The sequence below is a fragment of the Haemaphysalis longicornis genome, unplaced genomic scaffold (assembly GCF_048455015.1).
Source record: "Haemaphysalis longicornis isolate Haplotype H1 unplaced genomic scaffold, Haemaphysalis longicornis Haplotype H1 scaffold_11, whole genome shotgun sequence".
NCBI classification, from domain to species: domain Eukaryota; kingdom Metazoa; phylum Arthropoda; class Arachnida; order Ixodida; family Ixodidae; genus Haemaphysalis; species Haemaphysalis longicornis.
This window is the reverse complement of record NW_027526214.1, coordinates 111,795,945-111,940,123: the sequence shown is the minus strand read 5'-3', so window position 1 is coordinate 111,940,123 and position 144,179 is coordinate 111,795,945.

Sequence of the window (144,179 nt, the reverse complement as noted above, 5' to 3'; positions counted from 1 at the left end):
TGTATAGAAAACCGACAGACACGCGGCAGTATTTGCACTTCCGAAGTAGCCATGTCAGACACTGCAAGACAGCAATACCTTACAGCCAAGCCCACCGATTTAGGAGAATTTGCTCAAACCAAGCCGACTTTGACTCAAACTGTCGAGAACTCAAGACCACCCTCCTGAATAAAAAATACCCGGAAAAAGTTATCGACGACGCTATTGTGCGAGCCAACCAATTAGACCGTAACGAAATCTGTAAGAAAAAAGCCCCCAACAGGAAACCCGCAAACTAACTTAGTTTTAACCCACTCATCCTCCGCTCCAAGAGTGGAAACCGTGCTAAAAAAACATCACAATATGCTAATGCATAGTGACCGCTTAAAAAGCATATTCCCCGAACCACCACGCGTTGTCTACCGGCGTAATAAGAATTTAGGTGACTTTCTTACTAACTCTCTTATCAACCGACCGGCAACTACTGGCTGCATGCCCTGCAAGAAAACCAGATGTAAAGTATGCCCACACATGACCACTACACAGCGCGCCACCAGCAGGGCTTCAGACTACTACGTAAATATAAAAGGTAACTTTAACTGTGACTCCGCTAATGTCGTATATCTTCTAGAGTGCACTGTTTGTAGGCAACAATATATCGGCCAAACTGAAACGCCCTTCCGTATACGGTTCAATAATCACCGCTCTCATGCAAAAAGCTGCCCTTATTTGCCCCTGTCAAGACATGTGAACAGTCCCGGGCATGCATTTGAACCTCTTAAAGCAACGATTTTAGAATCCGCCTTCAAAACGCACCACGACCGCGAGGTTCGGGAATCTTATCTCATATATAAGTTTGGGTCAGCCACGCTTGGAATTGAAAGTTACGGAAAACTAACGTGCTTATCCCTCGATTAAAGTTAGCGGCTTCATAATTTTTATAACTATGTTCATTATTCCTACCCTCGAGTTTGCCATCAGAATTCGGAGAAACTCTCCTAATACAGCAGCTTTAGTAGCCTAATGCGGCTCAACAATGCCATTTGTCCTGTGGAGGGAGGCCTCGTTCCCACCATCACTTAAGAATGTTTAACTCTTTGTGATCTATTCATGTTTAACCTTTTGTGACCCTACCTATTTCCTGCTCAATTGCTAGCTTCTGTGAAATGCTCTTTTGTGCCCCCTATCTATTCTCTTGACCTGCGGGGGGCACACCCATCTTCGCTTCCCCCCGAACCAGTCTCACCAGTCGCTGAATACCTCAGTGTATACTCTTCCCTTTCTTTTCAAACAGCGGTTGTCCAGTTTCCCCCATTGTCTCAACTTGCAGCCCGCGCGGCATACGTTGACCCGTCATGGTGCAGCCTTGAACGCTGCATTGTTAACACGACCCCTTTTTCTCTCTCTCGCCGCCCCCCCCTTTTTATTTTTCTTGTTTGTTTGTTGATGTTGTAACATAGGCGTAGTTTGACTGTATGCACACTCCCCATTTACGAAACATTTTCCGCTCTTTCTCACAGTTTTATGCAAACCTATATAAGAAATGTGTTCAAAATGTTTGCGACAGCAAAATTATGTAACTTTACTCTGATGAAGCCAAGTCCCGTCGCCTCTACGTAAGTTAACATTGCTTATTATTGTTCTTGCTGTGTATCCGACTCTTTACTTATACTATATATATATATATATATATATATATATATATATATATATATATATATATATATATATGTATATATATACATATATATATATATATATATATATATATAGAGAGAGAGAGAGAGAGAGACGTACGGGATGAGGTATTCCGTAAGGACACATATCAAAGTTGCAGTCCTTATTGCCAGTGCTGTTGGGCGTTTTCACAGTCTTTTTATAGTGCCGAATGAGGTATGATTGCCTTTTTTAATGCAGGAATAAATACTTGAAAATTCAAGTAGAGAAAAAATGCGCCGTTTTTTCCGGAAGCGGGAATCGAACCCACAGCCTCCGCATAACGCGTGCTGTGCTCTACCATTGAGCTAGTTCCGCGGCGACTCCCCTCTCGACTATACCGCAGGGTTTTGTATTTACGACTGCTCAGAGCCCGGTCAACTAGCGCCGCCCCTCGACCACCGCGGGAAGACGTAGAACGTCTTTTCCCCGCGGCCACACGTAACACGTAGTCGGAAGTCGGAGATAGCAAAAGGCATTTCAGACTGCTGAAGCCAAAACCCTCGTAATGCATTTTGTAGAACAGAGACGTACGGGACGAGGGATTCCGTAAGGACACATATCAAAGTTGCGGTCCTTATTGCCAGTGTTGTTGGGCGTTTTAACAGTCTTTTTATAGTGCCGAATGAGGTATGATTGCCTTTTTTTTATGCAGGAATAAATAATTGAAAATTCAAGACGAGAAAAAATGGTTCGATTCCCGCTTCCGGAAAAAACGGCCAACAGCACTGGCAATAAGGACTCAACTTTGATATATATGTATATATATATATATTTATGTATGTGTTTAAATATATACATATATAAATATATATATATATATATATATATACATATATATATATATATATATATATATATATATACACACAGGAAGAAATGCCGGCAGTCTACAACGCCAAAGAAGGCATACAGGAATGGTTAGAATATTTTTTTACCATCATTGACGTTACATTATTATTTATTATTATTACATACGTGAGAAAGAAAGAAAGAAAAACACGCGCCCAGAGTGGGGACCGAACCCACGCCTTTCGATTAGATCTCGAATGCCTTACCAATTCGGCTATCTGGGCAACTGTGTTCCGCTTCACTTTCTAGGGTATTTATATTTACTACAACTGTATCTGACGCTTGAGGGTGGTAGCCAGCGCCACTCAGACTACACGGGGAGAAGGGGACCTTCTTTTCAACCCCTCGGGCGTGACGCGAACGTCTACAGCCTGTCATAAGCGGGTAACTGGCGGCAAACCCTCTTATGCATTGGTAAGGCATTCGAGATTTAATCGAAAGGCATGGGTTCGGTCCCCACTCTGGGCGCGTGTTTTTCTTTCTTTCTTTTTCACGTAATTAATAATAATAAATAATAATGTAATGTCACTAACGGTAAAAAAAATTCTAACCATTCCTCTATGCCTTCTTTGGCGTTGTAGACTGCCGGCATTTCTTCCTGTATTTTCTAACGAGCCCCTCATTTATAAACCCTATTATCATGCAAAAGCTTAGCGAGGGCCTCGGTTCTGGCAGCCTTGATGCCAAGGTAGCATAAGAGGGTTTCCCGCCAGTTACCCGCTTATGACAGGCTGTAGACATTCGCGTTACGCCCCGGGGGTTGAAAAGAAGGTCCCCATCTCCCCGTGTAGTCTGAGTGGCGCTGGCTACCACCCTCAAGCGTCAGATACAGTTGTAGTATATATAAATACCCCAGAAAGTGAAGCGGAACACAGTTGCCCAGATAGCCGAATTGGTAAGGCATTCGAGATCTAATCGAAAGGCGTGGGTTCGGTCCCCACTCTGGGCGCGTGTTTTTCTTTCTTTCTTTCTCACGTAATTAATAATAATAAATAATATTGTAACGTCACTAACGGTAAAAAAAAGAAAGAAAAATTTCTAACCATTCCTCTATGGCTTCTTCGGCGTTGTAGACTGCCGGCATTTCTTCCTGTATTTTCTAATGAGCCCCTCATTTACAAACCCTATATATATATATATATATATATATATATATATATATATATATATATATATATATATATATATATATATATATATAATATCTATATATATAATATCTCTATATATATATTTATATAACTAGCGCCGGCGCTAGAGGAGGCGCTAGTTGACCGGCCTCAGAGCACTTGTAAATATAAACCCCCGCAGTAAAGTCGAGAGACAAGCCGCTACGGGATAGCGTAATGGCGAACGCACCGCACCGGTAATGCGGAGATGTGGGTTCCAGTCCCGCTCCCAGAAAAAACGCGGAGTTTTTCTCGACTGATATTTTCGCTTATTTATAAATGTATCAAAAAGAAACGTGGCAAACACACGTCATTCAGCCCTATTAAATATTTCAGAAAAAGCCGAATAGCACAGGCAATGACGACTGCAACCTTGATATATATATATATATATATATATATATATATATATATATATATATATATTTATATATATATATATATATATATATATATATATATATATATATATTCAAAGGAGTCGACTGACACGTTTCCCGTTTTTGTTGCCAACAGTTTCGGAGTTAGAAACTCCTTAGTTTCTAACTCCGAAACTGTTGGCAACAAAAACACGGAGTTTCGGAGTTAGAAACTCCTTAGTTTCTAACTCCGAAACTGTTCTAACTCCGGAGTTAGAAACTCCTTAGTTTCTAACTCCGAAACTGTTGGCAACAAAAACGGGAAACGTGTCAGTCGACTCCTTTCATTATTTTTATACTGGCCCATCGAACCTCATGATCTTTCTCTCTCTCTCTCTCTCTCTCTCTCTATATATATATATATATATATATATATATATATATATATATATATATATATGCTTGTCCTGTTTTTCAGGAGCCTATATAGTTTGCCCTCTTTACTGCGGGTAAACTCAGCGCAGTTGATTGTATATTTTGGCAATATTATCTGTAGTTTGCGGAGGAGAAACTCTTTGTCAAAATGTCTAGATTACAGTTACTGCTATAGGGTGGCGGTGGGTTTATTGATATCGTAACCAACTTTAAAACTAGTGTCGAGTTTATATCAAGTTGTAATGGTTGTAGCATTTTAAGTTGCTGGTTGTACGAAAGGAGAAATTTTAACTACCTTTTATTGCACGTTTTCATCTGCTTCCCTGTGCTGACCAGGACCTAATGCTATTCTCGTAGAACGAACTGAGGGTAAGTACAGCCGTTTGTCACTTTTCACTAAAGTGCACGAGCTTCAAGAATATTTACTAAACACGCATATTTTATTGTTTTTGAAAACAAAACTAGTTAATACCTATTTTTACAACAATGCACCTACTTCTACTCGAAGAGTTTTTTTAGGAATGGTGCGAAAATCGACAGTTAAACTATCGTTCGGAATAATTTTATTTGAGGTGCTTTTTTTAAGAAACTGCCTACTAAACATTGAAGTATGTGTATGGTCTTTGTCTTCAAATAGTTTCATACGAAACTTAAAACGTTGGGAACAGGAAATGTTTCTAAATGAAAGAATGGTAATATAGTCACAACTGAAATGAATTTAATAGTAATCCCGGAAGATGCCGCTGTCATAAACTTTTATGCTCATACAGATTTACTATAAATTTATTAAGTTTGCCACACTGTTGCGGGGAGACACAGCGCACAGTTGGGACGTGAGCTTCTCTTATAATGTGTGTGATGACCAAACTGGTTCTTCGCACTATTTTTGCCATCTTCGCCTGCCGAGTTACGAGATCAAACAGGAACGTTTCGCTTATAATGCGCTTGTTTCTGGGGATAAGAAGGTTTCTCAAGGCAATCAAAGCAAATACTCGAACGTGTTGCCGATACACCGCATCTGCACACACTTCTGGATAGGTGGAAAAAAAATATCTGGCAGCTTTACGTGAACGTGTGCTTTTCGGCCAAGAATAAAAACCTGAAGGGTGGTATACGTCACGGCTGAGGTCTGAAAGGTGGCTCAAATGTTCCTATGTTTTTTTTTATATTCAATCATTACGCAATTGTCAGTAAGCGCTCGTGTTGTGTGCTTCTCTAGTCCCGTAAAGTTTTCGCTGGTCAAAATTGAGAAAATAGGGCAGATTTTTGAACGAGAAAGGCGTAACATGGTTGCTACAATCTCCCGTTTGATGTTCGTTTTTTTTTAAATTGTTTGCATTTATGTGGTGATTGTTGCGTGCAGTAAAAGAGTGGTATTATCTGATCTGAAGGAGCTCAAAAAAATTGCAAAATATCCAAAGGTGGTGTTAAGGAACCAAACAAATATGCGGTTTTTCAATTGTCTTATTCCTTACGTTCAATTTCAGAACAAGTCCGTGGTGCTTGTTTGTGTTTTGGCGGACAGCTTAGAAAAAGGACCAGGTTGCGGGCATGCGACAATCCCTCTTCATTAACACCTTCTTGCGATAGATGAGAGGGGTTTGCAAAAACACCTTCTCCCCATTCTTTATCTCCTTCTTCAGTTTTGCTTGAGGTTCCTTGCTGTTGTGTCTCTCAATGCACAGCGCGCATTCACATCCGCGCAAACTCGCGCTAACTTCCTTGGCAAAGAAACGAAACCAGCTGGCGGCATCTCTCGACCGTGTGCCACAACGGATGGTGCAGCACTTTCTAGCGGAGGCGTTGCCTTGATTACGCAGTGTCCCTTATTGTACGTTTTCTACACGGCCGGGTGGTCTGCACTGATGTCCTGCAATGTTTCTGACTGTGTGTCCGTCACTGCTGCTGCCCTTCCCATCATAGTAACGAAGCACGTAAACAGAATGGACGGATACAGACCCGACGACACACCGCTCTGATAAAAGCATCTCCAAAAGCATAGCGCTGTTCAGTGGGCTCGACAGCATGTCAGTGATGGCCTGCAATCACTTGTAGGACGTGTTTTGTGTGCAGGTAAAAAACTTCCCTTCTTTCCCAAGCTTACAAAACACGCTGCTTTGCTAATCCTGCCGAGCCCCAGCTGTTGCTTAGAGTTTGTTTGTAGTTTTCTTCGTGCCCTTCGAGCGCCGTTGCCATTATGTGGAAACATCGACAAACACCTGGCCCTACAACTCGGTTCGACACTAGTCAAACCGCTAAGGACGTTATGTCTGTCCTCACCGAACTCCTGTCCTGAAAGGATTCGACTATAAATGAAATAAAATAAATACGTTCTACGCGGCTGCAACGAGAGAAAAAAGTAGAAGAAATTGCTTAACGCTTAACAACTACAATATTGAAGACGACTGGTCTGTAATAGCCACGGTAAATGAAAAGATCGACGACACACATACACTAACGGAGCAAAACTGGAGCGGTACCAGTACACTTTTCACTAAAATTGATGACTCCGAGGAAAGACATCGATAATTCAAGCTGCTTTTACTGATAGGAACCAATCAACCATTGGCGAGGATCTTTCCCCCAATACCCCCAAGACCCGCCAGCACCTGATTTGTTTTGGAAAACTGTCTTGCAAAACATATAAAACTCCATACGACAATCTAACCACTGACGACGCTACAACGCATTTGATCGTTCTTCTGTTAAAGCTATCCTCGTCTGCCAATAGCTATCACCTCTCACCCAAGGGAATAATAAAAAAAACCCTGAACTTTTGTAAGTATTACACGGTAACATTACAAGCCTCTTACGAAAGGCGAATCTCTTTGTAATCTTATCTGCACAGCAAAATGAACTTTGTTCTCTTAACTGAAATGTGTATAAACCCTTCAATTTGCGATTTCAAATTAGCACCCTGATTTCCTAGCTATACAACATTTCAAAAAATTGTCATAGTAAGCACGGTGGTGGCATTCCTAAGGTTGCTCAGAGTCGTTCAAATTACTTTCCGGTGGTCATCCATTCCTCTCTTGAATTATTATTCGTCTGCTGCAGCAATTCATATCCTCAAGGTATCATTGGACACTGTTACTGCCCACTTGATTCAGATGCTTCATATATCGCAAATTCACAGTGCTCTTAACTGCCTGAATAGCGCTGATCCTCGCACAACGGTTATTTTAATGAATAACGTTACCTACCCAGGAATATTCTGGTGAAACCGTGTGCTCATGATGACTATATACAGTATAAAAAGCGACTTTGTTAACACGTAACTAACATTTGGTTTATCTGAACTTGTTTCCTTCTCAACGCGAGTTACTGAGCGCATTTCAAATATTCTTTACCTCATTTTAGCGTCATACACCAGCAGTCCTGCATTGCTAATTCCTCTCCCCGAGATAACAGATCACGCTGTACTTCACGCTTAACTTTCTATTCAACAACCAGGCCCAAAAAATTTCTAGAAAACCCTCACACTCTACGATGAGGGAAACTATGCTGCCAATAAGAACGACTATACATCAAACCACCTGGGATAAAACACTTGAATTCATCAATACTCGCCAAGCCAGATTCATTTATTCAGAGTACTGTTATCATACTAGCGTCAATGTAACAAAATAGCCAGCGCAAGGAAGACGAGGACGAGGAAGGTAACAGACACAATGCGGCACTCACAACTAAATGTTTATTGCGAAAGGAAAAACATATATACACCAAAAACAGCGCAATGTCAAAACAGTTCACTTCAAGAATGAGTCACTGCGCAATCCTGCAACTCGTCAAGTCACACGTTCTGCAAGATAACAGATTTCGCTTTTCTGCAAGGACACAGAAGTTTGGCTAACACAAGTTTCGCAATTTTTTGATATAAAAAAAGCCTCAGATACTTCCCTAGTATGTTGATTAGGGTGTTTGAACAACCCGGATGTGTCAGATAAAACCGGTGCACACTTTTGTACACGTGTACACGTGCGGCAATGAGAAGCCATGTTAGCAAGCGAAGAGTTCTGAATGGAAAGAAAATGCTCGCGCAGTCGCTTATTGACGCAACAACCAGTTTGACCTATGTAGCAAAAACCACAAGACAACGAGATATGATAGACAACGCCTACAGCACACGCAACATACTTGTGTTTGTGGTTTACAGTGCACTTGTTGACAATGAACGTAATATTGCTATCTCTTTTTTTGGGAACCAATGGACAAATTTTTGATAACTTATTTGGAGCTTTGAATACAACGTTAACACCATATCGAGAACCTACGTTTTTAAGCCCGTGGGCAATACTGTGGGTGTAAGGAATTACTGCAAATTTCTTTTTCTTCTGTGAAGGATCACCACTCGAGTCACGTTTAGAACGACCTTTAAGAACTTTTAATAACTTGTCGGTGACAGACAAGAGTACACTAGAAGGAAAACTCGTGTCTTGTAGACGGGTTACATGCTTCGCAAACCTAGCACCTAATAAATGTTTGCAGGATTTTTCTAGTGCAGATCTTAAACACGAAAAAGCGATGCCCCTTTTTACTAGTTTAGATTGGGCTGACCTGAAATTAAGGACAGGTTTTGCTGAAAGAGGCTCATAACAAAAGCAAACATGACTACTGTTAAAATGCAAACTAAGGTTTAGAAACTGAAGCAAATTATGTTTTGGCACCTTAGAGGTAAAAGACACACCCATTCCTTCGCTCTAAACACTCCTAACACTCCTAAAACCGGCGCCACGCCGTTTTTATGGAGATTTTTTAGCCAAATTGATCGTTGTGTCAAAGGATGTCTAAATAGAGCCGTAAAGCGAATCTTTTGATACGTTGACGACTATTTGGGGCTGGTTGAACAATGCGTTGTACTGCCTGATGCTGTCAATGAGGTGTTAGGAGTGTTTAAGAGCGAAGGAATGGGTGTGTCTTTTACCTCTGAGGTGCCAAAACATAATTTGCTTCAGTTTCTCGACCTTAGTTTGCATTTTAACAGTAGTCATGTTTGCTTTTGTTATGAGCCCCTTTCAGTAAAACCTATCCTTAATTTCAGGTCAGCCCACTCTAAAGTAGTAAAAAGGGGCATCGCTTTTTCGTGTTTAAGATCTGCACTAGAAAAATCCTGCAAACATTTATTAGGTGCTAGGTTTGCGAAGCATGTAGCCCGTGTACAAGACACGAGTTTTCCTTCTAGTGTACTCGTGTCTGTCACCGACAAGTTAATAAAAGTTGTTAAAGGTCGTGCTAAACGTGACTCGAGTTGTGATCCTTTACAGAAGAAAAAGAAATTTGCAGTATTTCTGTACACCCACAGGATGGCCCACGGGCTTAAAAACGTAGGTTCCCCATATGATGTTAACGTGATATTCAAAGCTGCAAATAAGCTATCAAAAATTTGTCCATTGGTTGCCAAAAAAAGAGATAGCAATATTAAGTCCATTGTCAACAAGTGCACTGTAAACCACAAACACAAGTATGTGCATGTGCTGTAGGCGTTGTCTATCATATCCCGTCATCTTGTGGTTTTTGCTACATAGGTCAAACTGGTCGTTGCGTCAATAAGCGACTCGAGAGCATTTTCTGTCCATCTTGAACTCTTCGCTTGCTAACTTGGCTTCTCATTGCCGCACGTGTACACGTGTACAAAAGTGTGCACCGGTTTTATCTGACACAACCGTGTTGTTCAAACAGCCTAATACACATACTAGGGAAGTATCTGAGGCTTTTTTCATATAAAAAAATTGCGAAACTTGTGTTAGCGAACCTTCTGTGTCCTTGCACAAAAGCAAAATCTGTTATCTTGCAGAACGTGTGGCTTGCGCAGTGACGCATTCTTGAAGTGAACTGTTTTGACATTCGCGGTTTTTGATGTATATATGTTTTCCTTTTCCAACAAAAATTCAGTTGTGAGTGCCGCGCTGTGTCTGTTACCTTCCTCGTCCTCGTCTTCCTTGCGCTGGCTATTTTCTATCACGATGAACCAATACCAACTCGCCCAGCTTGCCATCTTGGGTCAATGTAACAATGTTAACTTAGTATCAGGCAGCAAAAATTTTGAGGCCGTGTTTTGTTTCATAGATTTAACATTCATTACACCTAGCAAAGTTATTCTTCCAGCTCATCGTCTTTCATGTCGTATAACCCGCTCAAAAGCTGTTTACCTGGCTCTTGTGTATACTACTGCTCACGACCCCTCGTTTTTTTTCTACAAACATCAAGGCAATAGAACGATCTACCTCTTGACATCGTGCAACACTCCTGCATCACCCATTTCAAAGAAGCCATCGTACAAATCATATTAGTATACTGTCTTCTCCCTGAAGTAACTACACTTCACTGCGGCCCTTGAGCTGTTATAAATAATAGCAATAATAGAACAGCGGTTTTCCTTGCTCCGCGACCAACACCGACAGCGCACCGTTTCTGTCGACGGAGAGCGAGCGACGCGATCGGATGGCCTCCGATGGCAAAACCTGTCGCTGATCGCTGTCGCTCCAAACTCATGTGAAGGTGGTTGAGGCGCTAAGAATACGTGCTCTGAGATCTCGTTCCACTGGCCCCCTCCTTGGTTGGCGCCAAGACATATTTGACAAGTGCTCGTACAATGTTGCATCAAATTCGCAAATATTTGCTGAAATAGGGCTGTGTACATTTAAGAAAAAGGGTGTAGGAATTAGCAATTATGCGAGTTCTTAAAGGTTTGGGGGCCGAAATAATAGCATTTTACTACAATAGGCCTGTTTTATGATTTCGTTTAGACGCGAACGCTGAACGCCCGGCCTCATCTATGGATCCTCGAGCGACAGTGTTGCCTGTATTTTCCTGTGCCGGCACGACATGAGCACGCTTCTCGCGCCTTCGACGTTTCATCGTCCTCGGCAGCGGCGTGCGTCGGGAAGTCTCGGCGGGATGTGATTACAAGTAATCCACTACAACAGCTCTTGAATTTACACTTCACAGACCATAAGGCGGTCATAATCAAAGCGAACTCCAACCACCGCTGGACGTCACATACGTTGAGTATGATGATGATAATGCTTAAATAAAGACATACTTATACCAGGTACAACGTCTCTCTCTCTCTCTTTATAGCCCCTCCGCTCTAGCAACTCCAATGCCCCCACAATCAATAAAATTACGCCATCTTTTCGTAAGGGAACCCTGAGTAGCATGCGAAAGAGCCATGAGGTCAACGCAATTTCCCATTTCGTAGTTCCGGTAAGTGAAAAGTGTGGTAGTTACCATGAAAACCAGAGGGTAAATACAAAGGTAGGTACGTATCTCATCCTCACGGAAACTTCAATCGATCCCACGTCTGCTTCGCATAATAATCAGGGTTTCCCTATTGGAAGATGGTGTAATTTTTTTCTGGTCTTCTGTTTTTCTTTTTTTTTCTATCTTTTTCTCCAATATTCCCTATTTACACAATTGAAATCAGTAAAGTGTTTTCTGCAGCAGTTTTCTCCAGCGAGGGTTTCAGATGAGACGGCCTAGGGACTCCGCTGTGGGTGACCGCTGGGACCCGCCAGGGTCAGGGCGCCGGACCGGCATGCATCTGGGTTACACACACACATGGCTTCTACCTTGTGCACCCCGGATTTGCCTATCCCGCCGGCTGCCATGGCTGGCCGCCTTATATTGATCAGCACCCACCGCGTGCTCGTAATCTTTTCTCCAGCTCGGTGCCGTAGATTGTGTCCCTAAACTCTGGCATTTTGCGCGTGTCTTCTTTTCTGTCGTTTTTCTTGTTTTATGGACGTTCCAGTTTGTCTCGGCGATTTTTTCGGAGGACAACTTACTAACCTTAGCTTTACGAACATAGGCACGGGAGGACCGATAGCCATGGAGAGAGAAAACGTTTACTATGGTACAAATCGCGCAATAGCAAAGCACCAGAGAAGGCCCCTTTTTTCTGCACTTCTTTTAAGTACGATCACAATGCTGATTATACAGTCGGGGATTTAGGTAATTTTCATATTTGCTGGCTTGTGCAACAAGTCTTGCTACCGAAAAGGGAAAATTACATTAGTATAAATTCTCCCAAATTGGTTTTCGTTTCGAGGTTATAAGGAGTAGATTTACCACTTGGGGAAAATTCACTTTAACACAATTGCTTCATCGAAAGCTTCACTCTATACCGCTAGTAAGCACTGTTTAGCTCGTAATGGCCAATCGAACATACAAAGAAAATGCCACCCATCATCGAACTACAACAAAAGTTTGCTTGTGAAGCTGTTCCAACTTTGTAAAACCATAACTTATTCTTTGTCGAGTTTTCATTACAATAAATCGGCAACCCTTGCTTGCCGAAGCTTTTGAACAGGCGGCCGTGGTCTTTTCACCAGGCTTGGTAATTCCCGAATCACAGGAGCAGCTCGGCCAGCATGAGGACGTTCACGGGTGTCGTCTTGTTATTCTTTTAGTGATGCCTACTTTTCGGTGAAGCAAATCGAGAGCAGCCAACCAATGGTGCAGTTGGCCTTAAAAATTCCGAGAAAGAGAAAAATCCAATCTCCCTTTCCCATGTCCGGTTAGAAAGAGAGCCATAGACTGACAGATTGCACAGCGCGATCCTGAGCGTCACGTGTTAGTGCGTGGGCTTCCTGCCCGCCTGCTGCAGGTGAGTTGGCAGGAGGAAAAGTATGGAGTTTTGGTGTACGACGCCAACAGCAACATAAATTATCCATAAGTGAGTTCATTTAAACGTTTCTTTAAAAACAGTGTTGAACAGTTCAGCGCAAAAATGCATCAGAGTATGACCAGTTCATTTTTATTGATGTATATAAAGGATGCCTAATGGGATCTCTGTTTTTGAAAGACATTAATTTTTACTACACAATAACGGATCTCTTTTTCTGCAGACCATTAAAAATGTAAGTGGAGTGTCGCGTGGTTTATTGTTTATTATAACTCGTGTTTTCTTACTTTGTAAACAATGTTACCAACTGCTTATCGCAATTTTAGAAGTTTCGCTGCTACATGTACAAAACATGTCTGAGAAATTTTACAACTGAAAGTAATTTCTTATTGTAAAAAAGTTTACCTTGGCCGCTGTTATGATTTTTCTGCTTCCTTTTTCAAAAAACAATCCACAATGCAGTAAACTTTATAAAATACAAGGTTTGTTTACAACAGTGGTGCCGAAGCAATCCCGTATATACGCATTCAAATTTCTGAACACAAGTAACCTGTTTACTACTAAGTCGACAGCACCCACATTTACCCTTCGCCTATCGCTCAAGCTTGCCAATAGGGACTCTTTTCCTATGTCCTCATTAAGAACACAAGCCGTCTTCCTATGATTCCCAGCAGAAAATACCCCTTCGGGGCACCCCAATTATAACAACAGCATCGAGACGCCAGCCCACCTCATCGATAAAGTTCGAAGGGAACATATGCCCTAAATAACTAATTTAGTTTTCTGCTATTTTATCGGGGTTTACTTTATGCAAAAACTACCAGATAGTAAGCACGGACTACCGTAGGGCATGTATAGCTCGTAATATCAAGCAAACCTTCTTCTATATAATGAAGTGGCAAACGTGTGGAATATTATTAACTAAAGTTAAAAATATATAACAATTGCATCTTCCGCAAGTCCTAAAACGATGTTTTAACTTGTTTAGAAAGCGCGGTGCTACATTTTAACGACATTGTAAAATCTTTTTTGGTTTTTAAAGTAAATTGGCTGTCACAAAAACATTGCTGTTTCACAATTCTGGAATTACATGATATTGTCGGATGTCACGTGTGGACGGGATTTTACTGCAGTTGATAATTTAAAAGTAGTTTGGCTATACCAACATTGAAAATTGCTTGTGGCCCACGCTCATTATGGCCACCCAGATTTCTTTGTCTGAAACAAGTTGAACGTTCATTTCACCATAGCGTTAACATAGGAATGTGGGGCAGCTGCTACGCACCTTTTATTTGATAATAACACAACACAATATAATTTGAAACTGCATGTTTGCGGCGGTGCCAAGAGGCGGTCATCACGCTTTACAAAGCAACTACTATATTGCCCTGCGCTGTCTACCTACTTACCCCATTGTTAATTCTATTTCTGACAATTGCAATGAAAAAGCTATGGACTTATCCCGGGCTAAATATTTTTGTCACCTTACGACTAACCGTTTCAACCAATCAGCTTCTTGTCTACATGAATGCTGCGAAGCAACGCCGCGAATGCTTGAAGAACTTTTAAAAGAGGAAAAACTTGGGTGAGAAACTACACGTTCATCAAAGGGTAGGGGTCACGGCGGGTTTTGCTACGAGGTCATTGGGTATATAAAGGATACGATTCTAATCAGGGTGATTCTAACAAGGTAAAACAAAACAGATTATTCTGCTCTGGGTACAACCTATCTTGGTACATGCCAAGCATACCTGTTCTAAGTGTGAAATAATTCAATAGCTTAAGTATTGACATCTATAAGTGCAGTGTCTGGTTGTATATTGATAATTTGTGAAGCGGGGGTGGCCGTTAGAATGGCGCAAATGTTATGCTTTAGCAAAGCGTCTCTTTGCTTCCCGGCACATTTCCTGGTATATTAAAGGCGAATTTTCGCCCCTAATGTGGGAGGCCGTGCTAAGCCTAAACAAGCACAACGACCCGCCCGGTGCCACCCAACGCCGAATAGGACCAGCGATGAAGTACTACACCACTGAAGGCGGCTGGCACCACCGAGTACGACAAAACCTACCAGCTGAACCGCGCAAACTCATTCTCCGAGCTCGAGGCAGTCTCCAACTTAGCCAGATTACTACACTCGCCTTGTATAAAACGTTATTCCTCACAAGCAACCTCACCCCCGAGGAGGTGGCAGGCATGACTACTACTGTGGAACCCTTCAGAATATTGTCGTGATGACCAGCAACAACATAACAGCGATTAACAAGCTTCTAATTATCACGCAAATCACCCACGATCAGACAACTCACAGTGTCCGTGTATACGCAACGATCGAGAAACCTGCCGAGCAGTCGTGTATTAGGTCGAGCGCTCCAAAGACCCTGTCACTCTGATGCAATTACTCACCGCTCCACCCGGACTCAACATTGTCGCGGCAAGAATGAAGGAAGGCTCCTCGACGGTGATTATAACTTTCGAGGGAACGAGCCTGGGTGGTGCCATTCACAGATGCAAGCCGCACCGTCCCAAGGCAAAAATATGTTACAAGTGTCTCTGCCTAGTACACAGAGCTGATGTGTGCACACGACAACGACTACTCGCTGCCCCAATTGTGGACACGCCAACAAGGGCGATGCTCCCGCGTGCATTACCAAATGTGCGATTTGTCAGGGAGCCATAGGTTTGGACGAGGCCAGCTGCTCGAAGAAACTTGAAGCCGACGCCGTGGTAAGGCAATAGGCATACCTCAAGAGGCTCAACATACGTGAGCGCGGCACTGAATCGTCGTCGTCATCTAGAAGCTAACAGCAGCTTTGTGAGATGCTCCAGCAGCCAGCCCAAAGCCAAACAGCGAAGCAACATGCAAGCCCTCAGCAATCCCATCCAGGTAAAACGGCTCCCGGGCAAAGACCGCCCAACAATGAGCCCAACCCAAATCTGGCCGCAACAGCGCGACAAGGTCACTTACCACGATAGGCAGCAACATTCTAAAAAGGTGCGCCAGCCGCTATCCTACAAACAAGCTAACCAGACATGCAGAGGCACTCGCACCACACCTAACTATACCCAAATTACCGATATACAATGCGCAAGTGTACCAACAACACATTGGTACAGCACCCCCGCTCCCTCCCAACGTGCAGTCCGTAGACAACGTTTCTATGGAAACGAGCAACCAGGAGAACGAATGCGGCGAACCCGAAAACAAACCCAGCAAAAGCGATCAAACAACCACTAGTATTAGGTTAGAAGAGCTAAACTGTACCATACAATTCGTTATAATGGAGACGTTTTACGAGCAGGAATGCGTGAACCAACGAGTAGCAGAAATTACCCACGCGAATGAAGGCAGAGTGAAGCAAAATTTCCCACCGAATGCCACCAGATCCAAGAAATACAAGCCGTGCAACGTCAACTCAACATGGTCATTCAAAAACTTTCGAACACTATTAATAATGTACTAAATATACAATAAACCTGTCGAGGTTTCAATCAGAAGCAAGAGGAACTCCACTCATGGCTCACTAGAAACAAGCTCCAACCGGACATTATTATTGCCTTGCCAGAGCCATCCAAAAAGCCGAAGCTTTTGGGATACACCACGCAGCAGGCGTCCCCCAATATAGCTACAGTAACTCGTAAGGATATCTTAGCACCTCAGATGATGCTAATGGTAATCAGCCTAACCATCAAAATAGGATCAAATCCCACCCAATATATATTATTATACTCCACAGACCACCAACGAATGACCTAACCGATATAAAAAACAATGCACCCTCCAAACGACAAGACCAAGCACGTACTACTGGGGGACTTCAACGCACCTCATACAGCATTGTGTTGCTCTAGAAATACAAGCAAGAGTCAACGTCTCTTAAGGGAAGTTAAATATCATCAATGCATCCTACATAATGAATTTCAGCAGCCTGCACGCATTGGCAAATCAGTAGAAGAAAACACAACTCTAGACCTAATCGTATCATCAAGCGGTGTAGTCGTGCAATGGTGCGACACGCAAAAATATCTAGGGAGTTACCATGCCTTCACCAGCGTAAAAATAAATATCATTTCTAAACAAGTAAAGTGGAAGACAACGCGCCTTACAGAATGGGGCAAGCTTCACCAAGAGCGCATAATCAACCACATCATAACATTTAGGACTGGACCTGCAGCTGCTAAACGTTGTGCACCGATATACCAAAACCAGCATGCAGTATGAAAACGAGGGACCAGTAGAAAAACACAACGTCCACTGTTGGGAAGCAAACAATAGCCTAATCAAGCGAAGGAAACGACGGAAGACTAACAGAAACATCAGAAAGCGAACAGCAGAGCTCAACGACACATTTGGGAGAACACTACAAGATAATATCAAGGACACTGGTAGCAAACATGCAACAAGCTCCAAGGCACGATGGGAATGAGGAATACGTGATACCTACAAAGAGCTCTCATCAACCCAACTACTACAAAAAATATGACAACACAGAAAATTTACCGACTAACACAATAATTTATCATCCCGAACAGCTACTAAAACAGTAAAGGGATCTTAAGTAGCCCCTAGGCTTCAACATAAGAGGAGCAAGTGTAGGTATGTCCAGCGAATCCCCTCCTTAATGATGAGCTCACCCTGGCGGAATTAAACTCATCAATCAGTAAATGCATTGGCAAGAAGATACCGGGGCCGGACAAGATGACCAAGCCGTGTCTCTGGAATCTCGGGGAACAAGATCGCAAAGTCCTTCTAAAACATAAACGATATGTGGACAGGCAGGCAGCCTGTCCATATCGCGTGGAAAGAAGCCAGATGGTATTCATCCCTAAGCGAGGAAAGAAAATAGCCGTCAGCAACCTGCGACCAATAACGCTCACATCAAACGTAGGCAAACCCACGGAACGAATGATCCTCCAGTGACTTCAAAACCACCTTCAAGAGATGAACACAATCCCTTTATATGATAGGTTCCAGGCAACACTCATCGACTCAGGATGCACTTCTTGCCCTCTATAAAGGAAGTACCGGCCGAACGGAATGTTTCGGAATACCTAATTTGGCGGAATGTCACCTGGAACTCATCACCGACAATACCCACTAGCGTTCGCTACGGTGGACAACATGAAGAAAGAAGTACAGTGCATGAAGGCCCTAAAAATTACAGAGGAATCGGTGTCCCCGTATAATTCCCCGGTATTGCTGGTAAAAAAGCCCGACTACATCAATCGGTTCATTGTAGACTACCGAAAACAAAACAACATACCAGTTGCCTATTCAGAAGCAAGTCATCAATCCGCCGCCGTATTTTCGGCCGAAGGTGGCAAAAAGTGCTTTTCCAAATTAGAATTTGTGAAGGGTTACTGGAAAATTCCCCTTTCGGAGGAGTCCAAACCCGACTACTTTTTCCACAACATCTACACTTTCTCACTTCAGGTACATGCTGTTCGGAATTAAAACAGCTTCCACCGTCCTCGTCAAGCTGATGCGACGAATCGTCAACGGTGGCCCTGCTGTTAATCATTACTACGACGACATATTAGTTGCCTACAGCACGTGGCAAGAGCACGTTGTATCCCTCCGTGAACTTTGCAGCAGAATTGAAGCGGCTGAACTGACCGTACGCCCAAGCAAGTGTGACTGCGGGGCAACAAAGATCGACTTCCTCGGACATCGAACTGGACATGAAGAACTACCACAACTGGAAAAGAACCTGAAAAAGATCCAAACAGCGCCGGCACCGAAAACAAAACTGAGTTCGTGCATTCCTGGCCTTAACAGGCTATTACAGGGAATTTATTCCGAACTATGCCGCGATCAGCGCACCGTTACCCGAACTCACAGAAAAGGAGAAAACACCATGGTCAAGTGGACTGCCGCTCAAGAAAAAGTCCTCAAAGAGCTCAAACGGCGCATCTCTAGACCTGCTATACGTACACTCCCGTACTTCATAAGGGTATTCGTGCTCCGCACTGACGCCTCTCATACCAGCCTCGGCACCATGCTCATGCAACACTACGAGGGCACGCTACACCCTGTAGGATACGCTAGCACGAAACGTGTGTGCCGAGATGTCTCTTATAGCACTATTGAAAGAGAATTCCTTGTGTCTATTTGGGGAGTCTGAAAGTGCAACACGTACTTGAACGAACGGCCGTTTAACCTGCAAACCGACCACCAGCCGCTGCGTTACATTCAGCAAGCGACACAGCTGAACAGTAGATTCTTTGGAGTCTGCTTGCTTTTACAGGAATACCAGTTCACAGTCGAACATATGAAAGGGAGCGACAATGCTTGAGCAGACTACTTTAGCAGAGTGTAAACACATGTATACATTTATTTCTGTACCGCGAGTAGACGTTTTAGGTTGTCTCTTCAGAAGTAGGTGCCTGACCTTTGCATTCGTGGCTTTTATATTGTACTTAACGTGAAGTTTGTAGTTATGTGTATTGCTGATTGTACAGTACATTTGCTGTGTACTGTAATATTGGCGTTAACTAGTTGTGACATTCGGGAACTTTGCTGTTGCATGTTATTGTTTGTGAACAGCATTCTAGTTGTGGTTCTTACGAGTTTTCTTGTACCGGTTCATTGTATGTATTTCTGGATACTAAATCACACTCAGTGTATGTGAGCCTACGGGACTTACACATTAGATTGCAGTCTATATTGTGCCCGTGCTTGTAATAACTTCTGTCCAGACCTTTGTAATGTGTACAAGTTTGTTGGGCATTCACAGTTATCCAAGAAAGACAGTAATGTTCTTAAACTTGTCATTTCTACGTGGGCTGTATTAAGGAGTTACCTCGGCCAAGCCCTTGTACTGTACAGAAACTATATACGCGTCATTATTTATGATTTAGAACAATTGTACTGTACATAATTTTGTGTTCGTACATACTGCATATTTTGTTCGCTAAGCGTGAATGACGCGTACGCACGACTTTGAAAGTTTTGCGGAAAATATTGCATAATATACTGAAACTTCGGGACTATGTCACAAACTCGAGCGTATGACGTGTAAAAGCAACGTATTGTTTTTTGATAATATTGTACGGCGCCCAATTTTTGTTGCAGTTGTCGGATTCAATCAATTTTGGTTCAATTCGCCCGGGAAAACCCTGGAACTCTCTTGACCGAGGCAGCAGCAAGTCCGCCCATTAGCCGGCTCGCTTGCAAGAAAATATCAAAACAAAACCTCCGCCACTCAGCTTTCACAGAAGCTTCGAGCACTCTCGAGGGGGCGAGCGTAGCTTTCCCAGGGCTAAGGCGCGCCGATGATTCCAGAAAAGCAAAAAAGGGAAGTTGTGCGCTCGACGGTGGCGCGCGCAATTTGCGTTGTGTCCTCTCTCTCCGTGCCGGCGCAGTCATAAAAAAGAATCCACGCAGAAGCAAATCAGATGCGTCGGGACATCGTGATGTGACAACGATTCCTACCCGTGTGTGCACCACCTTCGACAAGCCGCGCCCTGGAGGACTCGAACGTACTCCCGTACTTCGAATAACCCTGATCGTCTCGGATGGCCTCGCCTACTAGAAAGCCACGCTTCACAGATAGCCGAATTGGCTCCGAAAGCAGTGCATCGTCCGGCCCGGTCGGTGAATATTGTGGGACTATGTCTCACATACGCATCGAACTATTTTGTTTTCGTTTAGGTAACTCTTGTAACTTGTAATATTCATTGTTAGAGTTTCTTAGTGTACGTTTTGTATTTGTACTGCTTCCTGCAATTGTATTCGTTTTGAGCTACCTCTCGTTAACGTTACTTCTCCTCGTGCTTGTACAGTGTCTTGCCTGTTCAAACATAAGTCCTTCTGTGGTTGATTCGTTCAAGGCTCTGACTCAATCTTACCACTCTGGCTGTCGAAAGCCGACCATGAGATGGCGCCCCCTTCGTCACCGGTGCCATGTCGATTCGGTGGGATTGCTTGCTCGCTTGAGTCGACTCCCCATATCTTCTAACCGCGCACCAAAATATGGGAACGGCGACACATAGCAGGGGAAAAATGTTGGCCGAATATGTATAACTGTGTTAAGGCATTCCTAGAAGAAAGAATTCTTACGGTTGCAGTAGGGGATCACGAAACAGGACCCATACCCCAACCACAGAGGGGAATTCGTGAAGCAGCGGTACTATCCCCAACTCCCTTCGCGTTCGCCACAACCAAGATCCATAGGACCCTATCGCAAGTTGAAGACGTCGAACATCTTATATATGCTGACGATGTTACCATACAGATCACAACCGGATCACTGAGACACATTCCCACGCAACTACCGGAAGCACCCAATCAAGCACAACAAGCAGCAACAACAATTGGACTATCATGCTCCGCAGAAAAAACCCAGAACTGCTAACATTAGCCGACAGACAGTGAAAACATCCCAACATTTACCCGGCACGACAACAATATTCCAATTCCATCCACTATCAAAGTACTAGGACTCTACTCCAAAAAATTCCACCATCTCCTAGAAGTGAATTATGATGAGAGGGGCGAAGCTAAAATGTTTATCGTTAAAACGGTGAAACATTTGCCCAAACATCAAATATAGACGCTACACGTTGTATAGGTCTTCTTGACAGCGCGCACTATCAGACTGAGTGAAGGACATAGGACGCGTCTGTAGCCATGCTCGTGACTCGGTTTGTAGCGCAGTGGGAAGAGCGCCATGTACCTCCCGTCACGGCCAGACAGTCGTAGGATCGAATTCGGGTGCCGCCGTTGCAGTGCCACCCGACACGTTGTTAGATGTCTTCTTGATGGCGCGCACCGCCTGAATGAGTGAAGGCCATTTGGCGCGTTCGTATCCATGCTCGCCTCTCAGTTTTTAGTGCAGTGGGGGGAGCGCCACATACCTCCCGCGGCGGCCAGAGAGTCGTGGGATCGAAACAGAGCGCCTCCGCGTCAAGACCACTACTCCACCCTCGCAAAGCTTCAAACTTCCCACGCTCTGTTGACAAGCCCTTCGATAACGTCGATGTTTGTGGTGATCATGTAGGGCTCGTTTGGGATGAGGAGAATCTCCATGGGTAAGTTGGCAAATTCGATGTGTGACATTTCAGCCACCTTGGCCTCCGCCTTTTGAACTGCGCCTTGTGTCGCGTACCCGCGGTACGTGTTTTGAAATCGCAGACGACGAACGGCCACATCTTCTTCTTCTTCTCCTTCTTGTTGGGTAGCAACGACCGCATTGCACTATTTGACCTCTTCGTCCAATCTTTGGTTGGCCAATCCCTAAGGGCACCCTGCCGCAATCATCATCAGCGGTATGTACACGGAGCTACGAGGGACGGGAAGGGCCCGAGAAAGAGGAGCTTCGCCCCTAAAACATTGAGAGGGACCAACGACAACCAACCAGATATAAAGTAAGCAGAGCAGGTTCTTCGACTTATGAAGCGGATCTCTAAAACGAAAAGGGGGCTTAAGGAGGATTATTTGTTGACACTGCATGAGGCCCTCGTCATATCGTCAATAAGATATGCAGCCCCAAACACCAATGTTACCAAGACACAGAATAAAAAATTAGACACCCTAATGCACAAAGCCGTCAAGACATTGTTATGTCTCCTTTAAAGTCCGAGCAACACAGTCCTTGACAAAATGGGGACAACGGTGACCATGGAACAAATAGTCGCTGTTCAAAAACACATCCAATTGGCAAGGCTGAACCAAACCCCAACCGGTCGAAAGCTCGTTGTTTATTGGATACACGGTAAACAAAACGGCCTTACCTATTGCCAAAATACATCCCCAAGACTGGCGAAATATCAAGATGGCACCCATACGGAACAATATGGATCGAATCCGGCACACCGAAAAAAGATCCATAAGAGCAAAATACTTAAATAAAAAACAAAAGACGCCGCTGGACTAAATGCACACCTACACAGACGCGGCAGGCGCCAAGTACACATGGACAGTAGTATATTAAAATACACTCAACCTATCTTACACGGAGGGCAACATGCACTTCCGGAAGTGCGAAGGAGCAGAGATCTACGCATTTGAAAAAGCGGTATCTCAGCTGTCAACCGACCGTTTCCAAAATATATACAAAGATAACAAGAAATCCGGCCGCATTATAGCATCTGGAAACACCCTCCAAACCGCTGCACATCTGTATAAATATGTACAGGTCGTTGTGAAGGTATATTAGATTCCGGGTCACGCTGGCGTATTGGGTAACGAGAGAGCAAATGAACTTGCCTGAGAAACGGGATACTGGCCTCCCAGTAAAGGTGGCGAAACTCCCAATAAAACCAAATCCAGCCCCCGACAGCTTCGCCTAAAAGACTACACAAGAGCCTGACAGCGGTTACCCGCAGCTGCACCCACAGCTAGAAACACACCAACAGTCTACATTCAGACAAGCGCAAGCCGGTGCAATACACACACCTGCTAGATTACACTTCATGCGAAGTAAAAAGACAGATACACCCCAACAATCCGCACCTGTTGTATCACCGCCATCCAACAACACATAATATGAGAGCGCCACCTTTAAGCACAAATTTGACCTCAATACACTATAGAGTGGCTTGCCACCCAGAAGACCAAGTACGAGCAACGTGGCCTCTGGACTTCATCGAGAAGTCTGTGTGCCTCCGGCCAGCCTACGGCTGGCCGGAGGCACACAGACTTCATAAAGCTCTCCAACAACATTTTCATTAGTTCTCGTACAAAAGCAATAAAATTCTCTCTCTCCCTCTCTCTCTCTCTTCGCTACTGCGGTTGGGTTTGACGACTGCAATGTGAAAATTCTTGAATTATGAAAAGCCTGTGGGAGCAATCCAGGGAATTTGAACAATTAGACAATGACAGAACGAGGCGTTTGGTAAAATACTATGCCCAAGTGTCTCATAAGTCTCTCTCTTATCAGGGTTGTTGGCACGTACTCGACCGAAAGGTAGTCTCACTCGTTTGCGCCAGGTGTTTAGTGGCAAAAAATGACACGTTTTCATAATTTTTTGCCTGCTGGAGTGAAGCGTCAGATAAAATTTTCCAGCTGCGTCCTGTGAGGGCCATCGTAAAAATTAAAGCATGCTCCTCAAATAAATGAATATTTGTTGGAGCTATCTGGCGCTATAAGGTAAACAACAAATAAGCTAAACACGCGACTAAACAGCGGTGACAGAAGCACACATAAAGAGTTGTCGAATAGATTGTCATGGCGTGCGCCCGGCCAGAATGTCTCTTCGTGCTTTTATTTCGGGAATTATTAAGTCATATCGCCAGAACTTGGCAAGAAAGATTTTCTAGTCTGGTGACAACCGGGCGAAGTGCTGTTCCTATACAATAATATTGAATGCTCGCAAACGAAAACAAAAACAATGACAAATAAACACGCATTTCTTCGAACACACAAAAGTCAGCTGTGAATGGCAACATATTTGACCAAAATACCTATGTAAATAAAATGAACGCTCTTGTTAGGGTTTAGCCCAGTCTGACGTAACAGACATCCAATGCTAAGTAAATACTTGAACCCCTTCAGAATGGAGTTGCGACGACTAAGAAAACATTAGAGCTGGTGGTCCTCACCTGGCTGTTTATATAGCTTTAACCTTGATATTTCGATAACTTATTTTGGCATTTCTAAAGCTTCACTCTTCTTTTAAAGCGAAACGTTCTGTCTCACTGATGGGGTATATCGCGTCGACAACACATTGCAGGAATGCTCACTTTTTCTGATGATTGCTGTGTTTTGGCGTCTAAAGAAAGGGAAAAAAGTGAATGAAGATAAAAATATCTCCTTAATGTAGAATTTGGATGCATCAGATTAGTTCGTTTGACTTTATAAAATAGGTTGGGGCAAACAAATTAACGCTAACACATCTGTGGTAAGAGACCGCTTTGATTTTTACCATAATATTTCAAAAAGTCTCTTTACAAAGTCCTAAATTGTCATGAGCATGCCCATTTTTTAGAAATGCAAGCTATAATGTGTTCGACTTTCTACTACAAATACTAGTTCCAAGGACGATGTCTATTTAAGTATTTCCCGACGTGGTTTCTGTCGAGGTAGGCGTTACGCCAGAGAGGGGTGGTGTTTTTTTCTAAGAAATGTGGTTGGAAATAATTGTTTGTGTTAATGTCTTACTCAAATCTTCCACTACTAGCCTCAGTCTAGAAGGATGGTTGCTTATTTTGAGGACAAGGAAACTTGCCACGTCTTTCATAACAGCGGTGCGCAAGGAAAACGACTACCAACAAGCTGCTGTCCAACACTGCAGCACTAAGATTGCCAAATCCAGCATACGCACCACAGATGTCAGTGGGCATTGCTCAGAGACCCGTAAGCAAGCCCCGACCCCTATCTCCCCTAGGTTGCGGTCTCTGCGAGGCGAAGAAGTTCTTGTTCGGCGGGGAAGCCCTTCTGTATTCTGGCGTAGGCCAAGCTGAGCTTTTGCTCCGGTTGCTCATTTAGCTGCAGCCGCAGATGCAGCTAAATGAGCAGCCAGATGCAAAGTAAACTGTATAAAAAAACATTGTCCTCAGCGTTGCCTACAATGTAGATATCCCCGTTAACGTTGAATGCTTCACTTATTTCAGTCTGCCTACATTTGATGCCCTGTTTTTTCAAACGATTGTTTTAAAACACTTCTGGTGCAGCTCTTTTTTGTCGCCCCATGTGCCGGTGCGAACATTCTGACATAGTCTTCGATTTGTTATACCGCATTGCTACACACGTTTTGGATCCTTTGTTAGACGTCCCTATGTCTCAAAATTTTCAACTCCTTACCCGATGAGATATTTTATTTCTGCTCTGCGTGGCCTAAGAACATATCTGCGCAAAAATGTTTCTCTTTTGTCTACCTCTAACTAATACCATTTATTGCCTCTGCTGACTGCTGGGTACGGCCCGACAAGCCTTGCATGGCCTGGGCTGACGCGATGTTGATTTGTATAATTCAGGAGATGAAAATAAAATATTACTATATTACTATTACTCTGCAGCTTTTCTTTCGTCCTTGGAAGTTACCGCATCATCGTCGAACGCGTGATATCGCCCTGTATTGTTCTGGTATTTGGTTGTGGGCCACCATCGCCGAGGACCTCTCTAGCCTCTCGGCATACCGCCCTCCCGCTCATACCTTCGCCTTACATTTATCGTTTGGTTTCCTGCTCGGCATTTCTCGGCGGTTTGGGGTGTTCTGTTCATTCGCTAAGTTACTGCGTGGCCGAAACCATCACCAGACCAGGTGAGCGGGCGTTTAAACGCTTGCGCTCTGAAATGCTTCCCGTAGTTGGAATCGCAACTCGGTGCCTCGAATTAACAAATTGACCTGTATCTCATGGCACCATTCTTATTTCTTTCTTCAATAAAATTCAGACATCTCTTTGAATACACGTATCTAAACCACAAAATATAAAAAACTTCCACACTTCTACCCGCCAATTTATTACCCATATTTATAAAAAGAAGCATGCTATTTCTACATACAAAATTTTATGTACACCCAAACAAATTTGCACTACGTTTTCTTAAAATCGTATAGGCGGAGGAGTCACTATTTAACCCTGTTCTCGACTAGCGCACCAATGTACCGAAAACCGCGTGTGCAGCACTGCTATACGCACTTGCAATACACATGCGCCAAAGGTAAATTTCACTCGTTTCTAATGCAACCTTTGAATATCGGCGGGTGAACCGTTTTTTGAATATTGTGAACCAGTTACGGGTATCACTAATCATGGGAAATACACACGGACCGGGGACCATCACCTTGAGAAGGGACTGCACGTTGGAGCACGTATTAATGTCAGAATGGCGATCTGCTAACCGAGGTCGCCACTTGCTGCACATCGAAACCAAAAAAAAAAGGTCGTAGGGCCGGCCACCAATAGAACACACAACCAACTATCATTTGAAAAAGGGGCTGAGGAAACACGTCTTTTCAGATATATCTGCAGGTTGTCCTAAAAAACCGCAGCACTACGACCATGCAATAATGTATCATCAGCATTTTCAGAGTAGCTACATAAAGGACACTTTGTATGGGTTCTGTGGATAAGTTACTGGTCGTGGACGTCCATAATCTGGTGATAACAATTTTCAGGTCAAAGACAATTATTTGGAGTTCAAAAGTGGTGACAACTTAACAATGGTTAAAGAAAAAGTATTGTACCCTTACAAAAATGGATTTTGAGTTTCAATTCAGCTCCAGTTGAGTTTTTATTGAGTCAACAGAAACCTAATTCAAACTCAATTGGCTATTGAGATGTGTCAGTAGAAACTCAAAAGGATTTGTATTGAGAAAACGCAATACAAAACCAATTAACACCAGTCTATTGAAACTCTTTGGAGAACCAATTGACAAAACTCATCAGGCTGAAATATACACTTTGAAGGGCTATTTTTTTCAGCGCTGCCCACTGTGTCTACATAATTAGGACTACTAGGTGACTTTTATGTATTTTTATTCTACATTGACATTTTTATTGAGTGCAGTCAATAAAAAGTCAACAAGGTTTCAATAGACAAAACTCAACAGAATATCAAATGACTTCGTTTAATTGAAACTCAATAGAGTTTCTACTGACAAAAATCAAGTAAAATTGAGAGTCGAGCTAGTTGGTGAACGTACGTTGTTGAAAATTATACCAGTGTCCTCCTTTTTGTCCATGTTTTATAATTCGAGCTTAATTTTCAAAGCTGATAAAACTCCTTAGGCCAGTAGCCTTTACCAGCAGCATCTTCGCCCAAATAATAATTATACCTGCTAAGTGGGGAAATCAACTATATTGGACAATTTTTGACTGCATTTCCTCAAATGCTGCCGCAACATGCTTTACACAAAACAATGGAGGAACTAAACATTAAAACTCTAGTGACTCATCTCTTCTGGCACGTGACTTCCGCGGAATCGTTTCCTTGCTATAACAGCGGATTTTCTTCTTTATACCTTAGCACGCATTGACATTTGCAATCTCCACTACTGCCAAGCTTCCGCTTTAGCGGCAGTGGACATATTCGAAGTCAGTCTTCTGGGAAAGTTGGAAAGGAATCATGAAGCATGCATATCTCGGCCGCGAAAAAACGGAAAGGAGAGAGAGAGAGAGAGAGAGAGAGAGAGAGAGAGAGAGAGAGAGAGAGAGAGAGAGAGAGAGAGAGAGAGAGAGAGAGAGGGGCTACACATCTCGGGTCCCAGTTCTGGGGACAAAAAAAAAGTCGTCACTTCCCCTACCTCTTTTCACACATACAATGCTGTGATACCTTTTGTTCCGGGGAGGGGAGGTGGTGAGGAGGTACATTTAAAACGCGATTTCATTTGCTACATCTACAAAAGGCATATGTGACATCGCATCCTAGTGCGATGATTCAGTGTTTTTCTGTGGAGGCACGATACTAACAGCGCTGTTTTGCAGAAATGAATACTTAGCTCACAAAGCCAAACGCACAAGAATATTCCAGTGACGAAATTGTGCCTATAAATACTCAGAAAAAAAACAGCAAAACTTTGGTGTAAATCCCTACACGTCGAAAAAAGAACAAATAAATTTTTGTACGCAGTGAACTTTTAAAACAAGCGTTCAAATCAAGCGAACGCAGGCTTGGCCTCATCGTCGTTCACTTGTGAACTTCATTACTCCAGTTATCATTCGCGCACCCCGCCGTGGTCTGAGCCCAAGGACGCGAGTTCTATTCCCCGTCATACATAACTTTCCTTCAGGATACCGTGAACTGTCTATGATAACAACAGTATTATAGCAATGTGGAATGTAGAGAATCCCACAAGGAGCAAACGCGCATCTACGCTCTTTTAAAACCGGTGAAAACAGTTCTTTCACTGCTAAAGAACTCCGTACGCCAATCCAAGTCGCCGCCGCTCACACGAACTGAACGAACAAACGAAGAAAAACAATGAAGAAAGACAAACTGAATCGCTGATTAACAACTCATCTTTACTGCACAGGGTCACAAAAAGAAAGAACGAGCCTAACACTGCTTCACGCCACTACAAAAAAAAAAGAGAGAGAGAGAGAGAAACCGAACAAATTAGTGGGCTGGCGTGCGGCTTGTTACACTCCGAACCGCTCTCACGCTAACGAAAGCATGTCTTTTAAAGATGTCAACACGTCCGCGGACTACGTTTCTCAAACACAAGCGCCTCGCAAATATCCTGCGTCCGCAAGCAGATCAAGAACTTTGAAGCTGTTTTGAAAGATTGGACTTTCCAGGATTCTTCCGTCCTCTCTCCTGCTGCAGTTCGCCGAAGCGGGCGCCCGGACACAAAAGACGTGCCATCCACCTCCACACCCGGCGATAACCAGTTCTTTTGGTTCCTCTGGCACCCTCCCACGCTAAGCTAAAGTGACCGCGCTGTCACGACACGGCCGGACTGGAGGAGCGGCGAGCGCGCACACTTCATTTGAAAGTGCGCGCCCGCCGCTTCTCCAGCCCGGCCGTGGTCACGAATGTCTAGTACGCGGCGTTGCCACTGCCGCCAGTGGCGCTGACAGCCAACATCGAGACCTCGGCGGACTTCGGTTATCTGCAATTTAATATTACTGCTGCTAGAGGGTTTGGTAATAATTCTATAAAAAAAATTATTGTAAATAATAATATAGGACTCACAAGCCGCCGTAGGTTTTTTGATATCTCGTGTCAATGTTTTCACGCTCAGTTTTCACAAGAATGCGTAGCTGTGGCATAGCCATCGCAAACCGACTTGAAACCAAGCCAACGTCGCTTGTTCGCCATCCCGGATGTGCGGGCGGCAACGTGGTGCGGTCTTTCTCACTTTTCTGTGAAAATTTACAGCTTTGCTCGTGTTGTGGGCGATTTATGTGCCGTGTGCGAATCTTTTACACCAGCATCAAAGGTCAGACATTGCAGTGCAGCTGGCGATACATCGAATTTATTGAAGGAAAAGCCATCGTATGCGCTCTTCTACCGCCGGTGAACATCCTTTGTGTGTCGTGTTGTGTTTGTGCGCTGTGATCGTACGGTGAAGAAGCTTGCGAAGTGAGGTGTTACCATCCCTGTTAGCAACGCTTTGGAATCCGTCAAATTCACCACGCTGGGAGCCCCGCTGGGAGCGATGTTGTTATAAAGGTAAGTTCATTCTTTCCGAGCGCTCCTGTACATTTCATCATGACTAACGTTGTGCAGACCTACCTGAATGGCTATACTCACGACTTGGTTATTTTTCGCTATATAAAAGGTGTTTTTACGCATGCCGTCTCGAGATCGACCTAAAGGGTATGATTTCGCTTCAGCTTTTCAAATATACTGTACGTAAGTGTAACAAATTGAAGGGGGTATTGTACCGGCACACATTTTGATATCAAGCGGTAGTTTTACGGTCTTCCGCGCTGCTATATTGCTTTCGCGTGTAATATATTTGTATGTATCTTAAGCTAAATGTCTAACAAAACCTTTGAAGGCAAGTGACAAATGAATAAAATTCTAGACGCAGTGCTGCTACAGAATGGAGCAGCAACCCTGTATTGCCTGGTACGAAGTGTGCTAAAAAAAGAAAGAACACCATGATTAAGGTAAATAAAATGTTTGGCGAACGAAGTTAACGAAAATGAAAAAAAAAATGAAGGAGGTCGAATCGAACAAGTACCTGTCGGATCAATAACAGACGCACGAATACTGCGCTATGCAAACACACCTGACAGCGCTAGGCTGAGAGGCAGATCTACCAGTCACAAACAGTATAGTGTGTTCAACCAGTTAAGAGACATGGCGGTAAAATATACTTACAAGCTAAAGTGCTGGCTGCCCGGCAATATATTTGCTTCCTAATTTGAATGATTGTTTGGAGAAAGAGCGTTCCCTGAGTGCAGGGCAGTGACTCAGGTGACAACCGTGGCCTAAAACGTACTTCATTCCAGCTAAAGAAATAATGCCCAAGAATATAACAAATTCATTTATTACTTATGGGAAATAGAGACTGTGTATCCGCAGAAGCTAGGGTTTGAACCCAAAGCATCTTTGCTCAAGGGTGATGCGTTACCTTGACACCCTAAAGGCAAGCAGACACTTTGGTTTTAAAACCAATGAAGAAAAAAATGTGCTGCGTAAGGAGTATTTGGAAACAGACTGCACACTGTTATATATTAGTCTTTTACCACAAAGTGCCAATTCTCTTCACGTATCTTTCTGGGAATTTCTCATTTTCCAATTTTTGTCTCAGGTGCTAGGCAGCTTGCGCTAGAACATGTACAGGCGTCAAACTTTCAAACTGATGAATACCGGTTTTGACTAAGCACTTGCTCGACTTGCTAGCATAAATTGAAATTTGCCATTGCTTATAATCACAACCTGCTGATTGCCTTTCTCGGAGCAGTTTTGAATAAGTTGGGCTGAATGTGGTGTGAGTAATAGCAAAATCACTGAATAATATTTTGGCTGAACGTGGCATCAGACGTGCCACTGACTGATGCTACACCGGCATGGCGCGAGGGCTTAGTCGATCTGTTGTGAGAAATGTTCTGCCTCTAGGAATTACCCAAATGATTGGTCGGCATGGTATCACTGTACTGTTTTAGTGCTGCTGCTGTATAGAAAATCTCGCCAAGCAAAGGGAAAAAAAAAGCTTTTACATTTTTTCTAATTTACAGCAACTCTGCTGTTTTTCCCTCTCACCAAAACAAAATTGTTTCGTGTTCTCGTTGTGTGTAAACTGGCATCACGACCTTGTTATACTTGGACACTCCTCTGGCATTGTTACGATTAAGGCAAAAATGTCGATATACCCATATCTCATATGATCCCTTCAAGCTGCTGCTTAGTGCTACTTGTTTGTTATACGTACTGCAAGGCACACACCATACTTCAGCGTTACAAGAGTGTGAAAGACTGCGAAATTCAACTTACATGTTTTTTTCTGTCACGTTCTTTCTGGCAAGTTTTTTTTTCTTTCACTGTTCATGTAATTTTTTTTCCACTAGTCGGTAAGCACAAAGTATTATGCGCTCATTCATTCATAAAGCCATCTGCAATGATTGCCTGTTGTAGTAACTTTAGTTTACAGTACCATCTGACACTAGTTTTTTTTAATCAAGGCTACAATTTTGTAAACCAGCTCATGCAAGTTGACAGTTATGTAATTTTGTTTTGACATTTCCAGCATTGAAATTTCACAAAACCAAATGCACAGGTTGACAGGTCTGCTTTTGGACAGGTTTGGTAGTGGCTTACCCAGTCTTGATAGGCCTAAGCGGATTTCTTTTGGGCCTCAAAGATGTGGAAGACACGTTAACTAACCCATGCGAGTGATTTTGTGGCTCCCTGCGGGCATAGTCGTTCCTCTAGATTTCAGGTGCTTTAATGCGGAAGGCATTCAAGTAAACGCGTGCCACTCCCTACCCATTGTAGAATTAATTGATGTGGTTAGTTTGCCTTGATGCATTAAAACCTGAAACAAGCTTATACATTTGTTGAACTGCTGTCTCCTTGCCTTGCTTTCCAAAAATACAAACCATCTAACATATAAAATAGGAAGCTACTTGGACCAGCATGCTTAATAAGAAGGGACGCAATCATTTCGTACTATACTGGTGGAAACAAACAAGTCTGTTTCTTGTTGTATTTTGCAGGCTACACAGTCAAGTAGCCAAGTGGACCCTGCAAGGCTCCAGTCCTCCCGTGCTGCTTTCGTGAGCAATAAAGCAAGCGTTGCCATGAAACACCTCACTATTTCACCTGCTCAACGCACACCTTGATTTTTTGCATTATTGAAGCAGACTCACAATATATTTAGTACAGTCAACTGAACTTTACGAGGCATTGTTGAAATAACTTGATAAAAGACTAAAATGAAATCAAACGGGCTGTCTTGAATATGCTCAGTAGGTTTTCATTTGACATTTCTCAACAGGAACTCAACAGGAGAATCAATAGATAGTCAACACAGACTCAACTGGAACTCCACTGACTTTTCTCAATAGACTTTCAATTGATACATCACAACAGGAACTCAACAGGAAAAGTGTATTGAGAGTCAACAGAAACTCAATTGGAAATCAACAGACATGTTGACTATAGTCAATAGACTTTCAATTGAAACACAGCGTTGAGTTTGATTTGAAACACGGCGGCCGATTTTTAACGAGAACTCAATACAAAATTTCTATTCAAAGTCAATTGACTGTCAACGCATTGTACTGAGTAAAGTCAATTGACTTTCAGTTCAATCTCAATAACCATTTTTGTAAGGGTATTCTTTTGGTAAACAAGAGAAGGGCTAAAATTAGTCACCTAAATTATCCTAAAGAACAACTTGGCTTCCTTATCTAAAGCATAAAAAAGTCATGCATCCTTACCTTCTAACAGCAATGCGCCGATCAATTCCTTCCACCAAACACGGCTTCATTCAAGGAAGGTCAGTAGAATCAAATTTCCCATTTACTGAATGACATCGGCCTTCCAGTTCTGTCTCGTTAACTCGTAGATAGAGTATATTTTCACTGTAGCAAGGCCTTCGACGCTGTCATTTAGGATCTACTACTTCGCAAATTGACCGCATACGGTCTATCCAGGGAGTTCCGTCACTGGTTCGGAAAGGATTTAAGAAGCAGTAATATTATGTATGTTCTAATCTTCTGATCTTTTGCTACAATATCAGGGTATCGGAAGGCTCTACACCGGGCCCTCCTCTACTTAAAATTCTTGTAATGACATCCATTCATTTATGAGGCACTGTGCGCACTCTAAGTACGCCGAAAATATTGAGCTCTATCGCACGCTTTCTGAACTTGGAAACCGCATCCTTCCACAAAATCACATCAACGCAGTTTCGGCTTGGTGTCACCCCAAATATTAAAACATATTCTGTCCAAACCTATCGTGATAATATATTGCCGCGAATCATTAACTGGGTTTCTTTATATAAGATTTACTGTTACCGGCTGGATGCGGCGGTATGTATTATCTCTGTTCCAAGAGAAGCGCCTCTTCTGATCTTTATTTCTATTCCGGACGTGTTATCTTTCTGTTAATGAGACAATTTCCAACTAATGTCAACAGCATAGAATATTCTTATTTCATCTACAATGTTGTGTACGTAAATCGATGGCTCCAGAAACACTCGCGCCAAAAGATAAATGTGTGCAGAGCAAACGCCGCAGTATGCGACTCCCGACGATCGCCTACGCACGTCAAAATGCTGCTTCGCCACATGTGTATTCTTTGAGTTGTTAGGGAACACAAGTTTGCTCAGATGAACTTGTCTTTCTTGAAGACAACTGCGTCGTCTGTGGCTTCGTGGCAAGGTACTCGTAAGATGCCCTGCTCATTTACCCGTCCTCTCTGCTTCGTATGCGCGTAAAGCGCGATACTTGAGAGCGTGGTATGGGTGTAATGATAACTGTAAAACTACTTTTGACTCACACGTGAACCACCTGACCAAACACTAGGCGTGATTTCCCAGGCCACCAGTGAATTCACCGAGTGATCAGACTTTGCCTCCCTCTACCGCGCCCTAATTTTATCGAGGCTCCACTTTGCCGGGGCAATTTAAAATTCCTTAGCCCTTCGTCGTCCCTTCGTCTAAAATGATTCAGAAGTGCCTAACTAGAACAGCATTTTATCGTTATTCACCAGTGAGCCGTTTTCGGCACCAGAAGATTATGAAGGTCCTGAATATTAATGAGCTATGTATTAGACATTACAAGCATGACATGGTTTTTCTCTTTAACTGCATTCGTTCCAATTTTGAATGTCCTTGTTTTGTTGGCTCTATTTACCTCCGAGTGCAAAGCACACCACTGCAGCCACAATGTTGCTTTGATTCTGACAGAGCACTGAGCCTGGCACCAGCTAACCTATGCAAACTAGCCATTAACAGTATGCCTTCAGGTTTCATTGACATTGTTTGCATACACATAATATTTTTAACACTACTCAAAAAATTTGACATTTCGAATGCACATGTTGTAAAGAGGTCGCGCAAGAACTTCTCCTTATTTCTTTTGTCTTGGCGTCAAAAGCACCACCGTCCTTAAGCTAGTATGTGTTCATTAGTGTACAATCTGCGCACGACCCCCGAGCTCTTGTTTTTCAAAAAAGTGTTTTGTCGTCTTTGTCAGAAAATGTCTTCTTTGATCATCCTCCTTCCTTATGTATATATCAACGCTGATTTTTCCGCGTTTTTTATGTTATTTATTTATTTATTTATTTATTTATTTATTTTTATTTATTTATTTATTTATATATTTATTATTTATTTATTTCAAATTCTGAAGGCCAGATTTTCTCGGCCAAACAGGAGGGGAAACTGGCAATCACAAATCATTTATACAAGCATCAAACTTCCTTTTTAAGTAAGAAAACAAACAAACAAAAAAACGAGACATCGGTAAAGGCATAGTACACTGTAAAATGCATGTACTCAATGACAAATACTCTCATGGAGCGCTTCGGAAAAAATTCTGGCCTGAACAACTGTTTCCTGAAGTGCATTTCATTCAGAAATGGTACGGGCTAAAACTAAGCTTCAACTGGTTTGTTTTTGCGAACATAGGCTGAAGGGATTGAGCATGCGTGTGTCGCGTCCTTCTTGTGCTTAAAAGGTGAACTAAATCGATGGAATAATTTAAACTTTACACGTAGCAATATTGTGCGAGAATGATAACCGGGCCAAGCGTCTTTCAGATTCCAGAGATAGAATGCCATTGTCAGACATGAGCTTTGAAGGAGACTCGTAACACGCATATTTGCAAAACATAAACTGTACTGCTTTTCTTTGGCCAAGCTCTAGCATGTAAATATCCATTTTAAAGGGCAGACCACAAACCACGGAGGCATATTCCAGTTTGGCTCTAACGAAAGTATTGTAGGCTAAAACACCATCAAAAGAAATCATTTTCGTAGACATTTCTTTTGCTTCATTTTCCAAGTGGCCTAACCACCCTCCAAGAGACTTCACCATTCGTTGGGTTTGAGCAACTCTTCCTTTTACTTCTAGCAAATCATTTGGGATAGCTTGTTGGCCTTTAATAAGTGAATGAAACATCTCTTCAACTGTAGGTCCTGGAGTTTCTTCGATGTCTCCACACAACAGCTTACATGAAAGAAAACAATCACTTAGAATGAACACCATCGTCCGTGGGCTCAGCACAATAAGAAGATATCTTTCTTCAGATCGGTACGAATAAGAAGAACTAACCTGAAGCAATAAAATGGGAAGTGCGGTGAACATCTTGCCAAGTGCAGCCTCGCCATGCCCACTAACTGATCTTTCATGCAGTGTTGATTTTATAGTTGGTCAGGTTGATGACGTCAGTGCTTTGATGCGCACCAGCACAGGCGTAGGAACCGCATAGGAAACAGTGCATGTTGGTGCGAAAACGGGGTCGAAGCATCTTGAAGCTTGTCCATTCAAGCAAACGTTTGGAACTGGGGATGTAATAAATCCGTCGAAGGGCAGCAAAAGGGCCTGTAGCAATAAAATGGAAGGCGCGGTGAACATCTCTCCGAGTGCAGCCTCGCCGTGCCGACTCTCTCATCCTCTGTCTTATTTCTCATCCTGTGTGTTATCTCTTGTATGCCTTATATTCGGGTACCGAGTGCATCACCTGAGAAGGCCCTTGCGCTGTTATGGAGCGATGAAATAAATAAATAAATAAGTATATAAATATATGTATTATTAAATAAAGAAACAAATCTTTATAAAGTAAATAGATAAAATTAAAAAAATTAATAAATAAATGTCAAAAATGGTAATAGATTACAATACATAAATAAATAAATACACCTGCGACTTGGTTTTGAAAGAATAATGATTGTTGAAGGATTTCACGGTTTCCGTTGAAGCTACTTTTAAATATTTTCTTCTTGCCTTTCGAAAATTTCTAAGCAGGGTATTCCAGTGGCGGCTTAAAGTCGGCAGAACTAAAACTGTGCTCACAAAGACGTGGCCAGCCCTTCCATCAGCACGTTCCGCGAGTTAGAAAGGTATGCTTTTCTGGCACTGGGTTGCTCGAGGCCAGCAAGAAAGAGAGAAAAGCCATCGTTTCAAAAGGCAGTGGAACAAATAACAAATAAAGTTAACGTAATGAAAGAGGCATATCGTCACAAATTCCATGCGTGCACGGGTCATCACACAGGGAAAAAAAGTAGCCGCGAGATTTGACCTGAAGTTAACCTTGTCATAGCACAATAGGCTCAGTAGTTTGTGTTCAATGGTTCGAAATTAGTTCAAACAGCCTACAAGTACACAAGAATGTGCAGTACGACATTCTCTCCACTTTATCGAATAGGAGAAAAACGAGATATGCCACATAATAATCACATGCGGTCCTGCGTATGTGGAACTGGCTTCACGCTGTGTTAACATGAGGTTGAGAGAATTTGTTGAGCCTCCAAGGGCACTGCTGCACACACTTAGCCCTTTATGGCGCCGAATGCGGTTGCACACCGTGTTTCAATTACATAGATATTTTATATTCCCACGAGAAGCAGGTGCCGAGAGAGTTAGTAAGGCCTTGCACATTTCTTTTTAAAACGATGATTATGAGTAACCCATCTCTGATCTTACGAGATAAAGAGAGAGGGAGACAGAGATAGAAAACATTTATTGCCCAGTCACCGACCTAATTCCAGTGGCCCGTGGCCGAGTGGTCTGGGGCGCTAGGTACCTTACTTTGAAAGTCCAGAATTACGAGATAAAGAGATCTGCTTTCTAGCGGCGTGCGTGTTACGTGTATGCAGAATCGTTGTGCAAATTAGAAAAATTTATTCAAGCTATAGTGCGTGTAATGGACCTCGAGGTCCTCCGGCTGCAAAGTCGTCGAGAGAAAAAGCTGAGAGAGCACGTCTGATGACAATGAGGTCTTTGATCGAACTGGCTGCGGATGCAGCGCGAGGGTGCAGCGCGAGCGCGTGCCGCCACTTTGTTGTCACATAAAACTGATGATGATGCAGCGTCGTCTGCTACAGTGCACAAGTGGAAGAAGTTCCAACACTCTCCCCCGCCGACAGAAGACGCAGTTGCGCTACATTTGAATGGTCTCTGCAGAGCGGGTGTATTTCCTGCTTGAATGAACATAGCTTGACTGAAAACCTCGGCCGACGAAGCACCATCGAATGTCGTGTCCTTGTTACTAGTTATCGGCGAGTGGTATCCAGCACCTCTTGCGAACTTTGGTCACGATGTCTCGTACTCCTCCATGAAAGACGTGTGCGTAAGCGTGCTGGATTGCGAGAGACGTTAAGTTCTTCCTTGGTTTCTTTTTCCAGGAGCGCTCCAGTAGTGGCGTCATACCTCATCACAAAATTGTCCTTTTTTTGTACTCTTCTCGTTGAGCTATGGTGCCACATCGTCGAAACATCAAGGCTATCCCCTAGGTCAAGGCTTGGTTTGCACGCGGAGACCTCTTGTCGCTCGTGCGTTGGTTAGACTGCCTTTTGAAAGTGTGGCATCACCATTTCGGTGCCCGAGCTTTGTTCGTCCTTGTTCGTCCGAGGTTTGTACGCTGTTTCCAAAGTCTGAGCAGCAGTTCAAATTTTTGATTCCTTGTTGGCTTCCACTTAACTTCGGAGCACGATAGTGTAGGCACACTGCGTGGCATTTTCTCCTAATGACAGCGCGCCTTCAACAGTCCAGCCCAGCGACGTTTCCACGTTTTAGGCGTCGGCGTCGCTGCCCTAACGTTGCCAGTTACAAGTTACCAGTAATGGCCCGCCCCATTCAGGTTCGATATTTTGCTGTCGCCGAATCGTTCTGCTCTGAGGGCCTATCCGTCCCTGATGAACAGCAATTTACTCGCTTGAAACGCCGGCGCGAGGTAATATCACTTCGGAGTGCTTTCAGTGGATATTTTCGACCGCGCCTATCACTTATAAGCACGCGCACATGATCGGTGGCTAGTTTATGCTGGCGCAGGTTTATAGTGGGAAAAAGTGGGTGGCAGGAGGGGCGGCGCACACGCAGCTATACGTTTCATGCCTATACTGATGGATGCAATGGCCGTTGCGGGGGGCGAGGTTTAAACGCGGACGTTAAATGGCCAATGCGAACTGTCCAGAGTCTTTAGTGGTAAAGCGGATTGGGTTTGTGTTAGAGTATGTTCAGACTACCGACGCAAAAGCCGTATCGTGATCAATGGATGAACGGTTATCGCTCCCGCTTGTCGGTGTCGGCCTGGCATACAGGTGTCAAGGGTCGCTTCGGCACAGAGTTGTGGGATCAGTCGACACCCAAGCACAAGATTCAATATTCAAACGTGAGAGGAGGGAGCCCGAGGTCTGCCTTAAATGGAACTTCAAGGGTAAGCAATTGAAGAGTAAGAAAACAGTTCGTGTGCTCTTGATGCACGAGACATGATGCCAGCAAATGGAGACTGACCTGTAAAATTCAGTAAAACTTTATTCAGGTTGGGGAAGGGATTAAAGGAAGAAACTTGGGTGGACTCCTCTTTCCAGGGGTCCAGAAGCTTGTGCACCGGGTCAGGCCCTGTCGAACAGCTGACGCTGGTCTTCCAAGGCCTCGCTGGCCAGAGTTGCCTAAACAATGGCTTGCCACACCATGCGTAAGGCGCTAGACAGCGATGCGGATGTGACCACTTTCAAGAGATTCTGCAGTAGCCTTACGTTGGTCGACACCGCGCCCGGTTTATCCAAAGAGGACACTGCCTAGTTGTAACTTGAATTTTATGTAAATAAGTACATTAAAACCGTTACTACATGCTGGCGAACTACATTTATCCTCAAGCAGTGATCCCTGTACGAAACATCCGAGATGAAGCAGATATGGTATAAGAAAACCCTCAGTAGCGTCAGAACACATTAAAAACTGGACATATAATTTTTTATGTCCAATATTCATTTTTATTATAAAAAAATACGTAAGGAAGTGTAGCATACTTATACTCTATTAACAAAGTGCCGCACGAATGTGGCGCCATCGGTCAAACGGCTTGGCTATCAGTAGCAATTACCACTTTGTTCTCGTTTTCCAAGATCGATTCCGCGGCTATTTTACAAGTTTGGTTTCATTTGTCCACCCTACGTTCTTGTCTAGTTGTACTTTAATAAGAGTATTTTGAACTTTTATCAAGATATCCACCAACAGCAATGCTTCCGCAGGGGAAATTGCGTAATGTAACCATCGGTTCTTTTTGCGACGTGGATCACATTTAAAATGATCTCTCTCGTACGTCATGTGTGCTGTCAATAAAAGAAGAGCTATCGCTATCGATTCGTGGTGGTTGAGTTATTTAAAAAGCCATTAGCCAAAATGCTTGTTTGAACCTAAATAGATTTTCGTCGTCTTGCTTTTTCTCGTATTCATGAAGCACAGAAAATGCAATTCCGGGAATGTATATCGCAATATAATAAAAATGCTCATACAATTTTACGAAGGTATCAGTGAATTCATATTTCACCTTAGCGCAGCTGAGCATAACAAATAGGAATAAGCCACTAATAAATGCCCCAAGAAGCATAATATTTGAGGAAATTTCAACCTCACCTTCCTACATCAAAGCGTAACAATAAGTATATCAAATGTCTAGGGGGGGAGCAGGACTAAGAGTATGGAAAGTTTTCACCATGCCAAACCAAGTCCTTTGAACTTTCAATAAATCTCCGGGTGATTTTGTTAATTTCACCCCAGTACTTGGGAGCATACCTTTCCAATAACAGCCCGTAATACTCCCTAAAAGCAGACAGGACTAAGGAGCTTTGATTTATGTGGGCTCCTGTCGATAACAGAGTATGCGTATGTTAAACTTCATTCGGTAGTTCCTTTTTTGAAAACGCTGATTTTATTACAAGCGGGACATTCTAGTTTTAATAAATGTTCCGTCAGTTATAGGGGTTTTCCTGAACAAGTGCCTCCTCTACCTCCCATGTTTTGTATTGTGCCCACTGGCTGATGTAGTTCGGGAGCATGCACTCGTGGCTGGCAATGTTCTTATTCATGTAAAAATAAAGTTCAGACAAACCTGAGTCATCCTTGCATTAAAAGGTGTGATGTCGAGCAACATGAGACTACACAACACGGCACCACTGGGATCAATTTCCGCGCAGAGTTGTCGATCGGAGTTGCATTCTGATGGCGTATACCACATAGTTCAAACGTAGAGACGATATACCTACGCTATCCGTTTGCGGAATTACTTTCAACACGTGAACACTCATACGAGTACACCCTGTGGGTTTGGGCAACCATTTTGTGTTTTTTCTTCTACGGGGAGGCGAGTTTGATACTTTATTTAGTGAAACTGATTATAAGGAAAAAACTGGGTGCCCTTTTTCAGAATGAAAGGTCTAGCTGGGGCATTTTATTATTATACGGCCGGTAAAATTGACGATGAAAGCAGTACTGAGATTCGGTTGCTTTTTATTACTTCCGTGATTCCGCACGTTCTACCAAGTGCTGTGATACCCTTTGGTGCTCATGTTGTCGTAAACGTGACTTCGGCGATCCAAAACAAAGGTTTTTTCCCTAAAAGTTCAAAGCCAAGCTCCGTAATTACGAAGTATTTACTAATATCTCAGCAAGCAGCGCGTTCTAACAATGGCAGCGTTTATGAGAACGGCACAGCGGTTAGTAATAACAAGTATCTGCAACGCCGCCACGCAACTTTTTAATTGGCCGCACTACTGCCAGCATAATTCGTGGCCTGATAATGGCAGAGCCCGGGGCAACGGTTGAGCCCAAAGATCACCTCACACTTTTTCGACAAAAATAATAGCTTGCCTTTAGGGAGCAACGCTATAGACGTCAGACTCGGAAGCGCAGAGTACCTGGTGCTATCTCTGGCTAGCCAGAGTGTTATTTTTTATCTTTTTCTGAACTGAGTAGCCTTTTACGCCTTCGATCACGTCAACGGGTGAGCAATGAATTGGTTAAGACTGTTTTAAATTAAAAAAATACGTCGGCGACACTTGGACAGATGGCCGGACTTCCAATCCCGTCGAGTAAGCCTCTCCCACACATTCATTAATGGCTGCAGTCGACACCACTGTTTATAATTGGCCGCGCCCTGGTTCTAAATTTCCCGCGCACGACCGTGGAAGCAGCGCACTCGAGATCAATGATGACTTGACGTAGAATGTGACGTAGCTGGTTGTTGTGATGTGGGAGGTCGCGTGTGACTCGGAATGGTATAGTCTTACCCTACTATCAGCACACTAGATTGTTTGGAACTTGTCATACTTATAGGCATCTACAAAACATTTAAAAATTGCCCTTTGGTGGTGGGTCCCCTCAAGGCATAAAAAACGTCCACCTACACATTTTTATTAACCACAAATGTGTAAATATACTTGACTATGTTCTTCACCAATAAAAATAATGTCGCCCAGCACACGTTCCGCTTCTGAAGTCTTTTCTCGTGCTTCTTTGGTTTCGTGGTAATACAACGGCGTCGCATTGGAATCACTTCTCGTTTCTGTTCTGTTTTCAGAATGCAGTACTGGTAAGTTTCCTTCCGGATTTGGTGTGTAATATCAAGCTGAAGTTGTGCGGTTAAGCAAAATGATTGTTTGCGCGAAAAAAAGCGTGCCCTTTCGTGAAACTTTAGGGTGTCTTAGCGCCTTCTTTTTATTCTTTAAACGCTCCTTTGACAGTACCCCAGAATCCAAACGTGATGCGCGCTTTGAAGTGACAATCATAATTTCGCTTCCTGACTTCGGTATGTACATTTATGTACACAATTACCAGGGCCACCCTCATCGAAACACACATGCAATCGGATCCGAACTGTAGACTGCCCGGCCTAAAATACACAATGACAAACCAGAAGTGGTAGAATTACCTAGCCAACAGGTGGTATCCATTTTGCTGCAGAACTCCTAGCTCATATTCTACCAACGTGACAACTTTGGTGCCAACGGAAATCGTCAACAGTTCAGTCTTCGCCTCCACATCGAGCGCAAGGCCCCAAGCAGCAACATTAAACCATCACACATGACATAGGCTGAGCGTTAGTTGTCACTCTGAATGTGCTCAGCCACAAATATCTTCTGCATATTCTGTTAATGTAAGCTCAGTGCTCGGTTTTAGTTTCCAATAACAAAACTAGAAAAAGAAAGAGAACATTAATGCGAACGTGTAAGTGCGTAAAGGGATAAAAAAAATTGCGGGCATTCTGGAACAACTGCTAACGCCATTATAAACTACTACACAGTTTCTGCAGCAAAATGAAGCACATGTTAAGCCCGACAATTATAGTAGATAAGATAAAACGAATTTTTTTCTTCCTAATTATGCCGCCAAGCTTGCAAGTATAGTATTCTACGGGGCATAAACGATTGCGCCAGACGACTTCGCCGAAAAAACGCTTGTAGTTTACAGGAGTAGTAAAAAGATACACAAAGCAGAAACCAAGAAGGCCGGTAATGTCTCACCCGTAGAAAAATGAAAACTGTTGGAAACTGCAATGCATGTCAACCAGGAGCTACTACTAATTTAGTTAGTGCAAGCACCTATAACCATCCTCACAAATGTCGGTCTTCATAATTATGAGCCGGTGGCCACATCACACATTACGAGCCAGGCTCCAGAAAACGACATCACTTCTCCGCTGCGCACCAGCAGATTTCGGCACTTGAGTCGCGCATGTGAATAAATATCGGACATCGAACAGAACCAGATGGGCCATATATATATATATATGTTGTCTGTTTATTAGTTAAAGTAAAAGTGAATACAATGAAAAAAAATCAATTACCCTTGTAAACAGAGAACAGCAATGTATAGTATTTGTTCAACCAGCTAAACCGCATCTACTAAGGCAATATAACGAAAACGCAATGCTGCCCGTGGTCTTCAAGGAGTGAGTCTTACAACGCACTTGTGCTCTAAACGGGCGCATGTCCCGAATAAAAATTTTGTATAACCAAAAGCAATAGGTCATAATATCGGAACAGAAAAACTGCATACATTGTGAAATACATTCAGACGTCGGCTGTAATTATATCGCTAATTAAGAAAGGTGCATGGTATTTAATAAATAGAAATATACAAGCTAAAAACCTGATGAACCAAACAAGCACAAAATTTGTAGTTTATTACTTACAGAAATTTCAATTATTGCACAGTCATCTACTAAACTTGGAAAAACTGAACCGAAAACACTATGTAGGGGTTGATAAGACATTGAACGGTGAGCAATATGTAAGGTTCTTTTCAAAGAGGTTCAATTCACTTGATGTAATCAGGTGACAGTAACGGTGCGGAAGGGGTAAAGGTAACGGCACGGTCCAGACACAAACACGAACTCTTTCTTCGTTCCAGAAAATATCTCATAAAATGTCCGGACGCCCCGCCAATCTGTGCCTAGATATGCACGCAGGAGATCGCTGTTTTTGGAAACATGCCTCGCACTGGGGCTTACTCGAAATTTTCGAAGCTAAAGAAGCGTTGTTAGGATGTCTGAACATAACACCCAAGCAATCCTCTTAAAACGCGATGCTACGTTTGTAATACAAACCCAAGAATATGTGAATGCTATAAACGTGGCAGTCGTTTTCTAATCAACCTCAAGGTTTTTTGGGCCCGAAAACAGTACGGCAAGGCTAAAGCAAATAATATAGAGCTGGCCATCTGAAACAGCGAAAAACAGCCCCTTACACTAACCACCCACAAAATCTTTAGTTTTGACCGAAGAAAATGTTTAAGCTTTTATAATCACTTTTAGGTCTCAAAGAACAAAGCGCCCAAAGAAGTACAGGAATACGAGGACGTAACATATAAAAACTGGATCAACTAAAAATCAACGGAAATCCCTGGGAAGTTTTTGAACGTTTCACAGACTCCACAAAAAAACCTGGTGTCTGGAATACAACGCGTATCAAATTTTATATTGCGAAATTTTTAACTTAAGCCGTACGACTTGATACACTTGATACCGCAGCTGTACAACTGCAAAGGAATGCGAAACATTTACCAAACGATGAGCGATACTCCGAACTTACAATATTTCTTACAGGTTTGCGAATAGTCCACCGAAAACAGTTAACTTCTGTTCCTAAAATTTATAGCTCCGACACCAGGCAGCTTGTGCATCAACAGTAAGCAACCGTACTGGATTGTAAAAACTGTACGCCCAACCATGCTTGACTTGTGCAATACGCGCACCATCCAAGACGCAATTCTTGAAATTAAAGCCGGCTGATCGATCACTCGCTACAACACCCCTTCCCCGGGCAATGGTAGTGCTCAATAAAAAAAAATTTTGAAATTTTCCACACCAGGCGTTACAAATACTGAGCATAGTAAACGGAAAAAAATAATATTATTTTTTGTTCGCCTTGTCAGAGCAAACTAATCAAATAATACCAACCAATAAATTCCTATCTAACTACATACCAAGAGTATCAGAAGTGCTAAAAGTTTTCGTTTCGCAAAACTCATGTAGACACCAAGCATCGTTGGCTAGATATTGCCTTTAGAATTTGGGAACCCTGAAGAAGGCGCGGTCACGACCATTGGTTTTTCCGTGAAACTTTGGGTATCTTCACCCGCAATAGGAATAGACGTTTTGCTCGCGAAGGGAACCTTTGTGGACCTGATTGACGAATGTGACCCCACCTTTGATGTCTAGGAATGAACGCCTACGCGTAGAGGCACGAGCAGCGCGAAGGACACCTTGCAACATTGATCACGGTTGGATAAGACCCTCAAGTCGGGAGAGGTAGTTCTATTCATGTAGTTTGGCAGTAGCAGTACCCTGCACGGATCCCTTCATTCACCTTGTCTATTTATGACTTGACTCCTCTGCTTTCCCATGGCACTGAAGTTGCCCGAAAGCTCTTGCTGTGCTCTCTGCCAAAACATTCACGTTGATGATGATAGCCGGGTTCCTCAGATTGGCTTGAAGGCACTGTGAAAGCAGGCGTGAACGTGGCCTATCAATATGGACCGTGCCGACGGCGATGTTCGTGACAAGTCTGACCTATTTGTGTTGCTGCCTCGGTCGCTCTAAGAGCAGAAAAAAAGTATGAAGGTTGCCCTAGGTTTCCAGGATATCGTGGCGGATCCAGCATTAGCATTGGGTTGATCACTATCTACACAGACAAAATGCAAATATGTCCGTACGCAAGCTCACGCAATGCAAGCGAACTTCTCGGGATCAATTCTTAGTCGCCGGCCACCAGGCGGAGGGAATGACAGGCAGGAACACTCGCTGCCTAGGACAGCCATTTGTGGTACTCAAATCCTTAGCAAGAAATTTAGAACACGTGGAACAGACTGAAAATATGATTTGCTATAAATAGCGGATTTGGCAGAATAACGCGACATAAGGATTGCCATACAATAGGAGGCGTAAGAGAAAGGCTGTGTGGCAATTAACACGCGCACTTTTACGGGCGCGACAACGAGGGGTATGCCGTGCTATACGATTGTATTTGTAACTATGAAGAAAGCATTTCGAAGCTGGCAACCTATTAACGGTTGAAGTTCTGTTATCGTATCACGCGCCAGGGGCGCGAAGATGCTTTGCAGGTATACCTGTCTCCGCAGATTACGAATTATCTATACGAAATAATAAGAGTTATGAGATAGGCACTACGCAGCAGCAATCACTAACAATTGTGCGAGACGAGATGTCTGACAGTTTCTTGGCGCTTTTATACAATTAGGTATTCGTGACCAAAACGGTTCGAGGCACGCTAGCAAACGGCTGAGATGTAACTTTTAGAACACGCATAGAAGTCAAACATGCTTGGAAGGTACACCTGTCTACGGATTACGCGACGTAAGGAAGAGGATAAAACAAAACCCGTAAAGGAGCATTGCGCGCAGTGCCTACTCACGCATGCGAGCAAACATGTCATACTAATAACTGTAATGTATACAGCAGCCCATCACCATTCAACACGGACAAGTAAACTAGGGACTGCCAGTTTCAAGAAAACGTAAACGAAAGTCCCAACGGAATTTTCACCGTGATGCGACGGACCCTGTACATCGTGGATTCTAGCGAAGAGCCTAGGTTAGGCGTTATGGGGCTACCAGGAAGGGGCCACGCTTGCAAGTAACGCGACTGCGTAGCAACATCGTTGTCCTCCTAGACAACGGTCTGCTCAGAATGCCTTTACAAACTTGTGCAAGGCGACACCATGTAGCGGGAGCAAGGCAACCAGTCACTACCAATACGCGACGGGGTGAAGTTTTGAAAGGTGCAGAAAGCGAGAGTTGCACTAATCCACAAGCTAGGAATTCCGCTTGAGCATGAGGATGCCAAGGCGCCAGGGTCCCCCATCTCGAGCTGTAGTTCCGAAAACCCAACGAGCTTCGGGTCTTCCACCTAGACGTAGAGCTCCACAAACATCTCAGTCTTCTAATCCACGCATTTCCTTCTCAATCCAGGCCTAACTTGCTCCTGTCCATGCGGCGTCATTGGCCAAAACGTTTCTGTCGTAAAAATGGCTACTTTTTCCCCTCGGCGCAGCTACAATGAGGAACACCACTTTACTTTAGCCCGACTTTGCTACACGAGCAGTCTTTAGAAATGTCCCCGCCACGTTGTAGTCATTGTGTTCGTCGAATTCAGCGCATCACTTCCCATATTCCTCCATTAAAAAGGTTTTTTTGCCAAAAAACCGCCCAAGACGGTGAAACACCACACGCATCGGTGGTAACGCAGGTGCATTCAGTTTCTGCAGCATCAAACGCACGGAGACCATGATCACGGACATACGGAGGACATATCTACGCACAACTGCATAGAAAAAGTCTTTTGCGAGTATCTCAAAAAAGAGTACTTGGCAATTCGCGGCATCAATGTATAGCTACTCAACACTACAAGTACGTAAGATCCACCTGACGAGCACAGACTACTACACTGAATAGCAAAAGGCCATAGTAGGTGGTAGCCCACACACTACAATTTCAAGCCTTCAACTTCTCAAAACTGGTTGATTGTGACTGTAAACCACTCATGACGAAATGCCTATATTCCCCGAACCAATATTATACTGAACTCTTTACCACTGTTCTTTATTTATTTATTTATTTATAAATACTGCAATCCCTGATAGGGATTTTAGCAGGTGGGTTACAGTGCATAAAAAGGATATACGGTTTACAACAATTGCACAACTCAACACAGATGAAACGGCTCTTCTTCTCGGGTACAAAAGTTGTTACAAATAATATCACACACAAATTCAGATTCACACAAATCACACACAAATTCAGATTCGTATACAATGCTAATTAGGGTGGGACTCAAACAAACTTAGAGAAGGATGTAGAACTTGTGAATTCTGAAGTTTATTCCAATCGCAAATGGTTCTAGGAAAGAAGGAATACTTATAACAGTTAGTACGTGTGCGATGGGGGTGACTGTTAGTTGGTGTCTTTGTCTGGTCGCGTACCCAGCTGAAAATGAAATCACATCTGAAAAATCTATTTTATGATGCCCCGTGATTATTTGATAGAAACACTTCAGTCGGGATAAAAGATTCCTGTGTGCTAACGACGGTAAATCGGCTCGTCTTAGAAGCTCGGTAACTGAAGTGCGCCCAAATTTGTTAAATATGAAGCGCACAGCCTTCTTTTGTACGTTTTCGAGTCTGCTGATGTTTGTGTTTGTGTATGGATCCCAAATAACGACGCAATATTCTAATGCTTGTCGAACTACTGATTTGTACGCAAGTAAACGAACATCAGGAGTGGAAAGTTTCAGCGCTCGTCTAAGAAAGAAAAGCTTTTTATTCGCGGCAGCAATCACGAAATCAATGTGCTTATTCCAATTAAGATTATTAGTTATCCATAAACCGAGGTACTTATATTGAGTTACTTCTGTCAGGGTGATTGTGTTCACAGAGTAATTAAAGACAAAAGGATTCTTTTTCTGGGTAATTCTCATAACTACGGTTTTGTCGAAGTTTACAGCCATCTGCCATTGTTCACACCACGTGATAACTTTTTGAAGGGCTTGGTTTAGAAGAAATTCATCTGACATGCTGCTTATTTCAGAGTAAATTACGCAATCATCTGCAAAAAGTTTCATTTTCACGGGAGTATTGTCAACTATATCATTAATATATACCAGAAAGAGGATAGGTCAAAGCACCGAACCCTGGGGAACGCCAGAGCTGACCGTTAGCCTACAGGAGCTGCTGTTTTTAAAATTAACAAACTGTTCCCGGTCTGATAGGTATGCCAAAATCCATTTAAGTAATTGGTTGTTCCTGAAAATTTTGTCTAGTTTGAAAAGCAACTTTTTGTGTGAGACTTTATCGAAGGCTTTTGAGAAATCCATGAAAATTGCGTCAGTTTGATTGCCCTTATTAATAGAGATAGCAAAGTCATGCACTCTCTGTACCAGCTGGGTACAGGTAGAGTATCCCTTCCGGAACCCATGTTGACAGTTGGTTAGTACACTATGTGTTTCCAGAAATTCAGATATGTGATTGTGTATAATGTGTTCTAGTAACTTGCAGCAAGTTGAGGTTAAAGAAATTGGACGGTAGTTACTAATCATATGCTTGGGTCCTGTCTTATGCAGTGGCTTCACTCTGGCGGTTCTCCAGTCTCTCGGCAATTGTCCCTCATATAAAGATCTCGAAAACAAGACATGTAAATATTTTGAAGTCCATTCTGCGTAACGCTGTAAGAACATGTTCGGGATATTGTCCGGTCCAGGCGACTTTTTTACATGAAGCTTTAAAAGCATATTAAGAATACCTTCTTCACTTATTACTACGTCTGACATGGGGGGAAAATTCGCTTCAAACATCGGAAGCGAACCATTATCTTGTACAAACACAGATTTAGAGTGCTTGTAAATGCATAAGAAATAATATATTCATCGTTTACTCGCCCACCGTCAATATCGAACACGTCACAGACTGAAGATGTCGGACTGATTGTCTGCCAAAATTTGTCAGGGGTTGTGGCTATAAATCTTGGGAGAGACTCACTATAATAGCGGTTTTTATCTTCAGTAAGCTGAATTTTGAGCTTGCAGCTAATTTCAGTTATTTTTGTGCTTCTACAAGAAGTGCGTTTGCGTGATTGCTGCTTTTTTAGCCTTTTTAATTGCATTTTCAAACGTAAAGTGTCCCGAGTGATCCAGGGATTTTTCTTTGGCATTTTTTTTGTGATGCGCGGAACAAATGGCTCTATGCATTCATTAAAAATATCTTTAAATAAATTCCAAAGACTTTCAAAGTCAAGATAGTTGTGCAAAAAGGCATCAAAGGAAAAAGACAGCATATCTATGATTGATGTGTCGTCTGCGCGAGAGAAATTTGGGAAATTTTTAGTTTTTAAGTTCTTGTTTAGGGAAACATCTGATAGTTCCAGGAGCACAGCCTTGTGATCCGATATTCCTGGAACAACACTGCAAGCTGTCTTGGACGAAATTGACCCGCTAACAAAAAAAAGATCAAGGATTGCCGAAGAGCAACCTTGTACCCTGGTAAAGTCATCGACAATCTGCAATAAATCAAACGTAAAGGCAATATCTAACATTTCTTCGCCAAATGAATTATTACGGGTTTTAAGCGAGAAGGCTTCCCATTCAACATCAGGCAAATTGAAATCCCCACTCAAAATAATGCGATCACCGAGGTGTACATGTTTGTCAAGGTACGTCCGCAGCTCTTCCAATACTGTCATAGTGGAGCTTGGGGGCCTGTAGATACCTCCTATGATGAATTTTGTGCTGCCGTGATAGGCCTTGCAAAAAACACCTTCAACATTAGGTATATCAGGCATTCTTATGACGTTCAAGGAATTTTTATATATCAGAGCAACTCTTCCCCCTTTACTACCCCGATCTTTCCCATATACGCTGTAGCCAGCTGGTGCGAATTCGCTATCGTATATGTCTGTGTGTAACCAGGTTTCGGTTAGAACAGCGATGTGGGGATCATGCGTGAGCAACAAGGCCTCTAACTCAGTTATCTTATTTACAACACTTCTACAGTTCACGTTTATAACTTTCAAGCACTGAGAGTCAGCTTTGTACCGTCAGTTTTGCTTGCTTGTAATTCTAAACCGTGAATCGTGATGTTCATCCCAACCATACAATACGCTGTCGATACTCAGTTTGTCATAGATAAGTTTTACCTTAGCACCATCCTATTTGTCCTTTACAGCACTTTTCTACAATTTTCTTCGAATTTCCCGAACTCGGTAGGAAAAGTCCTCTGAGAGCGTAAACGGAGTGTCTTTTAGCTTGTGCGCCGTCATTAGTATTGACTCTTGTTCTCGGTAATCCATGAACCGCATAATTACCGGGCGAGGCTTATTCTCTTGTTTCTTGCCAAGCCTATGGCACCGCTCAATAGTTTCGGCAGTTAACTCTAGTTTTTCTTCGAATACCTTATCCTTTACTCTTGCTAGCAGCTCTTCCCCTGTCTCTCCTTTAACTTCGTCTAGGCCGTATAAAATGAGGTTGTTTCTACGGCTCCTGTTTTCTAAGTCATTTACTTTTCTAGATAGCGACGATAATCCTTGTTCAAAATTAGAAACTGATGTTTCTATTTCGCAGAATTGGTTCCCCAACTTGTTCAACAGCAATAGCTGCTGATCAATCCGCTGTACCCTTTCGGTTAAGGTCGATATTTTACTTTCGATTACGTTCTGATTGCTGGGTATAGCTTCTATAATTTCATTTGTTTTGGCTTGACCAGCGAGGAGCGCTTCCAACATCTCCTTTTCCGTGGGACCAGGATTTGATTCAATATCGCCACAAACTAACAAGTTTGTTGGTAAGGAACAAATACAGCTAACTAGACATTTTAGCATTGTGGGACAAGGCAACAGCACTAAAAAACGGTCATCGCTGCGGTAGCAATGCGTAGGCGAATGTTTACAAACCTGTAGAACAAAGCAGAAGGGATTCCTTAACATGTTGCCGTTTGTGCTGCTGCCGTGCCCCCACTGAAGGACGACGGTGCGCCTTCCCTTCTTATACTGGTTGCGGGCTGTGACGTCATCTGATGTGACGCTCCTCCTGTCGGCATCCATGCATACTCTTGAACGAGGAACAGGCAGAACAGGCTCGTGTTGCTGACGAGGTGATCGCCCCTTGATGATAGCCGGATGCCTGCTCCTGCAATCTGATCAGCATGTGTTTCTTCTGCACTGCAGCCGGACGGTGTGAGCGCGTTTCCAAGAAGAATCGCCGTCACCTGTAGAACAAAGCAGAAGGGATTCCTTAACATGTTGCCGTTTGTGCTGCTGCCGTGCCCACTGAAGGACGACGGTGCGCCTTCCCTTCTTATACTGGTTGCGGGCTGTGACGTCATCTGATGTGACGCTCCTCCTGTCGGCATCCATGCATACTCTTGAACGAGGAACAGGCAGAACAGGCTCGTGTTGCTGACGAGGTGATCGCCCCTTGATGATAGCCGGATGCCTGCTCCTGCAATCTGATCGGCATGTGTTTCTTCTGCACTGCAGCCGGACGGTGTGAGCGCGTTTCCAAGAAGAATCGCCGTCACCTGTAGAACAAAGCGGAAGTGATTCCTTAACATGTTGCCGTTTGTGCTGCTGCCGTGCCCACTGAAGGACGACGGTGCGCCTTCCCTTCTTATACTGGTTGCGGGCTGTGACGTCATCTGATGTGACGCTCCTCCTGTCGGCATCCATGCATACTCTTGAACGAGGAACAGGCAGAACAGGCTCGTGTTGCTGACGAGGTGATCGCCCCTTGATGATAGCCGGATGCCTGCTCCTGCAATCTGATCGGCACGTGTTGCTTCTGCACTGCAGCCGGACGGTGTGAGCGCGTTTCCAAGAAGAATCACCGTCACCTGTAGAACAAAGCAGAAGGGATTCCTTAACATGTTGCCGTTTGTGCTGCTGCCGTGCCCACTCTTGTACTCTGACAATGCACCAGAGCCCTCAACTGTTAAGGTGTTTGGCTCTGGCTTTATACTTTAAGGGCAGGTGATCCGCTTTAACCAGAAAAGTTATCCCACGGAAAAAGATGTTTAACTTCTCCACCACCAAAACTTGTGTCAATCATTCCCGTTAGATGTCCGACTACCGGGTTTCCCGAGGCAGAAGTTGTCGGAGGGCATAAGAGACTGGGTAGAGCATTCTGTCCTGAAGTTGCGTGCGTACAGCGCCCCGTATGCTGCAAGGTTCACTCGACTTGTTCTTCTCGATTTGTCGGCTTATTTTCACCAAAGTCTGGGTTTTCTCGGCGTTTGTGAAATGAGGTCTCACTATTAGACAGCGAGTGCCGATAATGTGCGCGCTTGCTTTTCGGTCAACCCTTTCGGTGACTCATCGAGATTTGTAACCACGCCCTCCCCCGGTTGTATCATGCATTCTCCCAAACAATATTCCAGAGAAGTGATAAAAGTTTCAACAAGTTGGCATTTATTCTCTTAATTTTCAAGCCAGCGGAACGTCGTTTCTTGAGAGTTGAGAGATGCTCTTCCCAGTTATTGTGGCTACAACGACATCTACGATGTAGTCAACCATGTATGTCATGCCTTGCAAGAATAACCTCATGTAACTTCTGCAAAACTGCCGTAAATGTCTAATTTCCAAAAGGCATATAGTAACGCCCAGAATGCGTCAAGAATATAGTATTTCACCGTGAAGCATCGTCCAAAGCCTCCAGATGGTGTTTTTGGACCAGATCGAGTTTATAAAAGCAAGGTTTCGTTCTAACCTCCACAAATACCATGCATGTCTTCAAGATAGGTTCCGCAACCACCCCAGTACGTCATGCAAGCAGCGGAAATATATGTAGACTCAATAGGTGTTGTCTGGTTTCTTCACTAGGACTACTGAATTGTACACTCTTTCGCAGGGTTCAATGACCTCGAGTTTCAGCTTTTCTTTTAGCTCTTGCTCAATTTTTTCCTGCCACGCATTCACCGCGTTTGTAGAAGTCAGTTCGAGTTGGCCTTCCAGAACGTTCATTTCACGGGAAAGTTCGCGAAAAAAGTCCGGCAAATCGAGCAAAAAGCTATTCTTTTGTCTACGCATGTCTCCATTCAGATTTCCCGAAAGTTAACGGAATCGGCCCCGAGGTGGTTATAAACACTTTATTCAGAATACTCGTTTGCTGATTCTGGTTTTTCCACCACGATGACTGATGCGGTAATAAACTCATTTTCTGGTTTTTGTTATTCATAATACTCGAACATGTTGATGTCCAAAAGGGTTTTACAATTACTTCGGTCAAGTCAATATTCCACCAAATTCTTCTTTCCAAAGACCTACAGGGATATATTCCTGTACATGAGCAGTTTGTTCTGACTCGTAGGAAGTAGAAATAAAGATTGATCGCAAACCTTAAGTCCTTGTTCTTTAGACCTTACATCGTTCTATCTGTTCTATAAACACTGTGCTGAGAGCAAGACTTGTCCGCAGTCTCTAGCATCTTTTAAATTCATTGTCGGTGGTTTAACACAAGGCTATTATTTGTTTTCGGCTCTTCATCGAGTTTTTCACTGGTCCACAACTTTTAAAAGATGGTAAGCATTCCTCATACGTGCCTGCCGTAGATGAGTTTGAAGAGTGAGAACCCCGTTCTGGAGGGGAGCACCTTTCGGTATACAAAATGAATAGGCGAACGGTAGCGATCTCTTGCCTTCGGTTGTTCTTGGACCAGTTCCCGCAGCATCTGTTTCATAGTGCCGTTCAACTTCTCTAAGAAACCATTACTCATGGCATGATATAACGCAGTACCCACATGTTTGGTGAAAAACAGATGAGTGAATGGATTCATTAGCTTTAAATTAGTTTTGATTAGTGCGGACGGCGATGTTCGCGACAAGTCTGACCTGTTTGTGTTTCTGCCTCGGTCGCTCTAGAATCAGAATAAAACATACAAAGGTTCCCCTGTGTGTCGAGGACATCATTCTGGACCCAGCGTTAAGATTGGTGTGCTCACTATCTACGCAGAGAAAATGCAAATATGTCCGTACGCAAGCTCACGCAATGCAAGCGAACTTCTCGGGATGAATTCTTAGTCGCTGGCCACCAGGCGGAGGGAATGACAGGCAGGAACACTCGCTGCCTAGGACAGCCATTTGTGGTACTCAAATCCTTAGCAAGAAACTTAGAACACGTGCAATAAACTGAAAATACGATTTGCGAGAAATAGCGGATTTGTCAAAATAACGCGATATGAGGATGGCAATACAATAGGAGGCGTAATAGAAAGGCTGTGTGGCAACGGACACGCGCACTTTTACGGGCGCGACAACGAGAGGTATGCCGTGCTGGGTGATTGCATTTGTAACAATGAACAAAGCATTTCGAAGCTTGCTACCTTACAATGGTTGAAGTTCTGTTATCGTATCACGCGCCAGGGGCGCGAAGATGCTTTGCAGGTATACCTGTCTCCGCAGATTACGCAACATCCGTACGAAATATAAAGTTTTATGGGATAGGCACTACGAGGCCGCAGTCACTCGCACTTGTGCGAGACGAGATACCTGCTAGGTTGTTGGCGCTGGTATAAAATAAGGTATTCGTGAACCAAAAGGTTTGAGGCACGCTAGCAAACGGCTGAGGTGAAACCAAGAAGCCAAACATGCTTGGAAGGTACACCTTTCAACGGAATACGCGACGTAAGGAAGGGCATCGAGCAAAACCCGTAAAGAAGCACCACGTGCACCGCCTCCTCAAACAAGCGAGAAAACATGTCATACTAACAACTGTAATGTATACCCATCACCTTTCAAAGTAGTCAGCATGGACATACAACAAGAAATTACCACTTCCCAGAAAACGTAAACGAAAGTTCCAACGGAATTTACACAGTTATGCGACAAAACCTGTACTTCGTGGGTCCTTGCGAAGAGCCGAAAATAGGCGTTATATGCCTACTAGGAAGGTGTCGTGCTTGCAAGGAACCCGACTGCGTAGCAACATCGTTGTCCTCCTAAACAACGGTTTGGTCAGAATGTCTTTACAAACAGATGCCAGGCGACACCCTGTACCGGGAAGCAGGCAACCGGTCACTGCCGTTACACGACGGCCTGCAGGCAGCTGGTTATCGAAAGGTGCAGCAGGCGAAATTTGCGCTCATCCACGAGCTAGGAATTCCGCCTGAGCCTGAGGACGCCAAGGCGCCAGGGACACCCATCTCGAGCTGGAGTTCGAAAACCAAACGAGATGCGGGTCTTCCACCTAGACGTCGAGCTCCACAAAGGTCTCCGTCCGCTTTTCCTCGTATTTCCCTGCTCAATCCAGGCCTACCTTGCGCCTTTTCATGCGGCATCATTGGCCAAAGTGTTTTTGTCGTGCAACTGGTTGCTTTTCTTCTCTCGGCGCTGCAACACTGAGGTACAATAACACTTTAGCCCGCTTTTTCTGCACGAGCAGTTTATGGAAAAGTTTCCGCAACGTTGTAGTCATTGTGTTCGTCGAATTCAGCGCATCACTTCCTGTATTCCTCCATTAGAAAAGTTTATTAGCCAAAATACCGCACAAGATTGTGAAACATCACGCTCATCGGTGGGCATGCAGGCGCATTCAGTTTGTACAGCATCAACCACCCGGAGAGCATGATCACGGACGTACGGAGAACCCATCCACGCCCAACTGCACACTGAAAGTGTTTCACGAGTACCCCAAGAAAGAGTACTTGGCAATTCGCAGTATCTATGTATAGCTACTCAGCACAAGTACTTAGGAGCCACCTGATGAGCAAAGAGTACTACACTGAATAGCAAAATGCAATAATACATAGTAGCCCAAACACTACAATTTAAAACCATCAACTGCTCAAAACTGGTTGATTGTGGCTGAAAACGGCTCATGAAAAAAGTTCTCGATTCCACAAACCAATATTATACTGACCTTTATACCACTGTTCTTGTACTCTGAAACTCCACCAGACCACTAAATTGTTAAGGTGTTTGGTTCTGGCATTATATCTTAAGTCCAGGTGATCCGCTTTGACCACAAAAGTGACCCGATAGAAAAATATGTTTAAATTCTCCACCACACAAACGTCTTTCAATCATTCTTGTTAGAAGTCTGAGTACCCGGTTTCCCGAGGCAGAAGTTGTCGGATGGCATAAGAAACCGGGTACAGCATTCCGTCCTGAAGTTGCATAAGTACAACACCCCGTATGCTGCAAGGTCCATTCGACTTGCTCGTCTCGATTTTTCGACTCATTTCCATCAAAGTAAGGGCTTTTTCGGCGTTTGTGAATTGAGATATCACTACTAGCCAGCGAGTCCCGATAAAGAACGCACTGGCTTTTCGGTTTATAGTTTCGGCTATTCAGTGAGATTTGTAACCACTCCTTCCCCAGGTTTTATCACGAGTTCTCTTAAACAATATTCTAGAGCAGTGATAAAAGTTTCACCCATTCCACATTTTTATATTAATTTTCAAGCCAGCGTAAAGACGTCCCTGGAGAGTTGCGAGATTCTCTTCCCAGTTATTGTGGCGACAACGACATCTACGGTGTAGTGAACCATGTTCCTCTTGCCATGCAAGAATAACCTCATGTAGCTTGTGAAAAATCGCTTGTGAACAATAAACAACCGCCGGAAATGTATAAATTTCAAAAGGCATGTGGTAATGCCCAGAATGCGTCGAGAATGCGGTATTTCGCCGTGAAGCGTCGTCCAAAGCCACTAGACGGCGTTCTTTTGCCAGATCGAATTTATAAAAACAAGGTATTGTTCTAACCTCCACAAATATCATGCACGTCTTTAGTTAGTTTCAGCAACTCCACCATTACGTCATTCATGCAGCGGAAATATATACATACTCAATAGGTGTTGCCTAGTTACTTCCCTGAGAATATTGGATATTACACTGTTTTGTAGGGTTCAGTGACCTCGAATTTGAGCATGTCTTTTACTTTTTCTCAATTATTTCCGGCGCTTTGACTGGTATTGGATAATGCCACGCATTCACGGTGTTTGTAGCAGTGAGTTCGATTTTGGCTTGCAGATCGTTCGTTTTACGCAAAGGTTCTCGGAAAATGTCCTGCAAATCAAGCAGAAGCTATTCATTTGTCTACGCAGGTCTCCATTCAGACTTCCCGAAAGAGTAACGGAATCGGCCCCGAGGTGTTAGAAACACTTTATTCAGAACACTGGTTTGCCGATTCTGCTTCTTCACCCACGATGACCAATGTGGTAACAAACTCATTTTTTGGATTTTGTTATTCATAATACTTGAGCCTGTTGTTGTCAAAAAACATTTTACATTTCCCTGTGTCAAGCCAATAGTAAACCAATCTCTTCTTTCCACATGCCTACGGTATATATTCCTGCACATTTGCAGTTTGTTGTGACTTCGCTCATTCTGTCCTTTCTATAAACACTGTGCTGGAAGAAAGATTTGTCTGCAGTCTCTAGCGTCTTTTCAAGTCATTCTCGGTGGTCTAACACATGGCCATTAGTCGTTTTCGACTCTTCATCGAGTTTTTTCTGGCCCACAACTTTTAAAGTAACAATAACAAGTCCTCACGCGTACCTGCCATGAATGACTACAAAGAGTGAGAACCCTGTGCTGGAGTGTAGCACCTTTCGGAAGCAAAATAGATAGACGAACAGTAGCGATCCTTTACGTTCGGTTTTTCTTGGGCCAGTTCCCGCAGAATCCGTTTAAGAGTGCCATTCAACTTCTCTAAAACAACCAGTACTCATGGCATGATAATAAAAAACATTTAATTGAATTGCTTCAGTAGCTTTTAGTTGAAGTAAGAGGCCTGATATGTGAGGGTCCACTTCAACATCCGATCCCCAAAAATATTTCGACGGTGACTTCGGCCACTCTAGTGCAGTCTAAAAAAATAGTAGCACTACCGTGTCCAAGTAAGGCGTGGAAAAGTACTGCAATGTTAGAATTTATCTATTGCCCTTTAAAGGTGCCTTTCAGACTTACCTCTTTGTAACGGTCCTTTTGCAACCGTCGATTGACCGGACGAACCTGTGTACCTGCGCTTCCACTCCGGGCCAATCAAATGCTCCCAAAAGAGCATCGGAGTTTTTTTAAATGCCAAGTATCCGGACATTGAAGTGGGGTGTGGGGAGCTCCATATTTGAGAATTTAACTTCTTGGGTACTACAATCTGCTATAACAATTTCTGAGTTGAGATTTCGTACCATCTGTAAACAAGTCCGTTTTTAACTAAGAATGTGTACACGTCCGAACTCTTAAGTGTCACGGATTTTCTAACCTTTTACCAACACATCTTCAGGGTTCTGTACTTCATCTTTTCCACGTGGAACTCATGCTTGGCCCTTGGAGAGCGTGCAGGTGCACAGTTGGGTATTTTAAACAAGTCATAATTCCTCTCATACCCATCACAGCCGGCTTGATGGCATGACAGTCAAGGCATCTGTGATCCCGGCCGGCTGGAATGCCCTGCCGTGGTATTTCCACCAAGCTAATGAACCGGAGTCTTTGCGTGCGCATGACACATTTGCCACCATAAAATCACAGCTTGGGTATTCAAAATACTTAGATGCATTTTACTAAGACAAAGGTTGATGCCATTGAGACCAACGCCTCTCCGACATTGACACTCACTGTTTACAAAATCAGCGCCACTTTTCTTTAAGTAATTGCCGAACCTGTAACCGAAAATCTGCGGACCACAAGCGTGATGCGTCTGGTGTACCGCAGCACAGAAACCCCCGTTCCAAATTACTCTTCATCGAACACCGCAAGTCGGGATAGTGTAGAATTCTCGTCTTGTACAACTGGAGTAACTCTTGCTTTGTGTTGCATCTGTAAATAACAATCACCGCAAGTAGGTCTCTCCAGTCTATGCTTTCCTGAACCGCGTTTTTGTTCTGTTGATGACAGAAATCAAGACGACACTGTATTGATGCTGGCTAGCTAAGGGTAACAGCTGACGTCTGCCCCCCCCCCCCCCGGCGCAATTAGAGAAATACGATTGCTTTCGCCTCGAGGGACAGTTGCAATCTTTGTGACCTTGTTTGTATCAACGAAAGCCACGAGTGGTTGTAGCTGGGATGCTCAAGTCTCCTCCCTGTTCTTTCGACAACTCTGCCTCCTGCTTTTTTTAACCCTTAACATACTGTCTTTTTTCTGGGCATCAAGAAACTGATCGTCAGCTTCTATCATTTTTGAGAGTTTCATCCAGTCTCCATCCCTAACGAATGCTTCTTACAAGCAGTGCAGATTGTAAGAAATTATTCGGTGACAAACAAGTGTAGCACCTAGTCACAGCTTTTAGGGGTAAATGATATCTCCACCCAACAGTCCCAAAAACTCTCCCGAAACGAAATAAACCGTTTTACGGTTTTATTGTCTCGAGACATACTTTGCGGGAACTTGTCCCGATATTTCTCTGTGGTGCAACAGAAGCATTCGAGAAGCGCCAGGTGTGGCTTTTATTAGCTGATAAAGTCATCACAAAACATTCGCCAAACTAACTTGAAGGCATCGTATCCTAGGCCCAAGCTCAGCTTCGTGAACCGTTTCTCCTTCGATGAACGCAGTACACTAGCCACTTGCACAAACCCATTAAGACAGGCATCAAAGTCATCGCGAGCTTACATGAAGAATGGGATGAAAGTGGTCGGAATGACAATAAACATTGTGCTTTGCACTGTGTCACGTCAGTATACGCTACCAAGGGAGCGCTACACTCCCCACCTTCTGCCAGCGTGAGACTGAGCTCCAATTTCCTCTCTGCCTGCTCGAGTTGCATTCGAGTTGCCTCACGCACAGCAGCTATTTTATCTCACACCTTTGCGAGCTCATCGTTCGCCCACGCTCGCAACTCTGCATCGCACAACCCAAGACCGTCCCCACCAGCCATAAACCCCAGCACGTTCAAAGTTCAAAGTAGCAAGTACAGCAATCGTGCCGTAACCTCTCCATGTCCAGCCGTCGTCGGTGTCCAGCTGTGCACGCCATTTTCTATAAAAAAATAACAGGTACCTTTTTACCTAGTGCCGACTGGGGCTCGCCACATTTCCAATAACCAGACGAGCGTGTTTGGAAAGAAAGTACCAAAATGTAGATTCTGGAACACAATGCAAGTAAACTTGTCAAGATTACATAATAATTAAGAACGCCGGCAAATACTACTTTAAACTAAACGACACGTACATAAAGCTAACAAATAGCAATAACGAAAAAACGAAGTCCCCACTGAATGTTCACTGCGATGCGACGGAGTCCGTACAGGAGTCGTGGGTCCTGGCGAAGATGCGAGGTAGGTCGTGACAAGGCTACGATGACGACGTCGCGACGGCCAGGACATCGACGACGAAGACCCACCTTTGTTCTCGCAGACAACCGTCTGCTGGGAACCAGTTCACGGCCGGGTTCCTGGCTACACCAGGTTGCGGGCAGCAGGGAACTGACCACTCCCCGTTGACGACCGGCTGCAGGGAGATGGTTGTCCAAAGGCGAGGCACGACAACGTTGCGCTCCTCCTAGATGAAAAAGTCGTGCCTGGGACACAGCACGCCATGGCACTGATTAAGTGCTCTGAAGCTCGGGCCCAAAAACCCCACCAGCTTTGGGTTTTCCACCTTTACGTTCTGCTCCTCAAACCAGCTATTGGGAGGGAATTCTATTTTTCTTCCATTCAATCCAGGGCGTTCAAGCAGGGGCGTTCTTACATTCAAGCCAGGTCGCCCCTGGTCCTTCCTTGTGGCCACGTCTCATTGGCCCTGGTCATTCCTCTTGTGGCTTCCCGATTCTTTTTCCTTAGCGTTACTACTCCGAGGGCAATGCCGCATCCCGCATTTGCGCCACGAACGCTTTGTGGTCTTGTTCCCCCCAGGTTTCGTCATCGTGTTCATCGATATGGGCACCTAACCTCACATATGCATAGAAATGTGACTACGGGCAAATAAATGTATATCCGGAGATAATGGCGTTCGAATCACGGTAGTGAAAAACGGCTGAATTCTCTTGCATGGAACTCGCGACATAGACGCAAGATACGCTTGGAAAGCAATGCTGTCAGCTCAGTACGCCACATGACTAAGGAAAATAAATAGCAGACATGTGAGAAGCACAGTGTGCAGCAGTCACTCAACCCTTTACGTGGCGCGAACACTGACAATATGCGTCATTGGTCGAATATATCCGCGAACGAAGCTATTAGAAGCACGCTTGCGAAAAACCGCTCAACTCTGGTTGTTGGAGCACGCGACAAAGTAGAAAAACTCGCCTTGAAAGGGTACCTGACTCAGAGGATTACACGCCATAGTCAAGATTACGGAACGAGAAGCATAGGAAAAATAGTACGTGGTAGCATTCGCTAGAATCTTCTGGTGTGTCAGACGTTGGAGTTAAGCGGCGCCGGTCAAATTATTATATATCCCTGAATAAAGCGGCTCCAAGCCAGCTAGCAAAAAACGGCTGCACTCTGCTTCTTGGAACATGCCGAAAACACCCCAAAAACACTTTGAAGGTATAGATGTCTTGAGGATTACGCTAGATGTTCAAAAAACCTAAAGGCAGTTGCGTAAGACAACTACTGGGTGGCCGTGGTCGCCTACGCTTTTGCAGAACAGTACAAATGAGAGGCAGGCGTCTCTGGCGAATAAGTAAGTATTCATGAACAAAGGACATGAAAACATGCGAGCGAAAAATCTTGATTCTTGATTCCGCTACCTTCATGACTCCTGTACGAATGAGCATCAGAACTGAACTCACCAGTTTCGCCCTCTTGAAGACATTCCACACTCGCCTGTGACTTCCTTGTGATTCACACGACGGGCGTCATCTGCGAAGGGGGAAATGTCACGATCGAAACTGTGAAGCGTGACCGTTAAACACCTCGGAACCAATCCCCATGCAAGGTACGTGCGAAAAACTTGAGCTGAAGAAGTAGATGACGAACCACACTCGTACTAAAAGCAGGACCAGAGGCCGCCTCCTTTAACCCTCTTGTTCCTTTTTCTCATTGTAAATAAAACCTGTGTTCCCTAATAATCTCTTGTATCGATGTCTTATGAAGGTGTCAACTATTTACTGGTCTCTTAATAGTCTACTACTGTGCTACACGACGTTTAATACACGCGGGATATGATACCGCCACAAAAACACCAATTAAGAGATAAAATCTTCTTTTACTAAAGCCAATTGATGAAGATGTTCGGGAGGTTGTCTGGATGGTTTCATGTGAACTTCCACTCCTTGTATTTTGGATAAAGTCTACCTTGCCATGTTGCTCTTTTGTGCTGTTTTAAGTCGACATCGTTTCTAAATGTGGCGTCGGGATTAGTTTTGAACGGTTTCAATGGCAGAGAGACTGCTACTTGGACCGACAGATTTATCTACCCCCAATTGAACCGACCGAAGAACCGACAAATTTATCGACATTTCGACATAGGCCAAGCGTTTGTAGGAAAGATCACCTGCTTGCGTCATCTTTATTTACCAAGCAAAAGGGCGTAATATATTGAGAATTGTAGTTGCTTGGTGACCGCACAAAACCTCTTCCGTGCAACCTTGGCGCTGTCTCCAGTCAATACGGTCCAAAGCTTTTTGTGTTCAGCTGGGAACATTATTCTAGCAATCAAGCTTAGGTCTCCTCAAAAAATTGCGAAGAACATGCGTTTTGGTGAAACACGGCCGGAAAAGCGAGACCTCCGGAGCAGTTTCTTGTCAGAGGACAGCGTAATGCCCTTCCAAGTGTGAAAACGTCCAAGAGAGAGCTTCAGTGGACGAAGCTTACTGGCAGCTTCGCGTTGCTTGAATAGTTGATCCTGACGTGCTGTGGTTTATTTTGTGAATCTTTGTTTTCGGGTGCCAACAGCTACATAAGAAATACGGTTAATGAACGCCTCTTGCAAAATGTTTTGTTTGGTAATAAATTTCTGATAACAACCATTCTCTAATTTACCAGGTCCGAAAGGTACGATTTTTAAAATCTGTTTATTTGTAAATATACCTAAAACTTTATGATCAAAAACAAATTCACGCAGCATGCTAAGAATATAACATTCAAAGTGTTTCTTGAAATCAACCTTATTATATTTTTCTGCGGAAAAAACGTCTAACAAAAAAATACGAGATAGCCAAACGATTTCGTAGAAATAAACAAAATATTGATTACAAGGTACACAAGATGCTCACAAACGAAGCAGAAGCAACATAGTATTTGTTTGTTACAGCAAGGCGATAGGAGCTACGTGATAAAACCTAGCACTTACCGAAATAAAACGCAAGTTGAAATAGATTCTTATATACCAGATTAGTCTCACGGGTAAATAAAAAACTTCTTTAAAATATCCACTTGATGGAAGGTGTTTTTTTGTTATCGCAAAATAATTGTTTCATTTCTTGTAATGAGAAATATGTACTTTAGGTTTTCTCGTGGCACGTGCAACTGAAGGATGCAACGTGTGTGTATTTTCTCACCAGAAACTGTTTGCTTTGTACAGTATATACACCCCTATTTCTACGACACACTAGACGTGCTTTTCGTATGATTCACTGCAGCTCACTACAATGCCTGTAAATTTAGGAAATAATAAATGCAATAGTTAGAAAAATACAGAAAGAACACATTTTTTCCGACGCCTGAATTTGGGGTATTCCTATTCTTTGGGACAGTCCCGTAATATTGTTGCCCTTGGTTTGTAAGCAAGCTAAGCAAGACAATTAGTACCTGAATGGCAGTGTGACACAATAAGATATTTTTGCAAGAAATGGTTCAGCGTTTCATAATAAACCAACATATTGGGTTCATAGTATACAGCATCCTTAGAGAAATTCTTGATAAATGCGCATGCTTAATTCCCAAATTTCTCGTAATATTAGTAGCGATCAAAAAAAGTCTTGTTTTCTAGAACCGAACTTAAGTTTCTCTAATTTTTTTACCTTGAAAGCAATATACTTCCTAAATGTCAAGGCGTATTATCGATGTTCATATCATATCTAACCTGCACATCTTCCTCATTATGTAGTGTTTATATTGAAGTCACGCAGATAAATTCTTCTTTGAAAAAATAGTAAATGCTTTTTCAAATATTTCTATTTTTCTCTACACTAAGCGAAAAACCACAAAAGCCGGCCATCTCCACGAATGTGATTCATGGGGAGAGGCGAAGCATGTAGTGTATGAGTGTATTTCGGCTGCTGGGCGCTTTTGCCTTCGGAGATGAAACCGTGGGAGGCAGAGGTACACAGCTTCGCTGTAGACACATGAAGAAAATTTATTATAAACCACATATCTGCGCACAGCGATTAGTGGTAACAGCGCTGCCCTAGAAACCGAAAAGAAAACCCAATCAGTTTCCAAGTACTCTGGGCAGCAAATCTTTGCACAGCAAATGTATATGTTGGTGACACAAGCTACTCCTAAATCAATCCATGAAAAGTTCACATTTGTTCAAAAAAGGGTTCATAAACTCGTTGAAAGTCAATACGGCACAATAGTGATGCTCCGGATGCTGTTTCTGTCAACTATGTAACGCGTGGACCAACGTAGCAGGTGCGCTTCTAACCTCGACCTTCCAACTCATTTTTGAAGTGACAAATAAGGGTTAACCGCACACGCCGCAGCAGTGGAAACATCGCCCGTTGCGGTCGGGTGCGAAGACACGCGGAACCACCCTTTCGCCACAATACAAAAGCCACAGCACCCCTCAGGAAGTTCACGACAGGTCATTTGAACGAGTGCTCATTTTAAGTGTAAGACCAATTAACCTACTGAGCACAGTATAAAACGTTACCGCAACACGACACTGAAACAAGGCATGTTTCAATGATTCAGTGTTCTCGCCGTGCGGGCACCGTGAGGAACGCACAATGCCGAATCGCGCCAGGCGGTCACACGTCAGAAGAACTTCCCAGCAACACCACCATGGGAAATATCGAACATAAGACAGAAGTACCGCCGATGTCTGTTGATGCGACCGGATTCTGCGCAATCTTGCTCTCTTATGATTATGTAACTGGTTTGATTGCCATTTTTTGCACAATTCGCTCGCTGTAATTTCCCTAAATTTAGGCTTGGCAATTTAGACTGGTCATTTCTCAGTCCTTTAAAAACATAGGAATAAAATGGCGGTGACTACTCTGCAGAGGGTCTGGCAATGCGTTCGTCATAAAATATTGAGCGGGAAGTTCCCACAAAGTACCGCGGCAGCGCCCTCCCAGGAAAAACAGTTGTGTCCACAAGGTCGAAAAGAGCACGTGCGGGCAGCACGCTACAAATGGTTAGCAAGCAAGGCAGACTGAAACCACCGATTGAATTTGGTGGGTTCAAATTAATGACTTAAACTTCGTGGCCAGCTGACGGGTGAACTGGCGTGGCGGTTTCGCTACGCGTGGTACATAGAAAAGCACCTGCCGAGACCTACGACCTAACTATGTAGCTGAGATCTGCGAGGGAAAGTCTGAACTTTGACGCAACCGGAAGACGGTGCTCGGCTGTCTCGGGGAGGCGCTTCCACGAACTACGCGCCACCTCAACCAAGGATTGGAAAACCACAACAAGTACTTGAACACCCATAACCCATTCTACGTCATCCGCCAGGCCAGAAGCGAATGTGCCGAAGCGCAAAGCCATACTTTTGCCCCTGTTAAGTCGAGCTCCAGACAGCTCATCGTACTCATAAAATAGCTGCATAAACGCTTGGTAGACGTGCTCGTCCTGAATGAACAGGGACACATCGTCCGCATACCCAGACACCTTGACTTGGCCTATGCCTGGCAACGGGAAGCCGCGGGTGGGGGTGTTTGCATCAATAGAGCAGACCGCCGGGTGTAGACAACTGACAAGGGGCTGTCCTGCCATATCCAACGGGTGACGGAAAATAGACAACTTAATAGTCCCTTCATAAGGTATAACGCTCATGTTCGGGTACAGCAGCTCAAGCATTGTTACAAAGTCGGGCGGAAAGTCGTAGTGACGCAAAAATACTGCCAGGTGTCGATGTTCCAGTCTGTCGAAGCCTTTCGCTTGATTTAGGGAGATGAAGCATCCAGGTGTGCCAATCTTCGTCACATAGCTGAATAAATCGCTCACCAATGCCACGGACGAGAAAATCGTGCGACCTGATACGCTGCACGTTTCGTTGGCTGATGATATCGAGTAAAACGGCCCTGGTGCGTCTAGACAAAATGGATGCAACGATATTGCAGTCCGTGTTTAGGAGTGTGATCGGTGGATGCGCTAGGGGTTGCGTAGGATCCTCGCCTGGCTTCACGATGAAGATTACGCGACGTTCATGGAATGATTCTGGCCTTATTCCAAGAACAAAAAAACCGTTCACCATGTCGACGAGTTCACCCTGAATGGCTTGAAAAACCTCTGATAAAAGCGAGCAGAAATCCCATCAGGTTCAGGCACCGAGGCCTGAATTTAATTTTTTTAACACACTCGCCGTTCTCGTGAGCATCCACGGGAGCACACAGCGAATCCATAAGGTGATCTGGAACACAAGACAGCATCCCACGAACGCTCTAAGCGTGTGCTCAAAATCCTCTGCATCCCACGACGAGTTCTCGGTCGAGAAAAGTGTGGCGAAATGTCCCAGAAAGACCTCGGCTATATCTTCAGCCATTGTGCTAACCTACCCATCAACGAGTGTAACCTCTGGGCAGTATCTAACCCACCGTCGTCAAGCGAGCCCGATCCATTATGCCTGAGTACAGAGGGATCCGAGGCGGGCGTTCCCGAGGTCTGCGCACGGCTCGCTGCTTGCGATGATTGCCGTAAGAAGGACTCGTAGCCTACCTTTAACCCTGTTACCTTTGAAGCACAAACCTCTCTAGCAACAGGCGTAAACGAGTGTCCCGGTGTTTTTATACCGTGTTACGAAGCGCTCCAGCGCTAGGCGTAAACGAATGTCCCGGTCTTTTTAGCCCGTGTTACGTTTCAGTGCGAGGCGTAAGCGAGTTTCCCGATGTGTTAGTACCGAGATACCAGACGATTGACGACGATGATTACGATGACGATGACAAGAGCTTGCAAACAGCCCTAGCGCCTAAAAGGCTTAACCCCTGATATTTCTTCGAATAATTGAACGCGTTCGAACAGTATGAAACACAGGCAGTTTACCCTATATTACGGCATCGTTATGTTTGCTCCGCAGAAAACCATCGTAATGTGTCTCGAGCGGCAATAATAATGAATTGGGAAAACACAGTTTGTGTGAAATTAGAGACATTTATTAAGACTAATCTTTCCCCCCAAAATGCATAACGCAGCAAAGCAAACATAAACACACATATAATATTATGCAAACTTTTAAACAAACAAGGACTGTTTCAAGAACAAAACCACCAAGGTCTTGTGTCCATACACTTCCCTATTAGGTCCGTGTTGAAAAGGCTTTATTAAGGTCAAGCACTAGCAATCGGAGAAAACGCGGGGGCATTTTAGAGTGGCCGTAAAGGAGCATAGAATGGTTGCCGTGCTCGCGATGTAGTGGTGGTCACGTTTGTTTTCTCTGGAACGTCGGCGCATGGGCGTCTCGTACCGCGGTAACCGTTCACTTCAGGAGGTTCCACGTTGTTATGCAAAGTTCACCGTAATGAAATCGTTTCGTAGGACCCTTGCCCTTGGTCCCACGAAATGGCAGCTTCACGTGTGAGACAAGGGGAATGGAACTGGTGCGCCATCGGACCGCTCCCCCTTCCAGACATTGTGGCGACGTCGATGTACGAGCGACTGCGCCGCTTGCTTGGTTCTCACGCCCTTGTTGTCACATGCGCGTCTTACTTATCATTTATTTGTATTGAATTTTTTGTAATATACTGCCATCCACCTTTTGGCAGCAAAGGCAGGAGTGGTTACATATTTACACATTCAGCCCTGTAGTGCAGCGAACTCGCATAGTACAGCAAAACAAGTAACAAAACAAGGGGGCACAAATTTTCCTGAGTAGAAACCAACAACCAGAAAAAATGCCGCGTAACATAGCCGACAAAAAGCACTGTTAGTTGTGTACATCCGTCATAAAGATACCGGAGCCACAACACCAAAAAAAGGACGAGCAACACACCAGAAAACCGAAATTTGGGTAGGTACATCCCGGCTTCCAAGAAAAACACAAGTTGAAATGTGCACAATGTTTCCCCTGCACGAGGCGATAACGCTCGTTGACATCTTCCGGGGACTGTGTGTTAAAAGTACGAATTGATGAACGATACGAACGATTCCGTAGTCAAAAGTTTAGTGAAATCTTGTGGCAGCGAATTCCAAATCGATATTGTTCCTAGAAAAAAGTAAAAATGGTGAGCATTAGTTTTGGGGCGGGGCATTTCGATTATCTTGGCATGTTTGTTACGTGTTTTACACATTGTAATAAACTGCATGTAGGTGTGAAAGGCTATTCCTAAGGTATTGTTAACATTGCTGAAAATAAATTTTTAGGCGGTGTAGTTTCCGGCGTGCCTGTAGTGTTGCAAGTCCTGATGAGGTACGTAGTTTAGTAACTGAAAGACACCTGCCATACGCGTTGTAAATAAAACGTAGGGATTTGTTTTGAATGCGTTCGAGACAGTGCATGTCAGATTTTGTATAGAGATCCCACGCAACTTCTACATATTCCAATATAGGTCGTAATAAAGATGTGTATGCCAATTGTTTTGTTTTGCCCTTGCAGTGTTTTAATCGGTGCCTTAGCAAGCACAAACGTTGAATAGCAATTGATGATATAATTCGATTATGTGTGTTACAGCTTAGATTTGAAGTTATTGTTTCACCGAGGCATTTAAACAGGTTTACAGTTTGCTGTGGAGTATTTTTCAGTTTGTATGTATATTCGAGGGGGACTTTTTACGAGTTATGTACATTTGTGCACGCTTTTTACATTGAGGCCTATTGTCCAGGAATTGTACCAGTCGGTGACAACACTTAAATACGTGCTAAGAGCTGTATGGTCCTCTCTCGTGTGAACAGAAAGGTACGCAATGCAGTCGTCGACAAAAAGCCGACAGCGCACTGAAGGTGAAGAAGAAAGATCGTACAAATAAATAAAAAATAACAGAGGACACAGGAGCGAACCTTGGGGAACACCTCAGTATGCCTAATCTAGACGTATTAGCAATGTGGACGTACTCAGTATGTGGACGTACTCAATGTGGACGTACTCAGTACTCAACGTAAGTACTCAGTATTACCAATGTGGACGTACTGACATCTAACTGACAAATACGAATTAAGCCACCGGAAAATTTTGGGGTTTGCTAATAATTCTCTTATCCTAAACAGCAAGTGAGAATGAAAGAAGCGGTCGAAGGCTTTTTCGAAATCTATAAAAACTGCGTCAATTTGCCCGCCTTCATCAAGAAGTTTAAAGAGATCGTTTGTAGTATGAATTAACTGCATTACAGTTAAAACCTCACGCCGAGATCTGTGCTGATTAGGAGAGAACAAGTAATTTTGTTCCAAGAATGAGCTGATATGTTTTAAAAGAAAGTGTTCCATCACTTTACTTGCTGTGCGTAAGAGAGAAATATGCCGGTAATTTTAATATCAAATTGGTCACAGGACTTGGAAACGGGGACGATTTTATGCATTTTCCAGTCTTCTGGAACTTCACTTCTGAGGATGCTTTCTCTAAAAATTTCCAACAAAAATCTCGAGCACCACTAAGAATACATAACAGGGAAGGGTTTGGTATATTGTCCGGTTGAGCTGAGTTTTTTGCGTCGAGGTGGAGCACAGTAGAAAAAATGCCTTTCATGGTAACAACAAAATCTGGTATATTTTTGCAAGACACCATACATTCTGGTGGTGATTCGACTGTCCTTACAAATAAACAGGAAATGTTATCAATAAAGGGTATTGCCAAGGAGCGTGGGTCATTGATATCAACATGATTCACTTTTAGTTTCTTCATTCCCTCTTTTTTGTTCGTTATGTGTATCCAGAATTAACACTCATAAAGTTATGCATTCTTGCAATAAAAAAAGCCAAATTTCGAGCTTTTCACTTTTTAGCAGACAGTGACCGGCTGCGTTAGAAATGTCTGATAGTCGTCTGATTTATTTTATGTTGAAGAATCTCACGTCTAATCCTGGGGCTTTGGTTAGCAGTTTTTTTTCTTTTTAAGGGAACATAGGTAATGCACATGTGCACGATTTTTTTTAAATCGAGTCCAGAGCGCATCAGCACTCGGTTCATTGTTGTTGTACTCGGAATGAAATTTATCGTATTCCTGTTCAAGTATATCTAAAATGCTTTCGTCCGCGGCAGGATTGAACTCAAGATGCTTCCATATCACAGGAGTAGAGGGGGTATAGCATGTTGCTGTGGAACAATACTTCTTCGTGATCAGAAATTCCAGGGGAATATCTGTGGCAGTATTGTACCCGAGGAGAGCCTCGGAAACACACTTAAGGTTAAGTATTAAACTCATGCTTGGTGTAAGTGGAGTGGACCTTATTACAAGCTGCGTTAAGTTGAATGATAAAACTGTGTCGATTAGTAATTCAGAATGCCGGCAATTGCAGTCAATGTTGAGGAGAACCCAGTCAATTTTTGGCAGGTTGATATCCCAACACAGGATTACGTGCATACAGCGTTTGCAATACTCGCTAAGATAGTCGTTCAGTGTTTCAAGAATTTAAATGTCGGAGTTCAGAGGCCTGTAGACGGCACCAATGAGTATATAGACAATGTTATGCTCAAGAACAGTCCAGGTCATTTCAATGCACGTATTGTTACACCTCCTTTTGCTACACCTCCCGCTTTTGAACTTCGATCTTGGCGAACAATTTCTTGAGTTATGAATGATTGTCGAGTGAGGGATTCCACTGTGAAGCCACGTTTCTGTGAGGTTAGTGACGTGGAGATTATGCGCAATGAGCCGACTTTCTAAATCATCAGATAATTGACGACCCATCAAACATTGCAGATTAGGAGAAACTGCACCGTGTACGGTTATGTTTGTTCCACCGTTGTGACGTCACTGCGCAGATAATGGGCCTCTTTTGTTCATTAACTCTTCGCATGGATGTTTTTTTTAATGATTGTTATCTTGTAAACAGCAAAGCAACCGTTACACCACCATCACATTCCTCTTTTGCGCATTTTCATAACATTTTTTGGATGGGCTCAACACGAGAAGAAATGTCTTCCGAGATGCTGTATTCCGTTACCTTATGTTTACAGCAGTAGTTGGAGATTTTAACCTTATCTTTTCCGTCAATCAGTTTTATAATGACTGGCCGGCACTTTTTCTCAGCTGGGTGCCCAATTCTGTAAATTGCTTTGATTGCGACATCTGGGATTTTGACCAAATCTTCAGATATATATTTTGTCACTTTCTATTAAAGAGATTGTTAAGGTTTGCCTTTGGTTTCCTTGGCAGCAAAAATTATGATATTGTTTCTTCGCCTCCTACTTCCTAGATCATCAATTTCTAAAATAAACAATTTACTTGCTCCTCAAAGACATCGACTATTCCAGTGTAGTACGTAACGGTCTGGGTTAGTTCATCCAGCTTGGTAATGATCACTGTCAGCACTGCACGTCTCATCGAAACGCTGGTTAAACTTAACCAAGTTTTCTTTAGGTTCACCCAGTTGATTCATAATTGGTTTCAGCATTCTCTCCACGATGGGTCCCAAGTTAGACTCGACATCACCACAAGATGACAACAAATGAGCAAAGCAGTCTAAGGTGAAGCAAAAAGCAAGGACCAGTGACCATAGGCACGGCAGAAGCAATACGTAAACATCGTTGCTACGATAGCAAGCTAATTGGCTAGACTATCTCAACTGAATCAGAAACACAAACAGGTTTTTGAGCGACATGCTCGCTGAGATTCCGCCGTGCCCACTGGCTTGGATGGAAAAGCGTTTAAGTTTATAGCCGTAATCACCCCTGACGTGATACGCAGTGCAGTGGCAGAGCAGCAAATGAAGGGATTTAACAGCGCATGCCAAGCGGTCACCGCCGTTGCCGCAATCACCAAGAGCAGCGTCATGGCTATCACATCGTCCCACTAGCTTGGCTTCAAGAAAAATGGGGCCACACACCTGCTGTGTAGGTCGGCTGGATGAGGCGAGAATCAGGGCCTGATTATGAAACAGATCCCGGTTCTTGAGCGACATGCTAGCTGAGCTTCCACCGTGCCCACTGGTTCGGATGGACGAAGCATAGAAGTTTATAGCCGTGATCACCGGTGACGTCATACGCAGTGCAGTGTGCTGAGCAGCTTGTGAAGGGATCTAACAGCGCCTGAACTGTGGTCCGAAACCGTTGCAGGAATCTTCAGGACCAGCTTCGTGGCTACCACAGCGTCTGACTGGCGTGGTTTGAGAAGAATGGGGCCACACAACTGCTCTTTAGGTCGGGTGGTCGAGGCGATAAGCAGGGCCTGAATAAGAAACAGAACCGGGTTCTTGAGCGACACGCTCGCTGAGCTTCCGCCATGCCATCTGGCTTGAATGGACGAAGGGTGGAAGTTCATATCCGTGATCACCATTTACGTATTACGCGCTGCAGTGGGCTGAGCTGCGACTGAAGAGATCCAACAGTGCATGCCTGGCCGTCCGCTGCCGTTCCGGAAATCACCAGGCGCAGCTTCGTAGCTACCACAGGGTCCCACTGGCTTGGCTTCGAGAAGAATGGGGCCACACACCTGCTCTGTAGGTCAGCTGGACAAGGAGAGAATTAGGGCCCGAATAAGAATTAAAACTTGGTTTTTGAGCGACATGCTTGCTGAACTTCCGCCGTGCCCACTGGCTTGGATGGACGAGACGTGGAAGTTTAAAGCCGTGATCACTGGCGACGTGTTACGCAGTGCAGTGGGCTAAGCAGCCAGTGGAGGGATCCAAAACCGCATGCACCGCGGTACGCAGCCGTTCCAAAAATCACCAGAGCAGCTTTCTGGAAATCACAGCGTCTGACTGGCGGGGCATTGAGAAGAATGTCGCCGCACACCTGCTCTCTTGGTCGGCTGGACGAGGCGAGAATCAGGGCATGAATAAGAAAAAGAAATGGTTTCTTGAGCGACATTCTCGCTGAGCTTCCGCCGTGCCCACTGTCATAGATTGACGAAGCGTGCAAGTTTATAACGTTGATCACCGGTAACGTGATATGCTGTGCACTGGGCTGAGCAGCGAGTGAAGCGATCCAACACTGCATGCCCAGCGGTCCGCCGCTGTTGGAAGAATCAGCACGAGCAGATTCTTGGCTATCACAGCGTCTGACTTGCGTGGCTTCGATAAGAACGGGGCCACACACCAGCTCGGTAGGTTGGCTGGACAAGGCGAGAATCACGACCTGAATAAAAATAAAAATGCGTTCTTAAGCGGCATGCTCGCTGAGCTTGCGCCGTGCCCACTGGCTTGAATGGATGAAGCGTGGAAGTTTATAGCCGTGAGCTCCGGTGACGTGATACGCGTTGCAGTGGGCTGAGCAGCAATAGAAGGGATCCAACAGCGCATGCCCAGCGGTCCGCAGCCATTCCGGAAATCACCAGGCGCAGCTTCGTGGCTATCGCAGCGTCTCACTGGCCTGGCTACGAGAAGAATGGGGCCACACACCTGCTCTGTAGGTCGGCTGGACGAGGCAAGAATCAGGGCCTGAATAAGACATAGGAAACGGTTCTTGAGCGACATGCTCGCTGAGCTTCTGCAGTGACCAGTATCTTGGATGGACGAAGCGTGGAAGTTTATAGACTTGATCACCGGTGATGTGATAAGCGGTGCAGTGTGCCGAGCAGCGAGTGAAGGGATCTAACAGCGCATGCCCAGCGGTCCACAGACGTTGCAGAAATCACCAGGAGCAGCTTCGTGGCTTTCACAGCGTCTGACTGGTGTGGCTTTGAGAAGAATGAGGCCACAGGCCTATTTTGTAGGTCGGCTAGACGAGGCTAGAATGAAGGCCTGAATAAGAAATAGAACCGGGTACATGAGCGACATGGTCGCTGAGCTTCTGCCGTGCCCTCTGGCTTGGGTGGACGAAGCGTGGAAGTTTATATCCGTGATTGCCGTTTACGTGATCCGCTGTGCAGTAGGCTGAGCTGCAAGTAAAGGGATCCAACAGTGCATGCCCAGCGGTCCGCAGCCATTCCTGAAATCACCAGGCGGAGCTTCTTGGCTATCACCGCGTCCCACTGGCTTGGCTTCGAGAAGCATGGGGCCATACACCTGTTCTGTAGGTCTTCTGGACGAGGAGAGAATTAGGGCCCGAATAATAATTAGAACTTGGTTTTTGAGCGACATGCTTGCTGAACGTCCGCCGTGCCCACTGGCTTGGATGGACGAGACGTGGAAGTTTATAGCCGTGATCGCTGGCGACGTGCTACGCAGTGCAGTGGGCTAAGCAGCCAGTGGAGGGGTCCAACACCGCATGCCCCGCGGTACGCAGCCGTTCCAAAAATCACCAGAGCAGCTTTTTGGAAATCACAGCGACTGACTGGCGGGGCTTTGAGAAGAATGCCGCCGCACACCTGCTCTGTTGGTCGGCAGGACGATGCGAGAATCAGGGTATGAATAAGAAAAAAAAACGGTTCTTGAGCGAAATTCTCGCTGAGCTTCCGCCGTGCCCACTATCATAGATTGACGAAGCGTGTAAGTTTATAACGTTGATCACCGGTGACGTGATATGCTGTGCACTGGGCTCAGCAGCGAGTGAAGCGATCCAACACTGCATGCCCAGCGGTCCGCAGCTGTTGGAAGAATCAGCACGATCAGCTTCTTGGCTATCACAGCGGCTGACTTGCGTGGCTTCGATAAGAACGGTGCCACACACCAGCTCGGTAGGTCGGCTGGACAAGGCGAGAATAACGGCCTGAATAAGAAATCGAAATGCGTTCCTAAGCGACATGCTCGCTGAGCTTGCGCCGTGCCCACTGGCTTGAATGGATGAAGCGCGGAAGTTTATAGCCGTGATCACCGGTGACGTGATACGCGTTGCAGTGGGCTGAGCAACGAGATAAGCGATCCAACAGCGCATGCCCAGCACTCCGCAGCCGTTCCGGAAGTCACCAGGCGGAGCTTCGTGGCTATCACAGCGTCCAACTGGCTTGGCTTCGAGAAAAACGGGGTCACACACCTGCTCTGTAGGTCGGCTGGACGCGGCAAGAATCAGGGCCTGAATAAGAAATAGGAAATGGTTCTTCAGCGACATGCCCACTGGGCTTCCGCCGAGCCCACTGTCTTGGATGGACGAAGCGTGGAAGTTAATAGCCTTGATCACGGGTGACGTGATACGCTGTGCACTGGGCTGAGCAACGAGTGAAGCGATGCAAAACGTCATGTCCAGTGGTCCTCACCCGTTAAAGGAATCACCAGGAGCAGCTTCGTGGCTTTCACAGCGTCTGACTGGCGTGGCTTTGAGAAGAACTAGGCCACACACCTTCTCTGTAGGTCGGCTGGACGAGGCACGAATCAGAGCCTGAATTAGTAACAGAACCGCATTCTTGAGCGACACAATCGCTGAGCTTCCCCCGTGCCCACTGGCTTCGATCAACGAAGCGTGGAAGTTTATACTCGTTATCAACAGTGACTGGATACGCGTTGCAGTAGGCTGAGCAGCGAGAGAAGGGATCCCAACAGTGCATGCCCATCCGTCCATAGTCGTTGCAAGAATCAGCAGGAGCAGCTTCCTGCCTATCACAGTGTCTGACATGCGTGGCTTCGAGAAGAACGGAGCCACACAGCTGCTCTGTAGATCGGCTGGACGAGGCCAGGGTCAGGTCCCTAATATAAAAAAGAATGGTGTTCTTGACCGACATGCTCGCTGAGCTTCCGCCGTGCCCACTGCCTTGGATCGACGAAGCGTTGAAGTTTATAGCCGTGATCGCCGGTTCTGTGATAAGCGGTTCAGTGTGCCGATCAGCGAGTGAAGGGATCCAACAGCGCATGCCCAGCGGTCCACAGACGTTGCAGAAATTACCAGGAGCAGCTTCGTGGCTTTCACAGCGTCCCACTCGCTTGGCTTCGAGAAGAATGGTGCCACACAGCTGCTGTGTATTTCGGCTGGACCAGGCGAGAATCAGCGCCTGAATAAGAAATAGAACAGGGTTCTTACACGGCATGCTCACGCCATGCCCACTGGGTTGGATGGAGGAAGCGTTGAAGTTTATATCCGTGATCACCGGTGACGTGATACGCGGTGCAGTGTGGTGAGCAGCGAGTGAAGTGATCTAACAGCGCATGCCAGGCGGTCCGCACCCTTTGCAGGAATCACCAGGAGCAGCTTAGTGGCTATCACAGCGTCTGACTTTCGTTGCTTTGAGAAAAATGGGGCCGCAGATCTGCTTTGTTGGTCCGCTGGACGATGCGAGAATAAGGGCTTGAATAAGAAACAGAACCTGGTTTTTGAGCGACGTGCTCGTTGAGCTTCTGCCGTGTCCACTGGCTTGAATGGACAAAGCGTGGAAGTTTATAGCCGTGATCACCGGTGAATTGATCCGCGGTGCAGTGGGCTTAGCAGCGAGTGGAGGATACAACACCGAAAGCCCAGCGGTACGCAGCCGTTCGAAAAATCACTAGAGCAGCTTTCTGGGTATCACAGCGTCTCACTGGCGGGGCGTTCAGAAGAATGGGGCCGCAGACCTGCTCTGTTGGTCGGCTGGACGAGGCGAGAATCAAGGCATGAATAAGAAACAGAACCGGGTTCTGTAGCGACATTTTCGCTGAGCTTCCGCCGTTCCCACTTTCTTGGATTGACGAAGCGTTCAAGTTTTTAGCCGTGATCACCGGTGATGTGATGTGCGGTTCAGTGTGCTGAGCAGTGAGTGAAGGGATCCAACAGCGCATGCCCAACGGTCCGCAGCTTTTGGAGAAAGCACCAGGAGCTGCTTCCAGGCTATCACAGCGTCTCGCTGGCGTGGCTTTGAGAAGAATGGGGCCAAACCAGCTCTGTAGGTCGGCTGGACGAGGCGAGAATCAGGCCCGGCATAAAAAATAGAACAGGGTTCTTGAGCGGCATGTTCGCTGAGATTCCGCCGTGCCCACTGGGTTGGATGAAGGAAGCTTGGAAGTTCATAGCCGTGATCAGCGGGGATGTGATAGGCGGTGCAGTGTGCTGACAAGCGAGTAAAGGGGTCCAAAAGCGCATGCCCGGCGGCCCACCGCCGTTGCAGTAATCACGAGGAGCGGCTTCTTCGCTATCACAGTGTCTGAGTGGCGTGGCTTTGATCCGAATGGGGCCACACACCTGCTGTGTAGTTGGGCTGGACGAGGCAAGAATTAGCGCCTGACGAAAAAGTAGAAATGAGTTCTTGAGCGACATGCTTGCTGAGCTTCCGCAGTCAACACTGTCTTGGATGGACGAAGCGTGGAAGTTTATAACCTTGATCACCGGTGACATGATACGGTGTGCATTGGGCTGAGCAGCGAGTGAAGGAATCCAACAGCGCATGCCCAGCTTTTCGCCGCCGTTAAGGAATCACCAGGAGCAGCTTCTAGCCTATCACAGCGTCTGACAGGCGTGGCTTTGAAAAGAATGGGGCCACACACCTGCTCTTCTGTACGGCTGGACGAGGCGAGAATCAGGGCCTTAATAATTAAACGGGGTTCTTAAGCGACATGCTCACTGAGCTTCCGCCACGCCACTACCTTTGATAGACAAAGCGTGGAAGTTTATACTCATGATCACCGGTAATGTGAATGTGATAGGCGGTGCAGTGTGCTGAGCAGCGAGTGAAGGGATCCAAAAGCGAAAAGCCCAGTGGTCCGCAGCCGTTGCAGAAATCACGAAGACCAGCTTCTTGGCTATCACAGCGTCGGACTGGCTTGGCTTCGAGAAGAATGTGGCCAAACATGTGCTCTGTAGGTCGGCGGGACGAAGCGAGAATCGGGGCCTGAATAAGAAACAGAACCTGGTACTTTAGTTACATGCTCGCGGAGCTTCAGCCGTGCCCACTCACATGGATGGACGAAGTGTGGAAGTTTATATCCGTGATCATCGGTGACGTGATACGCGGTGACGTGAACAGGGCGGCTGGAGAAGGCGAGAATCGGGGCCTGAATAAGAAACAGAACCTGGTACTTCAGTTACATGCTCGCGGAGCTTCAGCCGTGCCCAATCACGTGGATGGACGAAGTGTGGAAGTTTATATCCGTGATTATCGGTGACGTGATACGCGGTGACGTGAACAGGGCGGCTGGAGAAGGCGAGAATCGGGGCCTGAATAAGAAACAGATCCTGGTACTTCAGTTACATGCTCGCGGAGCTTCAGTAGTGCCCACTAGCTTGGATGGACGAAGTGTGGAAGTTTATATCTGTGATCATCGGTGACGTGTTACGCGGTGACGTGAACAGGGCGGCTGGAGAAGGCGAGAATCGGGGCCTGAATAAGGAACAGAACCTGGTACTTCAGTTACATGCTCGCGGAGCTTCAGCCGTGCCCACTCACTTGGATGGACGAAGTGTGGAAGTTTATATCCGTGATCATCGGTGACGTGATACGCGGTGACGTAAACAGGGCGGCTGGAGAAGGCGAGAATCGGGGCCTGAATAAAAAACAGAACCTGGTACTTCAGTTACATGCTCGCGGAGCTTCAGTAGTGCCCACTAGCTTAGATGGACGAAGTGTGGAAGTTTATATCCGTGATCATCGGTGACGTGATACGTGGTGACGTGAATAGGGCGGCTGGAGAAGGCGAGAATCGGGGCCTGAATAGAAACAGAATCTGGTACTTCGGTTACATGCTCGCGGAGCTTCAGCCGTGCCCACTCACTTGGATGGACGAAGTGTGGAAGTTTATATCCGTGATCATCGGTGACGTGATACGTGGTGACGTGAACAGGGCGGCTGGAGAAGGCGAGAATCGGGGCCTGAATAAGAAACAGAACCTGGTACTTCAGTTACATGCTCGCGGAGCTTCAGTAGTGCCCACTCACTTGGATGGACGAAGTGTGGAAGTTTATATCCGTGATCATCGGTGACGTGATACGCGGTGACGTGAACAGGGCGGCTGGAGAAGGCGAGAATCGGGGCCTGAATAAGAAACAGAACCTGGTACTTCAGTTACATGCTCGCGGAGCTTCAGTCGTGCCCACTCACTTGGATGGACGAAGTGTGGAAGTTTATATCCATGATCATCGGTGACGTGATACGCGGTGACGTGAACAGGGCGGCTAGAGAATGCGAGAATCGGGTCCTGAATAAGAAACAGAACCTGGTACTTCAGTTACATGCTCGCGGAGCTTCAGTAGTGCCCACTAGCTTGGATGGACGAAGTGCGGAAGTTTATATTCATGATCATCGGTGACGTGATACGCGGTGACGTGAACAGGGCGGCTGGAGAAGGCGAGAATCGGGGCCTGAATAAGAAACAGAACCTGGTACTTCAGTTACATGCTCGCGGAGCTTCAGCCGTGCCCACTCACTTGGATGGACGAAGTGTGGAAGTTTACATCCGTGATCATCGGTGACGTGATACGCGGTGACGTGAACAGAGCGGCTGGAGAAGGCGAGAATCGGGGTCTGAATAAGAAACAGAACCTGGTACTTCAGTTACATGCTCGCGGAGCTTCAGTAGTGCCCACTAGCTTGGATGGACGAAGTGTGGAAGTTTACATCCGTGATCACCGGTGACGTGATACGTGGTGACGTGAACAGGGCGGCTGGAGAAGGCGAGAATCGGGGTCTGAATAAGAAACAGAACCTGGTACTTCAGTTACATGCTCGCGGAGCTTCAGTAGTGCCCACTAGCTTGGATGGACGAAGTGTGGAAGTTTATATCCGTGATCACCGGTGACGTGATACGCGGTGACGTGAACAGGGCGGCTGGAAAAGGCGAGAATCGGGCCATGAATAAGAAACAGAACCTGGTACTTCAGTTACATGCTCGCGGAGCTTCAGTAGTGCCCGCTAGCTTGGATGGACGAAGTGTGGAAGTTTATATCCGTGATCATCGGTGACGTGATACGCGGTGACGTGAACAGGGCGGCTGGAGAAGGCGAGAATCGGGGCCTGAATAAGAAACAGAACCTGGTACTTCAGTTACATGCTCGCGGAGCTTCAGCCGTGCCCACTCACTTGGATTGACGAAGTGTGGAAGTTTATATCCGTGATCATCGGTGACGTGATACGCGGTGAATTGAACAGGGCGGCTGGAGAAGGCGAGAATCGGGGCCTGAATAAGAAACAGAACCTGGTACTTCAGTTACATGCTCGCGGAGCTTCAGCCGTGCCCACTCACTTGGATGGACGAAGTGTGGAAGTTTATATCCGTGATCATCGGTGACGTGATACGCGGTGACGTGAACAGGGCGGCTGGAGAAGGCGAGAATCGGGGCCTGAAAAGAAACAGAACCTGGTACTTCAGTTACATGCTCGCGGAGCTTCAGTAAAGCCCACTCACTTGGATGGACGAAGTGTGGAAGTTTATATCCGTGATCATCGCCGACGTGATACGCGGTGACGGGAACAGGGCGGCTGGAGAAGGCGAGAATCGGGGCCTGAATAAGAAACAGAACCTGGTACTTCAGTTACATGCTCGCGGAGCTTCAGTAGTGCCCACTAGCTTGGATGGACGAAGTGTGGAAGTTTATAACCGTGATCATCGGTGACGTGATACGCGGTGACGTGAACAGGGCGGCTGGAGAAGGCGAGAATCGGGGCCTGAATAAGAAACAGAACCTGGTACTTCAGTTACATGCTCGCGGAGCTTCAGTAGTGCCCACTAGCTTGGATGGACGAAGTGTGGAAGTTTATATCCGTGATCATCGGTGACGTGATACGCGGTGACGTGAACAGGGCGGCTGGAGAAGGCGAGAATCGGGGCCTGAATAAGAAACAGAACATGGTACTTCAGTTACATGCTCGCGGAGCTTCAGTAGTGCACACTAGCTTGGATGGACGAAGTGTGGAAGTTTATATCCGTCATCGGTGACGTGATACGCGGTGACGTGAACAGGGCGGCTGGGGAAGGCGAGAATCGGGGCCTGAATAAGAAACAGAACCTGGTACTTCAGTTACATGCTCGCGGAGCTTCAGTAGTGCCCACTAGCTTGGATGGACGAAGTGTGGAAGTTTATATCCGTGATCACCGGTGACGTGATACCCGGTGACGGGAACAGGGCGGCTGGAGAAGGCGAGAATCGGGGCCTGAATAAGAAACAGAACCTGGTACTTCAGTTACATTCTCGCGGAGCTTCAGTAGTGCCCACTAGCTTGGATGGACGAAGTGTGGAAGTTTATATCCGTGATCATCGGTGGCGTGATACGCGGTGACGTGAACAGGGCGGCTGGAGAAGGCGAGAATCGGGGCCTGAATAAGAAACAGAACCTGGTACTTCAGTTACATGCTCGCGGAGCTTCAGTAGTGCCCACTAGCTTGGATGGACGAAGTGTGGAAGTTTATATCCATGATCACCGGTGACGTGATACGCGGTGCAGTGTGGTGAGCAGCGAGCGAAGTTATCTAACAGCGCAGGTCAGGCGGTCCGCACCCGTTGGAAGAATCACCTGGAGCAGCTTAGTGGCTATCACAGCGTCTGACTTTCGTGGTTTTGACAAAAATGGGGCCGCAGACTTGCTTTGTTGGTCGGCTGGACGATGCGAGAATCACGGCATGAATAAGACACAGAACCGGGTTCTTAGGCGACGTGATCGTTGAGCTTCCGCCTTGTCCACTGGCTTGAATGGACAAAGCGTGGAAGTTTATAGCCGTGATCACCGGTGACGTGATACGCGGTGCAGTAGGCTTAGCAGCCAGTGGAGGATCCAACACCCAAAGCACAGCGATACGTAGCCGTTCTAAAAATCACTAGAGCAGCTTTCTGGCTATCACAGCGTCTGACTGGCGGGGATTTGAGAAGAATGGGGCCGCAGACCTGCTCTGTTGGTCGGCTGGACGGTGCGAGAATCAAGGCATGAATAAGAAACAGAACCGGGTTCTGCAGCGACATGCTCGCTGAGCTTCCACCATGCCTACTGCCTTGAATTAACGAAGCGTGGAAGTTTATAGTCGTGATCACCGGTGACGTGATAAGCGGTGCAGTGGGCTGAGAGCGAGTGAAGAGATCCAACAGCCTATGCCCAACGGTCCGCAGCTGTTGGAGGAAGCCCCAGGAGCTGCTTCCAGGCTATCATAGGGTTTAACTTGCGTGGCTTTGAGAAGAATGGGGCCAAACCTGCTCTGTAGGTCGGCTGGACGAGGCGAGAATCAGGGCCGGAATAAGAAATAGAACTGGGTCCTTGAGCGGCATGCTCGCTAAGATTCCGCCGTGCCCACTGGGTTGGATGGAGGAAGCGTGGAAGTGTACAGCCGTGATCAGCGGTGATGTGATAGGCGGTGCAGTGTCATGATCAGTGAGTGAAGCGACGAAAATGCGCGCTGAGCAGTCTGCAGCCTTTTCAGGAATCACCAGGAGCCGCTTCGTGGCTATCAATGCATCTGAGTGGCGTGGCTTTGACACGAATGGGCCACACACCTGTTCTGTCGGTCGGCTGGACGAGGCAAGAATCAGGGCATGAGTAAGAAATAGAACATGGTTCTTGAGCGGCATGCTCGCTGAGCTTCCACCGTACCCACTGCGTTAGATGGAGGAAGCATTGAAGTTTATAGCCGTGATCAGCGGTGATGTGTTAGGCGGTGCAGTGTGCTGAGCAGCGAGTGAAGGGATCCAACAGGGCATGCCCGGCGGTCCACCGCGTTGCAGTAATCACCAGGAGCCGCTTCTTCGCTATCACAGCGTCTGAGTGGCATGGCTTTGATCCGAATGGGGCCACACACCTGCTCTGTTGGTGGGCTGGACGAGGCAAGAATTAGCGCCCGACGAAAAAGTAGAAATGAATTCTTGAGCGACATGCTTGCTGAGCTTCCGCAGTGAACACTGTCTTGGATGGACGAAGCGTGGAAGTTTATAACCTTGATCACCGGTGACGTGATACGGTGTGCACTGGGCTGAGCAGCGAGTGAAGGAATCCAACAGCGCATGCCTAACGGTTCGCAGCCGTTAAGGAATCACCAGGAGCAGCTTTTAGGCTATAACAGCGTCTGACAGGCGTGGCTTTATGAAAAATAGGGCCGCAGACCTGCTGTGTTGGTCGGCTGGACGATGCGAGAATTACGGCATGAATAAGACACAGAAACGGGTTCTTGAGCGACGTGCTCGTTGAGCTTCCGCCGTGTCCACTGGCTTGAATGAACAAAGCGTGTAAGTTTATAGCCGTGATCACCGGTGACGTGATAAGCGGTGCAGTGGGCTGAGAGCGACTAAAGGGATCCAACAGCGCATGCCCAATGGTCCGCAACTGTTGGAGGAAGCACCAGGAGCTGCTTCCAGGCTATCACAGCGTCTGAGTGGCGTGGCTTTGAGAAAAATGGGGCCAATCCTGCTCTGTAGGTCGGCTGGACGAGGCGAGAATCAGGGCATGAGTAAGAAATAGAACATGGTTCTTGAGCGGCATGCTCGCTGATCTTCTGCAGTGCGAACTATCTTTAATGGACGAAGCGTGGAAGTTTTTATACTTGATCACCGGTGACGTGATACGCTGTGCACTGGGCAGAGCAGCGAGTGAAGGGATACAACACATCATGCCCAGTGGTCCGCAGCCGTTAAAGGAATCACCAGGAGCAGCTTCCAGGCTATCACAGCGTCTGATTGACGTGGCTTTAAAAGAATGGGGCCACACACCGGCTCTGTCTTTCGGCTGGACGAGGTGAGAATCAGGACCTTATAAGAAATAGATCTGGGTTCTTGAGCGACATGGTCGCTGAGCTTCCGCCATGCCCACAAGCTTGGATGGACGAAGCGTTGAACTTTATAGCCGTGATCACTGGTGATGTGATAGGCGGTGCAGTGTGCGGAGCAGCGAGTGAAGGGATCCAACAGCGCATGCCCAGCGGTCCACAGCCATTGCAGAAATCACCAGGAGCAGCTTGGTAGCTTTCACCGCGTCTGACTGGTGTGGCTTTGAGAAGAATGAGGCTACATGCCTACTCTGTAGGTCGGCTGGACGAGGCGAAAATGAAGGCCTGAATAAGAAATAGAACCGGGTTTTTGAGCGACATGCACGTTGAGCTTCCGTCGTGTCATCTGGCTTGGATGGACGAAGCGTGGAAGTTTATAACCGTGATAAAACCGTTTAAGTGATACGTGCTGCAGTGGGCTGAGCAGCGAGTTAGGGGATCCATCAGCGCATGCCCAGCGGTCCCAAGCCGTTCCAGAAATCACCAGGCGCAGCTTCGTGGCCATCACAGCGTCCCACTGCCTTGGCTTCGAGAAGAATGAGACCACACACCTTCTCTGTAGGTGGGCTGGATGAGGCGAGAATCAGAGCCTGAATAAGAAACAGAACCGGATTCTTGAGCGACACGTTCGCTGAGCTTCCCCCGTGCCCACTGGCTTCGATCAACGAAGCTTGGAAGTTTATAGCCGTGATCAGCGTTTACTTGATCCGCAGTGAAGTGGGCTCAGCTGCGAATGAAGGGATCCAACAGTGCATGCCCAGCGGTCTGCAGCCTTGCAAGAATCAGTAGGAGCAGCTTCCTGGCTATCACAGCGTCTGACTGGTGTGGCTTCGAGAAGAACGGGGCCACACACCTGCTCTGAAGATCGGCTGGACGAGGCGAGAATCAGGGCCTGAATACAAAATAGAAACCGGTTCTCTAGCGACATGCTCGCTGAGCTTCCGCCGTGCTCTCTGACTGAAATGGACGAACCGTGGAAGTTTATATCCGTGATCACCGTTTACGTGATACGTGATCCAGTGGGCTGAGCTGCGACTGAAGTTATCCAACAGCGCATGCCCAGTGGTTCGTAGCCATTGAAAGAATCAGCAGGAGAACCTTTCTGGTCGGAGGTCTGGGTTATCGATTGGCCTATCCGAACTGCTGGAGCCAGTGGCCTCGTAATGCATGTAGCAGAAGAGAAAGATACAGGATGATGGCCTGGATAACGATACATATCAAGGTTGCAGTCATCATTGGCAGTGCTATTCAGCTTTTTCTTAAATATTTTGTAGTGCCGATAGACTTGTGATTGTCATGTCTCTTTAATACAGTGTAAATCAGCAAAAACACAACTCGAGAAAAGAATCCGCTGTTTTTTCCGTAAGAGGGGACCGAACCCACATTTCCGCATAACCGGTGCGGTGCACTCAATTTTATGCTATTCTACGGAGGCTCCTGTCTCGACTTTACCTCGGGGGTTTATTTATACAAGTGCTCTGCGGGCGGTCAACAAGCGCCGCGCTTCCCCCACCCCGGGAGACGCACAACGCTTTGTTCCAGCGGCTGACAGGTAAGACGTGGTCGGAGGTCAGCGTTAGCAATAGGCACATCCGAACTGCTAGAGCCAGTGCCCTTGTAATGCTTGTAGCAGAACAGAAAGACACGGGACGAGGGACTCGGTAAGGATACATTTCAAGGTTGCAGTCGTCATTGCCACTGCTGTTCGGCATCTGCCGAAATATTTATTAGTACCAAATGACGTGTGTTTGTAATGTTTCTTTGATACAGTAATAAATAGGCGAAAATACAACTTGAGCAATTATCCTCCGTTTCTTCCAGAAGCAGGAGTCGAGCTCACCTAACTGATTAACCGGTGCGGTGCGCTCACCATTATGCTATTCCGCGGCGGCTCCTGTCTCGGCTTTACAGCGGGGGTTTATATTTATAAGTGCTCTGAGCGCTGTTAACTAGCGCTGCCGCTCGCCCACTGCAAGAGACGTAGAACGTCTTTTTTTCAGCGGCCGCCACATAAGACGTGGTCGGAGGTCGCGGTTAGCAACTGGCATATCCTAACTGCTTCAACCAGTGCCCTCGTATTGCATTTAGCTGAACACAATGATACAGGATGATGGCCTCGATAAGGATATATATCAAGGTTGCAGTCGCCATTGGCAGTGCTATTCGGCTTTTTCCAAAATATTTAATAGTTCCGAATGACGTGTGTTTATCATGTTTCTCTGATACAGTGATAAATAACAAAAATACAACTCGAGAAAAAATCCGCTGTTTTTTCCGGAAAACGGGTCGAATCCACATGTCCGCATAACCGGTGCGGTGCACTCACCATTATGCTATTCTGTGGAGGCTCCTCTCCCTGCTTTACCGCGAGGTTTATATTTACAAGTGCTCTGAGCCTGGTCAACTAGCGTGGAACCCTCGCCTATCCTGGGAGAAGTAGAACGCTTTCTTCAAGCGGCCGCCACGTAAGAGATTGTCGGAGGTCAGCGTTAGCAATTAGCATATCCGAACTGCTAGAGCCTGTGCTTTTGAAATGCATGTAGCAGAACAGAAAGATACGGGACGAGGGACTCGGTGAGGATACATATCAAGGTTGCAGTCGTCATTGCCAGTGCCATTCGGCTTTTTTCAAAAATATTTAATAGTGTCATATGAAGTCTGTTTGTCATGCTTCTTTTATACAGTGATAAATAGGCGAAAATACAAATCGCGAAAAAATCTGTCGTTTCTTCCGGAAGCGGGAGCTGAACCGACGTCTCCGCATAACCCGCGTGGTGCACTCACTATTATGCTGTTCTGCAGTGGCTGCTCTCTCAACTTTACTGCGATCCTTTTTATATACAAGTGCTCTGAACGCGGTTAACTAGGAAGTAGAATGTCCTTTTTCCAGCGTCCACCACATAAGACGTGGTTGGAGGTTCGGGTTAGCAATTGGCATTACCGAACTGCCTGAGGCAGTGCCCTCGTAATCCATGTAGAAAACAGAAAGATACGGGACGAGGGAATCGGTAAGGATACATACCAGGATTGCAGTCATCATTGCCAGTGCTTTTTTGCATTTTCCGAAATATTTAATAGTGCCGAATGACGTGTGTTTGTCGTGTTTCTTTGATACAGTGATGAGTAGGCAAAAATACATCTCGAGAAAAAATCCGCTGTTTTTTCCGGAAGAGGGGGTCGAACCCACATATCCGCATAACCGCTGCGGTGCACTCACAATTATGCTATTCTGCGAAGGCTCCTCTCTCGACACTACCGCCGGGGTTTATATTTATAGGTGCTCTGAGGCCGGTCAAATTCGCCACGCCTCGCCCCCCACAGGAGACGTAAAACGTCTTTTTTCCAGCGTCTGCCACGTGAGACGTGGTCGGAGGTCGGGGTTAGCAATTGGCCTACCTGAACTGCTGGAGCCAGTGCTCCGTTATGCATGTAGCAGTAGGGAAACATATGTGACGAGGGACTCTTTAAGGATACATATCAAGGTTGCAGTTGTCATTGCCAGTGCTATTCGGCTTTTTCGAAAATATTTAATAGTGCCGAATGACGTGTATTTGCCATGTTTGTTTGATACAGTGATAAATAGGCGAAAATACAACCCGAGCGAAAATCCTTCATTTCGTCAGGAAGCGTGAGTCGAACCCACTATTCGCATAACCAGTGCAGTGCACTCACTATTATGCTCTTCCGCGGCGGCTGATCTCTCTATTTGGCCGCGACGCTTTATAATTAAATGTGCCGTGAGGGCGGTCAACTAGCACCGTCCCTCGCCCACCGCGGGAAACGAATGTCTTTTTTCGTGCGGCCGACACGTAAGATATGATCAGAGGTCGGGGTTAGCAATTGGCATATCAGAACTGCTGGAGCTCGTGCCCTCGTAAGGCATGTACAAGAACAGAACGATATGGGACGAGGGACTCGGTAAGGATACATATCAAGGTTGCAGTCGTCACTGCCAGTGCTATTCGGCTTTTTCGAAAATATTTAATGGTGTGGAATAGCGTGTGTTTATCCCTTTTTTTGATACAGTGATAAAAAAGCGAAAATATATCTCGAAAAAAAATTCCGCTGTTTCTTCCGGAAGCGGGAGTCGAACCCACGTCTCCGCTTAACTGGTGCGGTTCACTCAACATTATGCTATTCCGCGGCGGCTACTCTCTCGATTTTAGCACGAGGGTTAATATTTACAAGTGCTCTGACGGCGGACATCTAGCCCCGCGCCTCGCCCACCTCGGGAGACGTAGAACGTCTTTTTTTAGAGACCGCCACGTAAGACGTGATCGGAGGTCGGGGTTAGCCATTGGCATATCCGAACTGCTGGAGCTCGTGCTCTCATAATGCATGTTGCAGAACAGAAAGATAAGAGATGATGCCTCAATAAGTATACATATCAAGGTTGCAGCCGTCTTTGGCAGTGCTTTTCGGCTTTTTCCAAAATATATAATAGTGCCAAATGACGTGTGTATGTCATGTCTCTTTGATACAGTTATAAATAAGCAAAAATACAACTCGAGAAAAAATCCGTCGTTTTTTCAGGAAGCGGGAGTCGAACCCACGTCTCCACCTAACCGGTGTGGTGCACATATCGTTTTGCTATTCCACGGCGCCTCCTCTCTCGACTTTACCATGGGGGTTTATATTTATAAGTGCTCTGAGGCCGGCCAGCTACCGCCGCCCCTCGACCACCATGGGAGATGTAGAACGTCTTTCTTCCAGCTGCCAACACGTAATACGTGGTCGGAGGTCAGCTTTAGCAATAGGCATATCCGAACTGCTAGAGCCAGTGTCCTTGTAATGAATGCAGCAGACCAGAAAGATACGGGACGAGGGTCTCGGTAAGGATATATATCAAGGTTGCAGAAGTCATAGGCAGTGCTATTGGGTTTTTTCCCAAATACCTAATAGCGCCGAATGACGTGTGTTTGTCATGTTTCTTTCATACAGTGATAAAGAAGCGAAAATACAACTCAAGAAAAAATATCTCGTTTCTTCCTGAAGTAGCAGTCAAACCCACGTCTCCGCATAACTGGTGCGGTGCAGTACCATTATGCTATTCCGCGGCGGCTCCTCTCTCGACTTTTCCGCGTTGGTTTATTCTTACAAGTGATCTGAGGGCAGTCAACTAGAACCGCGCAAGGTCTTTTTTCCAGCGGCCGCCACGTAAGCCGTGGTTGGAGGTCGGGGTTAGCAATTAGCATAACCGAACTGCTAGAGCCAGTTCCCTTTGAATGCATGTAGCAGAACAGAAAGATACAGAACGAGGGAATCTGTAAGGATACATATGATGGTTGCAGTCATCATTACCAGTGCTATTTAGCTTTTTCCGATATATTTAATACTGCCGAATGACGTGTGTTTGTCATGTTTCTTTGATACAGTGATAAATAGGCAAAAACACAACTCGAGCAAAAATCCTTTGTTTCTTAAGGAAGCAAAAGTCGCACCCAGATATTCACGTAACCGTTGCGGTGCACTCACCATTATGCTATTCCAAGTGGCTCCTCTATCAACTTTACCGCGGTGTTTTATAATAATAATTGCTCTGAGGCCGGTCAACTAGCGCTGCCCCACAACCACTGCTGGAGACGTAGAACGTCTTTCTTCCAGCTGGCGCCACCTAATACGTGCTCGGAGGTCAGCGTGAGCAATTGGCATGTCCGAACTGCTAGAGCCAGTGCTTTTGTAATGCATGTAGCAGAACAGAAAGATACGGGACGAGGGACTTGGTAAGGATACATATCAAGGTTGCAGTCTTTCTTGCCAGTGCTAATCGGCTTTTTCTAAAATATTTAATAGTGCCGAATGACGCTTGTTTGTCATGTTTCTTTGTTACAGTGATAAATAGGCAAAAATACAATTCGGTAGAAAATCCGCCTTTTTTTCCGTAGGCGGGGGTAGAACCCTAATCTCTGCATACCTGTTACAGTGCACTCACCATTATGCTATTCCGCGGAGGCTCCTGTCTAGACTTTATCGCGGGGATTTATATTTAAAAGTGCTGTAAGGGCGGTCATCTAGCGCCACCCCTAGCCCACCGCGGGAGACGTAGAACGTCTTTTTTTCAGACGCCGCCATGTAAGACGTGGTCGGAGGTGGCGGTTAGCATTTCGCATATCCGAACTGCGGAAGCCAGAGCCCTTGTAATGCATGTAGCAGAACAGAAAAATACGGGACGAGGGACTCGGTAAGAATACATATCAATGTTGCAGCCGTCATTGCCAGTGCTATTCCGATTTTTCCAAAATATGTAATAGTACCGAATGACGTGTTTGTCATGTTTCTTACATACAGTGATAAATAGGCGAAAATACAACTCGAGAAAAAATCTGTCGTTTTTTTCAGGAAGCGGGTAGTCGAACCCACGTCTCCGCATAACCGGTTCGGTGCACTCACCATTATGCCATTCCGCGGTGGCTCCTCTCTAGACTTTACTGCGGATGTTTATATTTACAAGTGCTGTGAGGGCGGTTATCTAGCGCTGCCCCTAGCCCACCGCGGGAGATGTAGAACATCTTTTTTCCAGAGGCCGCCATGTAAGACGTGTTCGGAGGTGGAGGTTAGCAATTCGCATATCCGAACTGCGGAAGCCAGTGCCCTCGTAATGCATGTAACAGAACAGAAAGATAAGGGATGAGGGACTCGGTAAGGATACATATCAAGGTTGCAGTCGTCATTGCCAGTGCTATTCCGCGCTTTTCCCGAAATATTTATTAGGGCCAAATGACGCTCGTTTGTCATGTTTTTTTGATACAGTTTGAAATAAGCGAAAATGGAAGTCGAGAAAAATCCGGCGTTTTTTCGGAAGCGGGAGTAGAGCCCACATCTCCGCATAACCGGCGCGATTCACACACCATTTTGCTATTCCGCGGAGGCTCTTCTCTCGACTTTACCTCGGGGGTTTAAATTTACAAGGGCTCTGAGGCCGGTCAACTTGCGCCGCCCCTCGGCCACACGGGAGACGTAGAACGTCTTTTTTCTAGTGGCCACCATGTAAGACCAGGCCAACGCTACCTTTTCTAGTTTCGGTTCTATTTTGCGCCCATAGAGGTAGTGGCGCTGGGGAAACACTCGTCCTCTGACTTTTTTTTCTTTCCGGCTCCCCTCTGGCGTGACTGGGGGCGCGCATGCGTGAAAACGGCTACCGCAGTAGCTGCTTCCGCACCGCGAAGCCATGCGAGCCAGCGAGGCCGACGCGCGTCTTTTGTAGTAGGCGATTTCTTGTGTGTGCTCCCTCGGACATTACAGTGCTGCAAAAGGAACTCCAAGAGCACCAGGATGAATTGTAACGCGAAGACTCTTTGAGTGCTGTTAGTAAAAGGTGAGAACTTCGTTCGTATGCCCCACGTGAAGCTGAGCTGAAGGATAGGACTTGTGTCGTACGGGTGCTGTGCTTGAGTACACACATACTTGTCTGTGTTGTTTTGGACATCGGTGTTTCTCGCGCGCATAGCGCTCGCGCACGTAATACGAATAAAGTGTTCAAGTGATATTCCAGCTGGCGTCGTTACTGCTCAAGCGGCGTGGCTTCGCGCCGTCGGAGCGGGGCTTGCCCTGTGGAGGCAGCGGGGCGGCGGCAGCGGTTGCCGGGTGGGATAGGGGGAGCTGAAGGGGGAAGGAACCCACCGGCATGAGAGGAGAGAGGATTAACCCTCCCCCACACAAGCAGCGTGCCCTCACATTGTTGCGATGACAGTTATTACGCCTTCAAAGCCAACATGGCGGTGGTGTTGCTAGGGCAATAACAACGCAGTAATGTTTCCCCAGGCTCACAAAGGTAACAAAGGCGCAAGAGTCACAATTAGCCCTGACGCTGGGTTGAAGGCTAAGAGACCACGTCCTGGTAAGGCGTGGTCGAAGGTTGGGGTTAGCAATTGGCATATCCGAACTGGTAGAGCCAGTGCCCTCGTAATCCATGTAGCAGAAAAGAAAGATACGGGACGAGGGACTTGGTAAGGATACATATCAAGGTTGCAGCCGTCATTGCCAGTGCTATTCGGCTTTTTCCAAAATATTTATTAGTGCTGAATGACGTTTGTTTGTCATGTTTCTTTGATACAGTAATAAATAGGGAAAAATAAAAATCGAGAAAAAATCCGCTGTTTTTTCTGGAAGAGGGGGTCGAGCCAAGATCTCCACATAACCGGTGCAGTGCACTCACCAATATGCTATTCCACGGAGCCTCCTCTCCCGAATTACCACGAGGTTTTATATTTATTAGTGCTGTGAGGCCGGTCAACTTATGCCGCCATCGACCCCTGCAGGAGACGTAGAACGTCTTCCAGAGGCCGCCACGTTGTACGTGTTCGGAGGTCAGCGTTAGCAATAGGCATATCCGAACTACTAGAGCCAGTACCCTGGTAATGCATGCAGTAGAACAGACAGATACGGTGGGAGGGACTCGGTAAGGATATAATATCAAGGTTGCAGTGATCATTGCCAGTGTATTCGGCTTTTTCCGAAAGATTTATAGTGCCGAATGACGTGTGTTTGTCATCTTTCTTTGCTGCAGTGATAAATAGGCGAAAATACAACTCGAGCGAAAACCCTCCGTTTCTTCCTGAAGCGGGAGTCGAACCCATGTCTCCGCATAACCGATGCGGTTAACTCACCATTATGCTATTCTGCGGTGGCTCCTCTCTCGACATTACCAAGGGGGTTTATATTTACAAGTGTTCTGACGGCGGTCAACTAGCGCAGCGCAACGTCTTTTTTCCGCGGCCGTCACGTAAACGTGTTTGGAGGTCGGCGTTAGCAATTAGCTTAAACGAACTGCTGCAGCCAGTTCCCTGGGAATGCACGTAGCAGAACAGAAAGATACGGGATGAGGAACTCAGTAAGAATACATATCAAGGTTGCAGTCATCATTCCCAGCGCTATTCGGCTATTCCCCAAAATATTATTAGTGCCGAATGACGTGTGCTTGTCATGCTTCTTTGCTACAGTGATAAATAGGTGAAAATAGAACTCGAGCGAAAACCCTCCCTTTCTGCCTGAAGCGGCAGTCGAACCCATGTCTCCGCATAACCGGTGCGGTTCACTCACCATTATGCCATTCCGTGGTGGCTCCTCTCTCGATTTACCAAGGGGGTTTATATTTACAAGTGCTCGGAGGGCGGTCAACTAGCGCAGCGCAACGTCTTTTTTCCTGAGGCCGCCAGGTAAACGTGTTTGGAGGTCGGGGTTAGCAATTAGCATAAAGGAACTGCTGGAGCCAGTTCCCTGGGAATGCACGTAGCAGAATAGAAAGATATGGGATGAGGAACTCAGTAAGAATACATATCAAGGTTGCAGTCATCATTGCCAGTGCTATTCGGCCATTCCCCAAAATATTTATTATTGCCGAATGAAGTGTGTTTGTCATGTTTTTTTGCTGCAGTGATAAATAGGCGAAAATACAACTCGAGCGAAAACCCTCCGTTTCTTCCTGAAGCGGGAGTCGAACCCATGTCTCCGCATAACCGGTGCGGTTCACTCATCATTATGCCATTCCGTGGTGGCTCCTCTCTCGATTTACCAAGGGGGTTTATATTTACAAGTGCTCGGAGGGCGGTCAACCAGCGCAGCGCAACGTCTTTTTTCCTGAGGCCGCCACGTAAACGTGTTTGGAGGTCGGGGTTAGCAATTAGCATAAAGGAACTGCTGGAGCCAGTTCCCTGGGAATGCACGTAGCAAAACAGAAAGATACGGGATGAGGAACTCAGTAAGAATACATATCAAGGTTGCAGTCATCACTGCCAGTGCTATTCGGCCATTCCCCAAAATATTTATTATTGCCGAATGACGTGTGTTTGTCATGTTTTTTTGATACAGTTATAAATAGGCGAATATACAACTGGAGCGAAAATCCTCCGTTTCTTCCTGAAGCGTGAGTCGAACCAACATATCCGCATAACCAGTGCAGTGTACACACCATTACGCTATTCCAAGGAGGCTCATCTCTCGACTTTACCACGGCTGTTTATATTCACATGTGCTCTGAGGCTGGTCAATTAGTGCCACCCCTCGATCACCACGGGAGACGTAGAACGTCTTTCTTCCAGTGGCCATCACGTCAGACTTGGTCGTAGGTCAGCATTAGCAATTGGCATATCCAAACTGCTAGAGCCAGTGCCCTCGTAATACGTGTAGAAGAACAGAAAGATACGGGACGAGGGACTCGGTAAGAATACATATCAATGTGGCAGTCGTCATTGCCAAGGCTATTGGGATATTTCCAAAATATTTAAAAGTGCCGAATGACATGTGTTTGTCATGTTTCTTTCATACAGTGATAAATAAGCAAAAATACAACTCGACAAAAAATCCATCGTTTTCTCAGGAAGCGGGAGTCGAACCCACGTCTCCGCATAACCGGTGTGGTGCAATCACCATTATGCAATTCCGCGGCGGCTGCTCTGTAGACTTTACCGCGGGGGTTTATATTTTCAAGTGTTCTGAGGGCGGTCATCTAGCGCCGCCCCTAGCCCACCGCGGGAAACGTAGCACGTCTTTTTTGCAGAGGCCGCCATGTAAGACGAAGACGTGGTCGGAGGTGGCGGTTAGCAATTCGCATATCCGAAGTGCTGGAGCCAGTGCCCTCGTAATGCATGTAACAGAACAGAAAGACACGTGATGTGGGACTCGGTAAGGATACATATCAAGGTTCCAGTCATCATTGCCAGTGCTATTCTGGTTTTTCTGAAAAATTTATTAGGGCCAAATGACGCGCTTTTTTCATGTGTCTTTGATACCGTTTGAAATAAGCGAAAATTGAAGTCGAGAAAAATCCGGCGTTTTTTCCGGAAGCAGGAGTAGAGCCCACATCTCCGCGTAACCAGAGCGATGCACTCACCATTATGCTATAACCGCGTAGGCTCCTCTTTCGACTTTACCTCGGGGGTTTATATTTACAAGTGGTCTAAGGCCGGTCAACTTGCGCCGCCCCTCGATCACTGCGGGAGACGTCGAACGTCTTTTTTCCAGCGGCCACCATGTAAGACCTGGCCAATGCTACCTTTTCTAGTTTCGGTTTTATTATTGCGCGCCTAGAGGTAGTGGCCCTGGGGAAACACTCGTCCTCTCATTTTTTTTCTTCTTTCCGCTCCCCTCTGGCGTGACTGGGGGCGCGCATGCGCGAAAACGGTTACCGCAGTAGCTGCTTCCGCACCGCGAGGCCATGCGAGGCAGCGAGAATGACGCGCGTCTATTGTATTAGGCGATTTCTCGTGTGTGCTCCCTCGGACATTACAGTGCTGCAAAAGGGACTCCAAGAGCACCAGGATGAATTGTAACGCGACGTTTCTTCGAGTGCTGTTAGCAAAAGGTGAGAACTTCGTTCGTATGCCCCACGTGAAGCTGAGCTGAAGGATAGGACTTGTGTCGTACGGGTGCTGTGCTTGAGTACACACATACTTGTCTGTGTTGTTTTGGACATCGGTGTTTCTCGCGCGCATAGCGCTCGCGCACGTAATACGAATAAAGTGTTCAAGTGATATTCCAGCTGGCGTCGTTACTGCTCAAGCGGCGTGGCTTCGCGCCGTCGGAGCGGGGCTTGCCCTGTGGAGGCAGCGGGGCGGCGGCAGCGGTTGCCGGGTGGGATAGGGGGAGCTGAAGGGGGAAGGAACCCACCGGCATGAGAGGAGAGAGAATTACCCCTCCCCCATTGCAAGCAGTGTGCCCTCGCATTGTTGCCATGACAGATATTACGCCTTCACGGCCAAGATGGCGGTGGCGTTGCTAGGGCAATAACAATGCAGTAATGTTTCCCCAGGCTCACCAGGGGACAATATGGCGCAAGAGTCACAATTAGCCCGGACGCTGGTTTGAAGGCTAAGAGACCGCGCCCACCGCGGGAAGCGTAGCACGTCTTTTTTCCAGAGGCCGCCATGTAAGACGTGGTCGGAGGTGGCGGTTACCAATTGGCATATCCGAACTGTTAGAGCCAGTGCCCTCGTAATCCATGTAGCAGAAAAGAAAGATACGGGACGAGGGACTTGGTAAGGATACATATCAAGGTTGCAACCTTCATTGCCAGTGCCATTCAGCTTTTTCCGCAATATTGAAGTGTGCCGATCAAGGTGTGTTTGTCATGTTTCTTTGATACAGTGATAATCGAAAGTATAGGTCGAGAAAAAATTTGCCACCCCTAATTTCCAATTCTGATTCGCTACATGCATAGCGGGGGCCTTTGTTCTGAGAGTCTTGGTTCCTTAGAAAGCTTCAGAAGGCTCAACGCTGGTCGACCACTCTTCACATGTCGTAGACACTCTATTAACGGTCCGGGGGTAAACAGAAGGTCCCATTCACCCTGAGTAGTCCGAGTGGCGCTGGCTACCATCTGCAAACACAGGAAATAAAAGTATCTTAGGATAAATACCCCAGGAAGTGGAGGGGAAAATCGCCCCGCTGGGAGCCTAGTGGCCATCGCACCAGACTGGTATTCTGGAGGTCGTGGGTTTGGGTCTCACCTGGTGAGCATTTTTTCTCTACTTTCTTTGTTTCCACATTCTATATCGGTTTCTATGACCTGCCACATCCTCCCCTTTGCTTTACGAGGTTTTCTTGACTGCGAGCTCCTATTACTCTCTTATTTCGACGAGCCCCTCATTTCCTTTTCGTAATCGCTACATTTTGAAACATGTTTGAGTATTGTGCGTTGACTGAAAACTGACGTCACGCATCATCGAACAAGTGGAAGGGAAGGAAGAAGAAGACGAGTGGCACTAGAGGTAAAGAAGAGGAGGTAGACGACGTTCCAGCTCTGAGTCTATGAGCAGCGCATCATCTCTGGGCACAAGTTCGCCTTGTAAATAAACCTTTTCTAGTCCTCATTTGTAACCATCGTTACAGAAGTGTTAGAGGTGCGGGGTAAATGATACCTGGTCTTACAGACGCGCCCAGCACCAGTCAAGACATCCCGATCACTCGTGTTCACGAGCGCTCCCGTCGCCGCCTGCAAAGACTACCTGCGGAGTGCGAGCCGTTGCTCGGTCGGACACCCAACATGAGTAGACGGGATGCCAGCGCCACACTCACACCTCCCAATGAGGCGATTCTTCAGTACATCTTCCAGCAACTTTGCACACAAGCCTTTGAAGATGCGGAGGACTGGCTGGAACAGTTTGAGCGTACCGCCAACTTCAACGGCTGGAATGAACAGCGCAAGCTGCACAACGTTTATTACTCCCTGGAGGAAGCGGCCAGAACGTAGTTCGAGAACAACGAAGCCGACATGTCTACATGGCAGGAGTTCCTTCAGCGGCTACTTAAGACCTACGTTAGCATCGACCGCAAAGAGAAAGCTGAGGCTGCACTACACCCGAGGATCCAACGTCCCAACGAGTCCGTCGCCATGTACGCAGAAGACATGGCGCGCTTGTTTCGACACGCAGACTCATCCATGGCGGACGACAAGAAGGTGCGGCACCTAATGCGTGGTGTGAAGCCGGAGATTTTCGACGGGCTTGTGAGGAACCCTCAGCGCAAGACCTCTGAGTTTATTGCGGATGCCACCGCAATAGAACGGGCACTTCAGCTAAGGTCACGGCAGTACTACCGTGCTGATGCCACCATCTCCAGCGCAAACTGCATGACAGGGCTGGGGAACAACTTCGACGACCTTCGCGAACTGGTGAGAAAAATCGTGTGAGAAGAGCTCCAGGCGCTCCGTGCCAACCAAGCCTCACCTCCGAAAGTGTCCATCGCCGAGATCATAAGGGAAGAAGTGAAGCAAGCGGTGCGGATTCCTGATCCGGCGGAGGAACCGCTGCCTGAAGAACCGCGGTGTTCGTACGCAGCCGCCGCACGGCAACCCTATTACGGCACACCCCCGACCGTCACCAGCATTGCGCCCAAGCTGGTGACGGTCGGGGGTGCGCCGTAATAGGGTTGCCCACTCAACCCCAGGCCTCGTAGCTACCTGCCGTATCCGCGGGAAATGCCCCGTGCAAAAGTGACCTCTGGTGCACTCCGGACACAGGACACTTTGTTTCCACTGCCGAGAAGAAGGACATGTCTTTCGCGCAAGTCCCTATCGGCGTGCTGGGTTGCGAGAATTCGCACCCGATGCGCCGCGTCCGAGAAATGGTGAGCACCCGCAGGAGATAGAAAACTACTCGCCGAACGCCATGAACCCTTCACGCCACGACGCTCTGAGTCCCGTTCGCCATCCCCTATGCAACGCCGATCCCCGAGCCCACGCTTTGCCCTGAATTCCACCGACCGTTCATCGCGCAGCCCTGGAACACGGGGAAACTGAGGTCAGCGACCCCGGGTGGTGAGGCCGCTGGCGTCGACATGAATCAAGATCCTCCATTGCGACGACGATGACGACAACTGCAAGATTCGGCTGGCCAAACGCATACCGGGAGCTGCGCCACTGAACATGTGACATGCGACGTATTTGTAGAAATCGACGGGTGCGATATTACTGCGTTGACCGACACTGGTGGGGACCATTCTGTTATGAGCCAGACGTTGGCCACAGAACTGAAGAGGGTGCTCACTCTCTGGGCTGGCTTGCAGATCCGTACTGCCGGAGGCCATTTGATCACCCCTGTAGGTAGGTGCACGGTGCGAATCACGATTCATGGATTCACATACATCGGCACCTTCATCGTGCTCCCCGATTGCTCAAAAAGTTTAATTCTTGGTATGAACTTCTTACAAGGAAACGGCGCGGTTATTGACTAGGAGAACTTCACGATCAGCTTCTCCACAAAACAAGCCATCGGAGGTGGCATCGAAAACCGACGCGACACGGCTTTACGCATCGCTGACGACAGTGTCACGCTTCCCGCTCGCACCAGCGTGCTCGTCAAAGTAAAGAATGATGCATTCAATGACTGTGAAGGAATAGCCGAAGGAAACATAAGGTTACTCCTGGATAAGGGTATCTGCATCGCGAGGGGACTTGTTGAACTGAAAAATGGGTGCGCGTCGGTTTTGCTCACTAATTTCAGTAATGAGCGTCGACATCTCGCGAATAACACCACTATCGCGTTCATCGAAGAGGCCGCCGACGTCACGCATCTAGCTACACTGGGAATGGCGCCACCGGATTCAGTGACAGCTGACGTCATGCTACCGGTCGAAATTAACCCAAACCTCTCAGCCACTCAAAAAGATGCTTTGGTGAGACTGGTGCGCGATTTTTCTGATTGCTTCACCGCGACGTTTAAGGTTCGCCAGACACGCGTGGCGAAACACCGCATCATAACGAATGAATCCGCCCGGCCTGTTCATCAGCATCCATACAGGGTGTCCCCAACGGAGCGTGAAGCAATTCAAAAACAAGTGAAGGAGATGCTGAATGATGACGTTATTCAGCCGTCTAAAAGTGCATGGGCCTCACCTGTCGTGCTTGTCCAGTAAAAGGACAACACGCTCCGTTTCTGTGTCGATTACCGCAGATTGAACAGCGTGACAAAACGCGACGTGTATCCACTCCCAAGAATTGATGACAGATTAGACCACATGCACGACGCAAAATGTTTCTCTTCCCTGGACCTGAAATCTCGATATTGGCAAATTGAAGTTGATGAATGGGACCGTGAGAAGACGGCATTCGTGACACCGGATGGCCTCTATGAATTCAAGGTGCTTCCTTTCGGCCTATGCTCTGCGCCGGCTACGTTCCAGCGCATGATGGATACCGTTCTCGCTGGGCTAAAATGGCAGACGTGTCTGGTATATCCCGATGACGTCGTTGTCTTCTCTAGCTCGTTTGAAGAACACCTGTCACGGCTGAGACGTGTTCTAGAGGCCATCCGCTCTGCATATTTAACAATCAAGCCTGAGAAGTGTCACCTGGGCTTCGTGGAGCTTAAATTTTTCGGCCATGTTGTAAGTGCGGCCGGCGTTCGGCCGGACCCCGAGAAGACGACTGCCGTCGTTTCTTTTCCTCGACCTACCGATAAGAAGGCCGTGCGACGCTTCTTCGGACTTTGTGCCTACTACAGGCGCTTTGTGGAAGGCTTCTCAAGGATTGCGGAACCCTTCACGCGACTTACAAAAGATGACGTTCTATTTCTCTGGGGGAAAGAGCAGCAGGAGGCATTTGACACGCTGCGTAGCCGCCTTCAAACTGCAATAATCTGGGCAATCAGCAAAGTTCGTCCATATTTGTACGGCAGGCCATTCAAAGCAGTGAGCGACCACCATGCCCTCTGCTGGCTCGCGAACTTGAAGGACCCATCGGGGCGACTAGCTCGTTGGAGTTTAATGCTGCAGGAGTACGACGTCACGGTCGTATACAAGTCCGGAAGCAAGCACAGCGATGCTGACTGTTGGTCACGGGCACCAGCTTCCGCGGGTTCGTCCGCAGGGGACGAGGACTTTCCCTTCACCGGGATCATCCACAACACGGATATGGCTGACTGCCAGCTGGCCGACGCGGAGTTGCGACCGTTTATAGAATACCTGCGAGATGACACCGTGGTGCCGCCGCGCACCTTCCGTAGGGCAAGAGCTTTGTACTGTCTACGTGACAACGTGCTCTATAAGCGGAGTTACGACCGCAGTAACGAGAAAGTCCTGCTCGTCGTACCATCAGCACTACGTAGGGAAATTTTGCAAGCGTACCATGACGAACCTATGGCTGGGCAATTAGGCGTCAACCACACGTTTGCCCGAATTCGCAAGAAGTACTACTGGCCAAAACTGCTGGGATCGGTCAAACAGTACGTAAAAACATGCCGTGATTGCCAGTGCCGGAAGTCACCTCCGGTAAAACCAGTAGGCCTACTCCATCCGCTAGACGCCCCCGACGCGCCGTTTTGGCAAATCGGAATGGATATACTTGGCCCCTTCCCGATGTCAGCCTCGGGGAATAAGTGCATCATCGTGGCCACGGCCTACTTAACGCGCTATGCCGAGACAAAGGCCCTTCCCCGTGGAACCGCTGCAGAGGTCGCTAATTTTTTCCTGGGCAACATCGTCCCGGGCAACATGGGGCGCCTGCCATCGTGTTGACCGATAGAGGCACCTCTTTTACAGCCGAATTCCTGCAAGAAGTCTTACACCTAACGCACACTACTCACCGCAAGACGACCGCCTATCACCCCCAAACAAATGGCCTTACAGATTGTCTTAATTGAACCTTAGCTGACATGTTGTCTATGTATGTGGACCTGAATCACAAGACATGGGATGAAATTTTCCCCTATGCGACATTCGCTTATAATACAGCTGTGCAGGAAACGACGCGATTTACGCCGTTTGAGCTTGTGTTTGGCCGCCCAGTCACGACAACCCTCGACGCAATGCTCCCTGTTGAGAACGGCATGATAGCCGGCACCGAAATTGACGACATCAAGCAGAAAGCGGAAGGGGCCCGTCAGGTCGCTAGATTCCGCATTCGCAAGCAACACGAAACGGACGCTCGACAATACAACTTGCGATGACGACTCGTGGAATACCGACCCGGCGATCTCGTTTGGGTGTGGACGCCTATTCGCCGCCGCAGGCTTCTAGAGAAGCTACTTCCGCGCTACTTCGGGCCCTATAAAGTTATCCGTCGTCCGTCAGACGTCAACTACGAGGTTCTACCAGAGAGCGAGGCACCTATTTCCCCTAGACGGCGGCCACATGCTGAAGTCGTTCACGTGGTGCGCCTTAAACCGTACCGTGCCCGGACATTTGACACTACCAGTTTACCTACTGTGCATGCACTTCTTTTTTTTCGTTGTTCCGGTCCCCGTCTTGTGAACCGGCGTTCCGTCCCCCGTTCGTTTGTTCTCTGAACTTGTTTTGTTCTCTCGTGCCCGGCGTGCTAACGGCATCGGGTCGATGCCTACCGGGAGGGGGGAGTAATGAAACATGTTTGAGTATTACGCGTTGACTGGAAACTGACGTCGCGCATCAGCGAACAAGCGGAAGGGAAGGAAGAAGAAGACGAGTGGCACTAGAGGTAAAGAAGAGGAGGTAGACGACGTTCCAGCTGTGAGTCTACGAGCAGCTGATCATTTCTGGGCACAAGTTCGCCTTGTAAATAAACCTTTTCCAGTCCTCATTCGTAAACATCGTTTCAATATATGTATATATATAGTGTTGTGAATGACGTACACACACACAATATACGTGGACATAAAGACAATCTTCTTATTGCTGTGAGCTAGTTGGACAGAGAGATGGGAAGAGGAAGACGACTAGTGAGATTATATAATGAATAGTTTGGACGTGTGTGTTATCCACTGTGGTGACCTCGCTAATCTGTCCTCGTCAACTGATGTGGTCTTGTGAAAACTCACCCATGGCTTTATTGTGTATATATATATATATATATATTTGATATATATATATATATATATATATATATTTATATTTATATATATATATATATATATATATATATATATATATATATTGTAAGGCGGGTTTATAGCCTTGACAGCAGAAGGAAGGAGGGGCACTCAGAATTGGAAAACGGATCGGTGGCCAAGCCGGCAGAATGTCTCGAGCCCTCCACGAGCTACATGCCGATGACGATGCTGCTGCGGTGGCTCACCCTGTTGCCTCGTCGTCATCTGTACAATCCGGGTGGCAAATCCCCTTTAGCGGGGATACGCCAATCACAAGGACAATGCTGACTGTTGTGGCCGCGTAGCAAATCAGTTGTTCGTTAGTGCTCGCATGGTGGCTGCGCGCTACTTGCTCGTCTTTCGCACTACAATATACACACACACACACACACACACACACACATATATATATATATATATATATATATATATATATATATATATATAAATATATAGATTGCGAGAAGGGCTGTCTTTGGTTGCCGTAGCAAATAGTAAAAAGTGGGTATAGCTTCTAACAAAACTGTTTATTGGTCGACGTTTCGATCGGATGCCGATCTTCGGCATCCGATCGAAACGTCGACCAATAAACAGTTTTGTTAGAAGCTATACCCACTTTTTACTATATATATATATATATATATATATATATATATATATGTGTACGTTTTTATATAAGGTTAGTAGAGACAGCGACACACGTGACAGGGGTAGAAAAAAAAGGTTTACTAAAGTTTCAGGAAGAGGATTTCCTTTCCTCTTCCTGAAACATCAGTAAAGTTATTTGTCATTTCTACATCTCTGTTGGGTCTCTCTATCTCTTCTAACGTAATTATTGGGCACTTTCTGTGAGTTTTTATCTTTCCAGACTGTGTTCATATATATATATATATATCTATATATATATATATATCTATATATATATATATATATATATATATATACAGATAGGTAAGCAGTCTACGACGCCAAAGGAGGCATGGGGGTGTGGTTGGGCTCTTTTCTTTTTTACTACGGTTAATGAAGTGAACATTTTTTTTAAATATACAGAAGAAAGAAAGAAAAACACGCGCCCAGAGTGGGGACCGAACCCACGCCTTTCGATTACATGTCGAATGCCTTACCAATTCGGCTATCTGGGCGACTGTGTTCTCCTTCACTTTCTGGGCTATTTATATTTACTAGAAGTGTATCTGACACTTGAGGGTGGTAGCCAGCGCCACTCTGACTACACGGGGAGAAGGGGACCTTCTTTTCAACCCCCGGGGCGTGACTCCAACGTCTACAGCCTGTCATGAGCGGGTAACTGGCGGGAAGCCCTCTTATGCTACCTAGGCATCAAGGCTGCCAGAACCGAGACCCTCGCTAGGCTTTCGCAGAATATTATAGTAAGGAAATGAGGGGCTCGTTGAGGAAATACAGATAGGTAAGCAGTCAACGACGACAAAGGAGGCATAGGGGTGTGGTTGGGCTCTTTTCTTTTTTACTACGGTTAATGAAGTGAACATTTTTTTTAAATATATATATATATTTTTAAATATATATAAATTTTTTTTATAAATATACAGCCGAATTGGTAAGGCATTCGACATGTAATCGAAAGGCGTGGGTACGGTCCCCACTCTTGGCGCGTGTTTTTCTTTCCTTCTTCTGTATATTTAAAAAAAAATGTTCATTTCATTAACCGTAAAAAAAAAGAAAAGAGCCCAACCACACCCCTCTGCCTCCTTTGGCGTCGTAGACTGCTTACCTATCTGTATTTCCTCAACGAGCCCCTCATTTCCTTACTATATTATTTTGCGAAAGCCTAGCGAGGGTCTCTGTTCTGGCAGCCTTGATGCCTAGGTAGCATAAGAGGGCTTCCCGCCAGTTACCCGCTCATGACAGGCTGTAGACGTTGGAGTCACGCCCCGGGGGTTGAAAAGAAGGTCCCCTTCTCCCCGTGTAGTCTGAGTGGCGCTGGCTACCACCCTCAAGTGTCAGATACACTTCTAGTAAATATAAATAGCCCAGAAAGTGAAGGAGAACACAGTCGCCCAGATAGCCGAATTGGTAAGGCATTAGACATGTAATCGAAAGGCGTGGGTTCGCTCCCCACTCTGGGCGCGTGTTTTTCTTTCTTTCTTCTGTGTATTTAAAAAAAAATGTTCACTTCATTAACCGTAGTAAAAAAGAAAAGAGCCCAACCACACCCCTATGCCTCCTTTGGCGTCGTAGACTGCTTACCTATCTGTATTTCCTCAACGAGCCCCTCATTTCCTTACTATATATATATATATATATATATATATATATATATATATAAAATATATATATATATATATATATATATATATATATATATATATATATATATATATATAAATATATATATATAGCGAATCAGAAGAGGAAATGAGGGGCTCAGTGAAAATGACGCAGAAATCAGAGTTGGCAGCCAAGAAACCCTTGGAAAGCAAAGGGGAGGATGTCGGAGATCATTGAAACAGATAAAGAATTTGGAAAGAAAGAAAGAAAGCGGACAAAAAATGCCCGCCAGGTGGTATCCGAACCACGAGTCCAGAATACCGGTCTGGTGCGATAACCACTACGCTACTGGCGGGGCGATTTTCTTCTCCACTTTGTGGGGTATTTATGTTTTGTCCACTTTCTAGGATATTTCTCCACTACGATTTCTCCTATGATGTTTTCTTTACTAGGATATTTTATTTTGGAATTGTTTCTGTGATAGTTTATTTGCAGAAGGCCGGTACATACGTGCCCTATTGTACAATTCGATGACGCTACTGTGGTTGCATTCCTGCCCAGGGCGCTTGTGCTGATCAGGACTGGTTTGCTGTTACTTACTGCCTCTTGCTTCCGATGCGACATTTCTTGTTTAGAGCTGTGCTTCGTGTGCTTCTGCGAAAGTGTGTGGTCAGCTTGGCACTTCACATATGAGACATCACGCTGTATGCAGCACTTAGAAAGTGGAAACACATTAATCTACAAACCAGGTGACAAGTAACAGCAACCAGTGCTGAATAGCTATTAAGACACATATTGGAAGTATAAATGCCACAACACGTAGGTAAGTACAGTTACATGATTTTGCTGTCACAAACATTTGGAACACATTTCTATATAGCTTTGCAGAAAACTGTGAGAAGGAGCGGAAGATGTTTCGGAAATGGGGAGAATGCATGCAGTCGGGCTACGCCTATCTTACAACAACAACAACAACCACCAATAAAAAAGGGGGAGGAGCGAGAGAGAGAAAGGGATCGTGTTTACAAAGCAGCGTTTAAGGTTGCACCATGACGGCACACGGTATGCGGCTTGTGCAGCAAGTTCACACAATGTGGGAAACTGGACAATCGCGGTTTCAAAAGAAAGGGAAGAGTATACAGTAAGGTATTTATTGGCTGGGGAGACTGGTTGGGGCGGAAGCGAAGATGGGTTCGCCACCGCAGATGAAGAGAATAGATACGGGACACAAACGAGCATTTCACAAAAGCTAGCAACTGAACAGGAAATAGGTAGGGTCACAAAGGGTGAAATATGAATAGATCACAAAGGGTTAAACATTCTTAAGTGGTGGTTGGAACGAGGCGTCCTTCCCCAGGACAAATGGCATTGTTGAGCTGCATTAGGCTAATGAAGCTGCTGTGTTTGGAGAGTTTCTGCGAATTCTGATGGGAAAATAAAGGGTAGGATTAACGAGCATAGTTGTAAAAATTATGAGGCTGCCAATTTTAATTGAGGGATAAGCACGTTAGTTTTCCGTAACTTTCTTTAATCCAAAGTGTGGCTGACCCAAACTTACAAATGAGCTAAGATTCCCGAACCTCGTGGTCGTGGTGCGTTTTGAAGGCAGATTCTAAAATCGTTGCTTTAAGATGTTCAAATGCATGCCCGGGACGGTTCACATGACTTGACAGGGGCAAATAAGGGCAGCTTTTTTGCATGAGAGTGGTGATTATTGAACCGTATTAGGAAGGGCGTTTCAGTTTGGCCGATATATTGTTGGCTACAAACAGTGCACTCTTGAAGGTATACGACATTAGCGGAGTCACAGTTAAAGGTGCCTTTTATATGTACGTAGTAGTCTGAAGCCGTGCTGGTTGCGCGCTGTGTAGTGGCCATGGGGCATACTTTACAACATCGGTGATCATTACAGCTCATGCAGCCAGTAGTTTCCGGTCGGTTGATACGAGAGTTTGTAAGAAAGTCGCCTAAATTCCTAATACGCTGGTAGACAACTGGTTATGGTTCGGGGAATATGCTTTTTAAGCGGTCACTTTGCATTAGAATATTTATATATATATATATACTGTGAGCAGGTCCATGGCTGAGGGTTAGATAAAGCGTTTAATACTTGTTGAAGCAAGTTACACGTCTTCTCTCATCGGAGCCATTGTCTTTTTCCGGCCGCAGGAGCTGCTCAATTTAAAGGGCAGGGGGGGAGAAGGGGGAGGCCTTGGCGTACGTGACTCAAGGCTCGTTCGCATGGCGCGAAGCAGTTCGAGTGTCCGTGAACATGAGACCGCAAATGCATTACGCGCACATGGAGTGGCAGGCACGAGTTCTCACATCACTACATGGACACATACACTTCACACCTGTCTGGCCTACGTGACTGGATGCACGTAGTGATGACCGCGAGTGTTCTGAGGCACAGAAATATGTGACTGCGTTGTATCACACACATGGAGTGGCAGTCACGAGTTCGCACATCATTGTACACGGAGATGCAGGCGCGACTTCTCACATCCCACCCTAGCCAAAATTACAAGTCCCTTTGGTGACGTGAAAACTGAACAACAGTCTGCTAACATTGAGGTCAAGCTTCAGATGACGCAAGAATAGGGTCGATGTAAGGTGGTCTAAATAGCTTGATCTGGCTCACATGCACCACTCTGTAGTCAGGAGTTCCCGAATTCCGGCCTACTTGAGTCACGAGGTAAGTAACCGGGGTCTTCTTTTCGAGGATCTGATAGACTCCCTTGAACCTCGGGGCCAATTTCTCTGACTCATGCGGAAGAGGCTGCTGGCGGCGCACCCAAACAAAGTCACCAACATTCTAGGAGTGATGCTGTGCGCCCGATCATAGTACGCTTTTCGCGCTTGCTGGGCGTTTTCCGTGTTGCTGGCTGCTTTAGCTCGCTGGGATTGCAGTGCCAAAAGGCGCTCTTGCACAGAAGTGGGCTTTGATGCGTGGATGGTCTGGTATGGTAGATTTGGCGTATATCCGTACATTAACTCAAAGGGGGAGAATCCAGTGCTGGAGTTCAGGCTGGTGTTCACGGCAAAAGCGGCTTCGTCGAGCTTTTTTGTCCACTGTGACTGGTCATGGTTGCACATTTTACGCAAAACGGTGACGAGGGTGCCATTGCTTCGCTCGACAAGTCCGTTACTTGCGGCCCTGTATGCCACTGAATAGTCTACTGTGACTCCGTGCATTCTCATGAAGTTCTTGAATTCTTTGGAGTCAAAGGCTTTTCCGTGGTCAGATAGGCAATCACTTGGAGTTCCGAATCTATAAAAAACAGAGTGAAGGTGCCTGATTACTTCCTTCGTGGACGTATTCGGTACGGGTTTTGGAACAATGTACCGTGTGGCGACGTCAATTACATTCAGAATGTAGCTCTGTTTGTCGCTGGATGGCATTGTTATGTGGTCCATAGCGATCGAACTGAATGGTACGTCAGTAGTAGGCATGAATTCCATCTTGCCGACGTTCCGGCTGGTTGGTCTGTTGTCTTCCTGGCAACGTTGGCATGCCTGCACGTAGCTTGTTACGGTTGATAACATGTTCGGCCACCAAAACCGTCCTTGCAGTTTGTCCATCGTGCGTTTGATATCCATGTGCCCACTTGCGTCGTGCGTGAGCTCCAAAATGCTTTGTTGAATCTTTGCTGGCACAACAGGACAGTGATGCCCCTCTGAAGTTACCCGATAGAGGATGTCATTGATTATGACAAACGGTCCTGCTGAGTTAGGTTCAGCACACACTTTCTGCTTGGTGCTCTTACAGAAGTCGTCTGCATTTTGCATGGCCGTGAATTCATGTGTCTGAGATAGCGCTGCACATGAATGCCGAGAAAGCATGTCAGCAACGTAATTTTGACGTCCAGGGCGGTGCTTAACAGAGAACTCAAATTCCACCAAATCCAGCAATATTCCAGTGAATCGGCGAGACGGCTTGAAGTTTCTGGCCAAGCAGGCGGCCGACCAATTATCAGTGAGCAGGTTAAATTTCCTACCAAGCAGGTAATGGCGAAATTTCACTGCAATAGCCCAATGCACAGCTAATGCTTCCCAAACGTTGCTGTGTAGCTTTCGTTCAGATTCCGTCAGTGATCGGCTGGCGTATTCAAGCACGACTTCTTTTCCGGCTTGTTTTTGTGTCAACACCGCTCCAAGAGTTGTTGCAGAAGCATCCGTAGCCACTGTTGTGGGCGCGTCGCGATCAAAGTGGCCCAGTATGGGTGCTGATGTAAGGGCCGAAGGTATGGTCTGAAATGATTCCTCACACTCAGGTGTCCATTTGAAGTCGGCACTCCGCATTGCAGCTTGAAGTGGCGCGCAAATCTTAGAAAAGCCAGGAATAAAACGCCTGTAAAAGTTTGCGGTTTGCACCCAAGATAGTAGCTGCTTTGGCGTTCTCGGAGTAGGAATGCGCAATATGGCTTCAATCTTTGCGGGATCTGGCTGCTTCCCGTTTTGTGAAATCAAAAATCCCAGAAATTTTACTGAAGGAACAGCAAACTTGCACTTTTTCAATGAAGCCTTAAGGCCTGCTTGTTGCAGGAGGGTCAGAGTCTCATCGAGAAGGTCGAGAAATTCTTCCAACGAGTTCGCAAAGATGATGACGTCATCGAGGTATGTACGCACACCAGATTTCGAATCTCGGGGTTTGAGTTGGGAAAATATTTTATGCATTGCCTTTTGGAAAGTGGCAGGTGCGTTCTTTAGTCCAAAGGGCATTCGTGTCCACTTGAAAGTGCCTTGATGAGTGATGAAGGTTGTCTTGTCTTGGTCCTCTTCTTTTACTTTTATTTGCCAATACGCACAGCATAAATCCAATACGGCAAACAAAGAGGTTCCACCAATGTCATCAAAAATGTCGTCTGCTCGCGGAAGCGGCTGGAGGACACTGACTGTCATCTGGTTGAGGGCCATATAATTCACACATAGCCGCTTTTTGTCACCCTGTGTCACGACAAGAGCTGGAAATCCCCACGGTCCAGAGGTCGGGCGGATGATGTCTTTCGACAGTAAAGTGGCTGTCTGGTTTTCTAGAAATGTTCGGTCCGAGGCTGTGTATCGGTAAGGTTGTCGTCCGTATGGCTGGGCATCGGGCTTTAACTTAATTTCATGTTCAATTCCTTCGTAGAGTCCAATGTCATCCGGACTCCGTGTGAAAAGGTCAGCGTGTTTTTCAACAACGCGTTTGACAGCATCATGTTGTTCAGGAACTAGCTGTTCTCCGAGAATGATATTAGTGAAGTCGTCGTCACCGGAACTGGAAGGGGAAAGAGGGGCTTCTGGGCTGCAGAGTTTTGTTACAGCGCAGCTTATCGTGGGGGCCGGGTTCACTTCAGACGCAGCTGCTTTGGCTAGTTTGCTCCATAATGGCTCATTTTCGTCGGGCTCATGGGCTAGTTGAAGTGCATCGGCCTTGGCATCTGGAGCATCAAAGTGAGACAAAGCTGATATTGTCAGAATAACAGCGTTGGCCATTCGTGGCATAAGCTGGTCGCGGCACTGAATGATGGTTTTTGTGCTCGGCTGGTGGATTTCAGATGGCTGAGGAGGCTTTACGTGGAGCTCAGCTCGAGCAGCGCAGAACCAGTCCTCTCCAAGAATGAGTGGAAGCGCGTTATTTGTCATAACGGCCACTTCTACTACTGCTGATATTGCTCCAACTGTTATCCGGAGACAGACAGTTCCGATAGGCGTCACTGATCCTCCTCCGACAACAAGAACGGGTGGTCCTGTTCACGGCAAAACATTTTGTTTTGTGAGCAGTTTCGACGATATAATCGTCATAGACGAACCACTGTCCGGGAAGAATGGAATTTCTCCGATTCCGGGTATAACGGCAGGAACCACAGCGCAACAAAATTTTGACCCATCAAGTGAATCAGGTACGTACGTGGCGTACGCTGTTGGCTCTGTGTTCCGGTGATCCTTACTTCTTTCGCTGCACTTTGCTGCTAAATGACCGGTCTTCTTGCATTTAAAGCAAACGGCGTTCTTTATGTCTTGACCGGGTCTATGGGCTAGTGCACCATACTTATCAGAAATTTCTTGATACCGTGCATTTTGCTCGGCGGGCGGGAGCTCAGAAATGCGCTTTGGTGGCGGGCGCAATTGCTTTTGCGATTTTTCTTTTGGAGGGAAGGTCGAGGCTGGTTTGTCTTCGTTTTTGGTCTGCGCAGAAGCCTGTCGAACGTTCCGCGTCCCTTTTGTGTGCTCAACGGTACGGTCTACCTCAATTGCGATGCTCAAGAACTCATCGACAGATTTCGGGCGCTGTACAGCAATTGCTGTTGCCAGTTGGTCATCGCGTATTCCTTGGATTAGATATTCAATCCTTTCTTTGTCTGTGAGCCTGACCGGGCATCGAGAAATTATCCGCAGTTTGGCGAATGCATACGAGTGCAGAGTTTCGTCGGCTAGCTGTAATCTGGCGGTCACGGTCTCCTGCCACTGGATAAGTGAAAGCTGTTCTCCAAAACTTTCTTTCAGGCTGGCTTTCCAGATACGCCAGGTTGTCATATGCCGACCCTGCGTTTCATGCCAATATGCGGCTGCTCCGCGCAGTTTGCTTTGAGCTATTGCAAGGAGTGTAGAATCTTCCCATGCCGCTAGTTTTTGGGTTCTCTCAAGCTCTTCGAGCCAGCTCCCGGGGGATGGAACACCACTTCCGTGAAATGTTCGCAGTGAAGCTGATAGATCAGGAAGAGTGTTTACTGTAATCGGTCTCACCTGAGAAGCCATTGCAGACGTCATGATCGCCATGTATTGCTGCATGTAGGTGGTGAACTGCTGAAAATTAGAAGCGCTGTCTTCGCTGAAGCTTGGCATTTGAGGAAATCCAGTCTGGGCAGGAGGAGTGTGGCTGTCTTGGGCTGCATTCGGAGAATCATCTTGGTCTCGGTGACTTTCAATGTCGGCGAGTAGACGGGCGGAAAGTTCTTCTTTGTTGCCTACGGTGTTAAGCTGTCGGCGTTCAAGTTCTTGTTTTATGAGCGGCATTGTGATTTGTGCGATGTCATCGGCGGTTGCGTTGCTCCAATTGATGAACGGCATCTCGGGCAGATTCGCAAACACTGCAGGCGAAGATGTTTGAGAGTGGCAGAAGCGACGGCTGATTGCTGAGCGAGTTGAGCTGCTCCGGTGCTCTTCGGCTTGGGCTGAGGCTGGGCTTACTGCTTGAAGCATGAAGCAGGCTCTTCTCGTCCGTCGTGTCGCTTAAAGCTGCAGCAGGTAACGTTGGGCGACTGCGCCATATGTGAGCAGGTCCATGGCTGAGGGTTAGATAAAGCGTTTAATACTTGTTGAAGCAAGTTACACGTCTTCTCTCATCGGAGCCATTGTCTTTTTCCGGCCGCAGGAGCTGCTCAATTTAAAGGGTAGGGGGGAGAAGGGGGAGGCCTTGGCGTACGTGACTCAAGGCTCGTTCGCATGGCGCGAAGCAGTTCGAGTGTCCGTGAACATGAGACCCCAAATGCATTACGCGCACATGGAGTGGCAGGCACGAGTTCTCACATCACTACACGGACACATACACTTCACACCTGTCTGGCCTACGTGACTGGATACACGTAGTGATGACCGCGAGTGTTCTGAGGCACAGAAATATGTGACTGCGTTGTATCACACACATGGAGTGGCAGTCACGAGTTCGCACATCACTGTACACGGAGATGCAGGCGCGACTTCTCACATGTTATTACACCCCCTTCGTTGCCACCTCCCATTTTTTGGTGAAGGTGCTACTTCCCGTCTACGTACCGCTGGTCGGGCCAATTCGAGGAAATGCGGATCTTGGGAGCGGGTGTCACCTTCAAAGCTGCATGATGCTAGACACTGGTGATACTGGATCTACTACACTGGAAATCACTGTTTCTCACCACCGTGTTCCCGGGCATTTTACTAGTACTGTTAATGTCGACGCTGATGAAGGGCTTAGCATGTATGAACTCGTCAGTGTTCGCAACCGGTGGGATGAAACAATAATGTTTTGGATAGTGGTCAACCATTCTAAAGAGACGGGTTGGTTTTGGTACCTAAACAACGATGCAAGAATAACAAGCCGGGACTTTATCAAACAAGAGTTTCGCGACTCATTTTGGGAGTTCCTTGGAGGTCAGCTAGCCGCAAATAAAGGTTTTTCTTCGCGCGCTCAGTCCTGTACTAAGTCCTATGTCACCTACATCCAGGACGTGTTGGCTCTTTGACCATACGTGGATTCCCAGATGCTGGAGTAACACAAGTTCGACGAGCAAAATACGCAGGTTACCTCATTGCCGAGGATGATGTTTCCTGCCGCATCGCTCCGCGCCAATATAATGGTGTTAAACGCAAGTCAGAAGCGTCGCCACGACGTACCCGCCTTGATGTGTTCTTCCCACATAACTCCCTGGTGCTCCTATGAACGCCTTCACGCCTTGTTTGGCTATACGAAAAAAACTGTTTTCTGGCTTCACTGGCCCATACCACATCATTCACTCGCGTACATCTCTGACGCTCGAAATTATTCCGGCTGCGCCATCGCCGTCCGCTGCGCAACTAGTGTCTCAACTTCTGAATGTGTCCCGCCATAAGCCCTAGTTCTCCCATGATTAAATTTAGCTATCAGCTTCTACCTTCTTCCGCCCCGTGACGTTGCTTCTGCCGCCGGCAGTATGTCCTGGGCTCGTTTCTTTGGCTCCTTCCTATAAACTTAACGGGTGGCAAATCCCTCTGAGTGGCACGTGCCACATATATAAGCGGACTCATAGCTTGAGAAGGAAGATGAATACGTTCGCTGATGTTGGTTGCGTGGAGTACCTGGCACACTGAGTTTCCTTGTCTTCCTCCAATATACCTTTGAGAATTTTATCACTATCTGTAAATAAATCTTCTTCGTTGCAATGTCACAATGTAAACATAACTTTATATATATAACTGCATATATGTACACACACAAAGTTATGCACATACGCCCTATGTGTATGTGTTCATGTCTATTGACCGGTGTGTTGTACAACAGAGAGAATTCTTAAAAATGTTGTTGTCCAAACCGCTCTCTCCTCCATTATCATTTGCCACTCTTAGTTTTTTCTAACCTTTAAAAACCAGCTGTTAATCGAATAATTGTAAAGGTATGAACGGAAGCCTAATTACCAGGTCTTCCGTCCAGCTTTAAATTTTTGTAAAAAATGGGCCTCCCACTGCTGCATATTTGCCATATAAACCTTCGTTACCTTCCGTCAAAGTTTGTACTTAAAAAATACAGCCTTTTCTTGGGCTGTGCTATAGCTAACTCTTCGATCAAAGCATACTAAGCACTGTTATAGCGCTTACCATTTTAATTAAATTTTGTATAGGATGGTTGTAAGCTTTCTGGGTTTGTGCGTTAGTAGCCTACAGTGTGCCTTCTGGGTGCTTACCAGCCCTGTCTCATACAGTAAAAATGTATGTTTTAGTTCGCTGTTTTAGATGGATGGTGCACAAACAAGTTGTTCTGGAGTTATCGTGAACGTGTTGTGGCACTTTCTTTCAGGGTTAAAGTAGCATGCCTAAAATTCTTTGTTCCACAATGTAGGACGTAGGCATATATTCTCTAACCAAGAACACCGCATGGAAAGTGAAGATTGGGGATGTTTTAAATGCCTCCTGATTAGGAGATAATTGATTTTCCCACCCATAAATTAAATTTTGTTTTAAATTGACTCAATTTGCTTGCTTGAACAAGTTCACAAAAAATCTTTCAATATAATTTTTAGGTAGGCTAAATTTTTGGAGACACCATACTCTCGTTTTTGTATCAATATTTAATTTTGAATGTGACGTGTTATTATGCTAAATATGAAACCGGCATTCTGTATAAACAGTTTGTTACCAGGCAGGGATTTTTTTCTCAGTGGTTTTTTAAAGAAACAGATTTTTTCGGCTTCTTTAATCAAGGGTGTGATATCTGGCATCAAGAATGTATTCCAAAAATCATACAATTTATTTGCATTTCCTAGTAATAGCCCTGATGGTTTAGTGCTGGCACACTTGCAAACGAAAGGAGGACAATCATTACAATCACAAGATAGTAAAGACGATATAGGAAGAACAGAGGGATTACTGCAACAAATTGACCATGAAATAATAAAAGGAGCAGTAAAGTGAAAGTACACATACCACACAAAATATTGCACTCCCAGCGAGAAACACAGCAACAGTCAAGTAAATGGCAAGTGTTTCGAAATGAGTAGCTATAACAAAGGGATAACAAACGAGAAACAGTAGAGAGCCTTGCATTTATTAGGGCATAAAGGAAAGAGCCTGTAGAGTGGAAGAAAACTGTCAACCGTCACTGCCTCTACAAACAAAAGAGCTTCCGAGGTTTTCCCGCCCTAATACCGCACTCCGTTCCCGGCAAACGAGAGAGTCAGATCAATATTTTTTGTTCTGAGACCAGCCACGGCACAGCCCGTTTCTACCGTTCACCGTTACGATATCCTGAGGAATCCCAGATCTGCTGCAGTCAGAGCACTCCTCGCGCGTGGAACGTCACCAAGCCCACAAAAAGGAACTAAAAGCAGCCACTTCTGGATCTGAATTTGCACTATTACGAAAATTTGAAAAACCTTTAAACGAACGTAAAGCGATCCGGATACCAAAGCAAACTACCCGACCACTATACAACGCTTCGAGCTAACCCTCACGTGGTCCTGCAAAATGGCCAGAGCCTTATAACGTGATGCCCACTCGATGTTAAACAGCCCGCCATTAACAAGGCGACAGAAACTACGATGCTCAACCATCTACCATTAGGCAATCAAGCCGTGAAACAGCGACGAAACGAAGCCCAAACTCGGATACCACTGCTTTTGACATACACGTATGCAGGCGCGGAATGCATGTAGTAGCAATAGGAGACATGAAGCCTACTATTACGTGACGAGACAGTCATTTTACAAAGTGTTGGGATGGTCTGCAAATACGAGAGCGGGAGGTGATCTCGGCATTTGAGATGGAGCCTGTACGTCACCCTTCACCCCAAGTGGCACCACGTACCCGGCTGCTTTTGTCATCCTTCCCAATTGCTCCCGCAACGCTTTTGAATTTTGTGATATAGAACGGGATCATTCTTGGCTTTCATTCGGAGCTTCTAAGTCTCAATGTTCGTCACGACATGACGTCAAAGCCAATCCCCCACATGCGTGCTTCTCTAAGGATCGCTCATGATCACCGTACCCTGCCGCGTAACCTTTGAGCATGATCGCCGTCTACTTCAATGATGCTGTCCCTGGTGTCAACGCTAATGTGAAGAGTGACCAAAGTTTGTTTGTTGTTCACGGTGCCTCTGTCGCAGGAGGCATTGTGCGGTTAGAAGGATGAAAATCTTACGTTTAGTGCCTAGTTTAACCGATGAGTTCCAGTCTTTTAACAAGGGCGCTGCACTTGCGCATCTTGAAGAATGGCAGAAAGCAAGTGGAGTGATCGTGGTCGGGGACTTTGAGTGCACACACGAAGATGCTTTTGAGCGCCCGCTTCCTTTTGACATGAACACGCCGCTACCGCTAAGAACCGTAGTATTTATTGGCGTCACTGCATTTCTGCAGTGAATATTTTTCGTCGAGAGCAGACCTACGACAGACACCTCTAGCGACGCTCCACATTAAAACCGCGCACGGAGCTCAGCCTACCCTACATTCACCGTACCACTTGTCTTCACACTAGCGGGAAGCAAGCAGGACAAGTGTCGAAGACCTGCTTGGTGACCATTTTATACAGCCATCGTAAAGTTCCCGCGCTGCGCCCGTAATACTCATGAACCAAAACGCACAACATAATTTTCTGTCTCGACAACCGGTCCGTGAAGAAAATTGCCAAAAATGTTGTGTATCCTGTTCCACGAATGGACGATGCCCTTTGCCACCTCAGCGATGCGAAGTATATTAGTTTTTTTAAATCTGAAGACCATGTTCTGGATCATATCTCATCACCGCAATGACATGTTGGGGCCACGAAAGATGATATTCGCTTTCGACATGGTTTTCATCGTAGTCTTATTTATGCGGACGCACTTCTGAATGTGGTAGTTATTATCCAAATGAAAGCATAAGTTAAACTAAGCACCGACTGCTAACATGTTGATATAAACAAGGTATCTGGTCAGATGTGTTTCGGTGCAGTGTGACGAAGTAGAGGCACTTTAAAGGTATTTTTAGGGACATGTATTAAGGTCTCCCAAGATTACTTGCACCTAGAGGAGACGAAGAAAAACAGTCTGCTAACTTATTTCAAATATGTGGCACTGGACATGACTTGTCGGGATTTGGAGCACAACAAAAAAAATACGGACGAAGAAACATTGTAGACGAGACAGTCGCTAATCCTCTCCGGTTCGTATCCAAGCAGATAATTTGCTCTGCATATTTGTGAATGACTGGGTAAAAACATTTAACAGCGTAGCTGTTTGCTCTTGAGTTGTCGCCGTACCGAATGTTCACAAACGTCTCCACTCGTCGAAGTAGAAGTATCTTTTCTGTATTTCCCCGTTTTTCTTGTGTTCCCAAAGCATATCACATTGTGTGAAATATCAAAATATTGTATGTCTGAAATTATTCGTAAGCACCATTCAATAATTTCTGTTTAGAAAGTTTTTTTTTGTCCTCCCTTTTCGCTTTGCTTGAGTTAGTTCATCATGTAAATTTTTACTGCTCATGTAACTGTCGTACAGTTATTTCTGTATATACACCTTCTTTTCTAGTGTTCATAACCATTTCCTTAGATGTGCGTTTATTTAAAGTGGCTTATTGCACTCGCAACCACCACTCAACACCACATCTGTGTTTCCAAGGTGCTTTGTCTTTATTGTTGGCCAAATGTTTCCCTAGCTGTGAGTTATTCAAAGTTTTGTAATGTCTCGTGTTCTTCTAACCACCACTCAATAATTTATGTTTGCCCACTTTTCTTGCGTTGTTTCCTACCCTTCACTTATGGTGAGATATTTCAAACTGCATAACGACACCTTGTTCTTGCACCGTGGGTTTGCATGTTTCTTTGCTTTTTTTTGGCCAGTGTGTCTATTGTGTGTGACCTATTTACAGTCATTGAATTTTGGCTTTTCTTATCATTATCCAAGCTGCCCCGTTTAACCCAGGGCAGATAGGCATCAAAATGTAGGTGCTTGTGTTGTGAAAATGTATTCCATAATTCTGAAGTCAATATAAGCGGTTTTACCTGAACTTTTTGAGATTTTATATGTACTTTAAAAGCTTTAATTCTGCACAGCTGCACCCATTTGCAGCTAGCTTGGCAAGACTGTCATTTTGATCAAATTAATTTTTCTCTCTGTTTCTGGTAGTTTATTTGCAGAAGGCCTGTACAGCCATGCTGTGTGCTACAATTAAATGACACCAGCGTGGTTGCCTTCACTTGTGCTGAGCAGGACTGGTGTGTGGTTGCTTACTGCCTCTTGTTTTTGATGTGACATTTCTTATTTGGAGCGGTGCTTCGTGTGCTTCTGCAAAAGTCTGTGGTGAGCTTGGCCCTTAACATATAAAACTTCATGTAAAACGCAGCACTTCAAAAATGGGGCCAAAATACTTTAGAAACCAGGTGCCAAGTAACAGCAAACGATGTTCTGCAATAGCTAGCCAGACTTGTATTTTAAGTAAAAGTCCCCACATCACGTACGCAACCACACAAAGGGGGCTGGCCAGGATGAAAATAATGTGTAAGGATTCTAAATTTATTATACACATGCTCATCTCAACAATATCGCAGTATGTAAACTATACAAGGATACAACAAAGTAATGTTTGTGCTGAACACAGGAAAACAATGTAGACTAGAAGTACATATACGTCTTGCTTGCGTACCACTAAAATATTCATGAGATCTACCAGTAAGGTAACCTCTCATAAACAGCATATAGAAGTACCCTGAGAGGTAGATTCTACTTTATCTTTTGTGTTTTTGATGGTTTTTTGTAGTTTGAGCAACGTTGAATATATGTAATTTCTATCCTAACCGCACGTCTCCTGGACATCTGTAATGTCGATTGCTTATATCTTACGGAAATCTGAAGCCTTTAACACAGTTTGGTTGGAGGGGAGAAATTCTAGGCCCAAAATTGTCATTGAAAGTGCCGAGGTTGTCAAGGAGCCGATGAGAAGGGGTTGAAAGTAAATGCGGCATGAAATCAAAGCTTCCAGTTATTCTGAATAAATTTCGTTCTCTCGCCTTCTGAAAACGACATGTATCGGATTGCACTATAACACATCTAGACAGCTTTATGCTTGGTTTGGGTAGTTTGTCATTCGTTGGCTCCTGAGATTTTGTAGTTAAAATCTACCTTGGATTGAACTTAATCTCTTAGAGAACGTTTCGCCTTTTAATCATCTTTCTCTTAACAAAGTGGCACCCTGTAAAAAACCAACCTATAGCCAGTCTATGACACCAGCTCCGCTCTCCAGTGCAAGGGTGGCCGAAGATTTTACGTCATATAAAGTAGTCTATTTGGTATGAGGGTTACATTCTCTAAATATGGTTTATATGGAATTAGTCTAACATTGTCGTTTGAGTAGCCTTGTGATAGGTGGGCTGTGTCATGGTTGAAGCATTTTTTGCGGAGGGTAATGGCAAAATGCGTTAACGACTCTATGCAGAATGCTTGTTAGTGTCCATGGTTTCTGAATCGCAAATTTTCACGCGCAAGTATCTTGACAACTATACATAAATTTATCTTCCTGTTGGGCTGATAATTTGATCTTCCCCTTATGAGCCAAGCACTTTTTGTAACATAACAGCGTGGTTTTGAAGATAGTTCCAATTACAGTTTTACCCTTGTTTAAAAATAATCACAAAACATTTTGCTTTATTTTTAGATTCGAATACAGGTAAGTTGTTTGTGATGGTCCCCCTCAGGCGAACGACAAATTTCGTTCTTTACTGTCATTGCATCCCCTTGTTGCATCATCTGCGTTAAATAAGTTGTCTTTCATGCGGACTGTACTACTGCAACAACGCTTTATATGTGCAGCTTGCTACGATTGTTTGATGCAGCAATGATGCTTTATTCTTGCATAAATTTTAATTGTTCTGTTGTGCTGCCCTCGCAACGCCATCAAGTCGTTTTGTGTGCGTTAGAATTTTACAGGAATATAATATTTACAAACTTATCATGCACAAGGCATACGACAATTACAGTACTTCTGAAGTATAGAAAATATTGGTTATTTTTAAGGTAATTCCAACTCGAAATCGCTAGGCTATCGTAATATTTCAGGCGCCGTTGTTGCTCAGTATCTTTAGCAGAAACATACAAGTAATTTTACAACTACCAGTTTCTATGACTCAGTCTGCGCCACTCGCCCACCACCTACTACTATGTGGTTGGACAATTACCTTCCTTTGCCTGAAAATAATACTCTATAATAAAGTGATTTACCTTTAGACATAATTTTCTTCCTTTGTTTCTGACATATGAAGTGCTTGGAATATTACAGAAAATTGTATATTATACACAAATATGTTTAGTTGTCGTCTGGCCCTGTGAACATCTGCTGCAGTGCCTGCGCTGAGGAGTGAAAAACGCCGATGTCAAGATGCTTATTTATCGGTCTGCCCTTTGCAAAATTACTTTGGACAATGTAGACTATTTTGGACAAGTACTTCTACGATAACAACGCACTGATAGCTGTTTTGCAAAGGGTTTCTTATTGCCTAAACACTCTCAAAATTTCCTTTTTCTGAATCAGTGTCTCTGCGTACAAAACGTTCTTACAACATCAGCCGCTGCAATCCATGCAATTTCTTTGATTTCAGCCTTCGGAATATTCCTAAACGTCCTGTGCTTATTGCGATGGGGACCAAAACTTCCCACAGCTGAGTATCATCAACAAAAAAGGCTCTTTTCAAATGCTCACGTCGAGGACTTTCAAAGAAATAAATTCCAAGACATGGTCACTGCCCCAAAATATTTCTATTTTGCTGCCGTATTCATCGAATGGGAGAACTAACGCAAATTTTGCAACTTGCACCTCTCCAAAAAAATCGGATTAAAAACAGTTGAAAAATAATGGGGGGTCACAAATGAGCGAGAAAAGGTTCGACATCAGAGGCTTCACGTGAACAGCCGTAAAGCACGGCCAAATAAAAGCTGAGCGTGGGCTCATTGCAAATGTTAGACACCGCCAAGCAAGATGCACTAAAATGGTCTGGATATTGGCGCGAAGAATGCCTAGAGCTTGATTATGCATGTGTTTTGTTTTACCGCCCGGTCGCGGGCTGTGTTATCGGTGTGCCAAGGGAAGCACGTGTTCTATTCGGCCTTTGTGATGCCGCAAGGTTTACTTCATTTGTTAGGGACGCTGTTTTGCCCTGTCGTTACTAGGCTTAGAGTAATCTTGCGGTATAACTGTTCTCGATATATTTCGATGGTTCTGGAAACAATTATGCCTATAGATAAATGCTCGCCGAGCAGATGCCACGGCATTTCAATTGTCAACACCCGCCTCTGCACTTCACTTTGTTTACTGCGGCTTCGCCGCTGATGTATTGTTTTAGTTGTTAGGGGAGGACAAGTTCGCTCCAATACACTTGCCTTTCCTTCAAAACAGCTGCGTCGTTTTTGGCTACGTGATATCTAGTGGAGGTGCTGGGTACGCGCCTTTTATGTTCCCTAGCATTTTAAAAGCCTACAAGCAAGCCGAAGCCGACAAAGCGGCTGACTGTAATGTTTCCCGGCCGAGTTTGGTCTCCTACCAGAAAGACCCAAGAGTAAGACCGCCGCAACCGAAGACATGTAGCATAAAGCCACTCGCTCAATAGCCCCGCAGCGGCCACAAGAGCCAGGATTGTTGTACGGATCGGCTATTGAGGACTCTGACGGCTGTTTGGAAATGTCGAGCACGATCGGATGTTTAACAGGGGGGAACAAGAAGCATTTCGGCATGCGTTCTATTTAAAAGATATAGCTCGAGCCGGTTGGAAAACCACGGGGGCTGCCTCACTGACTGGACGGCCTTCCTTTGAAAATTAGTTTCCTGAACCCGTTATCACCATCGTGCGAATGAAACGAGGCGCACTTTTGTTAAAACGCGCCGACAACACCCCAACGCAGGCGTTCTGATCTTTGTTGAGGATATGAAGAGATTGGTTTGCCGTGCGGATCCAGAAATTGCAGAAGAAAAGAGATTAATGTTTCTGGTGTGAGTTGTAAAGCAAGGACTCTTTGGTTTCCTTGTCCGTAATCATCCTAACCCGGTGGCTGAGTTTGCGTCTTATGCGGTCGCGAGGGAGAAGATGCTTCGATTTTGAAATAGGCAGTACGACTCCCACTCAATGAGCTCGTTTCGGAGGCGAGCGGAACTAGGGCTTTTAGGAGCCACACACTACGCTTCACTATCCGTGCAGTGGTGACAGAAGAGCAGCAAAAGCTTTCCCGACGACGCCTCAACCTCAAGCCGCTTCCCTACCTGACGTCATCCGAGAAGAGTTTCAACTGGCACTGGGAAGTTCTCGCCACCAGAAGCGGATTAACAACCACAAGCTATGTACTACTCCACAGCTGTTCTTCAACCAGGCCCGCACCATCGCTGCCTCTACAAACAAAAGGGCTTCCGAAGTTTTTCCGTCGTATTACTGCACTCCCCAGCAAACGACAGAGTGAGATCAACATCTGCTGGTCTGAGACCAGCAGTAGGCCAGCCTGTTAGGAACGTTCGCCCATGAGCTCAGATCCGCAACACAATTCTAGATCTGCCACAGTCACGCTTTCCTCCCGCGTGGAAGGTCACCAAGAGCACGAAAGGGAACTAAGAGCCGCCACTTCTCAATCTTAAGTCACAGTCTTACAAAAAATTGAAAATTTTTCAAAAACGTAAAGGTGCTCCGGTTACCAAAGACAAATGACACGACCGCAACGCGGCGCCTCGAGTTAACTCTCACGTGTCCCCTCAAAATGACCAGAGCCCTATTGCGTGATCCCTATGCGACGTTAACAAGCCTGCAATTCCCAAGGAGACGGCAATTGCGATGTGTTACAATCGACCGTTTTTAGGAACAAGCCGTGAAACAACGCCGAAACGAACCCTTAACTGGCATACCACAGTTTTTTATATACACGTATGGAGGGACGCATTCATGTAGTGACAATAAAAGACATGAAGCCTACTATTAGGTGATGAGCGGGTCCTTTCACAAACTGTTGGGACGGTCCGCAGATACCGTAGGGGGAGGAGGTCTAGGCACGCCAAATGGAGCCTGTGCGCAACCCCTCACCCCAAACGGCACCACATAACCGGCTGCGTTTTTTATATTCCCGCAATGTGATTGCATTTTCTTATGGACAACGAGACGAATATCGGCTTTCATTCCAGGATTCTAAGTTTCTGTGTCAGTCACGCCATCAAGTCAAAACCAATCCCCGACTGGCGTGCTGCTGTAAAAATCACTGAAGGTCACCACACCCTGCGACGTCAGCTAAGAGCATGAACACCGTCAACTTTAAAGAGGCTGTCTCTGGTGTCTACGCTATTTTGGAGAGTGACCAAAGAGTTATCCTTGTACGTGGTGTCTTCCTCGCAACAGGCGTTGTGCATTTAGAAGGAAGAAAATGTTACGTTTAATACCTAGTTTCACCGAAGAGTTCCACACTTTTAACAAGGGCGTTGCACTTGCGTTCTTAGAAGGATGGCAAAAAGCAAGTGGCGTGATCGTGGGCGCAAACTTTGAGTGCGCACGCGAAGATGCTTTCAAGCTCCCGCTTTGTTTTGATGTGAACACGCCGCTGCCGCAAAGAACCATAATATTTATTGATGTCACTGCATTGTGGCAGTGACTGTTTTTTTCGAGATCAGACCTATGTCAGACACCTCTAGCGAAGCCACACATTATTAACGCCACAGAGTTCGGCCTACCCTACAGTCACCGTAGCGGGTGTATTCACATTTACGGGAAGCACTCGGGACACAAGTCAAAGACATGCTCGGCGACGACATCATACAACCATGAAAAACTTCATGTGCGACGTCAGTAATACACGTGAACAATAACGTGCCACATTATTGTTCTGCCTCGACTACCTGTGAGCGACAAAATCACCAACAATGTCGTGTATCCCGTTCCATGCATCAACACCCTTTACCACCTAAGCGAGGCGAAGTACATCTCTTTGTTGGATCTGGAGACCACGTTCTGAATCAGATATGATCACAGAGGTTACATGTTGGTCACACAAAAATACTATTTGCTTTCGACATGCTTTTCATCATTGTCCTATTTATCCGGACGCTCCTCTGGATATGGTAGCCATTATCACAATGAAAGCATATTCAAATCTGAGCATCGACTAGGATAATCTTCACATAAAGAAGGTATTTCTATGGACAGATATGTTTCTGAGTTCCCGTAGTTGGGCGCCCTATGACGGAGCCAGGCCACTCTAAACGTATATTTTAAGGACAAGTATTAACGTCTCCCAAGATTAGCGAACGTTAAAATTGTTACGCAAGTCTAAAAAGAGGCACACTTGTCAGGGCCTTACGTGTACGTAGACGAGAAGAGGCAAAACAGTCTAGAACGACTCAGCGGGCAATGGAGCGGAAAATGATAGGTGTAACATTAAGGGACAAGAAGAGAGCGGAGTGGGTCAGGGAGCAAACTGGTGTTAAAGACATATTAGTAGAAATTAAGAAGAAATCGACGTGGGCAGGGCATGTAATGCGAAGGCAAGATAACCGCTGGTCAGTAAGGGTAACAGTAACAGTCTAGAGAAGGCAAGCGTTGCAGGGGGTGGCAGAAAGTTAGATGGGCAGATGAGATCAAGAAGTTTGCGGAGATAAATTGGTCACAGTTGGCACAGGACCGAGGTAATTGGAGAATAATGGGAGATGCATTTTCCCTGCAGTGGGCGTAGATAGGCTGGTGATGATGATGATGATGTGTTTGTGCTTGAGTTGTTGCCTTGCCGAACGTTAACAAACATCTCCGCTCGCAGAAGTAGAAAAGGGAATATATCTCTGACGGAAAGTGTCATTGAAATTGGCGAGGAGCGTAAGCGGCAGACGAGCAGGTGTTGAAAGTACATGCGTGAAGAAATAAAAGCTCCAGTGATTATCATTGAATTTGGTTCTGTCGCGTTAAGAATGTTACATGTATCTGATTGTACTATAACGCATTTAGAGAGCTCGACGCTTGGTTTGGGCATGTTTGTGATGCGTTGGCTCCTGGGTTTTTTTAAATTTACAGTGGCTTTAACACAATTCATTAGATAAAGTTTCGCCTTTTAATTAGCTTTCTCTTGAGGAAGTTGCCTACTGAAGAAAAGCCCACTTTTAGGTTGTGGAGGACATTAGCTCTGCTCTCTATTGCCAGGGTTGCCGAATTTTTATATAATATAATGTAGTCTGTTTGGTGTGAGGGTTATGTTCTCTGAGTATTGTGTAAATAAAATCAGACTAACATTGTTTTGCCAGTAGCCTAGTGATAGATGTGTTGTGTCATGTTTGAAGCTTTTTTGTTGTAGTGTAATGGCAAAATGCGTTTAAAATGACGCTGTGGTAAATCTTTGTTAGTGTTCGTGTTTTAGGAATTCCTGAATTTCAGGTGCAAGTATCTTGACAACTAAACGTAATTTAATTATCTGGTAACGCTGATAATTGGATCTTCCTCTAATGAGCCAGTTAATTTTTTTTAAAAGAAGATGGTGGTTTCGCAGATCCTTCTAATTGCAGCTTTAACCTTGCCGAGAAAAAAAGATTTACAACTTTAAATTATTCTGCTCTATTTTCTAGATTCGAAGCCCGGTAAGTCGTTTTTTATCTCTTCCAAAAAGTAGAAGGCATAATTATTGGTTTACTGTTATTGTATCCCTATGTGGCATTATTTTTGTTAAATAAGTTGTCTTTCATGCGGAGGAACGCTAGTTGGCGCATGGAGGAACAGCAGGTCCACAAGAGTTCCACAAAAACTGGTTATTGAAGCCAAAAAGTCTTTGCGTGCTTTGACTAGAACATACGGATGTTGCACCGGAACATCAAAGGGACACGTGGATCTTGAAGTGAAGGCAAGTGCACCGATATTTTGGACTTTAAAGCTACTCTTCGTTTTGCCCACACCGGCCACCACGCTAAGCCTAACCCGCGGGGCGCAGGGTCGCAACGCCCGTAGCGTGCGATCGTTCGAATGCCACCCGTACTCAACGCGGGCGACAGACTGGACGCCGTAGAGGTGGAAGGCACAGAAATAACACCGGAAGAATTTAATGCCACTGAGTGGCTCACGAAAATTGATCGAAGGCGCCCGGCTCTGGTAGGGCGAATAGTAGACAAGAGTGGCGGCGACGGACACGCTGCAGCTGGAGAGACCGGCCGACGCAGCAAAGGTGGAAACGGTGACACCACCCAGGAACGCGCTGCTTGAAAGAAGGAAGGGAGGAGACTTGCGCGACAGTCGATCGTCTCGCAATTTGGCTCTCTGGCCCCGACAGGGAGCCAATTTGGCTCCCTGGGCCCGACAAGCTGTAGCAACAGCTTTCTTGCCAGGGAGACCATCGACATTGTATTATGTTGAGAGAAAAAAATAAAATTGAATTTGAATTTAATTTGAATTGTCAATGACCGCGATTCACAGAATTTCCGGCAGATTAACCAATTTGTTCCGCACAGCCGAGACTGCCCCGGGATAATTTCAAGATCATTATGAGACCCCTCGATGAATTGAACTTGAGCAATGTGCCTATGTCGAGGCTTTTTCAGTCCATAATAACAGCCCCACAAATCGACAGCGTTGCGAGCATAGGGTTCGCCCAAGTAATCGTGATTTCAAAACAGAACACCATTGCCTCTAGCGCGGGAAACAGAACGAGCAGGACAGCTCCTTAAGGTCAAGCACCTGCACGGAAATAGGAACAACCACGAGATCTCGGCTTATGCAGCGCCGCATGAAACATGTGGACGAGGCCTAGTAACTGGCATCGATTCGACCCACACCCAAGAGGATCTCGACAAATACTTCAACGACCCAAGAAACCCGGAGATCATAAGCGTGCGACGAGCGAGAAAGACGGCATCCGTCATCGTGACTTTCCAGGAAGAGAACGCCCTGATCTGTTTTTTTCCCTCAACACTCCTTACAAGTGCGTGCTATAGAAAAACAGCTACTAGGTGTGCTACACATGTGGTGAACTCGGTCACCGATCAGACGAGTGTGCAAACCAGGCCAAAAGGTGCCGGAACTGCAGGACTAACAACCTACCCGAAAATCATCCGTGTGACTTGAAGTGCCGACTGTGTGGTAAGAGGCACCGAACAGGAAGCATAACGTGCAATGGAAGTTCCCGGACACCGTACATTGTCAAAAAAAAAACCCTGGGAAACTAAGCAACGCGAGGAAGAAAATAAAAAAATCAACGCCAGAGTCGCGTGGAACAGCTCCAGCATGAACACCGCCAGCGCAGCGGCTCTAACTGCGGGTCGAGCACCTTCCCGAGGCTACCTTCGCTCGGCGAAACCCGGGCCAGTACCCGATACAGATCGAGATCGACCTGCATGGCCAAGAAAGAACGGGGCAACGACCATAGCCTACTGCAAGACGAGAACACGCCAGGAAACAATGTGAGCTACGTAGACAGAGCCTTCTAAAATCGCGCCAAAAACAACAAAGAAATAGAAGACTTCAAAGAGCTTGTCAAAAGGCTAACCAGAAAAGTTGAGGATCTTACGACATATAAAGAACATCTAAGAACTGCTAAAGACAGAAATTAAACAGCTTAAGAGCAGCCTCCAGCAAACGCCTGCGGTGCTAGCGCCACGGACATCAAAGCGCAAGGCACACAGCCCGCACATGAGCCCGGTTGCCTCAGTAACCCCACCTCCTAAATGGGTGTTAACATGAAAGAGAAATCCGCCGTTTTGCTCCTAGGTGCGCGCCCTGTGATCCCTACGCCACGGTTTCTGTCCGACGCGCCGCTCCGATGGGGGATCAGAGCTTCTGCTCGCGAGCTACAAACAATCCGATGCTTGGCGGCGGAGGTGTCAGGATTTCGTCTGGTCGTCGGGCAGCTGGCCACGACTGAAGTTCTAGAGCGGTTGCAGGCAACGTATTTTTATCGCTTCCTAATACATTGGACACGAAATTGCATGGCGCACACGAGAGGCGCACTGAGGTAATCGCGTATACCACCAGCACGGTCGCTGGCGAGCGACGGCCGCAGCCGCGAAGTGTCGCAGGCCCGCGCAGGTAGCTAAGCTCGAGGGACAGCTTGTTGTTGCTCCCCAAGGGGAAACCAAAGCTTCGTTTACGAGAAAGGGGGCAATGATGTGACGGAAAGTTGCTTCAAAAATCGTCATCTGAGCCGCTTGCGAGAGCGGCGATCGAATATTCGGGGCAGTGTTAAGCCTAGCATCTGTATGTGGGCCTGTAGGTGGGCCAGCCGGCTGCTACCACGAACGTTGGCTACCACGTCACGCGCCGTTCTCTACCCGAGGCAGCGCCTGTATCGCTTCCATGATCAATTTTTGATCGGTTGACAATATCAATACGTATGAGCTTACCAGAAATTGCCCCCGTCGCGGAATCGGCGGTGCTACGGCAGCTCTGCTTTAGAGATAGGCGACTGCAATGACATTCGTCTGAAAGTCGCATCCTCCGTGTGAGCGAAGGAGCTGGCCGAGAGGGAGTCCACCTTCGGTGATGTCACGAACCCCCTCGCATTTCTCCACTGAAACGCTCCGTCGTGTATATACCCTTTAAAACCAGGGCCTCAGAGGTTTCGGAGCAAACATCGCTGGAGGTAACAACCACCCAGGAAGTCCTGTTGGCCCACATTGACAAGTTTGAGTGTAATAACGCGAAACTGGAAGATAACATTCATGAATCCCTGCTGGAGTTCACGGCGCAACTGAAAGCCAACCTTGAAAGCATGGCGAAGGCCACGAATGAGAACATTCAGGATTGCGTGCCAGATTTATGCAGGTGGATGCTAGAGATACGCAGAGTAACTATGGGGTTCTCAACTACATTTTCAAGGACCACTGTATAGAAATGGAATTGCCTTGGATTCAGCGGTAAAATGGCAGTGCTTCAGCAGCTACTCGTTAATAACGATTCTCCCGAGGTTACCGCATTTCAAGAAGCTGACCCTAAATCAAAACTGTCGCGCTACCGAACGTATATGAAAGATGGCACAGACACGCATTCAGTAACTGCAATCAAACGAAATGTTAAAGTCGTGCTGCACGAGACTGGCACTGACAGCATTGATCATGTTCTCGTCGAGATCGTGCCGCGTAAGAAAAAGATAGCAGCCGTTTTGTACGTCATATGTACAGTTCTCTGAAGCAGCGCAAAGTCACGTTCGCAGTATAATTTATGAAAACCCGGCATATAGCGCAATAACATTACCTAATTATTGTGGAAGACTTGAATGCATACCACCCAATAATGGACGTTGACTGTGGCAAGACAAACTGCAGCACATACTTACCCCACGTACTCACTCCTACTCACCAATCAGGCTGGGGACCAGCGTGTGAGTCGACACGACACCGGACTTATCCCTGGAAAGCGAGGGTGTCGAAGCCACCTGGTTTATTACCCAAGAGGACTTGGGAAGTGACCTTAACATTATAGAAATGGTCTTAGAAGGTGCAGCCATTTGGCACAGGAAGCAAAAACACAGGCTAACAAACTGCGCTGCTATTTGACAAAATAGAAATGAGCTGAGTAAAATATCAGATATAAGTATATGTGCCAAGGAGCTCTCACAAGACCTGGGAGACGCAACTAAAGATATCCTGGATGAACAGGAGATAAAAGTTTTCGATAAGCGGCTACTAAATCTCTGGAAACAAAAAAACATTGCGAAGCCGCAATCGAAAGCTTCAAATTCGATAGATCGCTAAGGAAAAAGCTCCCCTTATTTAAAAGAGACATAGAGTAACATGCCATTATTCTCACGATGCAGAGCTGGGAGACCATTTGCAACCAGATGGAGGGAAGGCTAGAGGTTGCCAAGACGTGGCACCTGCTACGACCCCTCAAAAAACCCGAAGGCAGGAAAGCAGCCAACAGACAGCAAATAGAACACCTGCTGCACCAATATCATGGCACAGAAGAAGGACTGGTAAATCAACTAAAAGAACGCTGCATGAAAGAAGCCGAAAAAAAGTTTCTCCCGCAATACCACGGCCTTAAAAACTTACTCCTCGACACATCAATAACTATAGCCAAAATAAGAACTGCAATCAAGAACATAAAAACGGGATTGGTGGCTGGACGAGATAGAGTTACCAACAAGATACTTAGGAATGTATATGATGGGTCGGTTAGAAATCTGGCAACATATATACAGAAATGCGTCAACACAGGCAGCATTCCTCAAGAATGGAAACTGGCTCGGATCAACCTACTTCGAAAACGGTGTAAGAAATTAGGCCTTGAGAATCTGAGACCTATCTCGCTCACATCATTCGTAGGAAAGCTGATGGAGCATGTAGGAAAGCTGATGGAGCACCTCCTCTTTCCCCGTTTAATACAGGTAAGCCGCCCCACAGAGGATATCAGGACCTGGACAATACATCTATTCAAGCTCTACAAAGAACTGAATATTTTCTGTGTTCGGCAGTAAAATAGGCACAGCAATTAAAGGAACCACAATTTGTGAGCACTGCTTAATAAACGAATTTTGCTGTCAACGGAGGCTTGTAATTAAGCAAGGCTGCGCTGAAAGCTTAACGGCTGGTGGTTGCGCGCGAGCTCACTTTGATGTGGGTGCATTGGACCCAAATGCTGGGTTTGTGCTGCTTCTGCACTGCCCGAATGAGTCATCTGCTTGCGCGACATGCAGTGACCGGCATCAGTACATTTAACGTACTGTAACTGAACTCCAATGCCCGTAGCACGGCCGTATTTCCGGCAGCTTTAGTCCGGCTGGAGTCCGACGACCGTATCTCGGCTGTCCTCCGGCGGCCGTACTTCGGCCGTACACGGGTGGCTTTGGAATGGCCGGAGCCCTACGGCTGGAATCTGGCCGTATGGCCGTAAGCCGGTCGACTGGCCGACGGACACTGGCCGTTGGACAGCCATGGGAGTACGGCCGTATACGGCCAAAAGGCCCACATTTGGACATGGGACGAACATGGCTGCCGGAAAACGGCCGGACAGAAAATCACCGGCCAAACTACACCGGCCTGTTTTAGGCCGAACAGTCCTGTGCTGCCTGGGACGACACTAAGTGGTCACAGTTAAAGTTAACTTTTATATTTATATAGTAGTTTGAAGCCGTGGTGGTGGTTCGCTGTGTATTTGTCATGTGCGCATTCTTTACATCCTGGTTTATTACAGAGCATGCAGCCAGTTGTTCCCACGGGGTTTATACGAGCGTTAGTAAGAAAGTTGCCTAAATTCTTATTACGCCGGTAGACAAGGCGTGGTGGTTCGGGGAATATGCTTTTTAAACGGTAACTTTGCAGTAGGATATTGAATTTTTAGTACGGTTGACACTCTTGGAGCGGCGGATCAGTGGGTTAAAACTAAGTTAGTTTGCGGGTTACCGTTCACGGCTTTTTTCTGACAGATTTTATGGACTAATTGGTTGGCTCGCACATTAGCGTAGTCGATAACTTGTTCAGGGTATTTTTGTATTCAGGAGGGTGCTCGTGAGGGGTCGACAGCATGAGTCAAAGTCGGCTTGGTGGGACCAAATTTTCCTAAATCGGTGGGCTTCGCTGTATGGTTTTGCTGTCTTGCAGTGTCTGACACAGCTCCTTTGGAAGTGCTAATACTGCCGCGTGACTGTCGGTTTTCTAAAGAGTTTAGTTTGGAGTCGACATTGCGAGGTAGTAACGGTGACGTCTAGAAACTTTACACTGCGTTCAGAATAGGAATGAGCAAGGGAAATACTTGAATTGGCAAGGTTAAATGCCTCAATAAAGGTGAGAAGCTCCGCGTCATTGTGTCGCCAGATCCTGAAAATATCACCAATAAACCTTATATAGTACAGTGGCTTTAAATTTTGGGTGTCAAGCAAGTTTGATTTGAGGTGAGCCATTAAGATATTGGCATAGTTAGGTCCGATTCGACCCTTTCTATCTCTCCTTTTTGTTGTTGTTGTTGCAACATTGACAAAGCCCGACTACATGCATACTCTCTGTTTCCTACACACCTTCTGCTCGTTCTCACAGTTTTCTGCAAAGCTATATAACAAATGCGTGCCAAATGTTTGTGCCAGCAAAATCATGTAACTGTACTCTAAAAAAGGGAAGTCTCATTGCCGCTACGTAAGTAAAGCTTGTATGGTATTGTTCTTGCTGTGAACCCGACTGCTTACTTCTACTATTTTTGCGCTGCTTTGAGGTTTATCTCTCTCAATCTGTATATATATATATATATATATATATATATATATATATATTGTTACAGTTCAGAGGGTTTATTTACAGCCATACACAGGAATAAGAGCGCTGAAGGAGGCGGCCAGAAATCCTTCGGTTAGTACGAGTGCGGTTCGTCGTCCACTTCCTCTTCTGCTCCAGTCCTTGACGCATACCCCGCTTGGGGATTGGTCGCGACTAGTTTAGCGCTGTACAGTTTCGAGCGTGACATGGTGGAATGTCTTCAACCGGGTGACATGGACGAGTTCACTTTTGCAGCTTCACAGTCCAGGGGTCGTTACGCAAGAGATAACGTAGGTGACATCACTGAAGGAATCGACATTTTATAGGCCCGCGTAATGCGACAAGAACTTGCGGTACAGTCCCCGTTTGCGTACAGGGGTCGAAAGCAATACCATGTCGCCTTCCGCGACAACGCTGCATGATGCCGACTGTCGTAAAGGCGTTTTGAGCGGCGCCGGGAGGCCAGAGTACGTAAACGAGAGAGGCGACGACCTTCTTCAGCGAGACACAGTGTGCGCCAAACGGATGTGTCGTGACCTAAAAAGAAGGCCAATATTGAATCCCTGGTATTAGGAGATGTACGCACGTAGAGGAAGTAGAACGTGCTGTAGCCAGCGGTCTCATGTTTGGCCGTGTTATACGCGTATGTGATAAACGGCAAAATCTCATCCCATTTTTTGTGGCGAGAGTCAACATACATCGCAATCGTGTTCGTGAGGATCCTCTTGGTACGCTTGGTCAAGCCGTTTGTCTGGGAATGATAGGGTGTCGAGTGACGAAAGTGAGTCGGGCAAAGGCGCAACAAGTTTTCTACAACATCAGCGATGAACTGACGTCCGCGGTCGCTGATAATCACGCGGGGAGTACCATGCCTAAAGATGACGAACCGGAGCAGGAATGTCAAAATGATGTTTGCCTTCGCAGCTGCTACAGCCGCAGTTTCTGCGGAACGCGTCAGGTGGTCAACGCAGACAATGATGTACCGATTACCGGTCGAAGAGCGTGGAAACGGACCAAATAAATCAATGTCGACTTGGTCAAAGGGGAAACGAGAAGGTGTTATAGGCTGGAGTAGCCCAGATGGAATGCTCGTAGGGCGCTGGTAGTGCTGAAATCGGAGGCAACTCGACACATATTGTTAAACTTGACGGCGCATTTTCGGCCAGAAGAATCTTTTTTGTGTACGGTGTAAAGTAATTATGTAACCCATGTGACCGGCAGTAACATCCTAAGGCAGGGTGTGTAGAACTGAAGTGCGCAAAGGTTTTGGCACGACAAGAAGAAAACGTGCTTCCCCAGGCATGTAGTTAATCTGGTAGAGTAGCCCATCATGCATTGAGTAGCGCCGGGGAGCCGTAGCATCAGCAGCAGCAGAGAAGAGGTGCTATATGCTTGGGTCTTTCTGCTTTTCGGAACGGAAGGTAGCAACTTCGGGGAATTCAGTGTCTACAGCTGGCAGACCGTCGTCGATGTGGTCTTCCTCCCGATAGTACACGCATATGGCCGCCGGGAAATACAATAAGCTTCTGCGTGCCGGCGTCCCCTCTTGTAGGCAATAACGAAGTCGTAATCTTGGACCTTTAAGGCCCACCGTGCTGGTCGGCCTTTCAACCACGGAGGCCATTCAACCAGCACAGCGCGTGGTGGTCGGTAATGACTGTAAAGGGACGGCCGTACACCTACGAACGAAATTCGCTTATCGCGAAGATGACAGCCAGGCATTCTTGCTCGGTGGCTATGTAATTGCGCTCAGCTTTGCTGAGACAACGACTGGCGTAAGTGATCACATGCTCGGCACTGCTATGCGGCTGTATGAGCACTGCACCAAGTCCAAAACCGCGAGCGTCCGTATTTTTTTCGGTGGGAGCGCCAGGGTCAAAGTGGCGAAGGTTAGGGCCCGACGTGAGGAGATAGTTAAGGTGGGTGAACGAAGCTTCACACTCGGCGGTCAAGGTAAAAGCAGTATCTTTGTGCAAGAGGCTAGTGAGGGGAGACACCAAATCTCCAAAGAGGGGCACAAAACGACAGAAGTCTGAACAAAGCCCCAAGCAGCTACGGAGCTCTCGCACTGATTGTGGTGGCTTAAATCTCTCAACAGCGGCGATCTTTTGAGGGTCCGGTCTCACGCCATCCTTATCAACAAGGTGTCCCAAAACCAGCCTTTGATGATCACCAAAACGACATTTCTTTGCGTGCAACACTAATCCGGCGAACGTTAGGCAGCTAAGGACTGTGTCGAGTCGTGCGTTGTGTTCGTGAAAAGTTCTTCCGAAGAAGAATATGTCGTCGAGGTAGCACAGAAATATTTTCAATTTCAGACCGTGTAGAAATGTGTACATGAACTGTTCGAATGTCGCTTGCTCGTTGCAGGGTCCGAATTGGATATCGTTAAACTCAAATACACCGTCCGCAGTCACAAAGGCTGTTTTTTGTCTATGTTTTGGTTCCATGGGTATCTGCAAATACCCGGATTTTAAATGTTTTGACGAAAAATAGGATGCAGAGTGCAGGCAATCAATTACATCATCCATTCTGGGCAGCGGGTAGACATCTTTTTGGTAATGGCGTTCAAACGTCGGTAGTCCACACAAAACTTCCTGGTACCATCATTTTTTTGTACTGGGATAACAGGCGCTGCCCATGGGCTGGCCGACTCACGTAAGACACCTTTTCGTAAAATCTTCCTGACTTACTCAGAGATTATCTTTCACTCAAATGGGGCCACCCTGTAAGGTTTCTGTCGAACGGGGTGCACCGATCCGGTATCTATTGTGTGTCGAGTTTGGGCGGCTGGAAGTGCCGACTCAGAAACCTCCGCTGAAAAGTCGAAGACAGATTCATGTCGAGAAAGGAAGTCGACCAACGCGTTTTGTTGATCTGAGGGGGAGCGACTTTTTGACCTTGCTGAGAAGCTTCGAGTTCAGGAAAATATTTCCAGCAGGAGCACCATCATCAACCCACAAAGTGGCAACTGAAATGTGGTCGTTTGTCCCGTACTCGGCCAGCTTCATATCCTGCGGTAACACCACGCTCTGCGAAGAACAGTTCAGAGCGCAAAATTGGCCACGTCCTCGTTCAACAGATACAACACAACGGGGCACCAAAACGTCTTTCTTCGCACAGTTCGGGGAGAGTGGTACCACGACAACGTCAAATGTACCAGTCTCACCTATAGCACCTACTGGCACGACCGCCAGAGACAACGCAGGTATAACGGTGTCCTCAGAAACACGCAAAGTATCTATTTTCATGGGTATTTGGCTCATCATCGAGTGCTGAGAACCGTAAGCTGCTAACAAAAAGTTCGCCCGTCGCGCAATGGACAGTGGCACCGCAATCGCGCAAGAAGACGATGTCCAAAATTACGTTATGGTTTGACTTCGCAAGAATTGCGAATTCCGCTTTGAACGTCCGTCGTTAAATAGGAACATTGACTGTACACACACCAAGAGGGTGCAGCGGCTCCCCACCGACTCCACGAAACGAGGTTTCCTTGTCTCATTTGAACATCACTTTATGTCCAAGGCGATCTTTAAAAGCATTACTCATAATTGAAACCATTGCATCAGTGTCAACTAAAGCCACCGTAGAAACACCGTCCACGAGCACGTGAACATTGTTTATCATCATAAATACTGGCAAAGGTCGTTAATCTATCGAAGGCTGTCCGGCGACCTCACCTTCATCGGTCGCCCCGGCTTGTTTCCCGGCAAAGGGAATGCTGCGCGGCGACCAGGCAACGGGGATTGGCGCTGTCGTCCAGCGAGTGGTGTTATGCTCGATCGTAAGTGCCCGGAGAAGCATTGCGCTGCGAGCTGGTCCGAAAATTGTTGGCGAGACGCGGGAACTGAGACCAGTGACTTTCGACAGTTTGGTTAGAAGATCCTGAAGCAGTAAACCGGGAATTCTGTGTTTGCTCTTCGCGACGACTGCGGCAAAACCTTGCAATGTGGCCCGGAATTCCGCACCAGTAGCACGCAGGCGGCAGGCGGCGACTTCTGTAGGGTTGCATGAACGCAGTGGGCTGTGTCTGAGGTATGTAGGCCCGTCGACCTTCACCGGAATATGCGTCATCTCGGCGTGAGTACACACCGCGTGGTGAAAACCAGGTATTCGTTTGAGCTAGTTCAAATGAGTAACGGTGGTTGTCAAAGTCGTCAGAGCTCGGGTAGTGTAGAAATGGTGATCGTCAAAGCTAGCAGTGTTCACGCACCGATAAAACTCTGTAAGGGCCCATGAACGTCGGGGGCCATCATCTCGCGGAGCGTAGTAGCCGATCGGTGCACGTCGCATCAGGGCATCGTATGGCGGATGGCAGTCGCAAGTGGTGTCGAACCAATGCCCCGATTTGTCATGTCGACGCAGTTCTTCCCGAACTATTTGCCGTATCGTCGATGTCACGTCCATGGCCTGGGTGTCGTCTACGCTGGCTATAGTGCTTTGGTGCAATACGATGGGTCTTCAGAGCTGCGAATGCCTGAAATGTCGTATGGCGTCTTTTACGGTGTCCAGGCTCTTCTTACTGGTGAGGAAAGCATACACGTCCTCAGCGATACCCTTAAGAATGTGCCCAACCTGGTCTTCCTCGGACATTGCGGGAATCACAATCCGGCACAATTTCAATATTTCAATACTTCTTCGATGAAGTTCGTGCAAGACTCCCCAACCACTTTTGCTCGCTGATGAAGCGTCTGCTCTGCTTGCTTTTTTTCCCATCGAATCCCCAAACCACTCTTTCATTTCCTCTACTGGCCGGTCCCAAGTGGTTAGCTTCGCCTCGTGGTTTTCAAACAACGTCAGCGCGGTGCCCGTCAAGAATATCTCGATCTTTGTCCGCTTGTCGGCCGCCTCCCAGCAGTTACACTTGCTCACCCGGTCGTAGTGAACGAGCCATTCGTCGAAGTCGTCCCCCTTCGTTCTTAAAGAACGTACGTGGCTCCCTGTACGGCTACCAGTTGGCCATCGGCATGGCTTGGACTCTTTTTGTAGCCCCAGTCAGAGGTACACGTTGCGGGGAGAGACAGGCGAGTCAGCGGCTTTCGCGAAGTTCCAGTGGCTCCGTCTTCCTTCCAAAGCTACCCCGCACCTACACCACAAACTCTTATGGTGCAAATGATTTATTCACAGCCGTAAATAGGAATAAGAGCGCTGAAGGAGGCGGCCATCAATCCTGTGGTCAGTATGAGTGCGGTTCGTCATCCACTTCCTCTTCTGCTCCAGCCCTTGACGCATACCCCGCTTGGGGATTGGTCGCGACTAGTTTAACGGTGTACATTTTCGAGCTTGACAATATCTCTCTCTCTCTCTGTCTCTCTCTCTCTCTCTCTCTCTATATATATATATATATATATATATATATATATATATATAGTCTTTTTTGTTCCCCTTGGCTCCTTCATATGAACTGAACCGGTGTTCACCCCCTCTCTGTGGGTATTCGCCTCTGGGATAAGCTGACCGAGAGGCTGGAGGAGGACGACGCTCGCTGATGTTGGAGTGAGTGCAGCACTCAGTACATCGCAGCAGTCTTGTCTGCCTTTACTGTCAGGTTTAATATTGTAATCCCTATATGTTACTACACCCTCTTCATTGCTACGTCACATTTTCTGGTGAAGGTGCTACTTCCCATCTACACACTGCTCACCGGGCACGTTCGAGGCAATACGAAGCTTGGGAGCGGGCGTCACGTTCACAGCTGCATGATGCTGGACACCGGCGACCTAAGACTTACTCCGCCCGGAATCAACGTTTCTGGCCATCGTGATCCCGGTGATTTTACTGGTACTGATAACGTCGACGCTGATGAATGGCCCAGCATGTAGTTACGCGTCAGTGTTCACAACCGGTGGGATGAAACAATATTGCTTGGAAATGTTGTCTACCATCCTTAAGGGGCGTCAGGGGTTTGATATCTAAACTACGAAGCGACGCTAACAAGCTGGTACATCTTCAAACAGGCGATTGTCGACTCGTTCCGTGAGTCCCTTGGCCGTCATCTAGCCGTGAAGAAAGCTTTCTCTTCGCGCGCTCACTCCTGTACTGGATACTATGTCACCTACGTCCAAGACGTGTTGGCTCTTTGTGCAAAAGTCGATCCTTAGACGCCGTGGTCCTACAAGTTTGGGCACGGACTTAACTGTATATCAGACTTTGCTTTGAATCTTCTGACGTGTAAACAGCACGTGCAAAGCTGTGTAAAATGCGTGCCACGATAGACCTAATATTTAGAGAATGCCAGTGATTTGAGCAAGCGAAATGCCGCCGCATAGCGCAGAACTTCACCCTGCTGCCTCACACCACACGAACATCATAGTTTGCGCATATGACAGCGCCTCTCAGTCCACCGGCGGCACCATGCCCGATGACCCATTTTTACACTTTGTCAAAGATCGTGCGCCAAGAAATTGAGGACCTGGCCCCTGCTCCTGCACTACAGTATGGGCTGGACCGCACCCATCCCACCATATCACTTATACAGGCCATGGTCGGTGAGGAATCCGATAACCATGGGATCCACCCTCTCTGCGCTATGGCTTGTCTGGATGCCTGCCAGAAGCTTCGTCCCTGATTTGCCAGGAGTGCCTTCCCATGCAGTTTTGACGCACCACCTCGTTACCGGTGCCTTGACCATGTTTAATGGAGAACCCCTGACGACCATCCTATTTGTTTCGATTACTATAGCATTGCTCACGTCACCCGTTATTCCCGCAAACTTCACCGCCCCACATCTGGTGTTCGCCCACCACCTTCTCTGACGATCTGAATAATCAATTTTCGCCTGGTACTCAACACCTGTCGCCCGTCATCCCTTATGCCCCAGCCCACACAAAGGTGTGGGTCAGGAAATTTGTTTACTAAGCGGCCAATTCTTCGGTGTTGGTTTGAAAGCCCTGTATAGTCTTCGCTAACGCTTTCAAGACTTTATTGCTTACGTTATTTCACTGATTTTGCCACCATGGGATGACAACTGGAACATAAATGTGCTCCCCGGACGGCGTGATCTCGCTGGCCACCTTCAAGATGCACACTAATATTTCTTCGTGCTCTGTTATTTTCTGGATAACAAGCGTAAGGATTTTTAGGGATTTTAAAAAACACAATTGGCTAAAAATACACCCATTTCGGTCGACTTCGTTCCGTCATCACGCTTCAAGAATGCACCCACATATTTGTGTTAGCTCGGTTTTCGTGGTTACGGAAATTTTGCGGGGCGGTAGAAGGTGGCAGGCTGTGGAACTGCAGCGCTTACAATTAATATGTTTCTTGAATTCTTGGTGTCTCATTTATTCGCGGTTTGATGGTGGATCGTTGGTGATGCTTTCTTGTGCCTCAAGCTTCAACTTGTTATTTGTAATTCCTTATGATAATATTATTATTTGTAATTATAAGTTTATAATTAAATATTCATTATATTTATTATCGCAAAATATTTGTTCTTGCTATTCCCGTGTTTCCTGGGTAAAGAACGCAACACACTAATTGTAGGACTTGAAAAAACACGATTGGCTCAAAATACTCGCGTTTATATTTTGTGCGTTCCGGCATCACGCTTGAAAATGCGACCTCACATATAGCTGAGCTGTGCTTTTGTCACAAAACGTTTGCTGGGCAATTGAGAGGTGCGGAACGGGGCACTTCAGCTCTAGGAATAAATAAAAATTTCTTCTTTTTTGGTTTTGATGGTGGATTATATCTGATGTTTTTTGCGCCTTAAGCGTGAACTAGTTTTCTGTTATTACTTATCATAATGTTATTATAGGTAAATAATGTATATAATTATTAGGACCAAGTAAATTTATTGTCAGAAAATCTTATGCTTATGTAAGTGCTCCTGAAAAGAAAATACCACCGAAATATCATACGGGAAAATGCAGTTTCTCGGCGCCTGATGCCACCTTTGAGTTATTCTCATTACATGCCGATCACACGAATAGAAGCCCAGCACACACATACTTGTGGATTTCTTCTCTGTGGGATATACTCTGAGCTTTCAATTATCACATGTCGCAGCGTCAATAGGAAGTGGTAAATCCACAAAGTTTATTTACATGTGGCCTTTTTGCTAAAAACTTTTTGTTGGGCAGGAAAGGGATATTGCAGAAAATGCTCGACGTCACTGCCTCACTACAGGTTTTCGGCCACAAACTACACCGAAGATCAACGTAATCGATTCCCGCGTGTATTCGACACCACTATGTTCCTGACAGCTCCTGCAGCAACTGATCTGGTTGCTCCCTGTCCCTACATAAGCGCCAACCTCGTTCGCCGCAGCCACGCCAGCGTTCGACACCGTGTTGTTACGCATGCACCTCTCCAGTACACCAGAAAGGCATCTCCCGGAGGTGATGCCGCATGTCCTACCTTGCCTGAAAATCCTCTGTTTACTAAGACGACGAGACGCAATTTGCTAGACGTTGATGCTGATGGTGTTCCTGCGAGCGCTTTAATAGAGTCCGGTACCCATATCTCGGTCATGAGTTCTAACCTTCGCTGTCGCCTCCATAAGATTATGACGCCAGTCGCATTTGTGATCGCCACAGTTGCCAACGGCAGTACGGGCCCCGTTGAAGGTCGGTGTACCGCTCGGGTTGGTGTTGGTGACCACCAAATTCCTATAGCGTTCACTGTCTTGGAATAATGGCCCGTGACAGTTTTCTCTGGGTTGAGATTCGAACAGACAGTGCCGCAGTTTTTGACCTGGCCACCGGAATTCTCGTTTTGACTGGCAGATCAGCCCTGTGGCCAACACCAAGCCCCCGAGCCACCTATTCTCCAAAGATTATATCCGCTTGATTCGTGCACAATGACCTTCGTCCCTTTGCAACCACGGCCACAATTTCCGAACGGCGATTACATCGTTTGACCTATTACCGACGCAATCCTCCTTACACTTTTTTCACAATGGCCTACAATCAATTAACCCTGCTCTTCGTTAATTTCGGTTCTTCGTCCCAAGTTCTCCCCTAGGCGGATGTCGCTGGCTGCGATTTTACCCTGGAGGAATGCCAACTTTCTGGCGTATCCACTGATACCTGCAAGGTTGCACCAAACGATCTCAAAAATAGTTCCACTACCTCTCTTAACATCGCCGAAATGATAGCACCGGACATTCTTTCGCCACAAGCTCGCAAATTACATCGCCTGCTTTCATCGTATGGATACATTTTTGATTTGGACGATCGCCCTTTAGGACAGGCTTCGATAATAGCACAGCATAGCAAGAACGCAAAGAGCCCGATTCATAAGTGAGCATACCTGAATTTCCCACGGAGAACAGACAATATTTTAAGGGGAGGTCGATGAAACGCTCAAAAAGAATCTAATTGAGTATTCGCGTCCATGGGCATCACCAGTTTTGGTGAAAAAGAAAAATAGGTCGTGGCGCTTCTGCACTCATTATTGAAACTTGCACAAAGTTACCAAAATGGTGTTTGTGCGTTTCCTCGTATTGATAACGCCCTAGATTGCCTTCGTGTTGCAGGACACGTTTCTTCGAATGACCTTCAGTCCGGGTATAGGCCAATAGCTATTGATGCAAAATACAAGGAAAGAAGACTTATTTTCCTCCCAAAGGGTGTTACCAATTTAAGGTTATGACTTATGTTGTCTGAAACCTGCTGGATGCCATCGAAAGAATGATTTAAGTCCTATTATGTGCCTTGAAGTTGTTTACTTGCGTCTACTACATAGACGATGTGATCGTTTTTTCTCTATTATTTCAGACTCATCTCCATCTTCTTGCTGACATTCTCAAGGTCTTGCAGACATCCTCAATCGTCGCAGATATCCTCAAGGGTCATCAATTCTGCAAAATGACATTACGGTGGAGGGCAACTCAAGATCCTCGTATCTCTATTGGATGCTGCTGATGCCCGTCCTCAACCCTATAAGGTACGAGTCACCCTAGAGTTTCCGATTACGCGTCCTGCAACGGCCGCTCGCTGAATTGCGGCGTAATCTAGTTTTACCATTTTAACGAGGATTTTGCTGAAATTACAACGCGGCTGACAGAGCTCGTTTAGGCCCATAGCTCCTTCTCCTGAGGCTCCGCGCACTGGGCAGCGTTTGCGCTCTTGACCGCAGGACGCGTTGCCCAGTTTCGGCCCGTTTCGATATGTTTGCACCCACAGAACTTCGCACGAACGCGAGTGGCCACGGGACAGGGGCAGTATCGGGGCAGAAACAGACTGGTCAAGACAGGGTGATAGCCTACAGCAGCCGGCTTCTGTCCCTGCTGAAAGTAACTGCTCGATCACGGAATGTGAATGCCTCGCACTCGTGTGAGATGTACGAAATTGTCCTCCATAATTGTTCAGCAAATACTTGGCGGTCAATACAGACCAGTATGACCTCGGTTGGCTCTCTTCGCAAAAAAATCCCTCCAGGCTACTCGGCCGCTCAGCATTAGGACTTAAGGAATATTACTTTCTGGTGGCCTACACGTCAGGTGCCATGCACCAGGATGCCGACTTCTTGCCTGGTCTTCCTGTTGATTGGCGTGATCCAATGTGCAATGACGAGAAACCTGCGTATTTGCACTGTTTGACTTGCACGACGTAACGCCTACCAATGACTACACTCATCGCTTTAACAGGTTATAGACCATCTTTGTAAGAGCCGTCCAACCCTTCTGTGTACGCCTTCTTACTCAGTATTGGCGTCTTATTTTGCTGCAACGTCCGGGCGAATGGACCTGACGCCGTTCTCGCCGAACCTCAGCACCTGCATTCGTTCATCCTCCACAGCTTCATGACGTGCCGAGTGCTGGTCATCTTGGCGTCACTCCGACGTACGACTGCGTGCGGCGACGCTTTTACTGACCTGGCCTTTGCCATTTGGAGGGAAGCTTCGTCACCGCTTGTGACCTTTGCCAACAGCGCAAGACACCGCGTTCAATTCCAGCAGGACCTATTGAACCGAATGATGTTCCTTCTAAGCCATTCTTCTGTGGTGGATTGTTCCTTCTCAGTCCTTTCCCTTTATCCCACTCTGGTAACCATTGCCACAAAAAAACACCACTCGTCACGCCATCACACGTTTCTTTCTCACCGTCTCCGCTACGCAGGTAACCGGTTTTCAACTATACTTCCTCATTCTACATCCCGGTGCTCCTCGTCAGCTCATCGCGTACCGTGGTCGTTGGTTCTCATCTAAGGTCGCCGACAACCTTAATCGGCCTTGCCAAACTTTGCGCAACCTCATCACGGCATATCATCAGCAAAACAATGGGCTCCCTCAACAATTTTACTAGGCACGCACGGATATGCTCGCTATGTACGTTTACACCGCCCATTGTGACTGGGACTTTCCTCTCTTTTACGTTACTTTTGCAAACAATTCTTCGTGGCTCTACAGTCTCGGCTACTCCCCTATCTTGCTCCTTGTCGGCGTGACCATGCCCTGCAATTAAATAGCGTTTTGTCCGATTCGACCACGCCACGAGCAGAATAGGCACGTTACCTTATTGCCAACGATGATGTGGCCCGCCGGATTGCCCCCCGCCAAGATGATGGTGTCAAAGGCAAGCCAGAAGCGTCGCCACGACGAGAGACATCGTGATGTGTGCTTCCCACTCACTTCCTGCTGAGAAAGATGGAGAACGCCTTTAATAAAAGCTGAAGGACTCACTGGTGCTCCTGTGAACACCTTCAAGCCATGTTGGGGTATCCGAAAAACTACTGTCCCGCTTCACAGGCCCATGCTGCATCATTCGCTCGTTTACTCCCGTGACGTACGA